This window comes from Salmo trutta, chromosome 18 (assembly GCF_901001165.1).
Source record: "Salmo trutta chromosome 18, fSalTru1.1, whole genome shotgun sequence".
Lineage (NCBI taxonomy): Eukaryota > Metazoa > Chordata > Actinopteri > Salmoniformes > Salmonidae > Salmo > Salmo trutta.
In genome coordinates this window covers 9,447,251-9,567,851 of record NC_042974.1, presented here as the reverse complement: position 1 = coordinate 9,567,851, position 120,601 = coordinate 9,447,251, and the positions used below count along the sequence as shown (strand labels likewise).

At 45.9% G+C, this 120,601-nt stretch overlaps 1 protein-coding gene across 2 annotated transcripts; it reads right to left on the bottom strand.

Annotated features, from left to right (window-relative positions):
- Positions 1–29,027: 29,027 nt before the first annotated feature.
- LOC115152813 (forkhead box protein N2-like) lies at positions 29,028–82,928 on the bottom strand. Of its 2 annotated transcripts, none has more exons than XM_029697647.1 (5): positions 82,780–82,928; positions 49,498–50,084; positions 40,028–40,202; positions 37,216–37,287; positions 29,028–33,130 (listed from the first exon to the last, which is right to left on the bottom strand). In XM_029697647.1, exons 2-5 carry the CDS (start codon positions 50,068–50,070, stop codon positions 32,664–32,666), a joined length of 1,287 nt encoding a protein of 428 aa, XP_029553507.1. In that variant the 5' UTR covers positions 50,071–50,084; positions 82,780–82,928; the 3' UTR covers positions 29,028–32,663. The 2 variants fall into 2 exon arrangements, with proteins under 2 accessions (XP_029553507.1, XP_029553508.1); XM_029697648.1 differs by lacking the exon at positions 82,780–82,928 and adding an exon at positions 81,364–81,420.
- Positions 82,929–120,601: the final 37,673 nt, after the last annotated feature.

Genomic DNA, 120,601 nt, shown 5'->3' with positions numbered 1-120,601 from the left:
AGGTATTTGTAGTTGTCCACATATTCTAAGTCAGAACCGTCCAGAGTAGTGATGCTAGTCGAGAGGGCGGGTGTGGGCAGCGATTGTTTGAAAAGCATGCATTTAGTTTTACTAGCGTTTAAGAGCAGTTGGAGGCCACGGAAGGAGTGTTGTATGGCATTGAAGCTTGTTTGTAGGTTTGTTAACACAGTGTCCAAAGAAGGGCCAGATGTATACAGAATGGTGTCGTCTGCGTAGAGGTGGATCAAGGAATCACCCGCCGCAAGAGCGACATCATTGATATATACACAGAAAACAGTCGGGCCAGAGAATTGAACCCTGTGGCACCCCCATAGAGACTAACAGAGGTCTGGACAACAGCCCCTCCGATTTGACACACTGAACTCTGTCTGAAAAGTAGTTTGTGAACCAGGCAAGGCAGTCATTAGAGAAACCAAGGCTGTTGAGTCTGTCGATAAGAATACGGTGATTGACAGAATCGAAAGCCTTGGCCAGGTCGATGAAGACTGCTGCACAGTATTGTCTTTTATTGATGGCGGTTATGATATCGTTTAGTACCTTGAGCGTGGCTGCGGTGCACCCGTGGCCAGCTCGGAAACCGGATTGCACAGCGGAGAAGGTACGGTGGGATTCATAATGGTCAGTGATCTGTTTATTAACTTGACTTTCAAAGACTTTGGAAAGGCAGGGCAGGATGGATATAGGTCTTTAACAGTTTGGGTCTAGGGTGTCACCCCCTTTGAAGAGGGGGATGACCGCGGCAGCTTTCCAATCTTTAGGAATCTCGGATGATACGAGAGGTTGAACAGACTAGTAACCGGAGTCGCAACAATGGCAGCAGATAATTTTCGAGAGGGTCCAGATTGTCTAGCCCAGCTGATTTGTACGGGTCCAAGTTTTGCAGCTCTTTCAGGACATCTGCTATCAGGATCTGGCTATATGGTTAATTATGGTTAATGAAGCCCATGCCGTGGGGTATAGGCCTATATGGTTAATGAAGCCCAAGCCATGGGGTATAGGCCTATACGGTTAATGAAGCCCAAGCCATGGGCTATAGGCCTATATGGTTAATGCCTATAGGGACAAGGTCAGAGACCTGGCAGTGGTGCGAGGATAACTACCTCTCCCTCAACGTGATGATGACAAAGGAGATTATTGTGGACTACAGAAAAAGGAGGACCGAGCACGCCCCCATTCTCATCGACAGGGCTGTAGTGGAGCAGGTTGAGAGCTTCAAGTTCCTTGGTGTGCACATCACCAACAAACTATCATGGTCCAAACACACCAAAACAGTTGTGAAGAGGACACGACAACACCTATTCCCCCTCAGGAGACGAAATAGATTTGGTATGGGTCCTCAGATCCTCAAAAAGTTCTACAGCTGCACCATCAAGGACATCCTGACTGGTTGCATCACCGCCTGGTATGGCAACTGCTTGGCCTCGACCGAGACAGTACAGAGGGTAGTGCGTACGGCCCAGTACATCACTGGGGCCAAGCTTCCTGCCATCCAAGACCTCTATACCAGGCAGTGTCACAGGAAGGTCCAAAAAATTGCCAAGGACTCCAGCCACCCTAGTCATAGACTGTTCTCTCTGCTACCGCACAGCAAGCGGTACCGGAGCGCCAAGTCTAGGTCAAAAAGGCTTCTTAACAGCTTCTACCCCCAAGCCATAAGACTCTTGAACAGTTTATCAAATGGCTACCCAGACTATTTGCATTGTCCACACGAACCCATTTTTACCCAACCCATTACCTAAATTACCTTGACTAACCGGTGCCCCCGCACATTGACTCTGTACCGGAACCCCCTGTATATAGCCTCGCTACTGTTATTTTATTGTTGCTCCTTAATTATTAGTTATATTTATTTCATTTTTTTCTTAACTGCATTGTTGGTAAAGGACTTGTAAGTAAGCATTTCACTGTAAGGTCTACACCTGTTGTATTCAGCGCATGCAACAAAGATTTGATTTGATTTGAAGCCCAAGCCATGCGCTATAGGCCTACTCCATTTCGAAGTAGATCTAGGTCATTTGTCAATTCATCTGATATTGGGGAAATATATTTGGTCAATGTGGTTTCTTTGTGTTGTCTGAAGTATTAGATGGCATAGGTTTATTATTACAGTCTTCCTGACATATCTGACAACCGATTGCCTGCTGTAGGATAGACAGGATGACCCTTTTCTTTCAGGGGGGCTAGAGGGGGCATCAAAACAGGGCTCCCATGAGAATTGAAATATCAATACGGCCCCCCTCAACGATATTGACATCTGGCACCCATAAGACACGTCGGCACCCCAAGAGTCACTGTGATTCGAACCATGAGTTGATCTGCCAATGCCAGTCAAATAATCCTACAGACAGACAGCAGTACTCCTGTACATGGCCTTTATCACAGCTCCGCTGTCTATGTAAATCGGTGTAATAAAAACATACTTCTTTATCAATCACAAGTGCGAACTTATCAGCAGAGGTCTCCTCCTTTGTGTTCAGCTGTCGTGATGCTTAGTTCCTGACTGACAGCTGTATAGAGCACATGTTGTGAGGTTGGTGGCAAACTGATTGTGTATGCGCTCAAAAGACACTCTGCATCACAAATGACACCCTATTCCCTATTTAGTGTACTACTTTTGAACAGGGCCCAAAGGTAATTTGGGACACAGTCACTTGGCAATTGTCAGGCAAAAATACTGACAGTCAGATAGTGAGGTTCAATGCCTTCATGTATGGATCATTGATCTGTGAAATTGAGGGAAGAAGCTTTCATGTATGGGACCTTGGATGGCATCATGGGTAATAGACTACCTCCTCTCAGTCAAATGTCTGTCTATTCATGCACTCCAGTCTGGTGAATGTTCACCCACAGATGGACCTATACTCTACTCTGAGGCACCAGGCTCTGCTTTCCTTGAGTCCAGTTGGTGGAAGGATCATTGTGAAGGACTAGTAATGTCACGTAGGAAAGGACACCATCTGTTGGGAGTTGGCCTAATGGTGACGTAAACCTCAAACCAGAGATGGAAGAGAAAGTGAGACTTCTCACAAGCAAATCTTTTTCTGGTTGGGCGAGGGTGGGTGGGTGGGGGGATAAGTATACCAGAGCCAGCTGATATTCGGCAGTTTCCCACTGAAAACATCCTGTCTTTGTATGTGAGAGTTCCATCTCTCGAGTGAGCATGCCAGAGATTATGGAAGAACTGTGAGAGAGGGAACACACACTTGACCATTTTGTCCAATAGTCAGGGGCACAACTTTCACTGGGGACGGGAGGGACATGCCCCCACACAGTTTTGTCATTGGAATATGATACAAAACAAGGCAACGGGATGCTTTAAGACCATGCTGATGCCTCTGAGTGTTGGGTAGGCTGTTTGGAGTGTTTATCCAACTGGATAAAAATAATAATTATGTCCCCCCACTTCTAAAACCAAGTTGCTCCCATGCCAATGGTAAATTGCTTTTATGAGACATCTTTATTATCCACCATCTTTGCCTCAAACCAAGGATTGCCCAGGCATGGGGTCGATTGCATTTGAATTCAGAAACTGAAAACAATTCCTCTGATCCCAATTGCATATGAATGAGGAGAATTTGAAATTCAGTTTACTTCTTAAATTGAAATGGAATTGACCCCAACCCTAATGCACAAGTATAGTTGCTGAAAGGGGGGGAAAAAAAACTATCTTGGTGTCTCTCCGTCATATCAGATGTCATCTCTAATGAAGAGGGACAGATCAGATGGATGCAAATATTCTACTGATTCATTGTTTGTAACTGTTCAGTCACGCTCAGCTGTAGGAAGAGACTACTAACTGTTCAGTCACGCTCAGCTGTAGGAAGAGACTAACTGTTCAGATCACGCTTCAGCTGTAGGACGAGACCTAAACTGTTCAGTCACGCTCAGCTGTAGGAGGAAGAGACTACTAAACTGTTCAGTCACGCTCCAGTGTAGGGAAGGAAGGTTCAGTCACGCTTCAGCTGTAGGAAAGAGACTAACTGTTCAGTTCACGCTCAGCTGTAGGAAGAGACTAACTGTTCAGTCACGCTCAGCTGTAGGAAGAGACTAACTGTTCAGTCACGCTCAGCTGTAGGAAGAGGACTAACTGTTCAGTCACGCTCAGCTGTAGGAAAGACTAACTGTTCAGTCACGCTCAGCTGTAGGGAGAGACTACTAACTGTTCAGTCACGCTCAGCTGTAGGAAGAGACTAACTGTTCAGTCACGCTCAGCTGTAGGAAGAGACTAACTGTTCAGTCACGCTCAGCTGTAGGAAGAGACTACTAACTGTTCAGTCACGCTCAGCTGTAGGAAGAGACTACTAACTGTTCAGTCACGCTCAGCTGTAGGAAGAGACTACTAACTGTTCAGTCACGTCAGCTGTAGGAAGAGACTAACTGTTCAGTCACGCTCAGCTGTAGGAAGAGACTAACTGTTCAGTCACGCTCAGCTGTAGGAAGAGACTAACTGTTCAGTCACGCTCAGCTGTAGGAAGAGACTAACTGTTCAGTCACGCTCAGCTGTAGGAAGAGTACTAACTGTTCAGCACGTCAGCTGTAGGAAGAGACTAACTGTTCAGTCACGCTCAGCTGTAGGAAGAGACTAACTGTTCAGTCACGCTCAGCTGTAGGAAGAGACTACTAACTGTTCAGTCACGCTCAGCTGTAGGAAGAGACTAACTGTTCAGTCACGCTCAGCTGTAGGAAGAGACTAACTGTTCAGTCACGCTCAGCTGTAGGAGAGACTACTAAGTCAGTCACGCTCAGCTGTAGGAAGAGACTAACTGTTCAGTCACGCTCAGCTGTAGGAAGAGACTAACTGTTCAGTCACGCTCAGCTGTAGGAAGAGTACTAACTGTTCAGTCACGCTCAGCTGTAGGAAGAGACTAACTGTTCAGTCACGCTCAGCTGTAGGAAGAGACTACTAACTGTTCAGTCACGCTCAGCTGTAGGAAGAGACTAACTGTTCAGTCACGCTCAGCTGTAGGAAGAGACTAACTGTTCAGTCACGCTCAGCTGTAGGAAGAGACTACTAACTGTTCAGTCACGCTCAGCTGTAGGAGAGACTACTAACTGTTCAGTCACGCTCAGCTGTAGGAAGAGACTAACTGTTCAGTCACGCTCAGCGTAGAAGAGACTAACGTTCAGGTCCGCTCAGCTGTAGGAAGAGACTAACGGTTCGTCACGCTCAGCTGTAGGAAGAGAACTAAACTGTTCAGTCACGCTCAGCTGTAGGAAGAGACTAACTAAACTGTTCAGGGGTCACGCTCAGCTGTAGGAAGAGACTAACTGTTTCAGTCACGCTCCAGCTGTAGGAAGAGACTAACTGTTTCAGTCACGCTCAGCTGTAGGAAGAGACTAACTGTTCAGTCACGCTCAGCTGTAGGAAGAGACACTAACTGTTCAGTCACGCTCAGCTGTAGGAAGAGACTACTAACGTCAGTCACGCTCAGCTGTAGGAAGAGACTACTAACTGTTTCAGGTCACGCTCAGCTGTAGGGAAAGAGACTACTAAACTGTTCAGTCACGCTCAGCCTGTAGGAAGAGACTACTAACTGTTCAGTCACGCTCAGCTGTTAGGAAGAGACTACTGTTCAGTCACGCTCAGCTGTAGGAAGAGACCTAACTGGTCATTCACGCTCAGCTGTAGGAAAGAGACTACGAACTGTTCAGAATCCACGCTCAAGCTGTAGGAAAGAGACTACTAACTGTTCAGGCAGTGCTCACCGTCAGCTGTAGGAAGAGACTATAAACTGTTCAGTCACGCTCAGCTGGAGGAGAGACTAACTGTTCAGTCACGCTCAGCTGTAGGAAGAGACTACTAACTGTTCAGTCACGCTCAGCTGTCAGGAAGAGACTAACTGTTCAAGCAGGATCAACGCTCAGCGGTAGGAAAGGACTCTAACTGTTCATCCTCAGCCGTCGAAGAGACTAACTGTCAGTAAAGCTCAGCTGTAGGAAGAGACTAACCTGTTCAGTCACGCTCAGCTGTAGGAAGAAGAGACTACTAACTGTTCAGTCACGCTCAGCTGTAGGAAGAGACTACTAACTGTTCAGTCACGCTCAGCTGTAGGAAGAGACTAACTGTTCAGTCACGCTCAGCTGTAGGAAGAGACTAAACTGTTCAGTCACGCTCAGCTGTAGGAAGAGACTACTAACTGTTCAGTCACGCTCAGCTGTAGGAAGAGACTAACTGTTCAGTCACGCTCAGCTGTAGGAAGAGACAATGTTCAGTCACGCTCAGCTGTAGGAGAGACTACTAACTGTTCAGTCACGCTCAGCTGTAGGAAGAGACTAACTGTTCAGTCACGCTCAGCTGTAGGAAGAGACTAACTGTTCAGTCACGCTCAGCTGTAGGAAGAGACTAACTGTTCAGTCACGCTCAGCTGTAGGGAGAGACTACTAACTGTTCAGTCACGCTCAGCTGTAGGAAGAGACTAACTGTTCAGTCACGCTCAGCTGTAGGAAGAGACTAACTGTTCAGTCACGCTCAGCTGTAGGAAGAGATACTAACTGTTCAGTCACGCTCAGCTGTAGGAGAGAGACTACTAACTGTTCGTCACGCTCAGCTGTAGGAAGAGACTACTAACTGTTCAGTCACGCTCAGCTGTAGGAAGAGACTAACGTTCAGTTCGCTCAGCTGTAGGAAGAGACTAACTGTTCAGTCACGCTCAGCTGTAGGAAGAGACTAACTGTTCAGTCACGCTCAGCTGTAGGAAGAGACTAACTGTTCAGTCACGCTCAGCTGTAGGAAGAGACTACTAATGTTCAGTCCACGCTCAGCTGTAGGAAGAGACTAACTGTTCAGTCACGCTCAGCTGTAGGAAGAGACTAACTGTTCAGTCACGCTCAGCTGTAGGAAGAGACTACTACTGTTCAGTCACGCTCAGCTGTAGGAAGAGACTACTACTGTTCAGTCACGCTCAGCTGTAGGAAGAGACTAACTGTTCAGTCACGCTCAGCTGTAGGGAGAGAGACTAAACGTTCAGTCACGCTCAGCGTAGGAAGACGACTAACTGTTCACAGTCACGCTCAGCTGTGAAGAGACTAACTGTTCAGTCACGCTCAGCTGTAGGAAGAGACTAACTGTTCAGTCACGCTCAGCTGTAGGAAGAGACTACTAACTGTTCAGTCACGCCTCAGCTGTAGGAAGAGACTACTAACTGTTCAGTCACGCTCAGCTGTAGGAAGAGACCTAACTGTTCAGTCACGCTCAGCTGTAGGAAGAGACTAACTGTTCAGTCACGCTCAGCTGTAGGAAGAGACTAACTGTTCAGTCACGCTCAGCTGTAGGAAGAGACTACTAACTGTTCAGTCACGCTCAGCTGTAGGAAGAGACTAACTGTTCAGTCACGCTCACTGTAGGAAGAGACTAACTGTTCAGTCACGCTCAGCTGTAGGAAGAGACTAACTGTTCAGTCACGCTCAGCTGTAGGAAGAGACTACTAACTGTTCAGTCACGCTCAGCTGTAGGAAGAGACTACTAACTGTTCAGTCACGCTCAGCTGTAGGAAGAGACTAACTGTTCAGTCACGCCAGCTGTAGGAAGAGCTACTAACTGTTCAGTCACGCTCAGCTGTAGGAAGAGACTACTAACTGTTCAGTCCACGCTCAGCTGTAGGAAGAGACTACTACTGTTCAGTCACGCTCAGCTGTAGGAAGAGACTACTAACTGTTCAGTCACGCTCAGCTGTAGGAAGAGACTAACTGTTCAGTCACGCTCAGCTGTAGGAAGAGACTAATGTTCAGTCACGCTCAGCTGTAGGAAGAGACTAACTGTTCAGTCACGCTCAGCTGTAGGGAAGAGACTACTAACGTTCAGTCACGCTCAGCTGTAGGAAGAGACTACTAACTGTTCAGTCACGCTCAGCTGTAGGAAGAGGACTACTAACGTTCAGTCACGCTCAGCTGTAGGAAGAGACTACTAACTGTTCAGTCACGCTCAGCTGTAGGAAAGAGACTAACTGTTCAGTCACGCTCAGCTGTAGGAAGAGCTACCTAACTGTTCAGTTCACGCTCAGCTGTAGGAAGAGACTAACTGTCAGTCACGCTCAGCTGTCGGAAGAGACTAACTGTTCAGTCACGCTCAGCTGTAGGAAGAGGACTAACTGTTCAGTCACGCTCAGCTGTAGGAGAGACTACTAACTGTTCAGTCACGCCTCAGCTGTAGGAAGAGACTAACTGTTCAGTCACGCTCAGCTGTAGGAAGAGAACTAACTGTTCAGTCACGCTCAGCTGTAGGAAGACGACTAACTGTTCAGTCACGCTCAGCTGTAGGAAGAGACTAACTGTCAGTCACGCTCAGCTGTAGGAAGAGACTAAACTGTTCAGTCACGCTCAGCTGTAGGAAGAGACCTAACTGTTCAGTCACGCTCAGCTGTAGGAAGAGACTAACTGTTCAGTCCACGCTCAGCTGTAGGAAGAGACTACTAACTGTTCAGTCACGCTCAGCTGTAGGAAGAGACTAACTGTTCAGTCACGCTCAGCTGTAGGAAGAGACTAACTGTTCAGTCACGCTCAGCTGTAGGAAGAGACTAACTGTTCAGTCACGCTCAGCTGTAGGAAGAGACTAACTGTTCAGTCACGCTCAGCTGTAGGAAGACGACGTAACGTTCAGTCACGTCTTCAGCTGTAGAAAGAGACTAACTGTTCAGTCACGCTCACGCTCAGCTGTAGGAAGGAGACTAACTGTTCAGTCACGCTCAGCTGTAGGAAGAGACTAACTGTTCAGTCACGCTCAGCTGTAGGAAGAGACTAACTGTCAGTCACGCTCAGCTGTAGGAAGAGACTAACTGTTCAGTCACGCTCAGCTGTAGGAGAGACTAACTGTTCAGTCACGCTCAGCTGTAGGAAGAGACTACTAACTGTTCCGTCACGCTCAGCTGTAGGAAGAGACTACTAAATGTTCAGTCACGCCTCTCAGCTGTAGGAAGAGACTACTAACTGTTCAGCACGCTCAGCTGTAGGAAGAGGACTACTAACTGTTCAGTCACGCTCAGCTGTAGGAAGAGACTAACTAACTGTTCAGTCACGCTCAGCTGTAGGAAGGAGAACTACTAACTGTTCAGTCACGCTCAGCTGTAGGAAGAGACTAACTGTTCAGTCACGCTCAGCTGTAGGAAGAGACTAACTGTTCAGTCACGCTCAGCTGTAGGAAGAGACTACTAACTGTTCAGTCACGCTCAGCTGTAGGAAGAGACTACTAACTGTTCAGTCACGCTCAGCTGTAGGAAGAGACTACTAACTGTTCAGTCACGGCTCAGCTGTAGGAAGAGACTAACTGTCAGTCACGGCTCAGCGTAGGAAGAGACTAGAACTGTTCAGTCACGCTCAGCTGTAGGAGAGACTAAACTGTTCAGTCACGCTCAGCTGTAGGAAGAGACTAACTGTTCAGTCACGCTCAGCTGTAGGAAGAGACTAACTGTTCAGTCACGCTCAGCTGTAGGGAGAGACTACTAACTGTTCAGTCACGCTCAGCTGTAGGAAGAGACTAACTGTTCAGTCACGCTCAGCTGTAGGAAGAGACTAACTGTTCAGTCACGCTAGCTGTAGGAAGAGACTACTAACTGTTCAGTCACGCTCAGCTGTAGGAAGAGACTAACTGTTCAGTCTACGCTCAGCTGTAGGAAGAGACTAAACTGTTCAGTCACGCTCAGCTGTAGGGACAGAGACTAACTAGTTCAGTCACGCTCAGCTGTAGGAAGAGACTAAACTGTTCAGTCACGCTCAGCTGTAGGAAGAGACTAACTGTTCAGTCACGCTCAGCTGTAGGAAGAGCCTAACTGTTCAGTCACGCTCAGCTGTAGGAAGAGACTACTAACTGTTCAGTCACGCTCGCTGTAGGAAGAGACTAACTGTTCAGTCACGCTCAGCTGTAGGAAGAGACTAACTGTTCAGTCACGCTCAGCTGTAGGAAGAGCTACTAACTGTTCAGTCACGCTCAGCTGTAGGAAGAGACTAACTGTTCAGTCACGCTCAGCTGTAGGAAGAGACGACTAACTGTTCAGTCACGCTCAGCTGTAGGAAGAGACTATAACTGTTCAGTCACGCTCAGCTGTAGGAAGAGACTAACTGTTCAGTCACGCTCAGCTGTAGGAAGAGACTAACTAGTTCAGTCACGCTCAGCTGTAGGAAGAGACTAACTGTTCAGTCACGCTCAGCTGTAGGAAGAGACTAACTGTTCAGTCACGCTCAGCTGTAGGAAGAGACTACTAACTGTTCAGTCACGCTCAGCTGTAGGAAGAGACTAACTGTTCAGTCACGCTCAGCTGTAGGAAGAGACTAACTGTTCAGTCACGCTCAGCTGTAGGAAGAGACTAACTGTTCAGTCACGCTCAGCTGTAAGAGACTACAACTGTTCAGTCACGCTCAGCTGTAGGAAGAGACTAACTGTTCAGTCACGCTCAGCTGTAGGAAGAGACTAACTGTTCAGTCACGCTCAGCTGTAGGAAGAGACTAACTGTTCAGTCACGCTCAGCTGTAGGAAGAGACTACTAACTGTTCAGTCACGCTCAGCTGTAGGAAGAGACTAACTGTTCAGTCACGCTCAGCTGTAGGAAGAGACTACTAACTGTTCAGTCACGCTCAGCTGTAGGAAGAGACTAACTGTTCAGTCACGCTCAGCTGTAGGAAGAGACTAACTGTTCAGTCACGCTCAGCTGTAGGAAGAGACTAACTGTTCAGTCACGCTCAGCTGTAGGAAGAGACTACTAACTGTTCAGTCACGCTCAGCTGTAGGAAGAGAGACTAAACTGTTCAGTCACGCTCAGCTGTAGGAAGAGACTAACTGTTCAGTCACGCTCAGCTGTAGGAAGAGACTAACTGTTCAGTCACGCTCAGCTGTAGGAAGAGACTACTAACTGTTCAGTCACGCTCAGCTGTAGGAAGAGACTACTAATGTTCAGTCACGCTCAGCTGTAGGAAGAAATACTAACTGTTCAGTCACGCTCAGCTGTAGGAAGAGACTAACTGTTCAGTCACGCTCAGCTGTAGGAAGAGACTAACTGTTCAGTCACGCTCAGCTGTAGGAAGAGACTAACTGTTCAGTCACGCTCAGCTGTAGGAAGAGACTAACTGTTCAGTCACGCTCAGCTGTAGGAAGAGACTACTAACTGTTCAGTCACGCTCAGCTGTAGGAAGAGACTACTAACTGTTCAGTCACGCTCAGCTGTAGGAGAGGAACTAACTGTTCAGTCACGCTCAGCTGTAGGAAGAGACTACTAACGTTCAGTCACGCTCAGCTGTAGGAAGAGACTAACTGTTCAGTCACGCTCAGCTGTAGGAAGAGACTAACTGTTCAGTCACGCTCAGCTGTAGGAAGCGACTAACTGTTCAGCACGCTCAGCTGTAGGAGAGACTACTACTGTTCAGTCACGCTCAGCTGTAGGAAGAGACTAACTGTTCAGTCACGCTCAGCTGTAGGAAGAGATAACTGTTCAGTCACGCTCAGCTGTAGAAGAGACTAACTGTTCAGTCACGCTCAGCTGTAGGAAGAGACTAAACTGTTTCAGTCACGCTCAGCTGTCGGAAGGACTACTAACTGTTAAGTCACGCTCAGCTGTAGGAAGAGACTAACGTTCAGTCACGCTCAGCTGTAGGAAGAGACTAACTGTTCAGTCACGCTCAGCTGTAGGAAGAGACTAACTGTTCGTCAGCTCAGCTGTAAGAAGAGACTAACTGTCAGTCACGCTCAGCTGTAGGAAGAGACTAACTGTTCAGTCAACGACTCAGCTGTAGGAAGAGACTAACTGTTCAGTCACGCTCAGCTTGTTAGGAAGAGAATACTAACGGTTCAGTCACGCTCAGCTGTAGGAAGGATACTAACCTGTTCAGTTCACGCTCAGCTGTAGAGAAGAGACTCACTAACTGTTCAGTCACGCTCAGCTGTAGGAAGAGACTACTACTGTTCAGTCACGCTCAGCTGTAGGAAGAGACTCTAACTGTTCAGTCACGCTCAGCTGTAGGAAGAGACTATAACTGTTCAGTCCACGCTCAGCTGTAGGAAGAGACTAACTGTTCAGTCACGCTCAGCTGTAGGAAGAGACTAACTGTCAGTCACGCTCAGCTGTAGGAAGAGAAGATACTAACTGTTCAGTCACGCTCAGCTGTAGGAAAGAGACTAAACTGTTCAGTCACGCTCAGCTGTAGGAAGAGACTAAACTGTTCAGTCACGCTCAGCTGTAGGAAGAGACTAAACTGTTCAGTCACGCTCAGCTGGTAGGAAGAGACTACTAACTGTTCAGTCACGCCTCAGCTGTAGGAAGAGACTAACTGTTCAGTCACGCTCAGCTGTAGGAAGAGACTAACTGTTCAGTCACGCTCAGCTGTAGGAAGAGACTAACTGTTCAGTCACGCTCAGCTGTAGGAAGAGACTACTAACTGTTCAGTCACGCTCAGCTGTAGGAAGAGACTAACTGTTCAGTTACGCTCAGCTGTAGGAAGAGACTAACTGTTCAGTCACGCTCAGCTGTAGGAAGAGACTACTAACTGTTCAGTCACGCTCAGCTGTAGGAAGAGACTAACTGTTCAGTCACGCTCAGCTGTAGGAAGAGACTAAACTGTTCAGTCACGCTCAGCTGTAGGAAGAGACTACTAACTGTCAGTCACGCTCAGCTGTAGGAAGAGACTACTAACTGTTCAGTCACGCTCAAGCTGTAGGAAGAGAACTAACTGTTCAGTCACGCTCAGCTGTAGGAAGAGAATAACTGTTCAGTCACGCTCAGCTGTAGGAAGAGATTACTAACTGTTCAGTCACGCTCAGCTGTAGGAAGAGACTACTAACTGTTCAGTCCACGCTCAGCTGTAGGAAGAGACTAACTGTTCAGTCCACGCTCAGCTGTAGGAAGAGACTAACTGTTCAGTCACGCTCAGCTGTAGGAAGAGACCTAACTGTTCAGTCACGCTCAGCTGTAGAGAGACTAACTGTTCAGTCACGCTCAGCTGTAGGAAAAGACTAACTGTTCAGTCACGCTCAGCTGTAGGAAGAGACTAACTGTTCAGTCACGCTCAGCTGTAGGAAGAGACTAACTGATTCAGTCACGCTCAGCTGTAGGAAGAGACTACTAACTGTTCATCACGCTCAGCTGTAGGAAGAGACTACTAATGTTCAGTCACGCTCAGCTGTAGGAAGAGAACTAACTGTTCAGTCACGCTCAGCTGTAGGAAGAGACTACTAACTGTTCAGTCACGCTCAGCTGTAGGAAGAGACTACTGTTCAGTCACGCTCAGCTGTAGGAAGAGACTACTAACTGTTCAGTCACGCTCAGCTGTAGGAAGAGACTAACTGTTCAGTCGCGCTCAGCTGTAGGAAGAGGATACTAACTGTTCAGTCACGCTCAGCTGTAGGAAGAGACTAAACTGTTCAGTCACGCTCAGCTGTAGGAAGAGACTAACTGTTCAGTCACGCTCAGCTGTAGGAAGAGACTACTAACTGTTCAGTCACGCTCAGCTGTAGGAAGAGACTAACTGTTCAGTCACGCTCAGCTGTAGGAAGAGACTAACTGTTCAGTCACGCTCAGCTGTAGGAAGAGACTAACTGTTCAGTCACGCTCAGCTGTAGGAAGAGACTACTAACTGTTCAGTCACGCTCAGCTGTAGGAAGAGACTACTAACTGTTCAGTCACGCTCAGCTGTAGGAAGAGACTACTAACTGTTCAGTCACGCTCAGCTGTAGGAAGAGACTAACTGTTCAGTCACGCTCAGCTGTAGGAAGAGACTACAACTGTTCAGTCACGCTCAGCTGTAGGAAGAGACTACTAACTGTTCAGTCACGCTCAGCTGTAGGAAGAGACTAACTGTTCAGTCACGCTCAGCTGTAGGAAGAGACTAACTGTTCAGTCACGCTCAGCTGTAGGGAGAGACTACTAACTGTTCAGTCACGCTCAGCTGTAGGAAGAGAGACTAACTGTTCAGTCACGCTCAGCTGTAGGAAGAGACTAACTGTTCAGTCACGCTCAGCTGTAGGAAGAGACTAACTGTTCAGTCACGCTCAGCTGTAGGAAGAGACTAACTGTTCAGTCACGCTCAGCTGTAGGAAGAGACTAACTGTTCAGTCACGCTCAGCTGTAGGAAGAGACTAACTGTTCAGTCACGCTCAGCTGTAGGAAGAGACTACTAACTGTTCAGTCACGCTCAGCTGTAGGAAGAGACTAACTGTTCAGTCACGCTCAGCTGTAGGAAGAGACTACTGTTCAGTCACGCTCAGCTGTAGGAAGAGACTAACTGTTCAGTCACGCTCAGCTGTAGGAAGAGACTAACTGTTCAGTCACGCTCAGCTGTAGGAAGAGACTAACTGTTCAGTCACGCTCAGCTGTAGGAAGAGACTAACTGTTCAGTCACGCTCAGCTGTAGGAAGAGACTAACTGTTCAGTCACGCTCAGCTGTAGGAAGAGACTAACTGTTCAGTCACGCTCAGCTGTAGGAAGAAGAGACTAACTGTTCAGTCACGCTCAGCTGTAGGAAGAGCTAACTGTTCAGTCACGCTCAGCTGTAGGAAGAGACTAACTGTTCAGTCACGCTCAGCTGTAGGAAGAGACTAACTGTTCAGTCACGCTCAGCTGTAGGAAGAGACTACTAACTGTTCAGTCACGCTCAGCTGTAGGAAGAGACTACTAACTGTTCAGTCACGCTCAGCTGTAGGAAGAGAGACTAAACTGTTCAGTCACGCTCAGCTGTAGGAAGAACCTACTAACTGTTCAGTCACGCTCAGCTGTAGGAAGAGACTACTAACTGTTCAGTCACGCTCAGCTGTAGGAAGAGACTAACTGTTCAGTCACGCTCAGCTGTAGGAAGAGACTAACTGTTCAGTCACGCTCAGCTGTAGGAAGAGAACTAAACTGTTCAGTCACGCTCAGCTGTAGGAAGAGACTAACTGTTCAGTCACGCTCAGCTGTAGGAAGAGACTAACTGTTCAGTCACGCTCAGCTGTAGGAAGAGACTACTAAACTGTTCAGTCACGCTCAGATGTAGGAAGAGACTACTAACTGTTCAGTCACGCTCAGCTGTAGGAAGAGAACTAACTGTTCAGTCACGCTCAGCTGTAGGAAGAGACTAACTGTTCAGTCACGCTCAGCTGTAGGAAGAGACTAACTGTTCAGTCACGCTCAGCTGTAGGAAGAGACTAACTGTTCAGTCACGCTCAGCTGTAGGAAGAGACTAACTGTTCAGTCACGCTCAGCTGTAGGAAGAGACTAACTGTTCAGTCACGCTCAGCTGTAGGAAAGAGACTACTAACTGTTCAGTCACGCTCAGCTGTAGGAAGAGACTAACTGTTCAGTCACGCTCAGCTGTAGGAAGAGACTAACTGTTCAGTCACGCTCAGCTGTAGGAAGAGACTAACTGTTCAGTCACGCTCAGCTGTAGGAAGAGACTAACTGTTCAGTCACGCTCAGCTGTAGGAAGAGACTAACTGTTCAGTCACGCTCAGCTGTAGGAAGAGACTACTACTGTTCAGTCACGCTCAGCTGTAGGAAGAGACTAACTGTTCAGTCACGCTCAGCTGTAAGAGACTAACTGTTCAGTCACGCTCAGCTGTAGGAAGAGACTACTGTGTTCAGTCACGCTCAGCTGTAGGAAGAGACTACTAACTGTTCAGTCACGCTCAGCTGTAGGAAGAGACTACTAACTGTTCAGTCACGCTCGCTGTAGGAAGAGACTTAACTGTTCAGTCACGCTCAGCTGTAGGAAGAGACTAACTGTTCAGTCACGCTCAGCTGTAGGAAGAGACTAACTGTTCAGTCACGCTCAGCTGTAGGAAGAGACTAAACTGTTCAGTCACGCTCAGCTGTAGGAAGAGACTAACGTTCAGTCACGCTCAGCTGTAGGAAGAGACTAACTGTTCAGTCACGCTCAGCTGTAGGAAGAGACTAACTGTTCAGTCACGCTCAGCTGTAGGAAGAGACTAACTGTTCAGTCACGCTCAGCTGTAGGAAGAGACTAACTGTTCAGTCACGCTCAGCTGTAGGAAGAGACTAACTGTCAGTCACGCTCAGCTGTAGGAAGAGACTAACTGTTCAGTCACGCTCAGCTGTAGGAAGAGACTAATGTTCAGTCACGCTCAGCTGTAGGAAGAGACTAACTGTTCAGTCACGCTCAGCTGTAGGAAGAGACTACTAACTGTTCAGTCACGCTCAGCTGTAGGAAGAGACTAACTGTTCAGTCACGCTCAGCTGTAGGAAGAGACTAACTGTTCAGTCACGCTCAGCTGTAGGAAGAGACTAACTGTTCAGTCACGCTCAGCTGTAGGAAGAGACTAACTGTTCAGTCACGCTCAGCTGTAGGAAGACACTAACTGTTCAGTCACGCTCAGCTGTAGGAAGAGACTACTAACTGTTCAGTCACGCTCAGCTGTAGGAAGAGACTAAACTGTTCAGTCACGCTCAGCTGTAGGAAGAGACTAACTGTTCAGTCACGCTCAGCTGTAGGAAGAGACTAACTGCAGTCACGCTCAGCTGTAGGAAGAAACTACTAACTGTTCAGTCACGCTCAGCTGTAGGAAGAGACTAACTGTTCAGTCACGCTCAGCTGTAGGAAGAGACTAACTGTTCAGTCACGCTCAGGTAGGAAGAGACTAACTGTTCAGTCACGCTCAGCTGTAGGAAGAGACTACTAACTGTTCAGTCACGCTCAGCTGTAGGAAGAGACTAATGTTCAGTCACGCTCAGCTGCAGGAAGAGACTACTAACTGTTCAGTCACGCTCAGCTGTAGGAAGAGACTAACTGTTCAGTCACGCTCAGCTGTGGAAGAGACTAACTGTTCAGTCACGCTCAGCTGTAGGAAGAGACTAACTGTTCAGTCACGCTCAGCTGTAGGAAGAGACTACTGTCAGTCACGCTCAGCTGTAGGAAGAGACTACTAACGTTCAGTCACGCTCAGCTGTAGGAAGAGACTACAACTGTTCAGTCACGCTCAGCTGTAGGAAGAGACTACTAACTGTTCAGTCACGCTCAGCTGTAGGAAGAGACTAACTGTTCAGTCACGCTCAGCTGTAGGAAGAGACTAACTGTTCAGTCACGCTCAGCTGTAGGAAGAGACTAACTGTTCAGTCACGTCAGCTGTAGGAAGAGACTAACTGTTCAGTCACGCTCAGCTGTAGGAAGAGACTACTAACTGTTCAGTCACGCTCAGCTGTAGGAAGAGACTAACTGTTCAGTCACGCTCAGCTGTAGGAGGAGACTAACTGTTCAGCCACGCTCAGCTGTAGGGAGGGACTAACTGTTCAGTCACGCTCAGCTGTAGGAAGAGACTAACTGTTCAGTCACGCTCAGCTGTAGGAAGAGACTACTAACTGTTCAGTCACGCTCAGCTGTCGGAAGAGACTAACTGTTCAGTCACGCTCAGCTGTAGGAAGAGACTAACTGTTCAGTCACGCTCAGCTGTAGGAAGAGACTAACTGTTCAGTCACGCTCAGCTGTAGGAAGAGACTAACTGTTCAGTCACGCTCAGCTGTAGGAAGAGACTAACTGTTCAGTCACGCTCAGCTGTAGGAAGAGACTACTAACTGTTCAGTCACGCTCAGCTGTAGGAAGAGACTACTAACTGTTCAGTCACGCTCAGCTGTAGGAAGAGACTAACTGTTCAGTCACGCTCAGCTGTAGGAAGAGACTACTAACTGTTCAGTCACGCTCAGCTGTAGGAAGAGACTACTAACTGTTCAGTCACGCTCAGCTGTAGGAAGAGACTACTAACTGTTCAGTCACGCTCAGCTGTAGGAAGAGACTACTAACTGTTCAGTCACGCTCAGCTGTAGGAAGAGACTAACTGTTCAGTCACGCTCAGCTGTAGGAAGAGACTAACTGTTCAGTCACGCTCAGCTGTAGGAAGAGACTAACTGTTCAGTCACGCTCAGCTGTAGGAAGGACTACTAACTGTTCAGTCACGCTCAGCTGTAGGAAGAGACTACTAACTGTTCAGTCACGCTCAGCTGTAGGGAGAGACTACTAACTGTTCAGTCACGCTCAGCTGTAGGAAGAGACTAACTGTTCAGTCACGCTCAGCTGTAGGAAGAGACTAACTGTTCAGTCACGCTCAGCTGTAGGAAGAGACTATAACTGTTCAGTCACGCTCAGCTGTGGAAGAGACTACTGTTCAGTCACGCTCAGCTGTAGGAAGAGACTAACTGTTCAGTCACGCTCAGCTGTAGGAAGAGACTACTAACTGTTCAGTCACGCTCAGCTGTAGGAAGAGACTACTAACTGTTCAGTCACGCTCAGCTGTAGGAAGAGACTACTAACTGTTCAGTCACGCTCAGCTGTAGGAAGAGACTAAACTGTTCAGTCACGCTCAGCTGTAGGAAGAGACTAACTGTTCAGTCACGCTCAGCTGTAGGAAGAAAGAGACTAACTGTTCAGTCACGCTCAGCTGTAGGAAGAGACTAACTGTTCAGTCACGCTCAGCTGTAGGAAGAGGACTACAACTGTTCAGTCACGCTCAGCTGTAGGAAAAGACTAACTGTTCAGTCACGCTCAGCTGTAGGAAGAGACTAACTGTTCAGTCACGCTCAGCTGTAGGAAGAGACTAACTGTCAGTCACGCTCAGCTGTAGGAAGAGACTAAACTGTTCAGTCACGCTCAGCTGTAGGAAGAGACTACTAACTGTTCAGTCACGCTCAGCTGAGGAAGAGACTACTAACTGTCAGTCACGCTCAGCTGTAGGAAGAGACTAACTGTTCAGTCACGCTCAGCCTGAGTGAAGAGACTCATGTTCAGTCACGCTCAGCTGTAGAGAGACTACTAACTGTCAGTCCCGCTCAGCTGTAGGAAGAGACTAACTGTTCAGTCACCGCTCAGCTGTAGGAAGAGACTAACTGTTCAGTCACGCTCAGCTGTAGGAAGAGACTACTAACTGTTCAGTCACGCCTCAGCTGTAGGAAGAGACTAACTGTTTCAGTCACGCTCAGCTGTAGGAAGAGACTAACTGTTCAGTCACGCTCAGCTGTAGGAAGAGACTAACTGTTCAGTCACGCTCAGCTGTAGGAAGAGACTACTAACTGTTCAGTCACGCTCAGCTTGTAGGAAGAGACTACTAACTGTTCAGTCACGCTCAGTGTAGGAAGAGACTACCTATGTTCAGTCACGCTCAGCTGTAGGAAGAGACTAAACTGTTCAGTCACGCTCAGCTGTAGGAAGAGCCTACTAACTGTTCAGTCACGCTTCAGCTGTAGTAGGAAGAGACTACTAACTGTTCAGTCACGCTAGCTGTAGGAAAGAGACTACTTATGATCTGTTTTGAGGACAGATCACGCTCAGCTGTCCCAAGAGAGAAGAGACTACTAACTGTTCAGTCACGCTCAGCTGTAGGAAGAGACTAACTGTTCAGTCACGCTCAGCTGTAGGAAGAGACTACTAACTGTTCAGTCACGCTCAGTGTAGGAAGAGACTAACTGTTCAGTCACGCTCAGCTGTAGGAAGAGACTAACTGTTCAGTCACGCTCAGCTGTAGGAAGAGACTAACTGTTCAGGCACGCTCAGCTGTAGGAAGAGACTACTAACTGTTCAGTCACGCTCAGCTGTAGGAAGAGACTAACTGTTCAGTCACGCTGCTCAGCTGTAGGAAGAGACTAAACGTTCAGTCACGCTCAGCTGTAGGAAGAGGACTAACTGTTCAGTCACGCTCAGCTGTAGGAAGAAGAGACTAACTGTTCAGTCACGCTTCAGCTGTAGGAAGAGACTAACTGTTCAGTCACGCTCAGCTGTAGGAAGAGACTACTAACTGTTCAGTCACGCTCAGCTGTAGGAAGAGACTACTAACTGTTCAGTCACGCTCCAGCTGTAGGAAGAGACTACTAACTGTTCAGTCACGCTCAGCTGTAGAAGAGACTACTAACTGTTCAGTCACGCTCAGCTGTAGGAAGAGACTACTAACTGCTTCAGTCACGCTCAGCTTGTAGGAAGAGAACTAACTGTTCAGTCACGCTCAGCTGTAGGAAGAGACTAAACTGTTCAGTCACGCTCAGCTGTAGGAAGAGACAACTGTTCAGTCACGCTCAGCTGTAGGAAGAGACTACTAACTGTTCAGTCACGCTCATCAGCTGTAGGAGAGACTACTAACTGTTCAGTCACGCTCAGCTTGTAGGAAGAGACTACTAACTGTTCAGTCACGCTCAGCTGTAGGAAGAGACTAACTGTTCAGTCACGCTCAGCTGTAGGAAGAGGACTAACTGTTCAGTCACGCTCAGCTGTAGGAAGAGACTAACTGTTCAGTTCACGCTCAGCTGTAGGAAGAGACTAAATGTTCAGTCACGCTCAGCTGTAGGAAGAGACTAACTGTTCAGTCACGCTCAGCTGTAGGAAGAGACTAACTGTTCAGTCACGCTCAGCTGTAGGAAGAGACTAACTGTTCAGTCACGCTCAGCTGTAGGAAGAGACTACTAACTGTTCAGTCACGCTCAGCTGTAGGAAGAGACTAACTGTTCAGTCACGCTCAGCTGTAGGAAGAGACTACTAACTGTTCAGTCACGCTCAGCTGTAGGAAGAGACTAACTGTTCAGTTCACGCTCAGCTGTAGGAAGAGACTAACTAGTTCAGTCACGCTCAGCTGTAGGAAGAGACTAAACTGTTCAGTCACGCTCAGCTGTAGGAAGAGACTTAACTGTTCAGTCACGCTCAGCTGTAGGAAGAGACTAACTGTTCAGTCACGCTCAGCTGTAGAAGAGACTACTAACTGTTTCAGTCACGCTCAGCTGTAGGAAGAGACTAACTGTTCAGTTCACGCTCAGCTGTAGGAAGAGACTAACTGTTCAGTCACGCTCAGCTGTAGGAAGAGACTAACTGTTCAGTCACGCTCAGCTGTAGGAAGAGACTAAACTGTTCAGTCACGCTCAGCTGTAGGAAGAGACTACTAACTGTTCAGTCACGCTCAGCGTAGGAAGAGACTACTAACTGTTCAGTCACGCTCAGCTGTAGGAAGAGACTAACTGTTCAGTCAGCTCAGCTGTAGGAAGAGACTAACTGTTCAGTCACGCTCAGCTGTAGGAAGAGACTAAACGTTCAGTCACGCTCAGCTGTAGGAAGAGACTACTAACTGTTCAGTCACGCTCAGCTGTAGAAGAGACTAACTGTTCAGTCACGCTCAGCTGTAGGAAGAGACTAACTGTTCAGTCACGCTCAGCTGTAGGAAGAGACTAACTGTTCAGTCACGCTCAGCTGTAGGAGAGACTAACTGTTCAGTCACGCTCAGCTGTAGGAAGAGACTACTAACTGTTCAGTCACGCTCAGCTGTAGGAAGAGACTATAACTGTTCAGTCACGCTCAGCTGTAGGAAGAGACTACTGTTCAGTCACGCTCAGCTGTAGGAAGAGACTAACTGTTCAGTCACGCTCAGCTGTAGGAAGAGACTAACTGTTCAGTCACGCTCAGCTGTAGAAGAGACTAAACTGTTCAGTCACGCTCAGCTGTAGGAAGAGACTACTAACTGTTCAGTCACGCTCAGCTGTAGGAAGAGACTAAACTGTTCAGTCACGCTCAGCTGTAGGAAGAGACTACTAACTGTCAGTCACGCTCAGCTGTAGGAAGAGACTAACTGTTCAGTCACGCTCAGCGTAGGAAGAGACTAACTGTTCAGTCACGCTCAGCTGTAGGAAGAGACTAACTGTTCAGTCACGCTCAGCTGTAGGAAGAGACTATAACTGTTCAGTCACGCTCAGCTGTAGGAAGAGACTAACTGTTCAGTCACGCTCAGCTGTAGGAAGAGAACTAACTGTTCAGTCACGCTCAGCTGTAGGAAGAGACTAACTGTTCAGTCACGCTCAGCTGTAGGAGAGACTAACTGTTCAGTCACGCTCAGCTGTAGGAAGAGACTAACTGTTCAGTCACGCTCAGCTGTAGGAAGAGAACTAACTGTTCAGTCACGCTCAGCTGAAGGAAGAGACTAACTGTTCAGTCACGCTCAGCTGTAGGAAGAGACTAACTGTTCAGTCACGCTCAGCTGTAGAAGAGACTAACTGTTCAGTCACGCTCAGCTGTAGGAAGAGACTACTAACTGTTCAGTCACGCTCAGCTGTAGGAAGAGACTACTAACTGTTCAGTCACGCTCAGCTGTAGGAAGAGACTTACTGTTCAGTCACGCGCAGCTGTAGGAAGAGACTAACTGTTCAGTCACGCTCAGCTGTAGGAAGAGACTAACTGTTCAGTCACGCTCAGCTGTAGGAAGAGACTAACTGTTCAGTCACGCTCAGCTGTAGGAAGAGACTAACTGTTCAGTACGCTCAGCTGTGGCACGCTCAGCTTAGGAAGAGACTAAACTGTTCAGTCACGCTCAGCTGTAGGAAGAGACTAAACTGTTCAGTCACGCTCAGCTGTAGGAAGAGACTCTAACTGTTCAGTCACGCTCAGCTGTAGGAAGAGACTAACTGTTCAGTCACGCTTCAGCTGTAGGAAGAAGACTAACTGTTCAGTCACGCTCAGCTGTAGGAAGTAAGAGACTAACTGTTCAGTCACGCTCAGCTGTAGGAAGAGGACTACTAACTGTTCAGTCACGCTCAGCTGTAGGAAGAGACTAACTGTTCAGTCACGCTCAGCTGTAGAAGAGACTAACTGTTCAGTCACGCTCAGCTGTAGGAAGAGAACTACTAACTGTTCAGTCACGCTCAGCTGTAGGAAGAGACTACTAACTGTTCAGTCACGCTCAGCTGTGAGAAGAGACTAAATGTTCAGTCACGCTCAGCTGTAGGAAGAGACTAACTGTTCAGTCACGCTCAGCTGTAGGAAGAGACTAACTGTTCAGTCACGCTCAGCTGTAGGAAGAGACTAACTGTTCAGTCACGCTCAGCTGTAGGAAGAGACTACTAACTGTTCAGTCACGCTCAGCTGTAGGAAGAGACTACTAACTGTTCAGTCACGCTCAGCTGTAGGAAGAGACTAACTGTTCAGTCACGCTCAGCTGTAGGAAGAGACTAACTGTTCAGTCACGCTCAGCTGTAGGAAGAGACTAACTGTTCAGTCACGCCTCAGCTGTAGGAAGAGACTAACTGTTCAGTCACGCTCAGCTGTAGGAAGGACTAACTGTTCAGTCACGCTCAGCTGTAGGAAGAGACTAACTGTTCAGTCACGCTCAGCTGTAGGAAGAGACTAACTGTTCAGTCACGCTAAGCTGTAGGAAGAGACTCTAACTGTTCAGTCACGCTCAGCTGTAGGAAGAGACTATACTGTTTCAGTCCCGCTCAGCTGTAGGAAGAGACTACTAACTGTTCATTCACGCTCAGCTGTAGGAAGAGACTACTAACTGTTCAGTCACGCCTCAGCTGTAGAGAGAGACTAACTGTTCAGTCACGCTCAGCTGTAGGCAGAGATACTAACTGTTCAGTCACCTCAGCTGTAGGAAGAGACTACTAACTGTTCAGTCAACGCTCAGCTGTAGGAAGAGACTACTAAACTGTTCAGTCACGCTCAGCTGTAGGAAGAGACTACTAACTGTTCAGTCACGCTCAGCTGTAGGAAAGAGACTAACTGTTCAGTCACGCTCAGCTGTAGGAAGAGACTAACTGTTCAGTCACGCTCAGCTGTATGGAAGAGACTACCTGTTCAGTCACGCTCAGCTGTAGGAAGAGACAACTGTTTCAGATCCCTTAGACTACTGTTCAGTAACGCTCAGCTGTAGGAAGAGACTACTAACTGTTCCGTCACGCTCAGATGTAGGAAGAGACTACTAACTGTTCAGTCACGCTCCGCTGTAGGAAGAGACTAACTGTTCAGTCACGCTCAGCTGTAGGAAGAGACTATAACTGTTCAGTCACGCTCAGCTGTAGGAAGAGACTACTAACTGTTCAGTCACGCTCAGCTGTAGGAAGAGACTAACTGTTCAGTCACGCTCAGCTGTAGGAAGAGACTAACTGTTCAGTCACACTCAGCTGTAGGAAGAGACTTACAACTGTTCAGTCACGCTCAGCTGTAGGAAGAGACTACTAACTGTTCAGTCACGCTCAGCTGTAGGAAGAGACTACTAACTGTTCAGTCACGCTCAGCTGTAGGAAGAGACTAACTGTTCAGTCACGCTCAGCTGTAGGAAGAGGACTACTGTTCAGTCACGCTCAGCTGTAGGAAGAGACTAACTGTTCAGTCACGCTCAGCTGTAGGAAGAGACTACTAACTGTTCAGTCACGCTCAGCTGTAGGAAGAGACTACTACTGTTCAGTTCACGCTCAGCTGTAGGAAGAGACTACTAACTGTTCAGTCACGCTCAGCTGTAGGAAGAGACTAAACTGTTCAGTCACGCTCAGCTGTAGGAAGAGACTAACTGTTCAGTCACGCTCAGCTGTAGGAAGAGACTACACTGTTCAGTCACGCTCAGCTGTAGGAAGAGACTAACTGTTCAGTCACGCTCAGCTGTAGGAAGAGCTACTAACGTTCAGTCCCACGCTCAGCTTAGGAAGAGACTACTAACTGTTCAGTCACGCTCAGCTGTAGGAAGAGACTACTAAACTGTTCAGTCACGCTCAGCTGTAGGAAGAGGACTAACTGTTCAGTCACGACTCAGCTGTAGGAGAGACTACAATGTTCAGTCCACGCTCAGTGTAGGAAGAGACTACTAACTGTTCAGTCACGCTCAGATGTAGGAAGAGACTACTAACTGTTCAGTCACGCTCAGCTGTAGGAAGAGACTAACTGTTCAGTCACGCTCAGCTGTAGGAAGAGAGACTAACTGTTTCAGTCACGCTCAGCTGTAGGAAGAGACTAACTGTTCAGTCACGCTCAGCTGTAGGAAGAGACTAACTGTTCAGTCACGCTCAGCTGTAGGAAGAGACTACTGTTCAGTCACGCTCAGCTGTAGGAAGAAGACTACTAACTGTTCAGTCACGCTCAGCTGTAGGAAGAGACTAAACTGTTCAGTCACGCTCAGCTGTAGGAAGAGACTAACTGTTCAGTCACGCCAGCTGTAGGAAGAGACTAACTGTTCAGTCTACGCTCAGCTGTAGGAATGAGACTACTAACTGTTCAGTCACGCTCAGCTGTAGGAAGAGACTACTAACTGTTCAGTCACGCTCAGCTGTAGGAAGAGACTAACTGTTCAGTCACGCTCAGCTGTAGGAAGAGACTAACTGTTCAGTCACGCTCAGCTGTAGGAAGAGACTAACTGTTCAGTCACGCTCAGCTGTAGGAAGAGACTAACTGTTCAGTCACGCTCAGCTGTAGGAAGAGACTAACTGTTCAGTCACGCTCAGCTGTAGGAAGAGACTACCTGTTCAGTCACGCTCAGCTGTAGGAAGAGACTAACTGTTCAGTCACGCTCAGCTGTAGGAAGAGACTAACTGTTCAGTCACGCTCAGCTGTAGGAAGAGACTAACTGTTCAGTCACGCTCAGCTGTAGGAAGAGACTACTAACTGTTCAGTCACGCTCAGCGGCGGAAGGACTAAATCAGTCACGCTCAGCTGTAGGAAGAGACTAACTGTTCAGTCACGCTCAGCTGTAGGAAGAGACTAACTGTTCAGTCACGCTCAGCTGTAGGAGAGACTAACTGTTCAGTCACGCTCAGCTGTAGAAGAGACTAACTGTTCAGTCACGCTCAGCTGTAGGAAGAGACTAACTGTTCAGTCACGCTCAGCTGTAGGAAGAGACTAACTGTTCAGTCACGCTCAGCTGTAGGAAGAGACTAAGTTCAGTTCTCACGCTCAGCTGTAGGAAGAGACTACTGTTCAGTCACGCTCAGCTGTAGGAAGAGATAACTGTTCAGTCACGCTCAGCTGTAGGAAGAGACTATAACTGTTCAGTCACGCTCAGCTGTAGGAAGAGACTACAACTGTCAGTCACGCTCAGCTGTAGGAAGAGATACTAACTGTTCAGTCACGCTCACGCTGTAGGAAGAGACTAACTGTTCAGTCTACGCTCAGCTGTAGGAAGAGACTACTACTGTTCAGTCCACGCTCAGCTGTAGGAAGAGACTAAACTGTTCAGCACGCTCAGCTGTAGGAAGAGTACTAACTGTTCAGTCACGCTCAAGCTGTTAGGAAGAGGACTACTAACTGTTCAGTCACGCTCAGCTGTAGGACAGAGACTAACTGTTCAGTCACGCTCGCTGTAGTGAAGAGACTAACTGTTCAGTCACGCTCAGCTGTAGGAAGAGGACTAACTGTTCAGTCACGCTCAGCTGTAGGAAGACTAGAGACTAACTGTTCAGTCACGCCTCAGCTGTAGGAAGAGACTAACTGTTCAGTCACGCCTCAGCTGTAGGAAGAGATACTAACTGTTCAGTCACGCTCAGCTGTAGGAAGAGGGACTCTAACTGTTCAGTCACGCTCAGCTGTAGGAAGAGACTAACGTTCAGTCCGCTCAGCTGTAGGAAGAGAATAAACTGTTCAGTCACGCTCAGCTGTAGGAAGAGACTACTAACTGTTCAGTCACGCTCAGCTGTAGGAAGAGACTAACTGTTCAGTCACGCTCAGCTGTAGGAAGAGACTACTAACTGTTCAGTCACGCTCAGCTGTAGGAAGAGACTAACTGTTCAGTCACGCTCAGCTGTAGGAAGAGACTAACTGTTCAGTCACGCTCAGCTGTAGGAAGAGACTAACTGTTCAGTCACGCTCAGATGTAGGAAGAGACTAACTGTTCAGTCACGCTCAGCTGTAGGAGAGACTAACTGTTCAGTCACGCTCAGCGTAGGAAGAGACTACTAACTGTTCAGTCACGCTCAGCTGTAGGAAGAGACTAACTGTTCAGTCACGCTCAGCTGTAGGAAGAGACTAACTGTTCAGTCACGCTCAGCTGTAGGAAGAGACTAACTGTTCAGTCACGCTCAGCTGTAGGAAGAGGACTAACTGTTCAGTCACGCTCAGCTGTAGGAAGAGACTACTAACTGTTCAGTCACGCTCAGCTGTAGGAAGAGACTACTAACTGTTCAGGTACGCTCAGCTGTAGGAAGAGACTACTAACTGTTTCAGGTCACGCTCAGCTGTAGAAGAGACTACTAACTGTTCAGTAACACTCACGCTCAGCGTGTAGGAAGAGACTACTAACTGTTTCAGTCACGCTCCAAGCTGTAGGAAGAGACTACTAATGTTCAGTCACGCTCAGCTTTAGGAAGAGACTAACTGTTCAGTCACGCTCAGCTGTAGGAAGAGACTAAACTGTTCAGTCACGCTTCCGCTGTAGGAAGAGACTACTAACTGTTCAGTCACGCTCAGCTGTAGGAAGATTACTAACTGTTCAGTTCACGCTCAGCTGTAGGAAGAGACTACACTGTTCAAGTTCTACCGCTCATCGTAGGAAGCGACTAACTGTTCAGTCTACGCCTCAGCTGTAGGAAGAGACTAAACTGTTCAGTCACGCTTCAGCTGTAGGAAGAGACTACTAATGTTCAGTCCCTCAGTGTAGGCAGAGACTAACTGTTTTCAGTACGCCTCGCTGTAGGAAGAGAACTAACTGTTCAGTCACGCCCCTCAGCTGTAGGAAGAGGACTACTAACTGTTTCAGTCACGCTCAGCTGTAGGGAAAAATAGGAAGAGGAGACTAACTGTTCAGTCACGCTCAGCTGTAGGAAGAGACTAACTGTTCAGTCACGCTCAGCTGTAGAAGAGAAACTGTCGTCACGCTCAGAGGAAGAGACTAACTGTTCAGTCACGCTCAGCTGTAGGAAGAGGACTACTAACTGTTCAGTCACGCTCAGCTGTAGGAAGAGAGTACTAACTGTTCAGTCACGCTCAGCTGTAGGAAGAGACTACTAACTGTTCAGTCACGCTCAGCTGTAGGAAGAGACTAACTGTTCAGTCACGCTCAGCTGTAGGAAGAGACTACTAACTGTTCCACTGTCTGTCAGCTCCTTCTTTGACAACATCACCATCAACAGCCCTGTCAACAAACTACAGAAGCAGTGAGATTCCCTTTCTGCTCAATCACCCTTACCATCAAATGCACATCACACTATCAACCACCAGTCAGTGTGTATCGCTGCTCTGTGTTTCTTTATTCAGCTTAGCTCTGTGCTGTAGTGTAGAACCATGAATAGCTACTGTAAGAGATGGCATCCCATCATTCCTTGCATGTTTCCTGGGGTTGTGTACACAGACTGTGGCTCAGTTGGTAGAGCATGGTGTGTGCAACGCCAGGGTTGTGGGTTCAATTCCCACGTGGGGCCAGTACAATTTTTTTATTTTTTTTAAATGTATGAAATGTATGCATTCACTACTGTAAGTCGCTCTGGATAAGAGCGTCTGCTAAATGACTAAAATGTAAAATGTACAAAGCCAATCAATACACATCCTTTACAACACAATGTGTCAGTATTGCAATACAACACGCATCCTTAAGGCTTAATACATTTTTACACGAGGGCCTAATGCTGGACATGATAGCATTTTTCTGTTATCTAGTTGCTAATAAAACAGATTGATCTTAGAAGTAAACTCACTGATATAGTGGTTCACCACTAGAGGATGCTGTATTATATAGGACTATAATGGCATACCAAGAGGAACTCTTGGATGTAGGATATGCTTTATTTTATAATTGTAAAGAATTCCTTGCAGAAGTTTCTTTTTTGCCTTAAATTGGCAGTCATGAGCAATGCACTGCCTGATGTGTAACTATCACAAGAAAGGGCCGAGTTCCTTATTGTAGAAATTCATTATTTGGACAATTTTAACATAGTTAGCATATAGTGGTCAAATGGGGTAAAGCTTTGAAGTATGAAATAAAATATGTTACAGACTAAGACATTTGTCCCTTGGGACAATGGGACCTATAATTATTTGCATTACAAGTCACTTCTGACCTCCCTTACGTTTAAGGTTAGTCATTACCTGCTCTAAACAGCAGGTGGGGATGTTAATCAACATTTCATTAATAAAGCATGATCCCTTGACTTTGGGAATTTCATAACCAAGGACTTTGTCACACATTTTTGGTTGTTCAAACGTGTAGGTTTTTGAATGCATAATAATTTCCTCAAATGCACCCATGTCATTTAGGATTTTTGGTCAGTGGTAATGCGGAAATTAGATTTATCTTGATACTGTATATCCTTTTATTAGACAGATGTCTTTATAATTTGACCATTTCATCGAAGTAAACGTTAACAATTGAAAAACAAACAGACCCAAAATGATAAAACAAGATTTTCTTTATTTTGTAATACCATATATAATGCAAATTGCATATCTTTGGTGAAAATAAACTTTATAAACATTTTTATTAGAGGTTAGCATACAAAAACCAAAAAGTCTGTCTAACAGACATGGCAGACGACTGACGGATACTGGGTCGGCAGCTTTAGTTAGTTCAATGCGACAAAACTCTTTATCATAATCAATAAATTGCAACTGAATGAGAAAATAAAAACGCATTATCAATACTCAACACATTTTCAAACAATGAAGCATCCTATGTTTGTAGCTTTGAGTTTAGCATAATCTGTCACTGTGTCAAGTGAACATTATTGGTGACGATACAGACCCCTAGGGTGCCTCATCGTGTTTATTCGTCTGAGGAGTATTTCTGTCTGTAATAAAGCCCTTTTGTGGAGGAAAACTCATTCGGATTGGCTGGGCCTGGCTCCCAGGCTCACCCATGGCTGTACCCTTGTGAAATCCATAGATAAGCCTAATTTATTTATTTTAATTAACTGATTTCCTTATAAACAAACTCAGTAAAAATGCATATTGCATTATTTTTGTTCAGTATAAAAAAACAAACTTACTGAGAGACTCAGGATCATCTTCATGTTGAGTCTGATAAGAGCTTTCTTCTGGCAACAGCATGAACTATCTAAGTTTAAACACAAGTCCATGGGGTACCAAGACTAACACCAGGGCAACCCTCAGAAATGTGGGTTTTTAGTTTCAGTAAGTGTAGGTGACATCTATGGTGGCAGGATCCTAACATGGAGAGGGGGTGCCAACTAATATCTATGGTCTGACTACTTAGTGCAGTCAGAATATTATCTAAACATAAACAGTACAAATTCAGATACACTTCAACGCCTTTATGATGATTAAATCAACTTTCCCTATCAAGATAGGGAATGCCATCTGAAATGTCTACCTGTGACTCTCTGTACAACATCACTGTTGGCAAAAAAAATGGTTCAGAATCAATGTTAATCAATAGTCTTTTATCCAACAACAAAACATTGGAAAATAATGGTTAAATTGAAAAACACCCGCTCGAAAGACAATATATATTGTCAATATACATTGTCAATATACAGTACTTTCTCAGACACACTATAAGACATAGTGAAAATAGTGGTCTATGGCAGTAAAATATCATTTAGAAAATAAAACTAAATAAGTCTCAACAGGATTTTCCAGAGGGGAGAGAGGAAGTAACCTTTCCACTCACTTCAAATTACCTTTATTTGATAGAAGTTCCTTTCAATAGTCCATTATAAATTAATTATAAATAAATGTAATGGTCACCATTAATTTGTTCTTCGTTTATTCACAGCCAGATAAGACCAGTGTATTCCATGTCCATCTTATTTAGGAGAACTGCAGTTTAGTTCTAAGAACAAAATTCCCATTCAAAGAATACGGTGATTCCCATTCCAGAACCACCTAAATAAACTGAATATCAGACTAGGTCAGAGTTCTCCTACATTTCCTGTTGGCAGGCTTCTAAAAAACAGGGGCAACAACGTTACTGTCAGTCACAAATGCTGTGAGAAGAGGAAGATGGTTGCAATGGCCTTGGTAGTTCCACTTCTGTGACACAAATTCATGTTTGGCACTGCATACAATCTATACTTACCAACGTGACTTAATTTAACATTATTTCCTGTGATACAACACAAGTGGAAACCTAACTTGCACTTAAGTTGGCTCATGACAGAAGACAGTACACTGTACTGCAGTGCACCAACTAAAAGCTATTCTAATCATATGGGCATATTGGCATTTTGCTTACTAATGCAGGTTAACACATTCAAGCCCCAAAGAGCACCAGTCTGGCCTCATCACTTCACAAGTTCTGTTTCCACATCCTGTACTTTCCGTCACTGAACTCGATATAATCAAATGGCCCTAAACACATTACTGTACAGCGGAGAAAAGAGTGGTGCACTTCCTGAATTTGCCCTCCGTGTTTCCTTAATGGGGAACAAGACGAAGCAAAGCCTCTTTCTGTCACCACAGTCTGAACTCTGCCACAGGGTCAGCCAACAACATTCAGGAGGGGCAGTAGTACAATAACAGTCTCTCACAACATTGTCCATCTAACCTCACGACAACATTATTTTAACATCTTTGTTTTATCTTCCCTTTGGCCTGAATACAAATATTCGAGTAGGTGTGACTAGTATTACATGATTGAAAACTGAGCAGCACATCTGCCAGTGAGTGCCCTCATGCCAAGCGCATTGTCTTGGTATCACTATGGTTACAACAACATTTGCTTAGTTTCAGCCAGATTAGTCTACACTACACCTTGCATAGGATAAGATAGAATAGGACAAGACAGGATAGAATATATTAAATGTTATTTCTCAGTTTACACACTAAACACAAATAATTAATGTATGACAGAATTAGAGGGGTCAGCAGAGGAAGAGCGATGAAGTGGAGTAGGTTCTAATGCAATGAAGATGTAATTCTGTTTCTCAGAGTAGGACTAGAGTGGACTCTTCCAGATCTCAATGTAATTCTGTTTCTCAGAGTAGGACTAGAGTGGACTCTTCCAGATCTCAATGTAATTCTGTTTCTCAGAGTAGGACTAGAGTGGACTCTTCCAGATCTCAATGTAATTCTGTTTCTCAGAGTAGGACTATAGTGGACTCTTCCAGATCTCGATGTAATTATGTTTCTCTCAGAGTAGGACTAGAGTGGACTCTTCCAGATCTCAATGTAATTCTGTTTCTCAGAGTAGGACTAGAGTGGACTCTTCCTGATCGAGCAGTCGGCCACCTTTATGTTATTCCCCTGCCCACCATGGCAGTAGCAGAGTTCCAACATTCCCTTGGTTACGTTTCCACTCTCTGGTATTAAATCCTGACATGGACCCAGTCCAGCATTCTACTCCGTGTTTACGATCAGCCGCACTACTTTAATCTGTTGTTTTTAGACAGCAGTAGCGTCATCAACCCAGGAAAAAATACCAACAGTGAAAAATAATATAAAAAGTGGTTTAAGTTATTGCATCTCTCTTTGGAAGATATTCCAGACCAAGGTTGTCACCTATCAAAAAATAGTGGTATCTTCAGCACGGAGAAAGTGACTTCAACATGAGGAGAGGTTAGTTTGTTAGAGACATGCACTCATTCTCTTAGAAATAGGTTCACTTGGAAGAGGATACAGGTTGAGGAAGCATGCAATGCTTTGAGTTAGAAAAACTTTCAGCTTTTTCCCGTCTTTCATCCCCCAAAACATTATTTGAGTTGTGAGGATCTGCAGCGAAGCCATCAGAAACAACAAGCAGTTTTGTGATGGTTCTTCTCAGTAGTCCTCAAACACCCCAGTTTTACCCTGACCCACACACCTGATACACCCCAGTTACAAAAGTCTCAATATGGCTTTGTTCTCCTGTGTCAATGATACTATTGCCATTTGTTGTGTTGGATAGTGAGGGATATCCCATCTCATCATGTGTCAAACCAAAAACAGGCTTAAAATCAGCAACCAGAAAAGGAGGAGGCACAACCAAGACCAAGGGGCCTCCATCGTCAACCAAGACCACATGATCAGATCAGGGGTCAGGGGTTACAGGGGCAGAAGTCTGACGGCAAGGGCAGGAAAGTATGACAACCTCATTTCCTGTTCAGTTTTTTGCTCTTGGCACTGCGTTTGTTAAGGTCCATGGAGGTACGGATCCCAGCCAGGTGGAGCAGAGACCCGGCCGCCTCCTTCAGCTCCTCATCCAGCTCTGGGTTGACTGTCAGCTCCCTACGGGCCCTCTTACCCGCCGGGTGCTTCACCGAAGAGGAGGAGCGGCGAGGAGCAGGCCGGGGGCGGCCGCCTCTCTCGTCCCGGTCCCCGAGGTCGGAGTCGTCCTCGTCGCTATGGAAACCCTCACTGCCGGCGCGGCATGTACGGGGTCTGTGGCGGGCATGGCCGGGGGAGGGGCCTCCATCATCGAGGGAGGAAGAAGAGGAGGAGGAGGAGCGGGAGGAGCAGCGCTGCAGGGCCATACTGCTGTAGTTGTGGTCCTGGTTAGGATCGCTGCTCACCAGGATCAAGTCTGGCTGGGTCAGGTCCAGGGGACTCTCTGGATCACCTGGGACAGGGAGGGAAAGAAGAGAGGAGAGGGGGAGAGTGAGATTTAGAGGGAGGAGAACATCCTGACACTAAAGAAAGAGCGTTTCAGGATGCAACAGGGCAGTAGGAGTAGGTTATGTGATAAAGACGAAAGTGTTTTTAATCAAATAAGCGGCGGGCTAGGCAGTGTCTCTGTTCAGCAGACAACAGTAATTAACATTCATAACAATTGATGGCAACAGCAGTGGCAGAAGTGTCTAGTCGAATGAACACTATGAGAAGACATGGGAGAAAATACAACAAATCAAATTTTATTGGTCACATACACATGGTTAGCAGATGTTAATGCGAGTGTGGTGAAATGCTTGTGCTTCTAGTTCCAACTGTGCAGTAATATCTAACAAGTAATCTAACAAATTCACAACAGCTACCTTATACACACACGTAAATGGATGAATAAGAATATGTACATATAAATATATGGATGAGCAATGGCCGTGCAGCATAGGCAAGATGCAGTAGATGGTATAGAATACAGTATATACATATGAGATGTGTAATGTAGGATATGTAGATATTATTAAAGTGGCATTATTTAAAGTGACACCTTTATTAAATACATTTATTGAAGTGGCCAGAGATTTGAGTCTGTTAGTGATGGCTGTTTAACAGGTCTTGAGATAGAAGCAGTTTTTCAGTCTCTCGGTCCCAGCTTTGATGCATCTGTACTGACCTCGCCTTCTGGATGATAGTGGGGTGAACAGGCAGTGGCGCGGGTGGTTATTGTCCTTTATTATCTTTTTTTGCCTTCCTGTGACATCGGGTGCTGTAGGTGTCCTGGAGGGCAGGTAGTTTGCCCCCGGTGATGCGTTGTGCAGACCGCACCACCCTCTGGTAAGTCTTGCGGTTTAGGGCGGCACAGTTGCCGTACCAGGCAGTGATACAGCCCCACATTTAACATTTACATATAAGTCATTTAGCAGACGCTCTTATCCAGAGCGACTTACAAATTGGTGCATTCACCTTAAGATATCCAGTGGAACAACCACTTTACAATAGTGCATCTAAATCTTTTTTTGGGGGGGGGGGGTTAGAAGGATTACTTTATCCTATCCCAGGTATTCCTTAAAGAGGTGGGGTTTCAGGTGTCTCCGGAAGGTGGTGATTGACTCCGCTGACCCCGACAGGATGCTCTCAATTGTGCATCTTAAAGTTTGAGCATTAGGTGACAAGCCAAATTTCTTCAGCCTCCAGAGGTTAAAGAGGCACTGTTGCGCCTTCTTCACCACACTGTGTGAGTGGACCATTTCAGTTTGTCCGTGATGTGTACACCGAGAAACTTCACTTTCCACCTTGTCCACTACTGTCCCGTCGATGTGGATGGGGGGCTGCTCCCTCTGCTGTTTCCTGAAGTCCACGATCATCTCCTTTGTTTTGTTGACGTTGAGTGAGAGGTTTTCCTGACACCACACTCTGAGGGCCCTCACCTCCTTCCCTGTAGGCCGTCTTGTCGTTGTTGGTAATCAAGCCTACTACTGTAGTGTCGTCTGCAAACTTGATGATTGAGTTGGAGGTGTTCATGGCCACGCAGTACAGGAGAAGGCTGAGAACGCACCCTTGTGGGGCCCCAGTGTTGAGGATTAGCGGGATGGAGATGTAGTTTCCTACCCTCACCACCGGGGGGCGGCCCGCCAGAAAGTCCAGGACCCAGTTGCACAGGGCGGGGTCGAGACCCTGGGTCTCGAGCTTAATGACGAGTTTGGAGGGTACTATGGTGTTGAATGCTGAGCTGTAGTCAATGAACAGCATTCTTACATAGATATTCCTCTTGTCCAGATGGGATTGTGCAGGGTGATGGCGATTGCGTCGTCAGTGGACCTATTGGGGTGGTAAGCAAATTGAAGTGGGTCTAGGGTGGAGGTGATATGATCCTTGACTAGTCTCTCGAAGCACTTCATGATGACAGAAGTGAGTGCTACGGGGCAATAGTCATTTAGTTAAGTTACCTTAGCTTTCTTGGGAACAGGAACAATGGTGGCCATCTTGAAGAATGTGGGCACAGCGGACTGGGATAGGGATTGATTGAATATGTCCGTAAACACACCAGCCAGCTGGTCTGCGCATGCTCTTGAGGACGCGGCTAGGAATGCCGTCTGGGCCGGCAGCCTTGCGAGGGTTAACACGTTTAAATGTTTTTCTCACGTTGGCCACGGTGAAGGAGAGCCCACAGGCTTTGGTAGCGGGCCGTGTCAGTGGCAATGTATTGTCTTCAAAGCGAGCAAATAAGTTGTTTAATTTGTCTGGGAGCAAGACGATGTCCACGACGGGGCTGGTTTTCTTTTTGTAATCCGTGATTGACTGTAGACCCTGCCACATACGTCTCGGGTTTGAGCCATTGAATTGCGACTCTACTTTGTCTCTATACTGACACTTTGCTTGTTTGATTGCCTTGCGGAGGGAATAGCTTCACTGTTTGTATTCGGTCATGTTTCCAGTCGCCTTGCCATGATTAAAAGCAGTGGTTTGCGCTTTCAGTTTTGCGCAAATGCTGACATCAATCCACGGTTTCTGGCTAGGGAAGGTTTTAATAGCCACAGTGGGTACAACATCACCGATGCACTTGCTAATAAACTCGCACACCGAGTCAGCGTATACGTCAATGTTGTTGTCGGAGGCTACCTGGAACATATCCCCAGTCTACGTGATCGAAGCAATCTTGAAGCGTGGAATCCGATTGGTCAGACCAGTGTTGGATAGACCATACACGGGCGTTTCCTGTTTTAATTCCTGTCTATAGGCTGGGAGCAACAAAATGGAGTCATGGTCAGATTTGCCGAAGGGAGGGCTTTATATGCGTCGTGGAAGTTAGAGTAGCAATGATCTAGAATGCTACCAGCTCGTGTCACGCATTCGATATGCTGATAGAATTTAGGAAGCCTTGTTCTCAGATTAGCTTTGTTAAAATCCCCAGGTACAATAAATGCAGCCTCAGGATATATGGTTTCCAGTTTACATAGAGTCCAGTGAAGTTATTTCAGGGCCGTCGAGGTATCTGCTTTGGGGGAATATACATGGCTGTGACTATAATCGAAGAGAATTCTCTTGGTAGATAATGCGGTCGGCATTTGATTGTAAGGAATTCAAGGTCAGGTGAACAAAAGGACTTGAGTTCCTGTATGTTGTTATGATTACACCATGAGTCGTTAATCATAAGGCATACATCCCTGCCCTTCTTATCAGAGAGATGTTTGTTTCTGTCGGCGCGATGCGTGAAGAAACTGGGTGGCTGTACCGACCCTGACAACATATCCCGAGTGAGCCATGTTTCCGTGAAACAGAGAATGTTACAATCTCTGAAAGGCAATTTGTGCCCTAATTTCATCCACCTTGTTGTCTGGACATTGGCGAGTAATATGCTCGGAAGCGGTGGATGGTGTGCTCGCCTTCTAAGTCTTCCGGTTATTCACAGGAAGAGAATTCTATATGCAACCTTGTCTGGCTTAGAATGACAATATGTGAGTGGGACTTCAACTGTGCTTTGAGTGCATATATGAATCAATGGAGAGACAAGGATGTGTGTTACAAGGGTGGATAGATGCTGGGTGAGGGATGCAAAAGCAACAAAAAGAAAGATGAAAGTGTGAAAACGGGTGGGTGACACACACAGAGAGACAGAGAGAGATTCCACAGTGTTCCATCACAGCAGTAAGATTTGTGAGCTGTTGCCACAAGAAAAGGGCAACCAGTGAAGAACAAACACCATTGTAAATACCACGCATATTTATGTTTATTTATTTTCCCTTTTGTCCTATTTGCACATCGTTACACCGTATGTAGACATAATGACATTTGAAATGTCTTTATTCTTTTTGGAACTTCTGTGAGTGTAATGTTTACTCTTAATAAACAAAAGTGAAACAAACAATAACAATTATCTACTTCACTTGCTTTGACAATGTTAACATGTGTTTCCCATGTCAATAAAGCCCTTAAACTGAGAGAGAAGTAGTTAGGTGTAGAGAGAGAGAGAGAAGGGGGTTGAGTAGTAGTTAAAAGGTGTAGACAGAGAGAGATGTGGAAGAGGCATGGTGTGGGGTCTCTTACATGGGTTGGCGTGGTGATGGCCAGGGGCAGCGTTTAAGAGCATCATGGCAGTGGCAGCATCTATGTCAGACTCTGGAAGAGGAGAGAACATGCATGGAGGTCAGTGAAATAGCCAGTGTGTGTGTGTGTGTGGCCAGTCAAGGAGGGGCTAGAGGGACGTTTCCTGGCTCTCGCCATACCACACTTCAGGTTCTCTAAATGACTTCTAATCACCGAGAGGATTGGAGAATTATCAGCAGGGCCTCTGTAGTCAAGGTTACCAAACAAGAGGCTAGGGGGGAGAAAGAAGAGGATTCAGATCCGAATAATCTACATTGAGGCCTCTGGTTTGAAATCAAACAATGACTAAAATGACAATTAACCCTTTAGACCCCAATAGAATTCTAGAATGCTGCTGTAGATTACTGAGTTCAAGATAAAGCAACGTAAAACACCAAATAATGCATGCAGAGCAGAATTAGGCCGATACCTGCTAATTATCAAAATTCTACAACTACTTCTCTCTCTAGGTGGTTGTAGAATTTAATGTCTCTTTTCTAGATTTTGATAATTAGCGGGTATTGGCCTAATTCTGCTCTGCATGCATTATTTGGTGTTTTACGTTGTACACAGAGGACATTTTTGCAGAATTCTGCATGCAGAGTCTCAATTTGGTGTTTGTCCCATTTTGTGAATTATTGGTTGGTGAGCGGACCCCAGACCTCACAACCATAAAGGGCAATGGGTTCTAAAAACTGATTCAAGTATTTTTTTAGCCAGATCCTAATTGGTATGTCGAATTTTATTTTCCTTTCGATGGCATAGGCCCTTCTTGCCTTGTCTCAGCTCGTTCACCTCTCCCTCTCTTTCTCTAATGTTCGCTGATTAGTTACAAAGCTGGGACAGTTTCCAAATTAATTGCATCAGGGAAACAGGACAAAACAAGCAACTTGTTAGCTGGCTATGTAAACGTATATCCAACTCATCAAATGAGCTCCACTGCGCTGGCATCCACTACCCTAACACGACCGCTAAGCTGTCAAATAATAGGAAAATGAGGCAATGTCAACCTAACAAACCATAACCTAAACCCAACAGATAAACAAAAACTACTCTAGCCTTCATTTCAGTGGCTAGTTAGCTGGTTGTCTGTATGGCTAGCTCATGAAAATGACAGCTGAGGTTGACGCTTTGTGAGCGCTGCCAAAATGTACCACTACACAACTTTTCTTGTCTGACAGACTAACTAGTTAGCTAGCTATAGCATGCAGCTTGGGCTTTCTCCATATGAATTACAACAAAACAACCAACTAGTTAGCAGAATATATACAGCTAAACACTGCAACTATCCATGTGGTGTGGGGGCTGTGCTTTGGCAAAGTGGGTGGGGTTATATCCTGCCTGTTTGGCCCTGTCCGGGGGTATCATCGGATGGGGCCACAGTGTCTTCTGATCCCTCCTGTCTCAGCCTCCAGTATTTATGCTGCAGTAGTTTATGTGTCGGGGGGCTAGGGTCAGTCTGTTACATCTGGAGTATTCTCTTGTCTTATCCGGTGGCCTGTGTGAATTTAAATATGCTCTCTCTAATTCTCTTTCTTTCTTTCTTTCTCTCTCTCGGAGGACCTGAGCCCTAGGACCATGCCTCGGGACTACCTGGCATGATGACTCCTTGCTGTCCCCAGTCCACCTGGCCGTGCTGCTGCTCCAGTTTCAACTGTTCTGCCTGCGGCTACGGAACCCTGACCTGTTCACCGGACGTGCTTGTTGCACCCTCGACAACTACTCTGATTATTATTATTTGACCATGCTGGTCATTTATGAACATTTTAACATCTTGACCATGTTCTGTTATAATATCCACCCGGCACAGCCAGAAGAGGACTGGCCACCCCTCATAGCCTGGTTCCTCTCTAGGTTTCTTCCTGGGTTTTTGGCCTTTCTAGGGAGTTTTTCCTAGGGAGTTTTTCCTAGCCACCGTGCTTCTTTCACATGCATTGCTTGCTGTTTGGGGTTTTAGGCACAGCACTTTGAGATTTCAGCTGATATACGAAGGGCTATATAAATACATTTGATTTGATTTGATGAGACAGAGCAATCATTCGAGCTTCACCGCTGATGTGCTCGCCTGTACCAACCAAGTTAAAATGATATGAGAGGACTTTCACAGCATCAAACATTGACTGCACCAAACATATATCTGTCGTTGACTTATTTTACTCACCTTGACATCTGGTTGATGACAGCCACGCAAATACGACAACAGGTTGTTAGCAAGTACATTTTGCGATATTGACACAGATTATATTGTTAGAAAAACAAGACTATTCACGGCCGCTATAGTAACTTAAAGGCCTTCGATGGCCGCTATGGATTCTAATTATTAAAGATGAGAGGATGGTTATGTTGAATGTCTTGTCGGCCAAAGTTGCATGACGAAAATGTGCAGAGGCAACAACCATGTGAATTTGAAATGACATGCAGGAAGACAGCCGAAACTGGATCTAATTTAATATTAATCACATTTCTAGAGAATCTGAGGTGTGATCACCAGCAGAGATTATGTGTAACTGTGTTTATTTTTGTCGCACTGCTTTGCTTTATCTTGGCCAGGTCGCAGTTGTAAATGAGAACTTGTTCTCAACTGGCCTACCTGGTTAAATAAAGGTGAAATATATATAATTTTTTTGAAAGAGTTGTTGTGTGTTGTGTAAAGGTTCGCTGGTTTTTGCTGCACCTACTCCTTGTCCACTGGAGCCTCTGTTAGAGCATCACAAGAACAACAGATGAGTGCTAAAAGTGTTCTTGCAAGTTGAGTTGGGGGGGTAGGACTCACCTTTGAGAGAGCAGCCCTGAAGGAAGAGATGTCTATGGGGTGAGGTGGCAGGCGGTGTGGAGGCAGGCGGTGTGCAGAAGGCATGTGCTGCAGGGAAGTGCTGCTTCTTCAGGGCCTGGATCAGGTTAGGCCTGTACTCTGGGTCCACACACCACAGAGAACCCTTACCATTCAGCTGAAATAAACATCACACACTACATTAGAAAATACAGTAAGACTGACCTGGGTGGTGTTCATTTGGGGAACACCGTAGCTAAAAGTTTCAACTGAGCATTTCTTAGTGGATATATTCATATACCGTAATTTCCGGACTATTAAGTGCACCTGAATATAAGCCGCACCAACTGAATTTTAAAAAATATATTATTTTGAACATAAATAAGCCGCACATGTCTATAAGCCGCAGGTGCCTACCGGTACATTGAAACAAATGAACTTTACACAGGCTTTAACGAAACACGGCTTGTAACAACTCATTAAGACCAAGCTCCCGTGCAGCAGCTCTATTTCCTTTTCCAACAGCCAGATCAATCGCCTTCAACTTGAAAGCTGCATCATATGCATTTCTCTGTGTCTTTGCCATGATGAGGGTGACAAAATGACTACCGTAATCAGAATGATGGGAAGTTTGAGAGCGCTCGATTTAATCTAAACCGTAAACAAAAAAGTTGTTTGACCTTAACCCGTTCGGCAATTTCATTGGTCTAATGAAAGCTTCATGCCGCCAAAAAACTGAGCATGTCACAAAATGTGTTTTATTGGAGAGAAAAAAAATTGAAAGCGGGAAAAAAATCCATATATTAGCCGCGTCATTGTTTAAGCCGCGAGGTTCAAATTGTGTGAAAAAAGTTGCGGCTTATAGTACAGAATTTACGGTAGTATCTCATTGTAATACCACAAGACTCTGGCAAAGTTTTCATGACTAAGCTTAACAATAATAATAATAAATACCATTTTGCAGACGCTTTTATTCAAAGTGACTTTTATCCAAAGTCTTATCCAAAGCGACTTACAGTCATGCATGCACACATGCGTGGCCCGGGAATAAAACCCACAATCCTGACATTGCTAGTGCCATGCTCTATAAACTAAGCCATACAGGACCTCTTGATAGGCAGCAGCAGACAGCTGTTTTGCCTGCATGGCTGACTCTCACTGTAGCCTCACCAGGGCTTTAGTTTCTCTAGCTGCCATAATGACTCATAATGCAGTCACCAATCCAGGCCCTGCTGGGTGAACTGCATGATGGGAGGAAAACTGTCAATAAACATTCCATGCCGCCCTTAAATGGCTTATTATAGGGTTGGACTGAGTTTAGCTTTTTATACGTACTGGGAAAGTCCTTTTTATGTGACTTGCATTTGTAGAACCTCCCTACTGGAGCCAAGACGTTGTTATATATCCCATATGCAGGTTCATGAACTACCACTGAGACAACACACATCTACATGATGCTAAACAATATGTTCACATTTGTACATCTGTACGTGTGTGTGTGTGTGTGTGTGTGTGTGTGTGAAAGTGTGTAAACGGTTCTTTTTCAGCCCAGGAGGAGGAGGAAGCGAGAGGAGTAGGGATATAACCTTGACTCAGATTACCAGCTGGCACGCAGACAGGAAGGAGGAAATGTCACCATGGCAACGCAAACCACCAGGTAGTGTATCATCTGAAACCAGCGCTGATCGCTCTGCTGTGCTCTCTCAGCTCAGCAGACAGGTGGGCTCACACTGTGATGCACTGTGCCACAGTACTGTTGGTGCCGTTGATGCACCGTGCCGTTGATTGCAAATACAGAGTGAGCACATTATCAATGTTACACTACTGCCTCTGCCACTACACAATATCAGTATAGCGCTCCAATGATTCTTCATGACACTTTCACACAGCCAAGAATCTCAGAGGCAGGATACTATCAGCTAATTTGAACACAATTTTAATATTTATTTTTTTGTCATTTAGCAGATCCTCTTATCCAGAGCGACTTACAGCACTGGCCACGTGGGAATCGCACCCACAACCCTGGCGTTGCCAGCGCCATGCTCAACCAACTGAGCCACAAGGGACAACTTTAAACCCACTGGATGACGTCCATCGTCTCAATCTCACCCTGCAGTGTCAGCATTAGGGATTGGCATTTTACTTTTTTTGACAGTTCGAGTACCTCACATGATTTATTTGAGTACACATTTTAAAAAGTATATACAGTACTTTGCAAAAGTATTCACCCCCTTGGCGTTTTGTATGTGTAATTTAAATGGATTTTTATTTGGATTTCATGTAATGGACATACACAAAAAAATAGTCCAAATTGGTCAAGTGAAAAATATAACTTCTTTCAAAAAATTTGAAAAAATGTAAAACGGAAAAGTAGTGCCTGCATATGTATTCACCCCTTTATTATGAAGCCCCTAAATAAGATCTGGTGCAACCAATTACCTTCAGAAGTCACATTATTAGTTAAATAAATAAAGTCCACCTGTGTGCAATCTAAGTGTCACATGATCTCAGTATTTGATCCCCTGCTGATTTTGTACGTTTGCCCACTGATAAAGAAAGGATCAGTCTATAATTTTAATGGTAGGTTTATTTGAACAGTAAGAGACAGAATAACAACAACAAAAAATCCAGAAAAACGCATGTCAAAAATGTTATAAATTGATTTGCATTTTAATGAGGGAAATAAGTATTTGACCCCCTCTCAATCAGAAAGATTTCTGGCTCCCAGGTGTCTTTTATACATGTAACGAGCTGAGATTAGGAGCACACTCTTAAAGTGAGTGCTCCTAACCGCAGCTTGTTACCTGTATAAAAGACACATGTCCACAGAAGCAATCAATCAATCAGATTCCAAACTCTCCACCATAGCCAAGACCAAAGAGCTCTCCAAGGATGTCAGGGACAAGATTGTAGACCTACACAAGGCTGGAATGGGCTACAAGACCATCGCCAAGCAGCTTGGTGAGAAGGTGACAACATTTGGTGCGATTATTCGCAAATGGAAAAAAACACAAAATAACTGTCAATATCCCTTGGCCTGGGGCTCCATGCAAGATCTCACCTCGTGGGGTTGCAATGATCATGAGAACGGTGAGGAATCAGCCCAGAACTACACGGGAGGATCTTGTCAATGATCTCAAGGCAGCTGGGACGATAGTCACCAAGAAAACAATTGGTAACACACTACGCCGTGAAGGACTGAAATCCTGCAGCGCCAGCAAGGTCCCCCTGCTCAAGAATACATACATGCCCGTCTGAAGTTTTCCAATGAACATCTGAATGATTCAGAGGACAACTGGTCAGATGAGACCAAAATGGAGCTCTTTGGCATCAACTCAACTCGCTGTGTTTGGAGGAGGAGGAATGCTGCCTATGACCCCAAGAACACCATCCCCACTGTCAAACATGGAGGTGGAAACATTATGCTTTGGGGGTGTTTTTCTGCTAAGGGGACAGGACAACTTCACCGCATCAAAGGGACGATGGACGGGGCCATGTACAGTCAAATCTTGGGTGTAAACATCCTTCCCTCAGCCAGGCCATTGAAAATGGGTCGTGGATGGGTATTCCAGCATGACAATGACCCAAAACACACGGCCAAGGCAACAAAGGAGTGGCTCAAGAAGAAGCACATTAAGGTCCTGGAGTGGCCTAGCCAGTCTCCAGACCTTAATCCCATAGAGAATCTGTGGAGGAGCTGAAGGTTCGAGTTGCCAAACGTCAGCCTCGAAACCTTAATGACTTGGAGAAGATCTGCAAAGAGGAGTGGGACAAAATCCCTCCTGAGATGTGTGTAAACCAGGTGGTTTTGCAGAGGGATCAAATACTTATTTCCCTCATTAAAATGCAAATTGTATAAAATTTTTGACATGCATTTTTCTGGATTTTTTTGTTGTTATTCTGTCTCTCACTGTTTAAATAAACCTACCATTAAAATTATAGACTGATCATTTCTTTGTAAGTGGGCAAACGTACAAAACCAGCAGGGGATCAAATACTTTCCCCCCCCCACTGCGTGTGTGTGTGTGTGTGTGTGTACGTACACACACACGTTTTGAAAAGCCCCAGAGTCTGCAACACCACTAAGCAAGAGGCACCACCAAGCAAGCAGCACCATGAAGACCAAGGAGCTCTCCAAACAGGTCAGGGACAAAGTTGTGGAGAAGTACAGATCAGGATTGGGTTATACAAAAATATCAAACTTTGAACATCCCACGGAGCACCATGAAATCCATTATAGAGGTCGACAGATTATGATTTTTCAACGCAGATGCCGATTATTGGACGACCAAATAATATATATTTGCAATAAATGACAATTACAACAGTACTGAATAAACACTTAACTTAATACATAAATAAAATCCATTTAGTCTCATAATGAACATGTTCAACTTGGTTTAAATAATGCAAAGACACAGTATTGGAGAAGAAAGTAAAAGTGCAATATGTGGCATGTAATAAAAGCTAACGTTTAAGTTCCTTGCTCAGAACATATGAAAGCTGGTGGTTCCTTTTCACGAGTCTTCAATATTCCCAGAAGTTTTAGGTTGTAGTTATTATAGGACTATTTCTCTCTATACGATTTGTATTTCATATACCTTTGACTATTGGATGTTCTTATAGGCACTTTAGTATTGCCAGCCTAATCTCGAGAGTTGATAGGCTTGAAGTCATAAACAGCGCTGTGCTGCAAGCATTGCTAAGAACTGCTGTTTGAATGAATGCTTACGAGCCTGCTGCTGCCTACCACCGCTTAGTCAGACTGCTCTATCAAATCCTATACTTAATTATAATATAATAAACACACAAATACGAGCCTTTGGTCATTAATATGGTCAAATCCGGAACCTATCATTTCGAAAAGAAAATGTTTATTCTTTCAGTGAAATACGGAATCTTTCCGTATTTTATCGAACGGTTGGCAATCCTAAGTCTAAATATTGCTGTTACATTGTACAACCTTCAATGTTGTCAGTTATGTAAAATTCTGGCTAATTAATTATGGTCTTCGTTAGGGATAAATGGCCTTTCAACAGTTCGCCAAGAGCCAGGCGGCCCAAACTGCTGCATATAATCTGACTCTGCTTGCACTGAACGCAGGAGAAGTGACAATTTCCCTAGTTAATATTGCCTGCTAACATGAATTTATTTTAACTACATATGCAGGTTTAAAAAACATATAGTCATGTATTGATTTTAAGAAAGGCATTGATGTTTATGGTTAGGTACATTATTGCAACGATTGTGCTTTTTTCGCAAATGCGCTTTTGTTAAATCAACCGTTTGGCAAAGTTGAAGTAGGCTGTGATTCGATGATAAATTAACAGGCACCACATTGATTATATGCAATGCAGAACAAGCTAGTTAACCTATATAAAAAAAACATGTGTGGTTAACTAGTGATTATGTGAAGATTGATTGTTTTTTTTATTAGATAAGTTTAATGCTAGCTAGCAACTTACCTTGGCTCCTTGCAGCCACAAGGTCCTTTTGATGCTGCACATGCGTAACAGGTGGTCAGCCTGCCACGAAGTCTCCTCGTGGAGTGCAATGTAATCGGCCATAATCGGCGTCCAAAAAGGCAGATTACCAATTATTATGAAAACTTGAAATCGGCCCTAATTAAATGGCCATGCCAATTAAATCGGTCGACCACTAATACATTATTAAAAAATTGAAAGAAAATGGCACCACAACAAACCTGCCAAGAGAGGGCCGCCCACCAAAACTCACAGACCAGGCAAGGAGGGCATTAATCAGAGAGGCAACAAAGAGACAAAAAAGAACCCTGAAGGAGCTGCAAAGCTCCACAGCAGAGATTGGAGTATCTGTCCATAGGACCATTTTAAGACGTACACTCCACAGAGCTGGGCTTTACAGAAGAGTAGACAGAAAAAAGCCATTGCTTAAAGAAAAAAAAAAGCAAATACGTTTGGTGTTCGCCAAAAGACATATGGGAGACTGCCCAAACATATGGAAGAAGGTACTCTGGTCAGATTAGACAAATGCAGCTTTTTGGCCATCAAGGAAAACACTATGCATGGTGCAAACCCAAAACCCCGAGAACATCATCCCCACAGTGAAGCATGGTGGTGGCAGCATCATGCTTTGGGGATGTTTTTCCCCATCGGCAGGGACTGGGGAACTGGTCAGAATTGAAGGAATGATGGATGGCGCTAAATACAGGGAAATTCTTTAGGGAAACCTGTTTCAGTCTTCCAGAGATTTCAGACTGGGACAGAGGTCCACCTTCCAGCAGAACAATGACCCTAAGCATACTGCTAAAGCAACACTCGAGTGGTTTAAGGGGAAACATTTACATGTCTTGGAATGGCCTAGTCAAAGCCCAGACCTCAATCCAATTGAGAATCTGTGGTATGACTTAAAGATTGTTGTACAACAGCGGAACCCATCCAACTTGAAGGATCTGGAGCAGTTTTGGCTTGAAGAATGGGCATAAACCCCATTGGCTAGATGTGCCAAGCTTATAGAGACTTGCAGCTGTAATTGCTGCAAAAGGTGGCTCTACAAAGTATTGACTTTGGGGGGGGTGAATAGTTGTGCACGCTCAAGTTCAAATTTGTCTTTTTCTTGTTTGTTTCACAAGAACAAATATTTAGCATCCTCAAAGTGGTAGGCACGTTGTGTAAATCAAATGATACAACCCCCCCAAAAAAATATATTTTAATTCCAGGTTGTCAGGCAACAAAATAGAAAAAATGCCATCGGGGGAGAATACTTTCGCAAGGCACTGTATTTGTATAACATAACGCTCACGCTGGAAAGAAGTGTGCGCATGTATCTATAGGCCTAAATGTTTTCAACTGTAATAAAAACAGACAACCTTACTTACATAAGTATTCAGACCCTTTGCTATGAGACTCAAAATTGAGCTCAGGTGCATCCTGTTTCCATTGATCATCCTTGAGATGTTTCTAGAACTTGATTGGAAGACATTTGGAACCACCAAGACTCTTCCCAGAGCCGGCCGCATGGCCAAACTAAGAAAATCGGGGAGAAGGGCCTTGGTCAGGGATGTGATCTTCCAGAAGGACAACCTTCTCTGCAGCACTCCACCAATCAGGTCTTTACGGTAGAGTGGCCAGATGGAAGCCACTCCTCAGTAAAAGGCACATGACAGCCCGCTTGGAGTTTGCCAAAGGGCACCTAAAGACTCTGACCATGAGAAACAAGATTCTCTGGTCTGATGAAACCAAGGTTGAACGCGTTGGCCCGAATGACAAGCGTCACGTCTGGAGGAAACCTGGCACCATCCCTACGGTGAAGCATGGTGGTGGCAGCATCATGCTGTGGGGATGTTTTTCAGCGGCAAGGACTGGTATTTTTATTTAACCTTAACTAGGCAAGTCAGTTAAGAACAAATTCTTATTTACAATGACGGCCTACCCCGGCCAAACCCGGACGACGCTGGGCCAATTGTGCGCTGCCCTATGGGACTCCCAATCACGGCCGGATGTGATACAGCCTGGAATCTAACGAGGGACTGTAGCAGTGCCTTAGACCACTGCCCCACTCGGGAGCCCCAGTAGAATAGTCAAGGGAAAAAAACTTTTTTCTTTGTCATTATGTGGCATTGTGTGTAGATTGAGTGCAAAAAAAACGATTTAATCCAAGGCTGTAACGTAACAAAATGTGTAAAAAGTCAAGGGGTCTGAATACTTTCCGAATGCACTATACAAATACAACACTAGAGTCAAAGCAAAATAACGGTCGTCTTCAAGACAAAAAAACAACAAAACATTTTTAGTTTATTTTCCCATTCTGGCTGCCACAAAGCACATTTCACCAAATGGTATTACAGTATTTGATTTTTTTCAATCTCTGGTTAACCTCTCTAGGGTAGGGGGCAGTATTTTCACATCCGGATAAAAAAAACGTACCCGATTTAATCTGGTTATTACTACTGCCCAGAAACTAGAATATGCATATAATTGTTTGATTTGGATAGAAAACACCCTAAAGTTCCTAAAACTGTTTGAATGGTGTCTGTGAGTATAACAGAACTCATATGGCAGGCAAAAACCTGAGAAGATTCTGTACAGGAAGTGCCCTCTCTGACCATTTCTTGGCCTTCTACACTCTCTTTATTGAAAACAAAGGATCTCTGCTGTAACGTGACACTTTCTGAGGCTCCCATAGGCTCTCAGAAGGCGCCAGAACGGGGAATGATGACTTTGCAGCCCCAGGCTGAAAAACAGTAGCGCATTTGGTAAGTGGTCGATCTGAGAACAATGAGACGGGCGCGCGTGTGCATGTGAAGAGTCCATTTTAGATTTTGAGTCTTTGAACGAAAACAGGGTTTCCCGGTCGGGAATATTATCGCTATTTTACCAGAAAAATCGCATAAAAATGTATTTTAAACAGCGTTTGACATGCTTCGAAGTACGGTAATGGAATATTTTGAAATTTTTTGTCACGATACGCGTCCGCGCGTCACGGTTCGGATAGTGTCTTGAACGCAAGAACAAAACAGAGGATATTTGAACATAACTATGGATTATTTTGAACCAAAACAACATTTGTGGATGAAGTAGAAGTCCTGGGAGTGCATTCTGACAAAGAACAGCAAAGGTAATCCAATTTTTCTTATAGTAAATCGGAGTTTGGTGAGTGCCAAACTTGGTGGGTGTCAAAATAGCTAGCCCGTGATGGCCGGGCTATCTACTCAGAATATTGCAAAATGTGCTTTTGCCGAAAAGCTATTTTAAAATCGGACACCGCGATTGCATAAAGGAGTTCTGTATCTATAATTCTTAAAATAATTATGTTTTTTGTGAACGTTTATCGTGAGTAATTTAGTAAATTCACCGGAAGTTTGCGGTGGGTATGCTCGTTCTGAACGTCACATGCTAATGTAAAAAGCTGGTATTTGATATAAATATGAACTTGATTGAACAAAACATGCATGTATTGTATAACATAATGTCCTAGGAGTGTCATCTGATGAAGATCATCAAAGGTTAGTGCTGCATTTAGCTGTGGTTTTGGTTTTTGTGACATTATATGCTAGCTTGAAAAATGGGTGTCTGATTATTTCTGGCTGGGTACTCTGCTGACATAATCTCATGTTTTGCTTTCGTTGTAAAGCCTTTTTGAAATTGGACAGTGTGGTTAGATTAACGAGAGTCTTGTCTTTAAAATGGTGTAAAATAGTAATATGTTTGAGAAATTGAAGTAATAGCATTTCTAAGGTATTTGAATATCGCGCCACGGGATTCCACTGGCTGTTGAGTAGGTGGGACGATTTCGTCCCACATACCCTAGAGAGGTTAAAGATCAAGCATTGACATCCGTTCGAGTGCTGGATTACTAACGGCCACCCCTAGTCAGATGAGAACTTGTTGTCCTTGCAGGAATCGAACCCACAACCTAGGCACTGCCAACTCTTTGCAGGGTAAACAAACAAAGTGTGTTTGTGTGTGTGCACGTGCATCTCAAAGTTCCCTCACCTTTCCAAGGCTCCTCTCCACCTTACGGAAACACTTGTTGAGTGACAGGTTGTGTCTGACGCTGTTCTTCCAGCCGGTGGGGGCCGAGGAGAAGTAGGGGAAGTGCTGTACGATCCAACCATAGATGTCCTTCACCGGCAGCCTCTTACTGGGGCTCTGCTCTATGGCCATGTAGATCAACAGAGAGAATGAGAAGGGAGGCTTGGACTTCAACAAGTCCCTCTGTGACAAAGAGGAAGAGGATGAAGAGGGGGGGTTCTGAGGGGCTCCGGTGTCGCCCTCAATGTCAAAGAGGGGGCTGGCACTGGGTTGGGCCCCCCCGGCCCCTCCTAGGGTAAAGTTCTGGAGCAGGTTTTCATGGAGCCAGTTGAGGTTGGTGAGCTCCTCATCCTCAGAGCCCCCGGAACCAACGGACCCCCGGTCCAGACTGGTGGCCAATGGGCTGGCTGCACCACACTCTGCCTCCGGGAGAGTCCCCGCCCCCCCACACAAACCCCTAAGTCCCACCCTTTCCCCCTGCATCCCCGGCGTTTCCGCTTTCTTATCCGGCGACATCCCGATGATTGGACCCATTAAACCAGGGAGGTCTGGAGAAAGAAGAGAAGAAAGGTTTAGAGTTGGTTCCAAAATAACTGACAGAGAAAAGGGGCTACACAGAGAAAGAGGTTGCATAGACTAGCACAGTTGGATACTAGTAGCTAGATAAAAACAGGTTGGTAGCATTGAACTTTCCTTCACACAGCGGCACAATCACAGCAGAGAGCAGCTTTCCCAACACGACTGGAAACATGAAATAAATGGATGTGACAATTTGAAATGATGTGCTCTACCAAGCGCTCAATGTGTTTTACTAAGGTTGGCCCGAGGGCAGGCAGGGCTACCCTCCCCTCCTTTTTCCCCTCTGCCCCCTCTCCTTCACATGCAGGCTGATGTGTAGACTACCCTCCCCTCCTCTCTCACTCTACAGCCAAGAGCCTTTGATGAGGACCTCTGAAGAGTCTGGGACGACTACAGTCTCTCCAGCCTGCTCTCCTCTCCACCCACCTCGTCTGACCAGACGCACCTGCTTCTTAAATGCCAATGAGCATTAAACCATCCCTGTCACGATGTGAGAGCTGACAGAGAAAGGATCCTTCCCTCTTACACTGCCTTATTAAGTAGACAGCTTTCAAATACAGAGCTGCCTACCCTGCAATCATCTAGGTGTCAGGACTACCACTTATCTTGGCACAACCCACCTGATACCGCTTGACTGGAGATTAGAAATACAATATAAACATCATTTAGAATCAAGGTAGGAGACAGCAATAATACATTCTAAAGGGACTTCCAAGATTAGGACTAGAAAAGACCGACATTCTGTAGAAATGGGTTTTAAGTCCTGTTTTAAAAGTTCATAATGATGGAGTGGCTTTCAGATGGTCAGGGAGAGCATTCCATAGGCGAGGGGCAAGGGAGCAGAAGGCTTGGTCCCCCATGGAGATGTGTCTTGGGGACTTGACGCAGTAGGGATTGGCTAGAGCAGTGATAGGAATTAGGTCCCCGATGTAGGTGGGACTCAATCCATTCAAGCCTTTAAACACTAGGAGGAATTTAAAGTCAATCCTTTAGTTAACCCGTAGCCAGTGGAGTTCTGCAGGGATGGGGGTGGTGTGGGCTGACTTCCTGGTCAGGACTCTGGCAGCACAATTCTGGAGAAGTTGTAGCCTCTTCAGTGATTTTGACTGGAAGGCCCACGAACAGGGCGTTGATGTAATCTTGCAGTTGTTCAGCTGGAGTAAGTTCTCTTTCATCCATGACATGATTTGGGCAGCTGCCAAGTTTTGCTTGTGCTGAAAGACAGTGTCCAGTTTGGTGTTAATATAGCAAGGGTGATACTGGGTGGGAGAACAAACGGGGGTCCTAATTTTTTACCTTTTAAAATGCATTTCTACACAGTTTGACACTACTTACTATGCCTCTCGAGGGGTATATGGAGGGGTGTATGGTCCCCCCCAAATTAAAATATTTATTTTTGGGACGGGGAAAGATTTCTTTGTGGGAAAACAGCGAACTTCCTGCATATACAGTGGCAAGAAGAAATATGTGAACCCTTTGGAAATACTGGAATTTCAGCAATAAATTGGTCAAACATTCAACTTATTCAATATAGACAAGACAAATACATTAATTTGTGTTAAGTATAAGCACACTGTTTGTTTGTGGTGACTTAGATGAAGATCAGATCAAATTTGATGACCAATTTATGCAGAAATCAAGTAATTCCAAAGGGTTCACATATTTCTTCTTGCCACTGTGTACAAGGTATTCAGACCCCTTCACTTTTTATACATTTTGTTACGTTACAGCCTTATTCTAAAATGTATTAAATAGTTATTTTCCCCTCAATCTACACACATTACCCCATAATGACAAAACAACAAACTTTATTTAAAATGTATAAAAATCAAATTTACATAAGTATTCAGACACTTTACCCAGTGCTTTGTTGAAGCACCTTTGGCAGCAATTACAGCCTTGAGTCTTCTTGGGTATGACACTACAAGCTTGGCATACCTGTATTGGAACGAGGAGGCTGTAATCGCTGCCAAAGGTACTTCAACAAACAGGGAAGAACTTGGTTTTGTTGTTTTGAAAGTGTATTGGAAAGTTCTTAGAAGCAAGCTAACTCTTTAGTTTGGATCCCGCAACGCAGTCGGCATCAGCTGCTGAGACTGCTAGTCTCTGTCCGGTGATCTTGCCGATCAAAGACGGGTCTGAGGAGCAATTTGGTGATGCAGTTAGCTGCATATAAGTTGGCGGGGTTTTCTTCAGGGCTTGAACGCAGCCCGCAACACAATTAGCCATTGTGGCTGGGACCACGGATTGCCCCGGGTTTGTGGTTGTCTCGATCCCTGCTGTTTCTCGTTTTCAATCTTTCCGGTTACCTGCCATGTCTGGAACTGCGAGGAGCTACCATGACAAAGACCAAAGCCGGCGAGAGTACCGTTGAGGACAGTGGTGTTTCTATAACAGGTGAAGGATGTTTTAAAAACAAACAAAAATTGTTCTACAAGCAGTTGTTACAACAAGAAAATAGCATCAAGTGTTGTGTCCAAATACTGGTGGATTCAACTAATAAAAGAATAGACAACCTGACCAGAGAGGTCCAGGACCTGAATAACAGTTTGCAGTTCTCCCAGGATCAGCTCAATGAGTTGAAACAGGAGAATGGCAAGATGACAGCAATCTGTAAGTCAGTGAAAGAGGACATCAGTTCTGTGTGTGAATCCATGATAAAAATGACAGATAAATCAACTCGATGGACAATCAAGGCGGAACATGGTTGTGGACGGAATTTCAGAATCTCCACGAGACCGGGACGGAGTCTGGGGACATAGTGAGGGAAATGATTTGAGAAATTGAAGATTGAAGTTGAAATTGAAGAGGAGGAGCGCACCCACAGGACTGGAAAACCCAGGTGACAGGCCCATGCCGATAGTTGTCAAGTTCCAGAGGTTCAAGGACAAGGTAGCTGGTCTGGAAAGAGCCAAGAATTTGAGAGGAATGTATATCTTCCTCAATGACTACCATCCTGAAGTTGTGCGACAGAAGAGGAAAGAACTTATACACAGCCATGAACGTTGGCAGACAGAGCATGGGGACATGACTTACATCCGCTGTGACAGGCTCATCGTCCTCCCTCCCAGAAGCCTATAAGGGATGAGCGAGCCAAGCCTTTTGGTTAGCAGCTTCAACCCCGCAGCATACGCACGGACACACACCTATTGCTCGTTTGCTCTTTTCAGTATTATGTCTCTGATGAGTTCCCAGGAAAGAACTGAAATAACCCATATTAATACATAGTCCTAGAAATAAGGTTCATGAAATCCATAACTTGCTAACATCAGATAACCTTCATATATTAGCCATTTCTGAGACTCGGATAATTAATTTGATGATACAGCAGTAGCAATACAAGGATATAACATCTATAGAAGAGACAGAAATGCTTAAGGGGAGGTGTTGCTGTATAAATTCCAGAGCCATATCCCTGTAATGCTTAGAGAAGATCTAATGTCAAGTGTTATTGAAGTGTTGTTGTTGCATGTTCACTTCGCACATCTAAAGCTTTTCTTCTGGGGTGTTGCTATAGGCCACCAAGTGCTAACAGTCAGTATCTAAATAATGTGTTTAATGCTTGATAGTGTATGTGATGTAAACAGAGGTCTACTTTTTTGGGGACCTGAATATTGACTGGTTTTCATCAAGTTGTCCGCTCAAGAGGAAGCTTCTCACTGTACAGTGTCTGTAATCTGGTTCAAATGATTAATCTATGTAGCCTCCAACACTCTACTCAGCAAACTGGATGCAGTTTATCACAGTGCCATCCGTTTTGTCACCAAAGCCCCCTATACTACCCACCACCGCGACCTGTACGCTCTCGTTGCCTGGCCCTCGCTTCATACTCGTCGCCAAACCCACTGGCTCCAGGTCATCTACAAGTCTATGCTAGGTAAAGCCCCACCTTATTTCGGTTCACTGGTCACCATAGCAGTACCCACCCATAGCACGCGCTCAAGCAGGTATATTTCACTGGTCACCCCCAAAGCCAATTCCTCCTTTGGCTGCCTTTCCTTCCAGTTCTCTGCTGCCAATGACTGGAACGAACTGCAAAAAAAATCACTGAAGCTGGAGACTCATATCTCCCTCACGAACTTTAAGCACCAGCTGCCAGAGCGGCTCACAGATCACTGCACATAGCCCATCCACCTACCATCTTCTGCACACCTATCACTCCAGTGTTTAAAAAGTGTGTGATATATATATATACACACACACACACACACACACACACACACACTTTTTCCCCCCTACTGTACTATTGACTGTAGGTTTGTTTATTCCATGTGTAACTCTGTTGTATGTGTCGAACTTCTTTGCTTTATCTTGGCCAGGTCGCAGTTGTAAATGAGAACTTGTTCTCAACTGGTTAAATAAAATGTGAAATACATTAAAAAAAAAAAAAAAAAGTGTGTACAATGAATGAACCACGAAACAGCAAAACAATATTTTGTATCGCAACACAATACATTGACTCACACAGTAGCCTAAAGGAGAACTAAACACACAGGAAATATTCTCACAGTACGTGGAATTTACTTCCTCCTCTGGAATGTTTGTACACATTCAGTAGCTACATAAGACCAGCGGAAAATAGTCCAATTAATCAATGAGGCCAAGCAAGAGCACAGAAGGCAGCCAGCAAGAGACATCCCCCACTCTCCTCCCAACAAACTTTAGTCTTTGCCCCCAGTGTCACCATGACAACCCTGCTGCGGTCACTTCAATTAAGGGCACAAATCCTCCCAACGAGAGAAAGTGGGAAAATAAGTAATCCATCTAAGCTGGGCTGTGTCTGTCGACTGTAGCCAACAACCAATCAGCATTCAGCTTGTGGCAACCCTACAGTGACAGGGTAGTGTCTGTGGGGAACCACCAAACGTTCCGGTATAGGCTGGGGTGGTGCTGCTGGGACTTGAGGTGGGGCTGAGGTGGGTTGTGACTAGACTGGTGCTGGGCTAGGGTGGTCTGGGTTATGTCTGGGCTGAGCCTGCTGCTTGGGGTGGGGGTTGAGGGACATTGGGAGACAGAGGGGTGGAGGATGGCTGGGCCCATCCTTTCACCGTTGTTGTTGTTAAAGAGGAATTGGGCCAAGCTCTGCTCTGGACAGAGAAAGCAGGAGAAAGAGGGGGAGAGGGAGGGCATAGAGTGGGAGAAAGAGAGCAGGCTCTGGGAACCTAGTGATGAGATAGAGGATGATGGGAGCAGAAAAGAGGGCAGGGGTGTGATGTGCACCAGTATACCCTCAGCCCTAGACATTCATCTCACCTCTCAGAGAGAGAGGATCAGACTGGGTCTGAAGTTGGGTATTCACTTTCAGGGTTTACAGGAGGGGTCAGCAACAGGCGGCCCCTCCTGTAGAGGTAGAGATTATTTTTCAAAGGAAGAGGAAAACATTTGTTCATAGCCTAACAGCAAGTGTCCTTCTTACAAAGAGAGAGTGTAGTAGAAAGAAAAGGGATGAGAGCGAGCATCAGAGAGAGAGAGAGAGAGAGAGAGAGAGCCAGCCAGCCAGCGAGCAACAGACAGAGAGCCAGCCAGCCAGAGAGCAAGCAAGCCAGCCAGAGAGCGAGCAAGCCAGCCAGCGAGAAAGCCAGCCAGAGAGCGAGCCAGCCAGCCAGAGAGCGAGCCAGCCAGCCAGAGAGCGAGCCAGCCAGCCAGCGAGCCAGCCAGAGAGCGAGCGAGCGAGCCAGCCAGCCAGAGAGCGAGCGAGCCAGCCAGAGAGCGAGCGAGCGAGCCAGCCAGCCAGAGAGTGAGCGAGCCAGCCAGAGAGCGAGCGAGCCAGCGAGCGAGCGAGCCAGCCAGAGAGAGAGCGAGCGAGCCAGCCAGAGAGAGAGCGAGCGAGCCAGCCAGAGAGAGAGAGAGCGAGCGAGCCAGCCAGCCAGAGAGCGAGCCAGCCAGAGCGAGCGAGCCAGCCAGCCAGAGAGCGAGCGAGCCAGCCAGCCAGAGAGCGACCGAGCGAGCCAGCCAGCCAGAGAGCGAGCAAGCCAGCCAGCCAGAGAGCGAGCGAGCCAGCCAGCCAGAGAGCGAGCCAGCCAGCGAGTGAGCGAGCCAGCCAGCCAGAGAGCGAGCCAGCCAGCCAGAGAGCGAGCGAGCGAGCCAGCCAGCCAGCCAGAGAGCGAGCGAGCCAGCCAGCCAGCCAGCCAGAGAGCGAGCCAGCCAGCCAGAGAGCGAGCGAGCCAGCCAGCCAGAGAGCGAGCGAGCCAGCCAGAGAGCGAGCGAGCCAGAGAGCGAGCAAGCCAGCCAGAGAGCCAGCCAGAGCGCAACAGAGAGCATGCCAGAGAGACAGAGAGCGTGAGAGAGAGACAGAGAGAGAGACAGAGAGAGAGACAGAAGTGTTTCCTCTATATTATATATTCATTGCCACCACTCCGAGAAAAAAAAATTGAATCCATCATATGTATTTATTATTTTGGGGATGGTAAAATATTCAGTGTAAACTTAAAGGACTAAAATCTAAATCTGAAAAAGTATATAGCTCCATCTTGAAATAAGTTATTTGAAAACTAACAATCAACAAAATGCACTGAACTTACATCTAACCGCATGATGTGAAGTGTTGATCCCATGTTTCACTTCTAAGGCAGTTCTTCTAGCTGGCTGATGAGGCATATCTGCTGCTGCTACTCAACAATTAGAACCACTCTGTTGTATGATGTGGAGGTCTGGGACAACAAACAGGCCGGGTGGTGATTAACCTCAATTAGCAACACAAAGACCCTCCTCCCCCTCTCTGCTACACCACCACCGGCCCAGGGCCCACGCCCCCAACATCCTTCAGGTAACACCCCACCAGCCACATTTAAATATTGACAGTGTGTGTTTTTTAGTGTGCATGGTGTTCTAGTGGGTATGTACATATACTGAACAAAAATATAAAACGCAACAGGCAACCATTTCAAAGATTTCACTGAGTTACAGTTCAATTGAAATAAATCCATTAGGCCCTAATCTATGGATTTCACATGAGGTGATGGCGGCGGATGAATAGCACGACAATGGGCCTCTGCATCTCATCACAGTATCTCTGCATTCAAATTTCCATCAATAAAATTTAATCGTGTTCGTTGTACGTAGCTTATGCCTGCCCATACCATAACCCAACCCGCCACCACGGGGCACTCTGTTCACAACATGGACATCAGCAAGCCACAGTTATATTTTTGTTCTGTTTATTTGGGTATAGTGCATTCAGAAAGTATTCAGACCTCTTGACTTTTTCACATTACAACCTTGTTATAAAATTAACTAAACACATGTTTTACTCAATCTTCACACAATACCTCAAAATGACAACGTGAAAACAGATTTTTAGAAATACCTTATTTACATTAAGTATTCAGACCCTTTCCTATGAAACTCGAAATTGAGTTCAGGTGCATCCTGTTTCTATTGATCATCCCTGAGATGTTTCTACAACTTGATTGGAGTCCACCTGTAGTAAATTCAATTGATTGGACATGATTTAGAAAGGCACACACCTGTCTATATATGGTCCCACAGTTGACAGTGCATGTCAGCAAAAACCAAGCCATCAGGTCAAAGGAATTGTCCATAGAGCTCAGCGACAGGATTGTGTCGAGGCACAGATCTGGGGAAGGGTACAAACATTTCTGCAGCATTGAAGGGCCCCAAGAACACAGTGGCCTCCATCATTCCTAAATGGAAGAAATTTGGAACCACCGAGACTCTTCCTAGAGCTGGCCAGCCAGCCAAACTGAGCAATCGGGGAGAAGGGCCTTGGTCAAGGAGGTGACCAAGAACCTGATGGTGACTCCGACAGAGCTCCTCTGTGGAGATGGGAGAACCTTCCAGAAGGACAACCATCTCTGCAGCACTCCACCAATCAGGCCTTTACGGTAGAGTGGCCAGACGGAAGCCACTCCTCAGTAAAAAAGGCACAGGACAGTCCAACTGGAGTTAGCCAACACAAAAATAAGTTCAATCTTGGTTTCATCAGACCAGAGAAACTCTTTGGCCTGAATTCTAAGTGTCACATCTGGGGGAAACCTGTCACCATCCCTACGGTGAAGCATGGTGGTGGCAGCATCATGTTGTGGGGATGTTTGTCAGCGGCAGGGACTGGAAGACCAGTCAGAATCGAGGGAAAGATGAACAGAGCAAAGTACAGAGAGATTCTTGATGAAAACCTGCTCAGAATGCTCAGAACCACAAACTGAGGAAAGGTTCACCTTTCAACAGGACAATGACCCAAAGCACACAGCCAAGACAATGCAGGAGTTGCTTTGGGACAAGTCTCTGAAAGTCCTTAAATAGCCCAGCCAGAGCCCAGACTTGAATCAGGTCGAACATATCTGGAGAGTCCTGAAAATAGCTGTGCAGCAACGGTCCCCATCCAACCTGACAGAGCTTGAGAGGATATGCAGTGAAGAATGGGAGAAACTCCCCAAATACAGGTGTGCCACGCTTGTAGCGTCAAACCCAAGAAGACTTGAGTCTGTAATCGCTGCCAAATGTGCTTCAAAGTACTGAGTAAAGGGTTTGAAGACTTATGTAAATGTGATTCAGATTTCTATTTATTTCTAAATTTGCCAAAAAATTCTAAAAACCTGTTTTTGTTTTGTCATTATGGGGTAGTGTGTGTAGACTGACGAGGGGGAAAAATGTATGAATTTTAGAATAAGGCTGTAACCTAAATTGTGGAAAAATTGAAGGGGTCTAAATACTTTCTGAATGCAGTGTGTGTTATATATGTTAAATAAACAGACCAAAACACCAGCTGAAGGGAATCCATCCGAAGATCAAAGGAAGTGCTTTTAGCTGATTATCACATTCCCGTTGCGTAGTGAATTATCATCGCTGTTATGAGTATCATCATTATCCGTGCTCTTATCAGAAGGCATCAAAGCGGGACGCGGAAAGGCGAGCGAGGGGTCCGCTAGCTGGTTAATGACCCACGTGTGAGTGAGTGAGAGCTAATGAGAGAAATTAGCTTGTTGACTTCTCAGTGCTAAGCAAATTGCTACAGAAGCTGGCCCGGATGGTAGCCTGTTCTGTTCATCTGTTCATCTGCAAGTTAAAACTACCCCCCTCTCCATCGGGCCAGCCCCTCCATTATAAATGTGGTAACAGACAGACAAAAGACAGGTGCAGAGGCATATTAGGCTATTTTCCCTTGGAAACTTTACCCTTCTAATGCATTTAAAAGACAAAAGAACATGCAGAGGCATTAGGTTTGTGGTGACTTAATGACTCTTTAGATATGTACAGAAAAATGTGATGTCTTAGTGGGTACAGTCAAAGAGACAGAAAAGAAGTCAGCGACGGGAGTGGTTCTGTTTCAGTGGGTTTTCTTGACTTTGATGCCTTATAAACACGACTCAGGTTATGGAGATATTTCCTCAGTGACAACAGAAGAGGAGACTGGCTTCTGCTCTATCTCCTGATCTGCAGAGTGGTTGCCGTGGCAGCAGGGCCTAGCTGTAAAGGGAAGTAATTGTGCTGTACTCTGTGGCTGAGCGAGGCATGAGGAGAAAGGCTAATGTGGAGAAATCAATACACGCTCCGCTCAAAAGTGCTGAGGCCAGCAGTCTACCCTCATTCTCCTCAAACCTCCCTCACAAAGACGAGGATACACTGACAGAGAAAGAGAAGAGAGACATCAGCCCAGCTGTCAGAAAAAACACTCATTCTTTGAGAGTGCAATAAAAGCATGAGAGCCTACCTTAAAACAATTTAAAATGGCCCCACACTACAATTCAAATGTTGCATTGATATCTAAACATGCCATTTTGAAGTGGATAAAGGCACACAGACACACTGCACCAAAAAACTATTGACTCAAACCTCTAACACCTCTGTAATAGATACTGTGTGTCACAACATTATGACAAAGGGTTGGTTAGATTTCAGCTGATACTTCTTACAGTGGGGGTTACTTTACAACCTGGTCTGTCATTCAAACAAGTAGTAAGAGAAAGTAGTGTGTGTCTTACTCTGTTGGTCAAACTGGTTTGTGTGTCTCTAGTCTGTCGGAGTGCAGTAGACCGGCAGGTCCACTGATGAGAGGTCAGAGATACTACAGTATTCCTCATTGAGGTTGAATACTTTCTGACACTGAGAAATGGATGGGGTCTAATGTGTGCTAGAGGTGAAAGCAAACAGAGTGGAGTTGAAACAAAGACGTTAGGATTCAGCCTCGCTTTCTCCTCATACAAAGGAGCGGTTGTTTTTGCTCTGGCGACATTTCACAAGCCCAACAGTATTCTAAACAGAGAACTGAGCAAGGGGGAAACGCCTCAGGCCTGGTGAGGAAGTTCATTTACAAAGACAGACCAACTCACACAGAGAGCAACTCACAGAAAGACACCTCTATGGGACTGTGGACTTGACCAGTGACAGGAGTGGAGGTTAGGTGGAGTTCCCTACTTCAGGGAGAATAGCCTTTTCAAAAGCTAGATGCGTGTGCGTCTGCAGAATGTACCCATTACCACAGCATGCACTGTCAGACAAACACTACCCACATGGCAAGCATATGGGGAAATACAAAAACTGTTTTAACCAAACAGAGTTGAGGATGAGAACAAAATGACAGAACAAGGACGAGCACCAGAGAGAATGCCAAGAGTGTGCAAAGCGGTCATCAAGGCAACGGGTGGCTACTTTGAAGAATCTAAAATATATTTTGATTTATTGAACACTTTTTTGGTTACTACATGATTCCATGTGTTATTTCATCATTTTGATGTCTTCATTATTATTCCACAATGTAGAATATAAGGAAAAAATAAAGGAAAAAAACTCTGGAATGAGTAGGACTGGTACACACATATATATATATATATATATATATGGTTGTTATACTATAATGCTCACATAAATGTCAGGCTGAATATATGTTCATGTCAATGACTCAAAAATAATTTGAATTTAGTTCCTCGTAGAATAATGTTACAATGCAAATGTCATGTGTAAACAGTTTGTTTTCACACGAAGCAGCGCTAGCAGGGCAGAAATTTGACTGACTTGTTGGAAAGGTGGCATCCTATTACAGTGCCACGTTGAAAGTCACTGAAGCCTTCAGTAAGGCCAGTCTACTGCCAATGTTTGTCTATGGAGATTTCATGGCTGTGTGCTCAATTTTATAGTTGTCAGCAACGGGTGTGGCTGAAATAGCCAAATTCACGAATTTGAAGGGGTGTCCACACACTATACAAAAGTATGAGTCCGATAGGAAAAGTATGTGGTGAGGACAAACACTGTCCTTTAACTCACCTACTAGTGGAGAGTATGAGATGGATAGCCTAACCTAGGCCTGCCTGCCTGCCTGCCTGCCTGCCGAGAGAGGACTGACAGAGAGAGAGAGAGGACTGACAGAAAGAGAGAGAGAGGACTGACAGAGAGAGAGAGGACAGAGAGAGAGAGAGAGGACAGAGAGAGAGAGAGAGGACAGAGAGAGAGAGGACAGAGAGAGAGGACTGACAGAGAGAGAGAGGACTGACAGAGAGAGAGTACTGACAGAGAGAGAGAGTACTGACAGAGAGAGAGAGGACTGACAGAGAGAGAGAGGACTGACAGAGAGAGAGAGGACTGACAGAGAGAGAGAGGACTGACAGAGAGGACTGACAGAGAGGACAGACAGAGAGGACTGACAGAGAGAGAGAGGACAGAGAGAGAGAGAGAGAGAGAGGACAGAGAGAGAGAGAGAGGACTGACAGAGAGAGAGAGGACTGACAGAGAGAGAGAGAGGACTGACAGAGAGAGAGAGAGGACTGACAGAGAGAGAGAGGACTGACAGAGAGAGAGAGAGGACTGACAGAGAGAGAGAGAGGACTGACAGAGAGAGAGAGAGGACTGACAGAGAGAGAGAGAGGACTGACAGAGAGAGAGAGAGGACTGACAGAGAGAGAGAGGACTGACAGAGAGAGAGAGGACTGACAGAGAGAGAGAGGACTGACAGAGAGAGGAGGACTGACAGAGAGAGAGAGGACTGACAGAGAGAGGACTGACAGAGAGAGAGAGGACTGACACAGAGAGAGAGAGGACTGACAGAGAGAGAGAGGACTGACACAGAGAGAGAGAGGACTGACACAGAGAGAGAGAGAGGACTGACACAGAGAGAGAGAGAGGACTGACACAGAGAGAGAGAGAGGACGGACACAGAGAGAGAGAGACTGACACAGAGAGAGAGAGACTGACACAGAGAGAGAGAGGACTGACACAGAGAGAGAGAGGACTGACACAGAGAGAGAGAGGACTGACACAGAGAGAGAGAGGACTGACAGAGAGAGAGAGAACTGACAGAGAGAGAGAGAGAGAGGACTGACAGAGAGAGAGAGAGTACTGACAGAGAGAGGACTGAGAGAGAGAGAGAGGACTGACACAGAGAGAGGACAGAGAGAGAGAGAGGACAGACAGAGAGAGAGGACAGACAGAGAGAGGACTGACAGAGAGAGAGAGGACTGACAGAGAGAGAAAGGACTGACAGAGAGAGAGAGGACTGACAGAGAGAGAGAGGACTAACAGAGAGAGAGAGGACTGACAGAGAGAGAGAGAGAGAGAGAGGACTGACAGAGAGAGAAAGAGAGAGAGGACTGACAGAGAGAGAGGACTGACAGAGAGAGAGAGGACTGACAGAGAGAGAGAGAGAGAGAGGACTGACAGAGAGAGAGAGAGAGGACTGACAGAGAGAGAGGACAGAGAGAGAGGACTGACACAGAGAGAGGACAGAGAGAGAGAGGACTGACAGAGAGAGAGAGAGGACTGACACAGAAAGAGAGAGAGAAAGAGGACTGACAGAGAGAGAGGACTGACAGAGTGAGAGAGGATTGACAGAGTGAGAGAGGACTGACAGAGAGGACTGACAGAGAGAGAGAGGACTGACAGAGAGAGAGAGGACTGACAGAGAGAGAGAGGACTGACAGAGAGAGAGAGGACTGACAGAGAGAGAGAGAGGACTGACAGAGAGAGAGAGGACTGACAGAGAGAGAGAGGACTGACAGAGAGAGAGGACTGACAGAGAGAGAGAGAGAGGACTGACACAGAGAAAGAGGACTGACAGAGAGAGAGAGGACTGACAGAGAGAGAGAGAGAGAGAGAGAGAGAGGGAGAGGACTGACAGAGAGAGAGAGAGAGAGAGAGAGGACAGAGAGAGAGAGGACTGACAGAGAGAGAGGACTGACAGAGAGAGAGAGAGAGGACTAACAGAGAGAGAGAGAGAGGACTGACAGAGAGAGAGGACTGACAGAGAGAGAGAGGACTGACAGAGAGAGAGAGGAGAGAGGACTGACAGAGAGAGAGAGAGAGGACTGACAGAGAGAGAGAGAGAGGACTGACAGAGAGAGAGAGAGAGGACTGACAGAGAGAGAGAGGACTGACAGAGAGAGAGAGGACTGACAGAGAGAGAGAGAGAGGACTGACAGAGAGAGAGAGAGAGGACTGACAGAGAGAGAGAGGACTGACAGAGAGAGAGAGGTCTGACAGAGAGAGAGAAGACTGACAGAGAGAGAGAGAGAGAGGACTGACACAGAAAGAGAAAGAGAGAGAGGACTGACAGAGAGAGAGAGAGAGAGAGAGAGGGAGAGGACTGACAGAGAGAGAGAGAGAGAGAGAGAGGACAGAGAGAGAGAGGACTGACAGAGAGAGAGAGAGGACTGACAGAGAGAGAGAGAGAGGACTGACAGAGAGAGAGGACTGACAGAGAGAGAGAGGACTGACAGAGAGAGAGAGAGGACTGACAGAGAGAGAGAGAGGACTGACAGAGAGAGAGAGAGAGGACTGACAGAGAGAGAGAGAGAGGACTGACAGAGAGAGAGAGAGAGGACTGACAGAGAGAGAGAGGACTGACAGAGAGAGAGGACTGACAGAGAGAGAGGACTGACAGAGAGAGGACAGCAGAGAGAGAGAGAGAGGACTGACAGAGAGAGAGAGAGGACTGACAGAGAGAGAGAGAGGACTGACAGAGAGAGAGAGAGAGAGAGGACTGACAGAGAGAGAGAGGACTGACAGAGAGAGAGAGGACTGACAGAGAGAGAGAGAGAGAGAGGACTGACAGAGAGAGAGAGAGAGAGGACTGACAGAGAGAGAGGACTGACAGAGAGAGAGGACTGACAGAGAGAGAGAGAGAGACGACATAAGAGGAGCATGAAGAGAGAGAGAGATGAGGACTGGACAAGAGAGAGGAGGAACGAACCAGGAGAGGACTGACAGAGAAGGACTGCAGAGAGAGGACTGACGAGAGAGGAGGACTGACAGAGAGAGAGAGACTGACAGAGAGAGAGAGACTGACAGAGAGAGAGAGAGGACTGACAGAGAGAGAGAGAGGACTGACAGAGAGAGAGAGAGAGAGAGAGAGAGAGAGAGGAGAGAGAGAGAGAGGACTGACAGAGAGAGAGAGAGAGAGGACTGACAGAGAGAGAGAGGACTGACAGAGAGAGAGAGGACTGACAGAGAGAGAGAGAGAGGACTGACAGAGAGAGAGAGAGAGAGGACTGACAGAGAGAGAGGACTGACAGAGAGAGAGGACTGACAGAGAGAGAGAGAGAGACTGACAGAGAGAGAGAGAGAGGACTGACAGAGAGAGAGGACTGACAGAGAGAGAGAGGACTGACAGAGAGAGAGGACTGACAGAGAGAGAGGACTGACAGAGAGAGAGAGAGAGGAGGACTGACAGAGAGAGAGAGGACTGACAGAGAGAGAGAGAGGACTGACAGAGAGAGAGAGAGAGGACTGACAGAGAGAGAGGACTGACAGAGAGAGAGAGAGAGGACTGACAGAGAGAGAGAGAGAGGACTGACAGAGAGAGAGAGAGAGGACTGACAGAGAGAGAGAGAGAGGACTGACAGAGAGAGAGAGAGGGAGGACTTAAAGACTGACAGAGAGAGAGAGAGAGACTGACAGAGAGAGAGAGAGAGAGAGACTGACAGAGAGAGAGAGAGAGAGAGGACTGACAGAGAGAGAGAGAGAGAGAGAGAGGACTGACAGAGAGAGAGAGAGAGAGAGAGAGGACTGACAGAGAGAGAGAGAGAGAGAGAGACTGACAGAGAGAGAGAGAGAGAGAGAGAGAGGACTGACAGAGAGAGAGAGAGAGAGAGAGAGGACTGACAGAGAGAGAGAAAGGACTGACAGAGAGAGAGAGAGAAAGGACTGACAGAGAGAGAGAGAGAAAGGACTGACAGAGAGAGAGAGAAAGGACTGACAGAGAGAGAGAGAGAAAGGACTGACAGAGAGAGAGAGAGAAAGGACTGACAGAGAGAGAGAGAGAAAGGACTGACAGAGAGAGAGAGAGGACTGACAGAGAGAGAGAGAGAGAGACTGACAGAGAGAGAGAGGAATGACAGAGAGAGAGAGAGAGAGAGGACTGACAGAGAGAGAGAGAGAGAGAGAGGACTGACAGAGAGAGAGAGAGAGGACTGACAGAGAGAGAGAGAGAGAGGACTGACAGAGAGAGAGAGGACTGACAGAGAGAGAGAGGACTGACAGAGAGAGAGAGGACTGACAGAGAGAGAGAGGACTGACAGAGAGAGAGAGGACTGACAGAGAGAGAGAGGACTGACAGAGAGAGAGAGGACTGACAGAGAGAGAGAGGACTGACAGAGAGAGAGAGGACTGACAGAGAGAGAGGACTGACAGAGAGAGGACAGAGAGAGGACAGAGAGAGAGAGGACTGACAGAGAGAGAGAGAGGACTGACAGAGAGAGAGAGAGAGGACTGACAGAGAGAGAGAGAGAGGACTGACAGAGAGAGAGAGAGAGGACTGACAGAGAGAGAGAGAGAGAGAGAGAGGACTGACAGAGAGAGAGAGAGGACTGACAGAGAGAGAGAGAGGACTGACAGAGAGAGAGAGAGAGGACTGACAGAGAGAGAGAGAGAGAGGACTGACAGAGAGAGAGAGAGAGAGGACTGACAGAGAGAGAGGAGGACTGACAGAGAGAGAGGACAGACAGAGAGGACAGAGAGGATGACAGAGAGAGAGAGAGGACATGTACAAGAGAGAGAGAGAGGCACTGACAGAGAGGACCAGAGAAGGACTGACAGAGAGAGAGAGAGACTGACAGAGAGAGAGAGAGGACTTCTGACGGAGAGAGAGAGGACTGACAGAGAGAGAGAGAGGACTGCACAGAGAGAGAGAGAGGACTGACCGAGAAGAGAGAGAAGGACTGACAGAGAGAGAGAGAGACTGACAGGAGAGAGAGAGAGGACTGACAGAGAGAGAGAGAGAGGCTGACAGAGAGAGAGAGAGAGGACTGACAGAGAGGAGAGAGAGGACTGACAGAGAGAGAGAGAGGACTGACAGAGAGAGAGAGAGAGGACTGACAGAGAGAGAGAGGACTGACAGAGAGAGAGAGAGAGGACTGACAGAGAGAGAGAGAGGACTGCAGAGAGAGAGAGAGAGAGGACTGACAAGAGAGAGAGAGAGAGAGAGGACTGACAGAGAGAGAGAGAGAGAGAGGACTGACAGAGAGAGAGAGAGAGATAGAGAGAAGACTGACAGAGAGAGAGAAAGAGAGAGAGGACTGACAGAGAGAGAGAAAGAGAGAAAGGACTGACAGAGAGAGAGAGAGAGGACTGACAGAGAGAGAGAAAGGACTGACAGAGAGAGAGAAAGGACTGACAGAGAGAGAGAGAGAAAGGACTGACAGAGAGAGAGAGAGAAAGGACTGACAGAGAGAGAGAGAGAAAGGACTGACAGAGAGAGAGAGAAAGGACTGACAGAGAGAGAGAGAGAGAGAGAGGACTGACAGAGAGAGAGAGAGAGAGAGAGAGGACTGACAGAGAGAGAGAGGACTGACAGAGAGAGAGAGAGAGGACTGACAGAGAGAGAGAGGACTGACAGAGAGAGAGAGAGACTGACAGAGAGAGAGAGAGAGAGGACTGACAGAGAGAGAGAGAGAGAGAGGAGAGAGAGGACTGACAGAGAGAGAGAGAGAGGACTGACAGAGAGAGAGAGAGAGGACTGACAGAGAGAGAGAGAGAGGACTGACAGAGAGAGAGAGAGAGGACTGACAGAGAGAGAGAGAGAGGACTGACAGAGAGAGAGAGAGAGAGAGAGGACTGACAGAGAGAGAGAGGAGAGAGAGAGGACTGACAGAGAGAGAGAGAGAGAGAGAGAGAGGACTGACAGAGAGAGAGGGACTGACAGAGAGAGAGGGGACTGACAGAGAGAGAGGGGACTGACAGAGAGAGAGGGGACTGACAGAGAGAGAGGGGACTGACAGAGAGAGAGGGGACTGACAGAGAGAGAGGGGACTGACAGAGAGAAAGGGGACTGACAGAGAGAGAGAGGACTGACAGAGAGAGAGAAAGGGGACTGACAGAGAGAGAGGGGACTGACAGAGAGAGAGAGGACTGACAGAGAGAGAGGGGACTGACAGAGAGAGAGGGGACTGACAGAGAGAGAGGGGACTGACAGAGAGAGAGGGGACTGACAGAGAGAGAGGGGACTGACAGAGAGAGAGGGGACTGACAGAGAGAGAGGGGACTGACAGAGAGAGAGGGGACTGACAGAGAGAGAGAGGACTTACAGAGAGAGAGGGGACTGACAGAGAGAGAGGGGACTGACAGAGAGAGAGGGGACTGACAGAGAGAGAGGGGACTGACAGAGAGAGAGGGCACTGACAGAGAGAGAGGGCATATTGGAAGAAAGTTGTTACTAGTCCAAAGTTAAACAGAAGTACGCTAAACTAGGGCTACCCAGTGGCGCAGCGGTCTAAGGCACTGCATCGCATTGCTAGAGGCGTCACTACACACCCGGGTTTGATCCCGGGATGTATCACAACCGGCCATGATCGGGAGTCCCATTGGTCGGCGCACAATTTGCCCAGCGTCTTCCGGGTTAGAGGAGGACTTTACTTGGCTCATCACCTGAGGGCGGCCCGTCAGGAAGTCCAGGATCCAGTTGCAGAGGGAGGTGTTTAGTCCCAGGGTCCTGAGCTTAGTGATGAGCTAGGAGGAAAGGGAAAATCAGCGCCCGGGAAACAGTGGGTTAACTGCCTTGCTCAGGGGAAGAACGACAGATTTTTACCTTGTCAGCTCGGAAGGCACTATGCTGTTGAACGCTGAGCTGTAGTATTTGAACAGCATTCTCACGTAGGTGTTCCTTTTGTCCAGGTGGGAAAGGGCAGTGTGGAGTGCAATAGAGATTACGTCATCTGTAGATCTGTTAGGGCAGTATGCAAGTTGGAGTGGGTCCAGGGTGTCTGGGATGATGGTGTTGATGTGAGCCATGACCAGCATTTCAAAGCCTTTCATGGCTACAGATGTGAGTGCTACGGGGCGATAGTCATTTAGACAGGTTACCTTCGCGTTCTTGTGCACAGGGACTATGTTGGTCTGCTTGAAACATGTAGATATTACAGACTGGGTCAGGGAGAGGTTGAAAATGTCAGTGAAGACACTTGCCAGCTGGTCAATGCATGCTCTGGGTAAACGATTTGAAGGCCTTCCAAAGTACAACTCAGCCATCACTGAACACTGATAGTCTATCTCTTAAGGGTCATGTGGTTTAGAGTTCAGTCAGTTGGTGTGCAAACATTGCCCCAGCTAACACAGAGCTACGTGGCAGAACACTCACAAGCTGCAGAATCATGAATTAAAAGGGTAGTACTACGCAACTTTCGAAACAAATTAAAATGCATGTGCTCATTCCAGAAGATGTGGGTGAAACGTGTGGAGAATTTCAGAAATGCTTGTTAATACTAGTCTATTCAAATCAATGAAATAACAGAATAATTATTTCATAATCTAGAAACCTTCTCGTCTCAGCTTTTTTCTTGACATGGATTGCAATGTAATCATTTGACACCAATGTGAGTTGTTATGCATTCTTTGAACATAGGCCTACACAATTATAAACTCTGTGTTACTGTACTACACAGAAGCCTATTGAAGCACAGCAGCACCGTCGTAGAGGATAGTCTGTTTCTCTGCAGCTGACAACAGCCGTTCTGTGTCAGCCAAGCTGCTATGTCCTGCGTCTCTACTAAACCCAGCCTGTTTATTAAACCAAAAGTGACCCTTACAGTCTCAGACAACCCCACTCTCTGAAATCGGAGTGAGGTTTCTGAGGGACTAAATGCAAAGTGGCTGTGTCATATTCAGAGATGTCTACAGCCTCAAAACGTAAAGCAGTTCTAGAGATTCACAGAACAATGACCATCCATGTACCAAGAACTCTGCACAGCCAAACACATGCAGATCCCAAAACATGCCCAATTAACACATTCCCTAAAGCCTTAACACTCAGTAAAGTCGAAGGGGTGGGAATTGCCAGAGACCTCCCCATAACATATAACCAAACGTAGGTGCCGATACGATATGTATTGCGATTCTCACGATTTTAAATGTATTGCGATTCTATATGTATTGCAATTCTATATGTATTGCGATTTGATACTGTGATTTGATGTTCCAAACATATTGCTCAGTATATGTCTGCTGCAGAGGGACAAGAGAGAGCCACGAGAAAATGAGTTATCAGTCATGGAAATAAAATAGCTGAAAACAAATTGTCTCTAATTAAAAACAAGATGGAGAACAAGCTATGAAAGAAAAATACTGGAGTTTTGGTGCAGGTACAGCCAACTAGCGCAAAAATATTACGATATTGTCAAAATTATACAGTACAATATCCCGGTATGTAACTATCAATTCCCCCCCCCATCACTAGTAAAGTCACACTAGTCTTAAATAGACAGGGTCAGAGAAGCCTTCAGAAGGTACACAACTTCTGGTCCGTGGCTCTGAGCGGTGTGTGTGTGTGTGTGTCAGGAGATGAAAAATGTGAGCAGCTGCAGTCATTAAAAGCAGTAACCTCCAAACAAAGGCCAGATCATATCAGCAGACAGACAAGAGCCTTGATGGGTTGATAGAGGAGGCAGCGGCAACAGACAAATTGGCTGCTTCAGTGGGATAAACCAGAAACCACCAGATATGGCCAGAGAGGAGCAGAAGAGGAGACCTTACTAACCCAACAGGGACAACTCTCAGAGACGACAAGAAGGAGAGATGGTCCTGACATGAATCAGGAAGACGAAAATAAAGAACCGAGACAGCACACCGCTGTTGTTTTTCTGCTCCTCTTTCACTTCCTTTAAAGCTGCAATATGTAACTTTTTGGGTTAACTGACCAAATTCACATAGAAATGGGAGTTAGACAGCAGATCTGTCTCTCTCATTGAAAGCAAGTATAAGAAGCGGTATATCTGTTCTATGCGCGCTGTTTCTATGTTTCCCGTTCTTAGTTTTGTTTGTGTCATACTTTCGGTTTTGTACACCAGCTTCAAAAAACTGAAAACACAATACAATTTTTTGGTATTTAAAAAAATACTTCGCAGCAGATTAGATACAACTATTAGAATTTGCAACCAGGAAATGGCGGTGCGATTTCCACATACTGCACCTTTAAATCATACAGCCTGAGTTGAATACAGGATTGAATTGTTTCACTTTTTCATGCAACACTGAGGTGGTGTCTACACTTGACACCTACATGGGACTTCTTCTATCCTAATTCGAAGATCACATTGAAAAGACGGGTCTAGACGCACAAAAGTCGCTTTATGGTCTGATTGTGTTCAGATCTGGCTGACACATCAGGTGGTAGTCAGGGATGCATCGTGTGCGGATTTCTCCTCAGTCTGAACGCAATCAGGCTACCAAAAGTGCATACAGTGGGTGACGTCATCAGCACTCTTCCCACAACTCCCCAGAGAAGCACTTCTCATTATAATGTTGGAGGAAATTCATTCCTAGCGTGTGAGGAACATGTGTGCTGGCCTCAAATGCTAGCCAGCTAACTAATATTTAGAAATCCAAGAGTTAACCTAACCCATCTGCAATCCCATCTGCAATCCCTTTATTAACATTGCCTGCTAGTTTGCGGACTGGCTAATTCCATTTGAATACAGCCCGGGAAAAGGGAATCTGGATACACTGTGGAGACAATAGACACATTTATATGTAGTTGTAGATGCATGACTCGCTGGGAATTCCATGATCAAAACTCTAAGATCAGAATACTAAAGCAGCATGAACGGTCAAGTCTAGACAGCCTGAGAAATAGTAAACAAAGAGTGGTGAACATCTAGCAACGGTGTCTGTCCATAAAAACCAGTCATCTGAGCCTTGATGTGATTGAGTATGTCTTAGTAATCCTTCTTCCACTGAAGAGTAATTGATGTGTATATACAGTTGAATTCAGAAGGGGAGAGAATGATGTATTTCAGCTTTGATTTCTTTCATCACATTCCCAGTGGGTCAGAAGTTTACATACACTCAATTAGTATTTGGTAGCATTGCCTTTAAATTGTTTAACTTGGGTCAAATGTTTCAGGTAGCCTTCCACAAGCTTCCCACAATAAGTAGGTTGAATATTAGCCCATTCCTCCCGACAGAGCTGGTGTAACTGAGTCAGGTTTGTAGGCCTCCTTGCTCGCACACGCTTTTTCAGTTCTGCCCACAAATTTCTATAGGTTTGAGGTTAAGGCTTTGTGATGGCCACTCCAATACCTTGACTTTGTTGTCCTTAAGCCATTTTGCCAAAACTTTGGAAGTATGCTTGGGGTCATTGTCCATTTGGAATACCCTTTTGCGACCAAGCTTTAACTTCCTGACTGATGTCTTGAGATGTTGCTTCAATATATCCACAGAATTTTACTTCCTCATGATACCATCTATTTTGTGAAGTACACCAGTCCCTCCTGCAGCAAAGCACCCCCACAACATGATGCTGCCACCCCCGTGCTTCACGGTTGAGCTGGTGTTCTTCGGCTTGCAAGCATCCCCCTTTTTCCTGCAAACATAACGATGGTCATTATGGCCAAACAGTTCTATTTTTGTTTCATCAGACCAGAGGACATTTCTCCAAAAAGTACAATCATTGTCCCCATGTGCAGTTGCAAACTGTAGTCTGGCTTTTTTATGTCGGTTTTGGAGCAGTGGCTTCTTCCTTGCTGAGCGGCCTTTCAGGTTATGTCGATATAAGACTTGTTTTACTGTAGATATAGATACTTTTGTACCCGTTTCCTCCAGCATCTTCACAAGGTCCTTTGCTGTTTTTCTGGGATTGATTTGCACTTTACGCACCAAAGTACGTTCATCTCTAGGAGAAAGAACGCGTCTCCTTCCTGAGCGGTATGATGCCAGAGCGGTATGATGGCTGCGTGGTCCCAAGATGTTTATACTTGCGTACTATTGTTTGTACAGATAAACGTGGTACCTTCAGGCGTTTTTAAATTGCTCCCAAGGATGAACCAGACTTGTGGAGGTCTACAATAATTTTTCTGTGATCTTGGCTGATTTCTTTTGATTTTCCCATGTCAAGCAAAGATGCACTGAGTTTGAAGGTAGGCCTTAAAATACATCCACAGGTACACCTCCAATTGACTCAATTGATGTTAAATTAGCCTATCAGAAGCTTCTAAAGCCATGACATCATTTTCTGGAATTTTCCAAGCTGTTTAAAGGCACAGTCAACTTGGTGTATGTAAACTTCTGACTAGAGGTCGACCGATTAATCAGAATGGCCGATTAATTAGGGCCGATTTCAAGTTTTCATAACAATCGGTAATCATCATTTTTGGACACCGATTGTGGCCGATTACATTGCACTCCACGAGGAGACTGCGTGGTAGGCTGACTACCTGTTACGCGAGTGCAGCAAGAAGCCAAGGTAAGCTGCTAGCTAGCATTAAACGTATCTTATAAAAAAAAATCAAACTACACATGGTTGATGATATTACTAGTTTATCTAGCGTGTCCTGCGTTGCATTTAATCGATGCGGTGCCTGTTAATTTCTCATCGAATCACAGCCTACTTCACCAAACGGGTGATGATTTAACAAGCGCATTCGCGAAAAAAAGCACTGTCGTTGCACCAATGTGTACCTAACCATAAACATCAATGCCTTTCTATAAAATTAATACACAAGTATATATTTTCAAACCTGTATATTTAGTTAATATTGCCTGCTAACATGAATTTCTTTTACCTAGGGAAATTGTGTCACTTCTCTTGCATTCCGTGCAAGCAGTCAAGGTATATGCAGCAGTTTGGGCCGCCTGGCTCGTTGCGAACTGTGTGAAGACCATTTATTCCTATCAAACACCTAAATTAAATTAGCCAGAATTGTACATAATTATGGCATAACATTGAAGGTTGTACAATGTAACAGCAATATGTAGACTTAGGGATGCCACCCGTTCGATAAAATACGGAACGGTTCCGTATTTCACTGAAAGAATAAAACGTTTTGTTTTCGAAATTAGTTTCTGGATTTGACTATATTAATGACCAAAGGCTCGTATTTCTGTGTGTTTATTATATTATAATTAAGTATAGGATTTGATATTTGATAGAGCTGTCTGACTGAGCGGTGGTAGGCAGCAGCAGGCTCGTAAGCATTCATTCAAACATCACTTTCGTGCGTTTGCCAGCAGCTCTTCGCTGTGCTTCAAGCATTGAGCTGTTTATGACTTCAAGCCTATCAACTCCCGAGATTAGGCTGGTGTAACCGATGTGAAATGGCTAGCTAGTAAGCGGGGTGCGCGCTAATAGCGTTTCAATCGGTGACGTCACTCGCTCTGAGACCTTGAAGTAGTTGTTCCCCTTGCTCTGCAAGGGCCGCGGCTTTTGTGGAGCGATGGGTAACAATACTTCAAGGGTGGCTGTTGTCGATGTGTTCCTGGTTTGAGCTTAGGTAGGGGCGAGGAAAGGGACGGAAGCTATACTGTTACACTGGCAATACTAAAGTACCTATTAGAACATCCAATAGTGAAAGGTATATGAAATACAAATAATATAGGACTATTTCTCTCTATTCTATTTGCAACCTAAAACTTCTTACCTGGGAATATTGAAGACTCATGTTAAAAGGAACCACCAGCTTTCATATGTTCTGAGCAAGGAACTTAAACGTTAGCTTTTTTACATGGCACATATTGCACTTTTACTTTCTTCTCCAACACTTTGTTTAAACCATATCGAACATGTTTCATTGTTTATTTGAGGCTAAATTGATTTTATTGATGTATTATATTAAGTTAAAATAAAAAAGTGTTCGTTCAGTATTGTTGTAATTGTCATTACAAATAAATTAATTAATAAAAAATACAAATTATTATTTTTTAAATCATCCGATTAATCGGTATCGGCTTTTTTTGGTCCTCCAATAAATCGGTATCGGCGTTAAAAAAATCATAATTGGTCGACCTCATTCTGACCCACTGGAATTGTGATACAGTGAATTATAAGTGAAATAGTCTGTCTGTAGACAATTGTTGGAAAAATGACTTGTGTCATGCACAAAGTAGATGTCCTAACCAACTTGCCAAAAACATAGTTTGTTAACAAGAAATTTGCGGAGTGGTTAAATAATTGGTTTTAATGACTCCAACCTAAGTGTATGTAAACTTCCGACTTCAACTGTAGATTTAGAGTAATTGATGTGCATATAGGACGTAGAGTAATTGATGTGTATATTGATGTAAAGTAATTGTTTATTGATGGTCTCAGCATGACTCCTTGGCTAAAAGTTTAATTACAAAAATAAACCAACCAACCACGCATAGAGAACAATGTTTGAAGGTCATTGTTAAATCACAGACCTTTTCATGACTGGCTGTTGATCAGGCTGGTACTTTAGTTAACATGAACGGCACCAAACTCGCCAGTTTTTGTTCCGACAGGCAGTGTGTTTTCTAATTCTAGCGCCATCTCAAACCCCACACGCTACTCCAGAGTGTTCAGATAGGCCCAGTCGCTACACACATGATCATCGTTGGACCACCAGTTGTCTTCACACCTTGAGTGTTAATTGGGTATAAAGGGTGTTGAGTGCAGCACCTTAGCACACTGGAGTCAATAGAATAATAGGAGTGACAGAGGTTAGTTAACCATTTCTGTCTCCATAACAGACATGTCAACTTCTTTTTTAAGGACTGCTGCTAATCCTAATGGCCTCCATTAAACAGCCCCAGCTAAAACACAATCCCCTATACAGACCACTACTATAGTTCGGAAGAGGTTTAGGCTAACCTTTAATCATTCTGGGTCAAAGTCCATCATACTGTGATAACATGGCATTGTTGTTAACGTAATAGGGAATGCTTTTGTATTCACAGACTGGTAAGCCTTAAAGTAACAAGCCTTATAAGTCCTTAACACTAATGCATGTGAAGAACATGCAATCTAACAGTATTTACTTCTTGGAAAGCAGAATAACTAGCATATTACCTTGTGAAACACGTTTATGATACAACTATCGCCTATAGGCAAGGCATGATGAATGTATTAAGAGTTAAAGCACCTATAGCCTCCTACATGTTTCAGAACCATTAGTGTCCCATTCCCTAGTCTCCAGAGTGAGATGGATAATGTCAGTCTGGTACACTTTAACATGTCCCAGAGGACAAGGACAGAATATTCACCAAGATTGAAGCACCGGGCTTTTTCTATTGCACTTCTTCATTAAAATGGCATGTCTTCTTTCACTGTGGAATATGGTTAGTGTGTTGTTGTCAACACAGTGCTGAGCGCAAATAAGGGGGGGGTGGGGCAATTTAAATAACCTTATTATGTGGAGCAGCCAAGATGATCAACCACACATACACTCCTACACACATACTTGTGACAATCTTTCCACCACGTGCCTGTGCTGAGAGATAGCCATTACATAGCAGGGTTAGCAGCAGCATTACTAGGGTTATGGGCAGGGCATATTTATAGTCATGAATGCCATGAAAGAGAGAACGTCTCAGACTATTTCAGGCAGCTAAAATAGTTACCCTTCTGACTGCAGCCCTTTACAAGCATGTATACTTGTGCACATTATGGCACAAACATTTTTTTTTACTTGCAAACGCACAGGGTAGAAACATTTTTAACAGCATATGGTTCCATGAAAACCAATCATGTACAGTGTGCTCACACACAAACACACTATGGGCCTGAATTCCTGGCAGTAAACTAACGACCGGTTGATCACTTCTGTTTCCCTACTTTTGTCTCAGGCCTGCTTTGTTTAACTGTTTATCTGTGGCACATTTGTCAGCAAACAGCATCTGTTTGACAAAACAGGAACACTGCCCCTCCCCACCCTAATCTCACACATGCCTGCGTAACAAGACAACTACAGTAGGCAACACATTTCAATCCAAATCATCATCCTCTGTTTTGTAAAAGGAGAAAAGGGGAAACATGATCACACAGACACGAGAGGGGATACTATTATTGTTTGTTATCACACCAACTGCCACACCTATGGAGAAGAAAAAATGTTTAATTGGCCGCCAACAGTCAGACAATCTTGTGATAATCCATTACCTCATGGATTTAGTGTAGCAGTCATTCTCAGAAAACGGTCAAAAACAAAATAATCTCAAGAATCAAATTTCACAAAATGCCCTCTTGAATCTCTGAGATTAGGATATGTACTTATCCATTTCATAATTATTATGTTTTGCGGTCAGATATTACGCATTTTAAAAACATTCAAAATTCTCATTACCATAAATCCAAAAAGTTACACAAATTAATATTTAAATGTTTTTTTAAACATTGCTCCCCCAATGAAAAGGCCTGAGTCAAACATAACACTGAAAACCCAAAAATATTTCAAATGAAGTTATCAATAATAATAAAATTGTAAAAAATCTGACTTTCCCCCAATTTAAGCCGTTCAATAATGAGAAGGCCAAGTGGGATAAAGGGGGTATAACCTTATTCTGAAGGCATATAATCAAATAAATTAACTTAACTTGTGCTCATCTAAGGACTACTCATCTAGATGAGCATCATGGGTAGATAAAACGTTATTTAAAAACTGACAGGAGTTTTTACATGAACTTGAAAAAGTGTTACGTAATGAGACATGTCCACAGATACAGTGTTAGTGCGTACGACACACTATAACTTTGGGGTGAAAATGTACAAAATTGTTTAAAATTTTACATTTAAAATAAGACACTTTCCCAAAAATGTGACACCTTAGTTCTCAGAATGATGGTTGATTTTTGCTGTTAAATCATAGTTTTATAACTGAATTTGCTACAGACATTTTAAAACTGGTTTCATCAACCGTTGAGGTCAAGCACAAGGTAGTGTCCCCCTCACAAATTCAAATTCAGGGTCCCCCTGACAAAAATAAAGGAAACACTTCAGGAAATGAGGGATACAAAGTGCATTGGAAGCAGGTGCTTCCCCACAGGTGTGGTTCCTGGGATCTCAGTAACTTTGAAATAGGGGTCTCAAAGGAGCATAGGGGGTGTAAAGGGTGTGTGTGTGTGTGTGTGTGTGTGTGTGTGTAAGTGTCTCAATCACCAGATCTCAACTCAATTGAACAGTTATGGTTGTTTCTAGAGTGGCGACAGACAGTATTTCCACCACCATCAACAAAACATCCAATAATGGAATTTATTGTGGAAGAATGGTGTCACATCACTCCAATAGAGTCCCAGATACTTCTAGAATCTATGCTAGGGATCGGCAACATGGACAGGGTTGCGGGCCACAAAATGTGAACTCATAAGGAGCCGCAGTGGCTTGCAGATCAACTACGCACAACCATACTCACACATGCAGTCAGAGCCAACCCTAGCCTTCTGGGGGCCCTAAGCAACGTTTTATGGATATGATACGCTAAAAAATCTATCTACATTTTTTAGCTGACATGGCTAATTGAGTGACTGTCAGTGACTGATAAAAGAAATACTGATGGATAACCAAATATATAAAGAGGTCGACTGATTAGGATTTTAACGGCGATACCGATTTATTGGAAGACCCAAAAAGCCGATACCGATTAAATCAGCCGATTTATTTATTTGTAATAATGACAATTACAACAATACTGAATGAACACTTATTTTAACTTAATATATCAATAAAATCAATTTAGCCTCAAATAAATAATGAAACATGTTCAATTTGGTTTAAATAATGCAAAAACAAAGTGTTGGAGAAGAAAGTCAAAGTGCAATATGTGCCATGTAAGAAAGCTAACATTTAAGTTCCTTGCTCAGAACATGGGAACATATGAAAGCTGGTGGTTCCTTTTAACATGAGTCTTCAATATTCCCAGGTAAGAAGTTTTAGGTTGTAGTTATTATAGGACTATTTCTCTCTATACGATTTGTATTTCATATACCTTTGACTATTGGATGTTCTTATAGGCACTTTAGTATTGCCAGTGTAACAGTATAGCTTCCGTCCCTCTCCTTGCTCCTACCTGGGCTTGAACCAGGAACACATCGACAACAGCCACCCTCGAAGCAGCGTTATCCATGCAGAGCAAGGGGAACAACTACTCCAAGTCTCAGAGCGAGTGACGTTTGAAACGCTATTAGCGCGCAGCCCGCTAACTAGCTAGCCATTTCACATCGGTTACACCAACCTAATCTCGGGAGTTGATAGGCTTGAAGTCATAAACAGCTCAATGCTTGAAGCATAGCGAAGAGCTGCTGGCAAAACGCACAAAAGTGCTGTTTGAATGAATGCTTACGAGCCTGCTGGTGCCTACCACCGCTCAGTGAGACTGCTCTATCAAATATCAAATCATAGACTTAATTATAATATAATAAACACACAGAAATACGAGCCATAGGTCATTAATATAGTCGAATCTGGAAACTATCATCTCGAAAACAAAACGTTTTTCCTTTCAGTGAAATACGGAACCGTTCCGTATTTTATCTAACGGGTGGCATCCCTAAGTCTAAATATTCCTGTTACATTGCACAACCTTCAATGTTATGTCATAATTACGTAAAATTCTGGCAAATTGGTTTGCAACGAGCCAGGCGGCCCAAACTGTTGCATATACCCAGACTCAGCGTGCAATGAACGTAAGAGCAGTGACACAATTTCACCTGGTTAATATTGCCTGCTAACCTGGATTTCTTTTAGCTAAATTTGCAGGTTTAAAAATATATACTTCTGTGTATTGATTTTAAGAAAGGCATTGATGTTTATGGTTAGGTACAGTCGTGCAACGATTGTGCTTTTTTCGCAAATGCACTTTTGTTAAATCATCCCCCATTTGGCGAAGTCGGCTGTCTTTGTTAGGAAGAAATAGTCTTCACAGTTCGCAAAGAGCCAGGCGGCCCAAACTGCTGCTTATACCCTGACTCTGTTGCAAGAGAAGTGACACATTTTCCCTAGTTATAAGAAATTCATGTTAGCAGCCAATATTAACTAAATATGCAGGTTTAAAAATATATACTTATGTATTGATTTTAAGAAAGACATTGATGTTTATGGTTAGGTACACGGAGCAACGACAGGCCTTTTTCGCGAATGCGCACCACATCGATTATATGCAATGCAGGACAGGCTAGATAAACTAGTAATATCATCAACCATGTGTAGTTAACTAGTGATTATGATTGATTGATTGTTTTTATTAAGATAAGTTTAATGCTAGCAACTTACTTTGGCTTCTTACTGCATTCGCATAACAGGCAGGCTCCTCGTGGTAACCCCTCGTGGAGTGCAATGTAAAGCAGGTGGTTAGAGCGTTGGACTAGTTAACCGTAAGGTTGCAAGATTGAATCCCCAAGCTGACAAGGTAAAAATCTGTCGTTCTGCCCCTGAACAAGGCAGTTAACCCACCGTTCCTAGGCCGTCATTGAAAATAAGAATGTGTTCTTAACTGACTTGCCTAGTTAAATAAAGGTGTATAATAAAAAAAATACAACGGCCGATCAGTGTCCAAAATTAACCGATTACCGATTGTTATGAAAACTTGAAATCGGCCCTAATTAAATCGGCCATTCAAATCAAATGTATTTATATAGCCCTTCGTACATCAGCTGATATCTCAAAGTGCTGTACAGAAACCCAGCCTAAAACCCCAAACAGCAAGCAATGCATGTGAAAGAAGCACGGTGGCTAGGAAATATTCCTGTTACATTAATTAATTAATCGGTCGACCTCTAATAGAACTGTCACCTTGTGTATTCTATTATAACTCTCAACAGCAAGGTGAGACCCAAACTAAGTTCCCAAAAATGTGTGGGTAGCAAAATTTCAGGAACTTTCAATAAATTTTTTTGTTTTTCAGAATTCCTGGTTGGGGGGGATTACAGATTTCCAGCCTATTTCTTGCTGATTCCGGGATCTCTCCAACCGGGATTTCAGGAAAACCAGGGAATTTGTTTAAAGTTCCCGGAATTTTGCAACCCGCAGCCCTAGTGTATGTATGCATGTATGATATATACATACATACATATATACCAAAAATGTTTTTTTTGGGGGGGGGGGTGTTGCCCATCCCTGATCTATGTCAAGGTGCATTGAAGCTGTTCTGGATGCTCGTGGTTGCCCAATGCCCTATTAAAAGGAATAATCCACCCAAAACCACCCATTTCTATAATTTACCATGTTAAATAACACTAATATGTGAGAAGAATATTTTTTGTTAACAAATCATTCATTTTATAGTTTTAATAAGGTTGGTAGTGTAACAGTGTAGGTTCCGTCCCTCTCTTCGCCACAACCCGGGCTCGAACCAGGGACCCTTGCACACATCAACAACTGACACCCACCGAAGCATCGTTACCCATCGCGCCACAAGAGCCACGGCCCTTGCAACGCAACTTCCTACTTCAAGTCTCAGAGCGAGTGACGTCACCGATTGAAACGCTATTAGCGCGCACCACCGCTAACTAACTAGCCATTTCACATCGGTTACAGTAGCAACATGTGAAAATTGTTGTGGAAATCTGTTGCAGCTCAAGTCAACTACAAAACCCACAATACAATGCTCTCTATTGGCAGACTAGCAAACATAGCTACACACAATAATACCAAAGTCAATATCAGCATGTGAAGTAGCTAGTTGGCTGTAAAATCGGCTAAACAAATTCAGGGGGCTACAATCTCACCATGTTCAACCTGCAGATCGATGTGCCTCGGAGTGTTGAGTCTGACATTCACAACAGTACCATGCAATGCACCCTGGACTGAAGAGGCGGAACCTCTGTTAAATTACACATATCTTGAGGTAGGAATATCGCTAAAATATAATCAATGGCTCATTCGAGAGAAGACGACCTCCTGCGTTATGACATCAGCCAGTATTTAAATCTGACATGTATGATAGTTTTTGCAATCTAGAAGTCACATTCTGATTAACTTCCAGTGTAGTGAGAGCGGCTTTATCGCAATGCTAAGTTATACCGGCTGAATTTCTGCCTGCTTTAATGGAAATTGCTCAGATGCACATGAAATGACACCAGGAATCGATAGAACATTGCTTAGAGATGCACAACCAACTATGTTGGTGTTCCCTTTATTTTGGCAGTTACCTGTAGCTACTCCAAAGGCAATTTGACACTAAACCCATTGCATGTCCAGGGATGTGCTGATATGCTCCAATATGTGATGAGGGTCTTCGGAGTTGCTGTGGTGACTTCTTCCATCATCAGTGAGCTGTGTCGCTGTCCCAAAATGCATTGTCAAAGACCACGCTCCATTTCAACTGACAAGATTGCAACGCGGGACAATCTGCACGTGAGTGCTTGAGGATTTGACTCAACGTCCACCCAGATATATATTGCATTGAGTGCAGGCCAACCGGTGATACATTAGAGGTTGAGCGGAAGAAATTAAAGGTTAGCGAGCCATCTTTCGCTTGACCAGCTCTTCGAAATCCCCTGGACCACGTGTCACGGGCAATTTCAGTCAATGAGGAATCAATAACAGAAATAATTCACTCGTCGTTTTCACACAAAAAAATGTAGTTATCACATCGACTATCGCTGTTTGATAGACCGACAACACCGCAAATTGGCTACAAAGTCACAAACATGGTAACGCGCCGCTACTGTCGCCTAACAAAATTGCCCTACACTTTCTCCTCAAATTAAAAAACCTTATTGCATTAACAAATCAACGACTAAGGTTTAAAATACTATTTCAGATTACTTTAAAAATGTTCCATGCTCCGAATTACACAAATAGTATGACCTAATTTAATACATTAAATAAGTTCAGGCAGTTAACTGTGTGGTGTCTGACAAATGGTTGAACTCGCAGGCAGACCCGTGTCATGACTCATGGCAATCTAATGTCGAATGAAATATTAAGTAAACATAACGATACATTTTCATCGAATGACTGCATGCGAAAACTAGCCATTTGATATGACCCATTAAAACTGTTAGGAAAGTAGCAAAGCTATCCAAACTGGATAGAGATATCCATCGTCGCTACACATTGTTGCAATTGATATCTAAGTCTGTAAAAGTGTTTAATGCATGCTCAAATCTGAATAAAAACATTGGACGGTCAATTGTATCTTGTTGGCTACTGCTCGGTCACAAAAGAAGTTTGCTACAGTTAGCGCGATAGCTAATGCCACATGGAAGACAAAACGCCCAAAACAACTTCTTAGCGCAAGGTAGCTCTAGTTTAGTATATATTGTGGAGTTGAGAAACTCAGGTAAGCAAAAATTAAAACAAAGACTAAATAATTGAAACGTTTCCATATAACATTGTTTATGTAGCTTACCATACCATAACGCAAAGCTAGAGTTCGGATAACAAATGGGGGAAGTAACGTTGCATGTTGTCCGCTATAGAACTGCCATGCTGGCTGCTCGAGCTATCAGTTACTGCTCTCATTTACTTCGCTCTGCCTTTCACCAGCCATGGAAAACACAAAGCATTCCGTAATATCTCACACCATAAAATGAAATAAAGACATCTTTTCAACTACTTACAATCATACACGCGGTTCCTGTAAAATAGCCGTATGGCTGGAATCGTGTGTTCAGGTGTTTGTCTCAGTTTCTCACAGTGTCAGAGATCACATCGGCAGCTGCTTCCCCATACACGCAACGCGCAGATCACGCCGCACAGTAACGCTACCAAACCCCTCTCCGTCGCCAAGGCAACAAACCCACTTCAACCAATCATAACCCCTCCCTTCCATACCCCCTGGCAACTGGCCGCAGCGCAGAAGAACAGCGTTGATTTGTGCGCGCGGTCTCCGCTACACAATTTGTATTTATTTTTTATTCACAGGAGTTCATTATGTAGCCTAACTAGAAAATGGCGTATTGTAAACGCAATTAAATAGGATTGATCAAGCGCACAGTACCATTGTTTTATGTCTCCAAAGAATACAGTTAATTCCAACTGTTAGAATAAACTGCACAGCATTTGGTGGTGAAAGTGGGGCTGAAAGGAAAAGAAAAGGCATCTGCTTCACTTTGGCGGGGGACTCCAGCCAGCGGCATCATGCCCATAGGGGAAACAGGGTCACGTGCCCCTTCAGATTTTTCCTTTTTAAAAATGTTTTTTTTCTTCTGTAATATTATAATAGCCACCTTGCAATTTTATGAAGTTAGCTCAGATAGGTTCCCAACATCATAACTAGCTACCAAGAAGCCTTTTCAGGTTGTCAATCAAGTTAGAGTAGTTAACTTGTCTAACTATCTTAGCTGGCATGCCTGTTGGCCAGGTTTGTAGACTTCAGAAACGCAAGCAAAAACTCCTGCTCATCTGTCCTCCTTCTCTGTCCTCCTCCGCCTGCTCCTCTGTCTCCCTCTTCCCACTCCTCTGTCCCCCTCCTCCCATTCCTCGGTCCTCCTTCCCTGTCCTCCTGATCCTCTGTCCTCCTCCCGTTCCTCTGTCCTCCTCTGTCCTCCTCTGTCCTCCTCCTCCCACTCCTCTGTCCTCTTCCCCCTGCTCCTCTGTCCTCTTCCTCACACTCCTCTGTCCTCCTCCTCACACTCCTCTGTCCTCCTTCTCTGTCCTCCTCCTCCCGCTCCTCTGTCCTCCTTCTCTGTCCTCCTGCTCCTCTGTCCTCCTCCTCCCACTCCTCTGTCCTCCTCCTATCACTCCTCTGTCCTCCTCGTCCTGCTCCTCTGTCCTCTGTCCTCCTCCTCTGTCCTCCTCCTCCCACTCCTCTGTCCTCCTTCTCTGTCCTCCTGCTCCTCTGTCCTCCTCCTCCCACTCCTCTGTCCTCCTTCTCCTCTGTCCTCCTCTGTCCTCCCGCTCCTGTGTTCTCCCGCTCCTCTGATCTCCTCCTCTGTCCTACCCCTTCTCTGTCCTCCTTCTCTGTCCTCCCCTGTCCTCCTTCTCTGTCCTCCTCTGTCCACCTTGTTCCTGTTTTTTTAGAACCTCCCTCAGAGATATAACTCTGAAAAGCTACCAAAGTAGTCTAATTTACTGCTGTAGCCTACACCCCCTTTTTTTCTGCCAAAGGTTATGCTTTCAAAATGTTGGGTTCAAGTGATATAATTTCTCTATTACCTTGTAATTAATTACAGACCCTTTTGTTCACTTTGAAATGTCATAGTCTTCCTACACCATTCTTCTGTTTGGAATGTTGTAGTAGACCAAATTTACAATGCTTTTGCATCTTCCTTCTAGTGGAAACAGAAACACACCCTGTTCTGCTTCATGTCCTTCAGTTAGTTCAACTACACAAACAGGATCTTCTGTGAATGGGTGGTGGTATGCTACAGTCAAGCTGGAGTCAATGAAACCAGCAATTTAGGGTTAAACAGAAGCCAGCCATTAGAGGGCTAAACAGAAATCAGCCATTAGAGGGTTAAACAGAAATCAGCCATTAGAGGGTTAAACAGGAACAAGCCATTAGAGGGTTAAACAGAAACCAGCAATTAGAGGGTTAAACAGAAACTAGCAATTAGAGGGTTAAACAGAAACCAGCAATTAGAGGGTTAAACAGAAACCCGTCATTAGAGGGTTAAACAGAAACCCGCCATTAGAGGGTTAAACAGAAAACAGCCATTAGAGGGTTAAACAGAAACCAGCCATTAGAGGGTTAAACAGAAACCAGCCATTAGAGGGTTAAACAGAAACCCGCCATTAGAGGGTTAAACAGAAACCAGCCATTAGACGGATAAACAGAAACCAGCCATTAGAGGGTTAAACAGAAACCCGCCATTATAGGGTTAAACAGAAACCAGCCATTAGAGGGTTAAACAGAAACCAGCAATTAGAGGGTTAAACAGAAACCAGCCTTTAGAGGGTTAAACAGAAACCCGCCATTAGAGGATTAAACAGAGACCAGCCATTAGACGGACAAACAGAAGCCAGCCATTAGAGGGTTAAACATAAACCAGCCATTAAAGGGTTAAACAGAAACCAGCTATTAGAGGGTTAAACAGAAACCAGCCATTAGAGGGTTAAACATAAACCAGCCATTAGAGGGTTAAACATAAACCAGCCTTTAGAGGGTTAAACAGAAACCAGCCATTAGAGGGTTAAACATAAACCAGCCATTAAAGGGTTAAACAGAAACCAGCCATTAGAGGGTTAAACAGAAACCAGCCATTAGAGGGTTAAACAGAAACCAGCCATTGGAAGGTTAAATGGGACCCATTTTGTTTATCCAGGTGTTGTTCTAACGGATCTAACCAATTTACTTTTCATGTTTTGTTGTTGTTTTTCTGGGTATTGAGGCTTGAAAGAAATGTTAAAAATCTGACGTGGTGCTCTCTTAAATCTGATTAGAAGTCACAGTTTGGAGTTTTCCTCATTCACTGGTTTTCTTTCTGAAGCTGCTGTTTCAGTTTTTTTCCCCCCAGCACAATTCACCATGGCAACTGTTAGTGACTGGGTCACATGGCCTATCTCGTGCTTGGAGAATAGGAAAGGATGGACAGATGATGCAGGCATCTGTCTGTCGGTTTCTGGTTTATTGGTTAAATGTCATTTGTGGGAGTGGAATGAACCATCCCAAAAATTGCCCCTTTGAATACAAAACCCTACAAACACTTTAAGGCACATGTGTCAAACAGTGTCTGTGGGTTTTCGCTCCACCCTTGTACTTTATTGATAAATTAAGGTCACTAATTAGTAAGGAACTCCCCTCACCTGGTTGTCTAGTTCTTAATTGAAAGAAAAAAGAAAAAACCCACAGACACTCGGCTCTCCATGGAATGAGTTCGTCACCCCTGGTTTAATTTGACCTACGGTATGTCTTTTTGTAAACCACATTCAATCTAGAGAGAATGACCAAGGCCCATTCTATTTCTCTTCAATAAATGTTTTGTATCTGTGGCTCTGATGGTCATAATTCCCACCAACGTAGCTCTGATGGTCATAATTCCCACCAACGTAGCTCTGATGATCATAATTCCCACCGACGTAGCTCTGATGGTCATAATTCCCACCAACGTAGCTCTGATGTTCATAATTCCCACCGACGTAGCTCTGATGGTCATAATTCCCACCAACGTAGCTCTGATGGTCATAATTCCCACCAACGTAGCTCTGATGGTCATAATTCCCACCAACGTAGCTCTGATGGTCATAATTCCCACCGACGTAGCTCTGATGATCATAATTCCCACCGACGTAGCTCTGATGGTCATAATTCCCACCAACGTAGCTCTGATGGTCATAATTCCCACCAACGTAGCGCTGATGATCATAATTCCCACCAACGTAGCTCTGATGGTCATAATTCCCACCAACGTAGCTTTGATGGTCATAATTCCCACCAACGTAGCTCTGATGGTCCTAATTCCCACCAACGTAGCTCTGATGATCATAATTCCCACCAATGTAGCTCTGATGGTCAAAATTCCCACCAACGTAGCGCTGATGATCATAATTCCCACCAACGTAGCTCTGATGGTCATAATTCCCACCAACGTAGCGCTGATGATCATAATTCCCACCAACGTAGCTCTGATGGTCATAATTCCCACCAACGTAGCTTTGATGGTCATAATTCCCACCAACGTAGCTCTGATGGTCATAATTCCCACCAACGTAGCTCTGATGGTCATAATTCCCACCAACGTAGCGCTGATGATCATAATTCCCACCAACGTAACTCTGATGGTCATAATTCCCACCAACGTAGCTCTGATGGTCATAATTCCCACCAACGTAGCGCTGATGATCATAATTCCCACCAACGTAGCTCTGATGGTCATAATTCCCACCAACGTAGCTTTGATGGTCATAATTCCCAACAACGTAGCTCTGATGGTCATAATTCCCACCAACGTAGCTCTGATGGTCATAATTCCAACCAACGTAGCTCTGATGGTCATCATTCCCACCAACGTAACTCTGATGGTCATAATTCCCACCAATATAGCTCTGATGGTCATAATTCCCACCAGCGTAGCTCTGATGGTCATAATTCCCATTCATTATTTATATTCTACATTGTTTATTTATCGTCCCTGAATGTACAGGTGTGTGTTGGTGTGAGTGAATGCACATGGTGTAAGTATGCTCTAACACAGACCTAGCTGAGATAAAGAGGAACAATATAAATTGAGAATGATATTCATGGTATCTTCCCTTGTCAGTCTCCCTACTAGATAGATTTGCCATACCATTTGAGAGCATATGAGAGGGAGAGCGTTATGATTTACGACCAACGTCAAAATAGAATCCTTGAGTTCATCCTCTTCATTCACTTACTCTACTGTCTGTACGTTGCCTTGGCTCAGGTTGACATGACATTATTTCAATGAAGGCTAAGAGTTATCCATACAGCCAGAAGCAGTGGTCAGCCTATAGCAGAGTCACTCTGCTCCATCTTTATTCTCCTCTCCTTCCTGTATCACTCCTTCCTCTCCTACCCTCACTGTATCACTCCTTCCAGTCCTCCCGTCCCTGTATCACTCCTTCCCCTCCTTCCCTCCCTGTATCACTCTTTCCTCTCCTTCCCTCCCTGTATCACTCTTGACTCTCCTTCTCTTCCTGTATCACTCCTTCCCCTCCTTCCCTTCCTGTACCACTCCTTCCCCTCCTTCTCTTCCTGTATCACTCCTTCCCCTCCTTCGCTTCCTGTATCACTCCTTCCCCTCCTTCCCTCCCTGTACCACTCTTTCTTCTCCTTCCCTCCCTGTATCACTCCTTCCTTTCCTCCCCACCCTGTATCACTCCTTCCTCTCCTTCCCTCCCTGTATCACTCCTTCCTCTCCTCCCCTCCCTGTATCACTCCTTCCCTCCCTGTATCACTCTTTCTTCTCCTTCCCTCCCTTATCACTCCTTCCCCTCCTTCCCTCCCTGTATCACTCCTTCCCATCCTTCGCTCCCTGTATCACTCCTTCCCATCCTTCCCTCCCTGAATCACTCCTTCCCCTCCTTCCCTCCCTGTATCACTCCTCCCAATCCTTTCCTCCCTGTATCACTCCTTCCTCTCCTCCCCACGCTGTATCACTCCTTCCCTCCCTGTATCACTCCTTCCTCTCCTTCCCTCCCTGTATAACTCCTTCCCTTCCTTTTCTAGCTGGATGATGAATTTACAAAGGCAGCAAAAGGGAGAGGAGAACAAGATATAGCAATCACCAGGGCAACAGAGCTGATTGAGAATGCCTTGAAAAGACATGGCCATTAGTCTTTGTGTCTGCTAATCTGATTTTAAAGCTGTTACTACAATCTACAGCATTATGCCCAAGCGACTACTGACAACGGTGGGTCCAGGGTGGAGGGCATTGCACATACAATATCACTGACAGGGATGGGTCCAGAGACCTGATTCAGGGCGGAGGTCATGGCACAGACCAAATCAAATCAAATTGTATTAGTCACATGCGCCAAATACAACAGGTGTAGACCTTACAGTTAAATGCTTAATTACGAGCCCCTAACCAACAATGCAGTTTAAAAAAAAATATGTATAAGAATAAGAAATAAAAGTAACAAGTAATTAAAGAGCAGCCGTAAAATAACAATAGCGAGACTACATACAGGGGGTACTAGTACAGAGTCAATGTGTGGGGGCACCGGTTAGTTGAGGTAGTATGTACATGTAGGTAGAGTTATTAAAGTGACTATGCATAGATGATAACAACAGAGAGTAGCAGTGGTGTAAGAGAGGGGAGGGGGGGCAATGCAAATAGTCTGGGTAGACATTTGATTAGGTGTTCAGATGTCTTATGGCTTGGGGGTAGAAGCTGTTTAGAACCCTCTTGGACCTAGACTTGGCGCTCCGGTACCGCTTGCCGTGCGGTTGCAGAGAGAACAGTCTATGACTAGGGTGGCTGGAGTCTTTGACAATTCTTAGGGCCTTCCTCTGACACAGCCTGGTATAGATGTCCTGGATGGCAGGAAGCTTGGCCACAGTGATGTACTGGGCTGTTCGCATTACCCTCTGTAGTGCCTTGCGGTCGGAGGCCGAGCAGTTGCCATACCAGGCGGTGATGCAACCAGTCAGGATGCTCTCGATGTTGCAGCTGTAGAACCTTTTGAGAATCTGAGGACCCATGCCAAATCCTTTCAGTCTCCTGAGGGGGAATAGGTTTTGTCGTGCCCTCTTCACGACTGTCTTGGTGTGCTTGGACCATGTTAGTTTATTGGTGATGTGGACACCAAGGAATTTGAAGCTCTCAACCTGCTCCACTGCAGCCCTGTCGATGAGAATTGGGGCGTGCTCGGTCCTCTTTTTCCTGTAGTCCACAATCATCTCCTTTGATCACATTGAGGGAGAGGTTGTTGTTCTGGCACCACACGGCCAGGTCTCTGACCTCCTCCCGATAGGTTGTCTCGTCGTTGTCGGTGATCAGGCCTTCCACTGTTGTGTCACTGGCAAACTTAATGATGGAGTTGGAGTCGTGCCTGGCCATGCAGTCATGAGTGAACAGGGATTACAGGAGGGGACTGAGCACGCACCCCTGAGGGGCCCCCGTGTTGAGGATCAGCGTGATGGATGTGTTGTTACCTACACTTACCACCTGAGAGCGGCCCGTCAGGAAGTCCAGGATCCAGTTGCAGAGGGAGGTGTTTAGTCCCATGGTCCTTAGCTTATTGATCAGCTTTGAGGGCACTATGGTGTTGAATGCTGAGCTGTCGTCAATTAATAGCATTCTCACATAGGTGTTACTTTTGTCCAGGTGGGAAAGGGCAATGTGGAGTGCGATAGAGATTACGTCATCTGTGGATCTGTTGGGGCAGTATGCAAATTGGAGTGGGTCTAGGGTTTCTGGGCTAATGGTGTTGATGTGAGCCATGACCAGCCTTTCAAAGCACTTAATGTTTACAGATGTGAGTGCTACGGGTCGGTAGTCATTTAGGCAGGTTACGTGTTCTTGGGCACAGGCACAATGGTGGTGTCACGTCCTGACCATAGTAAGTTGTTATTTTCTATGGTAGAGTAGGTCAGGGCATGACAGGGGGTGTTTGTCTGTTTTTGTATTTCTATGTTCAGTTTCTAGTTTTGTATTTCTATGTTGGTTTTTGTTTGGCATGACCTCCAATTAGAAGCTCTAATTGTTGTCTCTAATTGGAGGTCATATTTAAGTTGATGTTTGTCCCACCTGTTTTTGTGGGTGATTATATTTTGTGAGTAGTGTTTGTTCCTCCTGCGTCACGGTTTGTTGTTTTGTCCTTCAGTTTATTTTGGTATTGCATTAACGCTGCGTTTTGGTCCGATCATTTAAACAGCCGTGACAGGTGGTCTGCTTGAAACATGTTGATATTACAGACTTGGACAGGGAGAGGTTGAAAATGTCAGTGAAGACACTTGCCAGTTGGTCAGTGCATGCTCACAGTACATGTCCTGGTAATCCGTCTGGCCTTGCGGCCTTGTGAATGTTAACCTGTTGGGGATAGGGGGCAGTATTTGCACGGCCGGATAAAAAACGTACCCAATTTAGTCTGGTTACTACTCCTGCCCAGTAACTAGAATATGCATATAATAGAAAACACCCTAAAGTTTCTAAAACTGTTTGAATGGTGTCTGTGAGTGTAACAGAACTCATTTGGCAGGCCAAAACCTGAGAAGATTCCAAACAGGAAGCGCTCTCTCTGACCATTTCATGGCCTTCTTGATCATCTCAAACCAAAACAGGGGATCTCTGGCATGACGTGACATTTTCTAACGCTCCCATAGGCTCTCAGAAGGTGCCAGAAAGCTGAATGGTGGCTTTGCAGGCCATGGCTGAAAAACATTAGCGCATTTTGTAAGTGGTCGATCTGAGGACAATGAGACTGGAGGCGCGTGCCCGAGCTGACACCATGTTTACTTTCTCTCTCTTTGAACGAAAACAACCACTCCCGGTCGGAATATTATCGCTTTTTTACGAGAAAAATGGCATACAAATTTATTTTAAACAGCGGTTGACATGCTTCGAAGTACGGTAATGGAATATTTAGAATTTTTTTGTCACGAAACGCGTCGGGCGCGTCACCCTTATTTACCCTTCGGATTGTGTCTTGAACGCACGAACAAAACGCACAAATGTCAATTCAACGTCTATTTCACGTTGGTTCAACGTAATTTCATTGAAATGACGTAGATTTGTTTTTATTATTCAATCAGTGTGTGAGGTGGTAGTGGAGGGATGGAGGGATGAAACATGAGGAAGGATTCACTGTAGATACAGCGTCTGTGTTTATGAGTGTGTGTGGCTGCGTCATAGTGTGTGTGTGGCTGTGTGTCAGAGTGTGTGTGTGACTGTGTGTCAGTGTGTGTGTGTGTGGCTGTGTGTCAGCGTGTGTGTGGCTTTGTCAGAGTGTGTGTGTGTGTGTGGCTGTGTCAGAGTGTGCAGTATATCAGGAGTATTATGTGTGACTGTGAACGAGTGTGCATGTACGAGCGTGCATTCCTGCATTTTGTTCATGCTTCTGTGCATGTGTGCAGTGTGTGTGTGTGCAGTGTGTCAGGTTAACAGACTGACACACAAATCTGTGCAGCCTGGCTGGCCTGATGCCGACCCATTGAGACCCTATCATGCGGAAATTAATCAAGCCCTTTTTACGGAGTGCAAGTGTCCAGGCTCCCATACACACACACACACACACACACACACACACACACACACACACACACACACACACACACACACACACACACACACACACACACACACACACACACACACACACACACACACACACACACACACTCCTCTGCCAGGCGGCTAGTCTATAAGTGAGCCTGCACACACACGCATGCACACTGCACGCACCAACACTCCATTAACGACCAGCCCAGAACTCATAAAAACTCCATAATGACCTGTTTAGTAACCTGATCTCATAGTTTGACTTTGGAATTTGGATGAACGTCGATTTGTGACCCATTAATTCTGTGTGGTTACAGGGTTAATTCCGTGTGGTTACAGGGTTAATTATGTGTGGTTACAGGCTTAATTCCGTGTGGTTACAGGGTTAATTCCGTGTGGTTACAGGCTTAATTCCGTGTGGTTACAGGGTTAATTCCGTGTGGTTACAGGCTTAATTCTGTGTGGTTACAGGGTTAATTCCGTGTGGTTACAGGGTTAATTCCTCCTCCCTTTAACTCTCATTACACCTTAGTTATCTTTCCAGAGCGTGAACACACACACACTCCGTTACTGTGCTGGTAGCAGCTCTTAATTAGATGGCCCTGTAATGAATCTCTTAGAAACGGGGGATTAGGTTATGGCTGCTACAACCCTGGTCATATCATCAATTCACACACACACACACACACACACACACACACACACACACACACACACACACACACACACACACACACACACACACACACACACACACACACACACACACCTCAGGCAGGAGTGCACACACAGTAAAGGTCAGTTAAGAACAAATTCTTATTTACAATGACACACACGCCTCAGGCAGGAGTGCACACACAGTAAAGGTGTTAACCTGTGGCCCGCTGGAGGAAACAGGAAGCCAGTGGTTCTCTCATCAGTCTGTCTCTTTGGCACTGGGGATATGGATATACTTATTTTGTTAAAATCAATTGCTAATTGGGATTCCACCAGGGTGGAATTGCATTGCATTGCAAGGTGGGATGCCATCTTTGGCTTGTGTGACTGGTCTCTGATGAGGGTTCAAGGGGGACAAGGGTCATAAGGTAGACCTGCCTTCTCCAGTTGCCTGTTCTTTACGGTATGGCTCCCATCAAATTATATTCTCACAGGGAGCAGAGACCGATGACAACACTGGTGAGAGTAAGCCTTAGGGTGATATGAGAGAAACCACTCACACAAAACATTCAGATAACGAGGGTGAGATGAGACACACCACTCACACAAAACATTCAGATAACGAGAGTTATATGAGACACACCACATTTATATAACAAGGGTGATATTTATTTTACCTTTATTTAACTAGGCAAGTCAGTTAAGAACAAATTCTTATTTACAATGACAGCCTAGGAACAGTGGGTTAACGCCTTCTTCAGGGGCAGAACGACACATTTTTACCTTTTGGTTACTGGCCCAACACTCTAACCACTAGGCTACCTGCCGCTCCATGAGACAGATATGAGATATGAGACACACCACTCACACAAAACATTCAGATACACATTCATAAAGAAGACAGTGACGAACCCATCCATCTTGTAGATAGGTGAAGAGTGTCACCTATGTCTGACTTAAACATCCTCTGTCTCTCTGGGCATCTAGTCAGCCCATCAGACAGTCAGTCCATCAGACAGTCAGTCCATCAGACAGTCAGTCCATCAGACAGTCAGTCCACGAGACAGGCTGGCCGACGACCCAATAAGGGTGCAGAACGCCTTCCAGGACGAGAACTGAGGATCCCGGTCGGAGACAATGTCCACCGGGAGTCCATGGATCCGGAAGACGTGCTGCACCATGAGCTGGGCTGTCTCTTTGGCAGAGGGTCGTTTGAGGAGAGGATCCACTACCGTCAGGATGACGGTGTTGCCATCAGATGGAGGAAGCCCAGTGACAAAATCCAGGGAAATATGGGACCGGGGCGATAAGGAACGGGCAGTGGCTGAAGGAGGCTCGACGGAGCTTGCTGCAGAGTCTTATTCTGGGAACATACTGTGCATGCGGTGACAAAGGCAGAGGCGTCAAGAACCATAGTGGGCCACCAGAAGCGTTGTTGGAGGAAGGCCAGGGTTCGACCGGAGCCAGGATGACAGGTAAGCCTGGAGGAATGAGCCGATTCCAGGACCTGGGACCGGGCCGAATCAGGGACCAGGACCCTTATGCCTTGTGGACCAGGGTCTCAATTCCCTAGACAATTGAAGCTGCACGGCATGAGGTAGAGAGGATGGTCTCAGAGTCAAAGGGTGTGGCAACGGAACTGTACAGGCGAGAGAGAGCATCTGGCTTCACATTCTTAGACTCTGAGCAGTAGGAGATGGTAAAGTTGAACCTGGTGAATAACAGAGCCCAACGGGCCTGCCTAGAGTTAAGGCGCTTGGCTGTGTGGCGATATTCCAAATTCTTATGGTCGTTCAAAACCAAAAATGGATGTTCCGCTCCTTCCATCCAGTGCCTCCACTCCTCCAGCTCCATCTTGATCATCAGAAGTTCCCGGTTACCTACCTAGTTTCTCTCAGGGGAGGTGAGACGATGGGACAGGAAGGCACAGGGATGGAGCTTTTGGTCCTGGGCAAATCGCTGGGACAGGATGGCCCCCACTCCAATGTCAGAAGCATTGACCTCAACCACAAACTGACGGGACGGGTTCGGATGGACAAGGATGGGGGCAGCAGTGAACCAATGCTTAATATCCACAAACGCCCTGTCAACAGCTGAGGACCATGTGAACGGTACCATGGGAGAAGTGAGTGCAGAGAGGGGAGCCCTGGATGTAGCCCTGGATGAAGCAATGGTTGAAATTAGCAAACTCCAGGAAATGTTGCAATTGCACTCTGGATGTGGGTTGGGGCCAATCCACCACCACTCTCACTTTTTTAGGATCCATCTGGACATTTCCTTCAGCGATGATGTATCCCAGAAAGGAGACAGTAGAGCGGTGAAACTCGCACTTCTCAGCTTTCACAAGCAACTGGTTCTCCAGGAGGCGCTGAAGGACTTGTCGGACATGGAGGACGTGTTCTTGGGCAGACTGGGAGAAGACAAGGATGTTGTCGAGGTAGACAAACACAAAACGATTCAGCATGTTATGGAGCACATTGTTGACCAGGGCCTGGAAAACAGCGGGAGCGTTGGTGATCCCAAACCGCATGACCAGATACTCATAGTGTCCACTGGCCGTGTTTGAAGACGTCTTCCACTCGTCCCCCTCGCGTATCAGAATAAGATGGTAGGCATTCCAAAGGTCCAACTCGGAAAAGATGGTAGCCCCCTGGAGAGGTTTGAAAGCAGAGGAGAGGAGTGGCAGGGGGTAACGATTCTTAATGATGATGTCATTGAGGCCCCGGTAGTTGATGCATGGACGCAGGGTCTTGTCCTTCTTTTCCACAGAGAAAAACCCTACACCAGCAGGGAATTCAGAAGGACGAATGCTCCCAGCAGCCATAGAGTCTTCAATGTACTCCTCCACGGCCTTGGTCTCGGGCCGGATAGAGAATATAGCCAACCTCGAGGCGGTGTGATGCCCGGGAGGAGGTCAATGGCTCAATCGTAGGGACGATGCGGAGGAAGAGAGGTAGCACAAGCTTTGTTGAATACCTCCAGGAGATCATGGTACTCTGCGGGAACAGTAGAGAAATCCGAGGATTTACTTAAACCCTGAGGAGGACATCTCGGGGGTGGCTGCGCCGCTTTAAGGCAGTGGGAGTGACAGAACGGGTTCCAACCCAGGATTGAACCCATGGTCCAGTCAGCAATGGGATTGTGCTTTTGGAGCCAAGAAAATCCCAACACAACAGGGACGTGAGGGGATTCAATGAGGAGAAGCTGTATAGACTCACTGTGATTGCCAGATACCCGCAGAATAATGGGAACTGTGTTGTGCGTGACTCTTCCAATGGAGCGGTCGTCCAGTGCCCTTGTGTCCATGGGAACGGAGAGGAGTTGAGTGGGGATACCTGGTTCCGATACCAGGGTAGCGTCCATAAAACTCTCATCTGCCCCAGAGTCAATGAGCACCTGCGGAGACTTAGACTGATCTCCCCACAGCAGGATCACAAAAAAGGAGTATGGGTATTGGCAATTAGAGAATTCCCAGTCTGGCTCAACAGTGTACTCGTACCTACTAATGAGTCAGATCTCTTTACTGGGCAGGTGGCTATGTAATGCCCCGTAGCACCACAATACAGACAACAGTTGGAGCTCAGCCTACATGAATGTTCCCTAGGTGATAATCTAGCTCTGCCCAGTTGCGTAGGCTCCAGTGTGTCCGACTCACCCGTCGCCGATGATTGTCGAGGGAACTCGGGTGGCTTCGGATCTTCTCGGAAATGGAGCCTTCGGGGACTTCCGGATTCCTTTGGAGGTGAGCAAGCAGCAGCAGATGAACGAGTGTGACCGAGACCCTATCTCCTCTCCCTCCTGCGTTCCCGTAGACGCACATTAATCTTAATGGTAAGGGCGATGAGGGAATCGAGGTCCAAAGTTAACTCCCGAGCTGCTAGCTCGTCTTTTATCTCCTCTGATAGTCCGTGAAGGAAGGTATCGAACAGGGCCTCCGGATTCCAGGCACTCTCGGCGGCCAATGGGCGAAAATCTACCGTGTAGTCTGCCACACTACGGGAGTTCTGATGTGATTTCAGTAGTTTACGGGCCACCTCTCTCCGGAGAATCGAACACCTTCCACACCTCCGCCATGAAATCTTCCAGATTATAGCAAATGGCGGATTCTTGCTCCCAAACAGCCATAGCCCAGGAGAGCGCCCTTCCAGACATTAGCGTAATAAGATACGCTATCTTCGACCGATCCGAAGGGAACGAAGATGGCTGTAGCTCAGAAATAAGGGACACTAGGAAAGAAACGCCTGGCAGGTTCCAGGATGCCCAGCATATTGCTCTGGAGGAGGTAAGCAGGGTTCTCGGGGACCTGGGGTATGCTGAACAAACCCACCACTGGTAGGGAGGTTACTGAGCGACTGGGACGTCTCAGATGGGGCATGCTGCCTGTGAGACAATTCACGGAACTGCTCCATTAATGCCTTGAACCCCTGGTCGTGGCGTTGCGCCAGAGATTGAAACCTTTCCATAAGGTTCTGAAGTAGCTCCTCATGTTTTTTAATGGTGGCTCCCTGCAGGGAGACAGCGTGATGGAGTTGGTCCGAGTCTGCTGGGTCAGTCATGGCCAGTTCGTACTATAACGACACAAGGCGAGACCCAGATGCAGACACAGGAGGCAGATGGTTTGAGTCTCTGATATTTATTGAACAACGAGGGGCAGGCAAGAGGCAGGTCAAGGACAGGCAAGAGTACATAACTAGGTCAGAGTCCAAACGGTACAGGGCGGCAGGCAAGCTCGAGGTCAGGGGCAGGCAGAATGGTCAGGCAGGCGGGCTCAGTGTCAGGGCAGGCAAAGGTCAGAACCGGGAGGACTTGAAAAGAGAGACTAGGAAAAACAGGAGCTTGGAAAAACGCTGGTTGACTTGGCAAGACAAGACGAACTGGCAACAGACAGAGAACACAGGTATAAATACACTGAGGGTAATAGGGAATATGGGAGACACCTGGAGGGGGGTGGAGACAGGTGAAACAGATCAGGGTGTGACAACCAGACAGTCAATCCGCCAGACAGTCAGTCCATTAGACAGTCAACCCACCAGACAGTCAGTCCATCAGACAGTCAGTCCATCAGTCAGTCCACCAGACAGCCAGTCCACCAGACAGTCAGTTCACCAGACAGTCAGTCCATCAGACTGTCAGTCTATCAGACAGTCAGTCCACCAGACAGTCAGTGCATTAGACAGTCAATTCCCACGGGATCACTACACCCAGGCCACCGTGTGCTAATAAGTTTGAACTTCTCTAAGAAACCAAAGTTGTTAACCCAATGAGTCCCACCGTAACTCCTTTTAGACATTGTGTGTTTGAGCTACAGACTTCTAGGTTGTACCATTGGATTCATTTATTTATTCTGCATCGTAGTCTGTGTGATTAACGGGAGCTGAACTAGAGCGTTTTTTGTGAGACAAGGGCAGATCCCGAAGGGGCCCGGGGCTGGGTCTTTTTACAAAAATGTCTGTAGAGTCAATGATATCTATGAAAAGCTGGGAGTCTCACGAACACACACATGTGACATGTTTTTCTCTATGATGCTAACAAGCTACACAAGAGTCGTTAGAAGGTAAGGGGTTCTTCTACTTAGAACACCATAGGAAATTCCTGGACATACAATAGTGCCTAATACTGTAATAAGCTCACATAATTGCTGTCACAAACTCCAAACTCCACACAGTTGTCACTGTACTTACAGCATTCATATACAATTATTTTGATCAGATTTTTGCTTTGGCAGACCTTTTTTTTTATTGAAATTTCTCAATAAAAAATCACAAATTCAACTACTTATGTGAAATTGTTTTGTGTTCTACTGGTTGTCCTGAAAAGAACCCGGTAAAACAGTTAATTGTGAGGCTAAATATAAGGGCTGGACAAATATAAGGGCTGGATAAATGAACGAAAAGCAGATTTTTGCTGCAGTCTCGCGACTGATAGCGTTAGAGAGTATAAAACTTTCATTTGAATCAGTCATTTGTTGAGCAAGGGCTTTTTAGACAGTTGCAGAGGACAATTTCAAGCTGGGTACATGTACACACACACACACACACACACACACACACCCACACCCACACCCACACACACAGCGCCAGTGCTGGCCTGCCTGCTCTGCTCAGCCATTTAGCTGCATTTCCATAGACAAGGATCTCAAGGCCAGTGGACAGGGTAAACAGACAGTATTTGCATTCACCCAAGGGCAAGTACCACCTGTCTGTCTGTGGAGCCGTCACTGCACTCGCCACCTGGTTTAATGAAATGCAGTAACTAACACGGGAGCCATAGCTGTCAATGAGCCCAGCCTTAACTCAAGTTCATTACTACATTGCAGGAGGATCAAAGTTCACTATAAAAGTGTGGGGGAGGGAATCAAAATCAAAATGGGCGGACAGAACACAAGAAACCTTTGGACATGGACTTTAACAGTTTTCTTTTAACAGCTCTGTTCTTCAGGTTTAGTTCCCTGGGGGTCTCTCCTCCCACCCCCCTCCCTCCTCCACTGTCCTCTCCTTCCACTCCCCTCCACCCTCCTCCACTGTCCTCTCCACCCACTCCCCTCCCTCCTCCCCTGTCCGCTCCTCCCACTCCCCTGTCCTCTCCTCCCCTGTCCTCTTCTCCCACTCACATCCCTCCTCCCCTGTCCTCCTCTCCCACTCCCTTCCCTCCTCCCCTGTCCTCCTCTCCCACTCCCTTCCCTCCTCCCCTGTCCTCTCCTCCAACTCCCTTCCCTCCTCTACTGTCCCCTCCTCCCACTCCCTTCCTCCCCTGTCCTCCCCTGTCCTCTTCTCCCACTCCCTTCCCTCCTCCCCTGTCCTCTCCTCCCACTCCCTTCCCTCCTCCCCTGTGCTCTCCTCCCACTCCCCTCCTCCCATGTCCTCCCCTGTCCTGTCCTCTTCTCCCACTCCCCACCCTCCTCCCCTGTCCTCTCCTCCCACTCCCCTCCTCCCATGTCCTCCCCTGTCCTGTCCTCTTCTCCCACTCCCCTCCCTCCCTCCTGTCCTTTCCTCCCACTCCCTCCTCCCCTGTCCTCCCTAGCCTACAGTAATACTCCTAAACACAGTAATGGAGAGTGTCTGCTTACAGAAGCCCTGTGTTTGACAGGCCTTTGTGCTATCCAGAATTGTGTCAACAGGCGCTGGTTGTCTCTTATCTGTAGCTTGATAAAGGCCTACTTCAATGAAGAGGCAATAAAATAACTCAACAGGCAGGCAGAGTAAAAGGAACAGAGAGGCAAACAATTAGCCAGTAATTCTCTATTGATTCAGACTATTTATTCAGGATAGAAATGTAAATTGACCTTGGTTTTTATTGGGTGTGTCGAACTGTTGATTCGCTCTGAGGCAGGATGAAGACCCAGGCCCTGGTTGCAACTGAAATGGCACACTATTCCCTATATAGTGCACTATGTTTTAACAACAGCCCTATTCACCCTTGTCAAAAGTAGTGCAAGTGTCATGACTTCCGTCGAAGTCGGTCCCTCTCCTTGTTCGGCGGCGTTCGAAGTCACCGGCCTTCTAGCCATCGCTGATCCACTTTTCATTTTCCATTTGTTTTGTCCTTGTCTTACACACCTGGTTTCAATCCCCCAATTACTTGTTCATTATTTAACCCTCTGTTCCCCCATGTTTGTTTGTGAGTGATTGTTTATTTGTATTGCGGTCCGTTATTGTGGCCTTGGATTTATTTTACGTGTATTGTGATTATTGTTGAGTAAAATTGTGTACATTACTCATATCTGCTGTCCTGCGCCTGACTCATCTACACCAGCTACACACAGACGCATTACAGAATCACTCACCACCAAATGGAGTCAGCAGGAGCAGACGGCCCCCCTTTGGCGGTCGAGGAGCACGTCCAGCAGCACGCGACCATGTTGCAACGTCTGGGCACCGCCATGGATTGCGTGCTGCAGACGATGGATAGATGGGAGAGAGAAGGAGGTCTTCCAACGCCTCCACCAGCCCCACTAAAGCAGGCCCCACTGTCCACCCTCTCCTTCACCTGGTCCCAGCGGGATTTGGCTCGTGCTCCCGAGGGAATATGATGGGATGGCTGCCGGATGCCAGGGTTCCTACTCCAGCTGGAACTCTACCTGGCGACTGTCCACCCGGCTCCTTCGGGACGTGAGAGCGTGTCCGCCCTCGTCTCCTGCCTCTCAGGCAAATCCCTGGAGTGGGCCAACGCCGAATGGAGTGAGGGAGACGCGGCGTTGGACCATTACACAGAGTTCACCCGCCGCTTTCGGGCAGTTTTTTGATCACCCGCCTGAGGGTCGAGTGGCGGATGAACGTCTCTTCCACCTGAGGCAGGGGACGAGAAGCGCGCAGGATTTCGCTTTGGACTTCCGGACCGCCAGCGCGGGATGGAATGACAGGGCCCTGATCGATCACTACCGGTGCAGTCTGCGTGAGGACGTCCGTTGGGAGTTGGCCTGCCGAGACACCACCCTCACGTTGGACCAGCTGGTGGATCGGTCCATCCGGCTGGACAACCTGCTGGCTACCAGCGGACGTCCGGATCGGGGCCTGTCAGTTCCATCCCCCAGCAACTCCGCTCTGACGCCCATGGAGCTGGGAGGTGGTTGTGATTAAGGCGACCGGAGGAGGGGTCATTCCCTGCAACATCTGTGGCCGCAGTGGGCACACTGCTGGTTGGTGCTGGGGTGGTTCCTCAGGGAGTCGAGGCAGCAGGCAGGGCACTATCGTGTCACCCCAGGTGAGTCGGCACCAGGCTCACCCAGAGCCCCCTGTTGCTCACATGTATGTGTTTATTACATTTCCTGAGTTTTCCCCACATTCCCAGCGTAAGGCGCTCGTAGATTCAGGCGCAGCTGGGAATTTTATTGACTTGTTCATTTGTCCATAGTTTAGGGATCCCCCTTGTTCCTGTGTATATGCCCTTCCCTGTGCACGCCCTAGATAGTCGACCATTGGGGTCAGGGCTGATTAGGGAGGCCACCGCTCCACTAGAAATGGTTACGCAGGAGGGTCACAGGGAGAGAATCAGTCTCTTCCTTATTGATTCTCCTGCGTTTCCCGTGGTGCTGGTTCTACCCTGGTTGGCCTGTCATGACCCCACTTTTTCGTGGCAACAGAGGGCTCTCAAGGGGTGGTCACGAAAGTGCTCAGGGAGGTGTGTAGGGGTTTCCATCGGTTCAACTACGGTGGAAAGTCCAGACCAGGTCTCCACCGTGCGCATCCCCTCAGAATATGCCAATTTGGCTCTCGCCTTCTGTAAGAAGAGAGCAACTCAATTACCACCCCATCGACGGGGGGATTGTGTGGTAAATCTCCTGGTAGACGCAGCACTTCCCAGGAGTCACGTGTATCCTTTGTCACAGGAGGAGACGGCGGCTATGGAAACATATGTCTCCGAATCCCTGGGGCAGGGTACAATCGGCCCTCCACTTCACCTTCCTCCTCGAGTTTCTTTTTTGTGAAGAAGAAGGATGGAGGTCTGCGCCCGTGTATTGACTATCGGGGTATCAATCAGATCACTGTGAGGTACAGCCACCCGCTGCCTCTCATCACCAGTGTGATCGAGTCAATGCACGGGGCGCGCTTCTTCACAAAATTGGATCTCAGGAGCGCTTAAAACCTGGTGCGTATCCGGGAGGGGAACGAGTGGAAGACGACATTTAGTACCACCTCAGGGCACTATGAGTGCCTCGTCATGCCGTACGGGTTGATGAATGCTCCATCAGTCTTCCAGGCCTTTGTTGACGAGATTTTCCGGGACCTGCACGGGCAGGGTGTAGTGGTGTATATCGACGACATTCTGATATACTCTGCTACACGCACCGAGCATGTGTCCCTGGTGCGCAGGGTGCTTGGTCGACTGTTGGAGCATGACCTGTACGTCAAGGCTGAGAAATGTCTGTTCTTCCAACAGTCCGTCTCCTTCATAGGGTACCGCATTTCCACGTCAGGAGTGGGGATGGAGAGTGACCGCATTTCAGCCGTGCGTAATTGGCTGACTCCCACCACGGTAAAGGAAGTGCAGTGGTTCCTAGGGTTTGACAACTACTACCGGAGGTTTATCCGGGGCTTTGGTCAGGTAGCGGCTCCCATTACCTCACTGCTGAAGGGGGGACCGGTGTGACTACAGTGGTCGGCTGAGGTGGACAGGGCTTTTGGTCACCTGAGGGCTCTGTTTACCTCGGCTCCCGTGCTGGCTCTTCCGGATCCCTATTTGGCGTTCATAGTGGAGGTGGACGTGTCCGAGGCTGGGATAGGAGCCGTGCTCTCTCAGCGCTCGGGTACGCCACCGAAGCTCGGCCCCTGTGTCTTCTTTTCGAAGAAGCTCAGCCCGGCGGAGCAAAACTATGATGTGGGGGACTGGGAGCTGTTGGCTGTCGTCAAGGCTCTGACGGCATGGAGACATTGGCTTGAGGGGGCGAGACACCCTTTTCTCATCAGGACTGACCCCTGCAATCTGGAGTACATCCAGACTCAAGTAAACTGAACCCTCGCCAGGCAAGGTGGGCTATGTTTTTTATACGTTTTGTGTTCACCCTGTACTACCGTCCAGGTTCCCAGAACGCTAAGGCAGATGCACTGTCCCGGATCTATGACACAGAGGAGTGGTCCATGGATCACACTCCCATACTCCCGGCCTCTTGCCTGGTGGCACCGGTAGTGTGGGAGCTGGACGCAGACATCGAGCGGGCGTTACGTACAGAGCCCACTCCTCTCCAGTGTCCAGCTGGGCGTCTGTACATTCCATCTGATGTCCGCGACCGGTTGATCTATTGGGCCCACAAGTCACCCTCCTCTGGTCATCCTGGCATCGGTCGGACAGTGCGCTGTCTTAGTGGGAAGTACTGGTGGTCCAGCTTGGCCAAGGACGTGAGGGTTTATGTTTCCTCCTGCTCGGTGTGCGCCCAGTGCAAGGCTTCCAGGCACCTGCCCAGAGGGAAGTTACAATCCCTGCCCGTTCCACAACGGCCGTGGTAGCATCTGTCAGTGGACTTCTTGACGGATCTTCGTCCCTCACAGGGCAACACCACGATCCTGGTCGTTGTGGATTGGTTTTCTAAGTCCTGCTGTCTCCTCCCTTTGCCCGGTCTCCCTACGGCCCTACAGACTGCGGAGGCCCTGTTCACTCACGTCTTCCGGCACTACGGGGTGCCTGAGGACATAGTCTCTGATCGGGGTGCCCAGTTCACGTCCAGGGTCTGGAGGGCATTCATGAAATGTCTGGGGGTCTCGGTCAGCCTCACTTCAGGTTTTCACCCCAAGAGTAATGGGCAGGTGGAGAGAGTAAACCAGGATGTGGGTAGGTTTCTGAGGTCATATTGCCAGGACCAGCCGGGGGAGTGGGCGGCATTCATCCCCTGGGCAGAGATGGCCTAAAACTCACTCCGCCACTCCTCGACTAACCTCTCCCCCTTCCAGTGCGTACTGGGATATCACCTTGGCATCAGAGCCAGATTGAGGCTCCTGCGGTGGACGAATGGTTTAAGCGCTAGAAGGAGACCTGGGACGCCGCCCATGTGCACCTGCAATGGGCCGAAAGGCGGCAGAAGGCGAGCGCCGACCGTGTTCGCACCGGGGGACCGGATCTGGCTCTCGATCCGAAACCTGCCCCTTCGTCTGCCCTGCAGTAAGCTGGGCCCGTGGTTTGTGGGGCCATTAAAAGTCCCGAGGAGACTGAACGAGGTATGCTACAGGTTACAGCTTCCCCCAGATTACCGTATTAATCCCTCGTTCCATGTGTCTCTCCTCAGGTCGGTGGTGGCTGGTCCACTCCAGGAGTCTGAGGTGCGGGAGGGTCCTCCGCGCCCTCTGGACATCGAGGGGGCCCCGGCGTATGCTGTTCGAGCCATCCTGGACTCGAGGCGTCGGGCGAGGGGCCTTCAGTACCTCGTGGAGTGGGAGGGGTATGGTCCGGAGGAGGTATGCTGGGTGCCCGTGGAGGACGTCTTGGACCCTTCGTTGCTGCGGGAGTTCCAACGTCTCCATCCGGATCGCCCTGCGCATCGTCCTCCGGGTCGTCCCCGAGGTCGATGTCGGCGCGCTGCTGGAGCCGTGCATCAAGGGGGGGGTACTGTCACAACTTCCGCCGTGCACTATGTTTTAACAACAGCCCTATTCACCCTTGTCAAAAGTAGTGCAAGTGTCACGACTTCCGCCAAAGTTGGTCCTTCTCCTTGTTCAGGCGGCGTTCGGCGGTCAAAGTCACTGGCCTTCTAGCCATCGCCGATCCACTTTTCATTTTCCATTTGTTTTGTCCTTGTCTTATACTTGTTCATTATTTAACCCTCTGTTCCCCCATGTTTGTTTGTGAGTGATTGTTTATTTGTATTGCGGTCTGTTATCCTCTCTAGGGCAGATGGCACCAAATCGTCCCACCTACGTAACAGCCAGTTGAATCCTGTGGCGCGATATTCAAATACCTTAGAAATGCTATTACTTCAATTTCTCAAACATATGACTATTTTACAGCATTTTAAAGACAAGACTCTCGTTAATCTAACCACACTGTCCGATTTCAAAAAGGCTTTACATCGAAAGCAAAACATTAGATTATGTCAGCACAGTACCCAGCCAGAAATAATCAGACACACATTTTTCAAGCTAGCATATAATGTCACAAAAACCCAGAAGACAGCTAAATGCAGCACTAACCTTTGATGATCTTCATCAGATGACACACCTAGGACATTATGTTATACAATACATGCATGTTTTGTTCAATCAAGTTCATATTTATATCAAAAACCAGCTTTTTACATTAGCATGTGACGTTCAGAACAAGCATACCCCCCGCAAACTTCCGGCAAATTTACTAACAATTTACTAAATTACTCACGATAAACGTTCACAAAAAGCATAACAATTATTTTAAGAATTATAGATACAGAACTCCTCTATGCACTCGATATGTCCGATTTTAAAATAGCTTTTCGGTGAAAGCACATTTTGCAATATTCTAAGTAGATAGCCCGGCATCACAGGGCTAGCTATTTAGACACCCAGCAAGTTTAGTCTTCACCAAACTCCGATTTACTATTAGAAAAGTTTGATTACCTTTGGTGGTCTTCGTCAGAATGCACTCCCAGGACTTCTACTTCAATAACAAATGTTGGTTTGGTCCATAGTTATGTTCCAACAGCGGTGTTTTGTTCGTGCGTTCAAGACACTATCCGAATGGTAAATAAGGGTCACGCGCATGGCGCATTTCGTGACAAAAGATTTCTAAATATTTCATTACCGTACTTCGAAGCATGTTAACCGCTGTTTAAAATCAATTTTTATGCCATTTTTCTCGTAAAAAAGCGATAATATTCCGACCGGGAATCTGCAATTAGGTAAACAGACGAAAGAAAATTAAGCATGGTGTCGACTCGGGCACGCGCCTAAGCCCTTTGTCCTCTGATCGGCCACTTGTCAAAGGCGATAATGTGTTTCAGCCAGAGGCTGCCTCGATATCATTCAGCTTTTTCCCGGGCTCTGAGAGCCTATGGGAGCCGTAGGAAGTGTCACGTTACAGCTAAGATCCTGAGTCTTCAATAAACAGAGGCAAGAACAACAACACCTTGTCAGACAGGCCACTTCCTGCATGAAATCTTCTCAGGTTTTTGCCTGCCATATGAGTTCTGTTATACTCACAGACACCATTCAAACAGTTTTAGAAACTTTCGGGTGTTTCCTATCCAAAGCCAATACTTATATGCATATTCTAGTTACTGGGCAGGAGTAGTAACCAGATTAAATCGGGTACATTTTTTATCCGGCCGTGTAAATACTGCCCCCCAGCCCTAACAGGTTTTAATGTGGCCTTGGATTTATTTTACGTGTATTGTGATTATTGTTGAGGAAAATTGCGTACATTACTCATATCTGCTGTCCTGCGCCTGACTCATCTACACCAGCTACACACAGACGCATTACAGCAAGCCCTATAACGTGAAAAAACGACATGCAATCAGCACAGTTTTAGCTAGTCCCAATAAAGAAGGACTTAACTGACTTCTAGACAGGACTTAAGGGCGGCAGGTGGCCTAGTGGTTAGAGCGTTGAACTAGTAATTGAAAGATTGCAAGATCGAATCCCCGAGCTGACAAGGTAAAAATCTGTCGTTCTGCCCCTGAACAAGGTAGTTAACCCACTGTTCTTAGGCCGTCACTGAAAATTAGAATTTGTTCTTAACTGACTTGCCTAGTTAAATAAAGGTAAAAAAAAAAATAGATTTTGGCCTAAATAGACATACCCAAAAGTAACTGCTATTCATGTGTAATTACATGATTCTGACATGCAAAAACTTGAAGACATCTGGGAGATTATGAAGAAATGATCAGAAGATAGATAGGAGTTACATAGTTCAGAATACACAAGATCAAGCACACACAAAATAACTTTTTTTTATTTTGAAAGTCATTTTTCACTGACAAGCTATAAGTGAATTTCCGGAAACACATCAGATGGTTTCCACAACATGTGAACAATATCAGAAAACAAAATGGGATTGATAGACTTAACAACTAGAAATGGGAAGATGTTTTAGTAAGTGGTGTCAGGTGTGGTCACGGGACGTTTCCAAGTCTCTGAGCCAGGTATCCCTGGAAAGCTTTACTCATTGGCTACAAGACTGCCAAGGTGCCAGGGTAGCCAATCCCTTGTGTAATTTTTGATGTGCAAAGATATAGTCACTATGTGGACATTCGATGTTGCTATTAAGTCAAAAATAATCAAATAATATTGGCAATAGGCTAGATTTGGTCCTACCAACACAATGATTCAATTGATAGCCCCCACTTAGCTACAGCTCAAACACAGACCAAATCAAAGCTTACCTTGTAAGATGTTTGCTGTTTTGTGAAAATGTTGTGTAAAATAAACATTTAGACTCTTGGGGCTGGTGATCAATAACAGGCAGACAAATAAGATATCCTCATGATCTGTGGAGTCCCGGCTTTCGTTGTGTATAAACGTATTCCGTGTTTAGTTTCGTTTATGCTTCACAACGCTAACCGGAATGTATCATATATGCATAGTCACTTTAATCATATCTACATCCTCTGTAGCTCAGTTGGTAGAGCATGGTGTTTGCAATGCCAGAGTTGTGGGTTCGATTCCCATGGGGGGCCAGCACAGGAAAAAAAATAAAAATGTATGAAATGTATGCCTTCACTACTATAAGTCGCTCTGGATAAGAGCGTCTGCTAAATGACCAAAATGTACATGTACATCCTGCCTCAATCAGCCTGACTAACTGGTGTCTGTATGTGGCCTCGCTACTGTATATAGCCTGTCTTTTTACTGTTGTTTTATTTCTTTACTTACCTATTGTTCACCTAACACCTTTTTGCACTATTGGTTAGAGCCTGTAAGTAAGCATTTCACTGTAAGGTCTACACCTGTTGTATTCGGCGCACGTGACAAATAAACTTAGATTTATTTTATTTGAGGTAGCAGCCATCTTGAAATGAGGTCTTCGGCTCGGCCTGCCCTTATACATTCGTATGCCCATATATTGTAGTGTCACACGAAAGCTATGAAGGCACCAATCAATAGCCAAGATACTCAGCTTTCTGCTTTTGCAGATAGGGGCTACCTTCTCATACCAGACTGACTTGAATATAAAAAATCGAATAGGGTTGAAAAAATAGGGACTTTACATTTAAGAGGAAAGCAGCTGCTTATTAAAGCCTGTTTCTTAAACCAAGTCCTGCTGTGGTCTACTTTTACTGCTGGACGAATGACAACCTGTACATTTTGTGTTCAATGAAAAATTGTTTCTTTAACTTCTTTGAAACAATTTAAAATAAGTAAGAAACGTTTAATCTACTCCATTATAACCAAGCAGGAAGAGAAGCAGGAAAAGAAAGGGTTTGCCTGGCTACCCAGAGTCCTTGCTCTGGCCAAATGCTACACCACGCCCACGGATGTTAGTTTATTCTCAGCAATGTGCATTTCTGGATCACATTCGGGGCTGTCTGATTGGTCCAGAAACCGATGGGTTGGGCCAGAGCCAGAACACAAGTGGGTAAAGCGATGGTTGGAAAATCTGTCATGAGCTTTGATACTCTGATTGGTTGGAGACGATCCAATCGCTGATTACTTTGTTTTGTACAACGCCCCTCGTGCCCCTCATCACCACAAACTAATTCAATGATGGTAGTTCCAGACTAATCTATGTAGCGAACAACAGAGCAGAGTAAGAATTTAGTGTGAGTCATCAGGCTAAGAAAGGGTGGGATTAGGAGAGGGAGTGTGGCCAGAATGACACTAAATCAAATCAAATCAAATTGTATTGGTCACATTCACACGTTTAACAGATGTTATTGTGGGTGTAGCGAAATTCTTGCGTTTCTAGTGCAGTAATATCTAACAAGTAATATCGAACAATTTCACAACAATACACACAATCACACACATTTTAAGTAATGGAATGGAATTAAGAATATAGAAATATTTGGATGAGCAATGTCGGAGCGGCATAGACTAAAATACAGTAGAATAGAATAGAGTATATACAGTACATATGAGATGAGAAATGCTAAATATGTAAACGTTATTGAAGTGACTAGTGTTCCATCTTCTCAAATGACTGCCTCGCCTGGTTCACCAACTGCTTCTCAGATAGAGTTCAGTGTGTCAAATCAGAGGGCCTGTTGTCCAGACCTCTGGCAGTCTCTATGGGGCTGCCACAGGGTTTAGTTCTCGGGCCGACTCTTTTCTCTGTATATATCAATAATGTCGCTCTAGAATCGGCTTCCTATTTCGCAACAAAGCCTCCTTCAGTCATGCTGCCAAACTATACCCTCGTAAAACTGACTATGCTACCGATCCTTGACTTGGTCGCTGTCATTTACAAAATAGCCTCCAACACTCTACTCAGCAAACTGGATGTAGTCTATCACAGTGCCATCCGTTTTGTCACCAACGCCCCATATACTTGTCACGCTCTGACCTGGGAGAGCTGTGTTTTCTCTGTTTAGTTAGGTCAGGGTGTGATAGGTGGGTGGGCATTCTATGTGTTTGTTTCCTATGTTTTGGCCAGGTATGGTTTCCAATCAGAGGCAGCTGTCATTCGTTGACTTAGGCAGCCTTTTTCCCTTTGTTTTTGTGGGTAGTTGTTTTCTGTTTTGTTAGATTAACCTGACAGAACTGTCGGCTGTCATTTTTGTTTATTTGTATTCAGTGTTCAATTTTCATTCAAATTTACGATGAGCACTCAACACGCTGCGCCTTGGTCCCCTTCATATGACGTCCGTTACAATACTACCCACCACTGCGAACTGTATGCTCTCGTTGGCTTGCCTTCACTACATATTCATCGCTAAACCCACTGTCTCCAGGTCATCTATAAGTCTTTGCTAGGTAAAGCCTCGCCTTATCTCAGCTCACTGGTCACCATAGCAACACCCACCCGTAGCACGCGCTCCAGCAGGTATATTTCACTGGTCATCCCCAAAGTCAACTCATCCTTTGGCTGCCTTTCCTTCCAGTTCTCTGCTGCCAATGACTGGAACAAATTGCAAAAATCACTGAAGCTGGAGTCTTATATCTCCCTCTCTAACTTTAAGCATCAGCTGTCAGAGCAGCTTACCGATCACTGTACCCTGTACACAGCCAATCTGTAAATAGCACACCCAACTACCTCATCCCCATATTATTACTTACCCTCTTGGTATTTTGCACTCCAGTATCTCTACTTGAACATCATCATCAGCACACCTATCACTCCAGTGTTAATGCTAAATTGTAATTATTTAAACTCTATGGCCTATTTATTGCCTTACCTCCCTACTCTTCTACATTTGCACACACTGTACATATATTTTTCTTTTGTGTTATTGATTGTACATTTGTTTATGTGTAACTCTGTGGTTTTTGTCGCACTGCTTTGCTTAATCTTGGCCAGGTCGCAGTTGTAAATGAGAACTTGTTCTCAACTGGCCTACCTGGTTAAATAAAGGTGAAATAGGTAGGATATGCATATCATTAGTAGATTTGGATAGGGAACACTCTGAAGTTTCTAAAACTGTTTGAATGATGTCTGTAAGTATAACATAACTCATATGGCAGGCAAAAACCTGAGAAAAATCCAACCAGGAAGTGTGGAAATCTGAGGTTTGTAGTTTTTGTGATTGCCTATACAGTATACAGTGACTTAGGGTTCATTTTGCACTTCCTAAGGCTTCCACTAGATGTCAACAGTTTTTAGAACATTGTTTCATGCTTCTATTGTTACTGGGGAGAGAATAAGAGCTGACTCAACAAGTGGACTGCCTGAGGCCAATGATTTGTTTACTGCGCAGGCACGCCGTTCCCTCTTTTTCCTCTGTAATGAATACGCTATTGTCCGGTTGGAATATTATCTAATATTTATGATACAAAGACCGTAAGGATTGATTGTAAACATCGTTTGACATGTTTCTACGAACGGTAATGGAACTTTTTGACTTTTCGTCCCGGGTTTTGCGCTCGCGCATTTTGCCTTTGGAATAGTGATCTGAACGCGCGAACAAAACGGAGGCATTTGGACATAAATATGGAGTTTATCGAACAAAACGAACATGTCTTGTGTGAGTCCTGGGAGTGCATTCCGACGAAGATCAGCAAAGGTAAATGAAAATTTATAATACTATTTCTGAGTTTTGTTGACTCCAGAACTTGGCGGGTAACTGTATAGCTTGCTTTGATGGCTGAGCTCTGTACTCAGAATATTGAACAATGTGCTTTCGAGGTAAAGCTTTTTTGAAATCTGACACAGCGGTTGCATTAAGGAGAAGTGTATCTATAATTCTTTCAATAACTGTTGTAAATTTTATCAACGTTTATGATGAGTATTTTTGTAAATTGATGTGCTCATTCACCGGACGTTTTGGAGGCAAAGCATTTTCTGAACATCACGCGCCAATGTAATTTTTTAATTTTTTTATATAAATATGAACTTTATCGAACAAAACATGCATGTATTGTGTAACATTGAGTTCTGGGAGTGTCATCTGATGAAGATCATCAAAGGTTAGTGATTAATTTTAGCTGTATTTCTGGTTTTTGTGACGCCTCTCCTTGCTTGGAAAATGGCTGTGTGGTTTTTCTTGTCTCAGCGCTGTCCTAACATAATCTAATGTTATGCTTTCGCTGTAAAGCCTTTTTGAAATCAGACAATGTGGTTGGATTAACGAGAAGTGTATCTTTAAAATGGGATTATAATAGTTGTATGTTTGAGAAATTTGAATTATGAGATTTTTGTTGCTATTTCACTGGCTGTTGAATAGTGTGTCCCGCAGGTGGGACGCTAGCGTCCCACATACCCCAGAGAGGTTAATAGTCACAAAATGGAGTCATGATCATATTTGCTGAAGGGAGGGCGGGGGAGGGCCTTGTAGGCATTTCGAAAAGCTGAGTAACAGTGGTCCAATGTTTTCTCAGAGCGAATGCTACAGTCAATGTGTTGGTAGAACTTCGGTAGCATTTTCCTCAGATTAGCTTTGTGGAACTCCCCAGCTACAATAAATGCAGCCTCAGGATATGTGGTTTCCAGTTTGCGTATAGTCCAGTGTAGTTCTTTGAGGACCGTCGTGGTATCGGCTTGAGGGGGGATATACACGGCTGTAACTGAAGAGAATTCTCTTGGGAGGTAATACGGTCGGCATTGTATTGTGAGGTATTCTAGGTTGGGTGAACAAAAGGACTTGAGTTTCTGTATGTTATCACAATCACACCATGAGTAGTTAATCATGAAACATACACCCCCGCCCTTCTCCTACCCGGAGTGATCTTTATTCCTGTCTGCGCGATGAGCTGAGAACCCAACTGGCTGTACGGACTCACTATTATAATCTCACAGGAATCCCAAAAGTCCAATCCGCCTTGGCCGTGGGCCTTTATCTGTTTAGCCAGGCCAGTCAGTGGCTGAAGGGGACTCACTCTCTTTATCTGTTTAGCCAGGCCAGTCAGTGGCTGAATGGGACTCACTCTCTTTATCTGTTTAGCCAGGCCAGTCAGTGGCTGAATGGGACTCACTCTCTGCTCTAGAGTGTATATCCTTACAGTTCAGGGTGAGAGATACAGTCTGAGGTACCAAGACATCAAGGATAAAAGTCAATAGTCCCCTATAGGCCCTGGGCTAGGTCATAAGACTCCTGAACATCTAATCAAATGGCAACCAGGTCTATTTGCATTGCCCCCCCCCCCTCCCCTAAGGGTAGTTGGATTCTTTAGCCCTTCCCCTGCCTCATTTTACAAATCCACAGTCTCAGGAAGACTGGTAGGTCGAAACGTATTGCTGTAACTCAGCGATGTTGATCTGCTCCTACCTCTATTTATATATATCTTCTCTGCATTATGCAGGCTCTTTTTTTGGCATATCCTCAACTTTGCCTGACTACTGAGCAGACTGTTAAACAGTGATCACTAGCACAGAGAGGCTGCTGCCTACATACAGACTTGAAATCATTGGCCACTTTAATGAATGGAAACTAGTCACTTTAAGAATGCCACTTTAATAATGTTTACATATCTTGTATACAAGCATTTCGCTACACTCGCAATAACATCTGCTAACCATATGTATGTGACCAATAACATTTGATTTTGATTTGATTTGAGCATGGAGATAAACTGTAGCAACAACACTGGCACAATCCCTACCCACAAAGCAGTGTGCCCTGGCCTGGCTTGGTTTGGGCTTTGTTGTAAAGCCTGGTACTGAAGTATTGACCACTAGTAGACAAGACAGGACAACAGATCTGGGAACAGTTTCTCTTCTTTGCTGTGGTTGTTGTTCACGGTTTATAGCCCTAGTACAACTGCACTGTTTATAGCCCCAGTAAAACTGCATGGGGAAAAAAGCTCCTGCAAATAGCTCTGCAATACAATCCACCACATACAGGAGCAATTAAATTAGCCTATTCATCCTGAACTGTTCTATTACCCCGCTAAATTAGGTTTTCCACTAGTAATGACTGCCCCATGCTGGCTAATGAACACCTTACCAAGTCTATTCACTGACAAGGGAAAGACGATGAATAGACAGACAGCCGGTCGGGTGGGCAGGCAGGCAGGCAGATAGACAGACAGATAGGCAGATAGACAGACAGATAGATAGATAGGCAGGCAGGCAGGCAGGCAGGCAGACAGGCAGGCAGACAGTCAGATAGACAAGCAGGCAGACAGACAGTCAGATAGACAAGCAGGCAGACAGACAGTCAGATAGGCAAGCAGGCAGACAGACAGATAGACAAGCAGGCAGATAGACAGGCAGGCAGATAGACAGGCAGGCAGACAGACAGATAGACAGAACCACTCTGACGTGTTGCATTACGTTCAGTCTATTTTATTACAGTGTTGAAATGTTTGTTGTTGCTGTTGTTGTTTACAATGAAAGGGGGTTCAGAGTCTAAGTCTTAGTGTATGAATGTTTTCCTGGACATCTTCATTGTTAACAGTGAAGGCTTGAAGTTTACAACACTTTCAGACCTGATGTTATTCCTTTACACAGGATCCTATCCACCCCACTCTGCCTTGGTCACAAGTGCACTTTGTGTTGGGGGACAATCGTGGTGTTTGTGCCCTGCCAGTGTTGTCTGGCACCATCAGCTTCTTAGTGGGCTGCTGTGGCACATGTAGAGGGCTGGGTTGGCTTGGGTATTGTTCCCTGAGCAGCGTGTGTGTGTGTGTGTGTGTGTGTGTGTGTGTGTGTGTGTGTGTGTGTGTGTGTGTGTGTGTGTGTGTGTGTGTGTGTGTGTGTGTGTGTGTTATGAAAAACTGCAATTATTGTGCAGGTCAGGTCAAGCCTCTGAAGTGTGCAGTGACTGTCAAAGCTATGCATTACAAAGAGTTGTGCCACTATGTATGTATACACTATGGGGAAGTATCTGTTAGTGATACACACAGTACATGCCCTGGTTAGTTTGAATACAGTTAGTGTGTATAGAGTGTTGGAAATGTAAAGAGCTAAAGGGATTGTGGAACTTAAACCGGTGGGGGCATTGTTAGTGTGTAGAAGTGAGTGAGCGTGACTCTTTGCCTGGGGGCATGGGGCTGCGTAATAGACTCTGGGTCTATGGGGAGCCTGCATGGCTTCCTGACTGTGGCTATGGGCAAAAAAACTGTAAACAAACAAGAAAATGCTAATCCAGTGGCAGCACTCCTAGTGGCCGGTGACTTTAATGCAGGAAAACTGACATCCGTTTTACCTCATTTCTACCAGCATGTCAACTGTTCAACTAGAAGCAGAAAAACTCTAGATCAATTTTACTCCACACACAGAGACGCATATACAACTCTAGGTCACCTTTACTACACACACAGAGACGCATACAAAGCTCTCCCTCGCCCTCCATTTGGAAAATCTGACCATAACTCTATCCTCCTAATTCCAGCTGACAAACAAAAACTCAAACAAGAAGTACCAGTGACACACTCAATACGGAAGTGGTCCGATGAAGCGGATGCTAAGCCACAGGACTGTTTCACTAGAACAGACTAGAATATGTTCTGGGACTCAGCCAATGATATTGAGGAGTTTACCACATCAGTCACCGGCTTCAATAATAAGTGCATCGATGACGTCTTCCCCACAGTGACCGTATGTACATACCTCAACCAGAAGTCATGGATTACAGGCAACATCTAGCTAAAAGCTAGAGCTTCCGCTTTCAAGGAGTGGGACAATAACCCGGATGCTTATAAGAAATCCTGCTGTGCCCTCCGATGAGCCATCAAAAAGGCAAAGCATCAATACAGAACTAAGATTGAATCCTACAACACTGAATCCTACTAATGTGGCAGGGTTTGCAAACTATCACGGATCACAAAGGAAAGCCCAACCGTGAGCTGCCCAGTGACGTGGGCCTACCAGACGAGCTAAATGCCTTCTATGCTCGCTTTGAGGCAAGCAACACTGAACCATGCTTGTGAGCATCAACTGTTCCGGACGACTGTGTGATCTCGCACTCCGTAGTCGATGTGAGTAAGACCTTTAAACAGGTTAACATTCACAAGGCCGCAGGCCCAGACGGATTACCAGGATGAGTATTCAGAGCATGCGCTGACCAGCTGGCAAGTGTCTTCACTGACATTTTAAACCTCTCCCTGACTCAGTCTGTAATACCTACATGTTTCAAGCATGCCAAGGTAACATGACTATCGCCCCATAGCACTCACATCTGTAGCCATGATATGCTTTGAAAGGCTGGTCATGGCTCAGATCAACACCATCATCCCAGACACCCTGGACCCACTCTTCATGACTGTGTTGGTGTGTTTGGACCATGATAGATCCTTAGTGATGATAGATCCATGAAGCTCTCAACCCGCTCCACTTCAGCCCTTCCTCGATGTGAATGGGGGCATGCTCCGTTTCCTGTAGTCCACATTCAGCTCTTTTGTCTTGCTGATATTGAGGGAGGCGGTCAGAGCCTCTTCCTCAACGTTAGCAAGACAAAAGAGCTCATCGTGGACTACAGGAAACGGAGGACCGAGCATGCCCCATTCACATCAATGGGGCTGTAGTGGAGTGGGTTGATAGCTTCAAGATCCTCAGTGTCCACATCCCCTATCAGGGTCCACAGCCATCACAGTCGTGAAGCAGGCATGACAATGCCTCTTCCCGCTCAGGAAGTTGAAAAGATTTGGCATGGGCCCTCAGATCCTCAAAAAGTTCTACAGATGCAACATTGAGAGCATCTTGACTGGCTGTATCACCGCTTGGTATGGCAACTGCTTGGCATCCGACAACGAGGCGCTACAGAGGGTAATACATTCGGCCCAGTACATCACTGGGGCCGAGCTCCCTGCCATCCAGCACCTCTATACCAGGCGATGTCAGAGGAAGGCCCAAAAAAGACTCCAGCCACTTACTGTTCTTTCTGCTACCGCATGGCAAGCAGTACCGATGCATGAAGTCTGGAACCAACAAGACCCTGAACAGCTTCTAGCCGCAAGCCATAAGACTGCTAAATAGTTAGTTAAATAGTTATCTAAATAGCGACCGGGACTATCTGCATTGACCCTTTTTGCTTAATTTTCTACCTCAATGTCTACCTCAATGACCTCGTACCCCTGCACATCTACTCAGTACTGGTACCCCTTGTATATAGGCAAGTTATTAACTCGTACCCTTGCACATCTACTCAGTACTGGTACCCCTTGTATATAGGCAAGTTATTACCTAGTACCCCTGCACATCGACTCAATACTGGTACCCCGGGTATATAGCCAAGTTATCATTGACTCAGTACTGGTACCCCGTGTATATAGCTAAGTTATCATTGACTCAGTACCAGTACCCCTTGTATATAGCCAACTTATCATTGACTCAGTACTGATACCACGTGTGTACAGGCAAGTTCTCATCGACACAGTACTGGTGTCCCTTGTATTTAGCCAAGTTATTACCTCATACCCCTGCACATCGACTAGGAATTGGTACCCCTTGTATATAGCCAAGTTATCGTTACTCATTATGTATCTATTATTACTTTATTATTACTGGTTTTACTTTTCTATTAATTTTCTTTCTCTCTGCATTGTTGGGAAGTGCCCGTAAGTGAGCATTTCACTGTTAGTCCACATCTATGATTTACGAAGCATGTGACGAATAACATTTTATTTTGTTTGTTTCTCCAGTGTTGTGGGGTCTTGAAGCAGGTTGATTTTTATTGAGATGAGTCTTGTCCTAGAGGCAGAGCTGAGAAATTTCCACTAGATGGACCAGCTGCAAAGTCAAAATTGGTTAGGTTTAACATCAGATGTTATGACTTTGTGGCTGTGCTAACTATTGACCACTCTGCAGAGCTGCCTCCAGAACAAGAATCATGATGAAAAACACTGACCTGAATGGCATTCCACAGACAGGGAGAATTGCCCCAGTCTGGTCCTCTATTTCATCTGCACTAGGATCCAGAGGCCTTGAAATGTGAGTCTCTTCAGCTTCAGGGTGAGAGAAGATACAGTGCATTCAGAAAGTAATCAGACCGCTTGACTTTTTTTTGTTACATTACAGCCTTATTCTAAAATGGATTAGATAAAAAAAGAATGCTCATCAATCTACACACAATACCCCGTAGAGACAAAGTGAAAGCAGGTTTTTAGAAATGTTTGCAAATGTATTAAAAATAAAAAACAGAAATACCTTATTTACAAAAGTATTCAGACCCTTCAATATGAGCCTCGAAATTGAGCTCAGATTCATCCTGTTTCCATTGATCATTCTTGAGATGTTTCTACAACTTGATTGGAGTTCTCCTGTGGTAAATTCAATTGATTGGACATGATTTGGAAAGGCACACACCTGTCTATATAAAATCCCAGACTTCACAGTGCATGTCAGAGAAAAAGCCTGTAACGGGTGTCGTTGTGTAGAGAGGACCAAGGCGCAGCAGGTTGCATGTTCATCATTATATTTTATTAAATAAATGTGAACACAGAAAAACAAGAAAACAAAGACCGACAGTTTCACAGGCTAATACTCACAGCAGTGCGAAATACAACTACCCACAAACTACAAACAAACACATACCTATATATAGGACTCTCAATCAGAGGCAACTAAAAACACCTGCCTCCAATTGAGAGTCCAACACCCAATTACCTAGACATAGAAATACAAAGAACTAGAATTAACCTAGAAATACAAAACATAGAACATAAACCAAACCCGGAAATAATAAATCAACCACCCCATTACTGACACAACCAGCCCGAACCACATAAAACAAATACCCTCTGCCACGTCCTGACCAAACTACAATAACAAATAACCCCTATTACTGGTCAGGACGTGACAAAACCAAGCCATGAGGTTGAAGGAATTGTATGTAGAGCTCCGAGACATGATTTGGCCGACCCAAAGATCTGGGGAAGGGTACCAAAACATATCTGCAGCATTAAAGGTCCCCAAGAACACAGTGGCCTCCATCATTCTTAAATGGAAGAAGTCTGGAACCACCAAGATTCTTCCCAGAGCTGGCCGCACGGCCAAACTGAGCAATCGGGGGAAAAGGGCCTTGGTCAGGGACGTGACCAAGAACCTGATGGTCACTCTGAGAGAGCTCTAGAGTTCCTACGTGGAGATGGGAGTACCTTCCATAAGGACAACCATCTTTGCAGCACTTCAACAATCAGGCCTTTATGGTAAAGTGGCCAGACGAAGCCACACCTCAGTAAAAGGCACATGACAGCCCTCTTGGAGTTTGCCAAAAGACACCTAAAGACTCTCAGACCATGAGAAACAAGAGTGTCTGGTCTGATGAAACCAAGATTGAACTCTTTTGCGTGAATGCCAAGCGTCACATCTGGAGGTAATCTGGCACCATGAATCCATTTCCTGAAATACATACATGAAAGTACACGAACCACAATAACAGAAACTGGGGACAGTCGTGAAGAGGGCACGACAAAGCCTATTCCCCCTCAGGAAACTAAAAAGATTTGGCATGGGTCCTCAGATTCTCAAAAGGTTCTACAGCTGCAACATCGAGAGCACCCTGACTGGTTGCATCACTGCCTGGTATGGCAACTGCTCAGCCTCTGACTGCAATGCACTACAGAGGGTAGTGCGAACAGCCCAGTACATCACTGGGGCCAAGCTGCCTGCCATCCAGGACCTCTACACCAGGCGGTGTCAGAAAATTGTCAAAGATCCCAGCCACCCAAGCCACCACAGTCATAGACTGTTCTCTCTACTGCCACATGGCAAGTGGTACCGGAGTGCCAAGTCTAGGACAAAAAGGCTTCGCAACAGTTTTTACCCCCAAGTCATAGAGTCCTGAACAGGTAATCAACTGACTACCCAGACTATTTGCCCCACCAACCCCTATTTTACGCTGCTGCTACTCTCTGTTTATCATATATGCATAGTCACTTTAACCATATCTACACGTACATACTGATCCTAATCAGTCAGGTTTCAAGACTGGGCATTCAACTGAGACTGCTCTTTTCTGTGTCACGGAGGCTCTCCGCACTGCTAAAGCTAACTCTCTCTCCTCTGCTCTCATCCTTCTAGACCTATCTGCTGCCTTTGATACTGTGAACCATCAGATCCTCCTCTCCACCCTCTCCGAGCTGGGCATCTCCGGCGCGGCCCACGCTTGGATTGCGTCCTACCTGACAGGTCGCTCCTACCAGGTGGCGTGGCGAGAATCTGTCTCCGCACCACGTGCTCTCACCACTGGTGTCCCCCAGGGCTCTGTTCTAGGCCCTCTCCTATTCTCACTATACACCAAGTCACTTGGCTCGGTCATATCCTCACATGGTCTCTCCTATCATTGCTACGCAGACGACACACAATGAATCTTCTCCTTTCCCCCTTCTGATAACCAGGTGGCAAATCGCATCTCTGCATGTCTGGCAGACATATCAGTGTGGATGACGGCTCACCACCTCAAGCTGAACCTCGGCAAGACGGAGCTGCTCTTCCTCCCGGGGAAGGACTGCCCGTTCTATGATCTCACCATCACGGTTGACAACTCCCTTGTGTCCTCCTCCCAGAGTGCTAAGAACCTTGGCGTGACCCTGGACAACACCCTGTCGTTCTCCACTAACATCAAAGCGGTGACCCGATCCTGTAGGTTCATGCTCTACAACATTCGCAGAGTACGACCCTGCCTCACACAGGAAGCGGCGCAGGTCCTAGTCCAGGCACTTGTCATCTCCCGTCTGGATTACTGCAACTCGCTGTTGGCTGGGCTCCCTGCCTGTGCCATTAAACCCCTACAACTCATCCAGAACGCCGCAGCCCGTCTGGTGTTCAACCTTCCCAAGTTCTCTCACGTCACCCCACTCCTCCGCTCTCTCCACTGGCTTCCAGTTGAAGCTCGCATCCACTACAAGTCCATGGTGCTTGCCTACGGAGCTGTGAGGGGAACGGCACCTCCGTACCTTCAGGCTCTGATCAGGCCCTACACCCAAACAAGGGCACTGCGTTCATCCACCTCTGGCCTGCTCGCCTCCCTACCTCTGAGGAAGCACCGTTCCCGCTCAGCCCAGTCAAAACTGTTCGCTGCTCTGGCACCCCAATGGTGGAACAAGCTCCCTCACGACGCCAGGACAGCGGAGTCAATCACCACCTTCCGGAGACACCTGAAACCCCACCTCTTTAAGGAATACCTGGGATAGGATAAAGTAATCCTTCTAACCCCCCCCCCCCAAAAGATTTAGATGCACTATTGTAAAGTGGTTGTTCCACTGGATATCATAAGGTGAATGCA

Bases quoted from the DNA above. Each gene is read 5' to 3' on its own strand.
- LOC115152813 (XM_029697647.1), bottom strand. From the start codon at position 50,070: ATGGGTCCAATCATCGGGATGTCGCCGGATAAGAAAGCGGAAACGCCG. The intron at 40,203-49,497 runs GTGAGGGAACTT...TGTTTATTTCAG, and splicing joins TGGAGAGGAGCCTTGGAAAG to CTGAATGGTAAGGGTTCTCT. The intron at 33,131-37,215 runs GTAAGAGACCCC...TCCCTGTCCCAG, and splicing joins CCATCACCACGCCAACCCAT to GTGATCCAGAGAGTCCCCTG.